At 57.7% G+C, this 140,309-nt stretch overlaps 1 protein-coding gene across 1 annotated transcript; it reads right to left on the bottom strand.

Annotated features, from left to right (window-relative positions):
* Positions 1-24,836: 24,836 nt before the first annotated feature.
* On the bottom strand, positions 24,837-89,095 carry Fam78b (family with sequence similarity 78 member B). Its single transcript, XM_046430261.1, has 2 exons — positions 88,763-89,095; positions 24,837-26,209 (listed from the first exon to the last, which is right to left on the bottom strand). The coding sequence occupies exons 1-2, from the start codon at positions 89,023-89,025 to the stop codon at positions 25,687-25,689; spliced, it is 786 nt and encodes a 261-aa protein (XP_046286217.1). The 5' UTR covers positions 89,026-89,095; the 3' UTR covers positions 24,837-25,686.
* Positions 89,096-140,309: the final 51,214 nt, after the last annotated feature.

The raw sequence follows: 140,309 nt of genomic DNA, 5'->3' as shown, positions 1-140,309 counted from the left end.
TATGGGCCCTTCAAGTCCAAATGAAATACCAACACAAAAGAGCTATTTGCAATGTAAATGATAAGTCACCAGGCTTTGTAAAGAGCAGCCCGAGGAAACCAGCCCCCAGCTGCTATGAGGAGGGGGCTTAGCAGTGTTGATGAATTACAGAGGCAGTGAAAGTCCCAGAACTCATCTGATTTGTTGAACTGCATCAACTTGTACCTGGGAAGGGCTCTTAGGCCACTGGCCTGTTTGTAAACCGACCAGTTTCTGCCTACAGATCAGTGATTTTGAGCCTTTTTTGGAATACATTCCCTTTGGAGAACCTGCTCAAAGCGGAGCACCCTTTGCATTCATGTCCAGGGACAATTCCTGGGTGCCCAGAGTTGCCTTGCAGACTTGGAGCGGCCCTGCATGTCCATGAATGGCTCCCACGATGTTGGAGACAGAGTGTGCAGGCAGGCAGAGGAGGGAGAGGTTGGGCACCATTGTGTACCGAATGTCAAAATGCATGCTACTGTCGTGTGCAACTCTTGAGAACAATTTAAAAAACAAGGATGAATGTGCGGGGAGCGACTGCAGGGGGACAGAGTGCCCCGGGGTGCGGTCAGTCGGGCACCTGCTGGTTTGGCTTCTGGTGCACGGAGGGGTGCACGGGCCGGGGGTGGGGTGCAGGCTTGCTCACGCGCTAGTCACACGGCTTCTGATTGTTAGGTTACACTGGGACCTTATTTGTTGGAGCAAAGAGACCAGGGACTCAACCTGGAGAGGGCCTCAGTCCAGATTGAGGTGGACGCAGTGTCTGCGGGGAGCACCACCAGCCAGATTCAGTGAGAAGGAGACCCCGCTGCAGCTCCTGCCTCTCCAGGCCTCTTCAGTTCTGATGCTCCCTGGGGAGGCCGCGGCAGGAGAGCCACATCTCTCTGTCCATCAGCTCCCAGGCCTCAAGAGCTGTCGTCTCTATTTGCACCCCTGTTAATCACACCCGTTTCTCCTCACCCCTCCTCAAAGGGCCGAGCTGAGGTCTCCTTTCACCTGCCTCCATCTCGCAGGTGTTCAGGGTGCATTTCCCCAGCTGTTTGGTGGTCAGATGTCGGCCACCCTGGGGGTCACTGTCTCCATCAACCCAGCCACAGCCTGGCTGGCCCCGTCCTCTTCCTGGCACTCATGGATGTGCCAGGAACGGTCAGAGGTTCACGGACATGTCACTGGTCACTCTGTGCCTGATGTCTTCAGTCCCTGGATTCCCTGGGAATTTTCCAGTCTCACTCAAAATGCATGGTGGCTTCTGTGACAGGCTGCTCCCGGCAGACCCTGACACCTCACTCTGGGTGGCGGACCTTAGGCCAGGGTGAGAGAAGGCTGCTGCCAGCCAGAGCTGCCAGGTCAAGGCCTGAGACGTGCCCTCCTGGACTCTCAGCCCCTGGCCCTCACCACTCACCGGGGTACCTTCCCAGGGCTTGATGGAGCCCAACTTTTACGCTACAAGTGCTGCGTGAAACTGGCTGTTTGAAATATATTAGCAGCTGCTGCCAGATCCAGCTGCAGGGAACCAGAGAAGGAGATCAACTTGGCACCTCCCCAGCCTCCCCACCTCCTGTTGTCCAGTTGATTCTGTCCAGTGGGTGCCCGAGAGTGCGCGTCCGCTCTTTGCCAGGACCCAGGCACTTGGAGTTCTCAGACACTTCAGGTGCCTGCCGAGCCTCTGCCAACTCGTGGACAGACTCTGGGAACCCTGATGTCATCCTTGGAGAAAGACCCTCGTTGCCCAGTGTGACCCCAGTGAGTGGGGGTGGTGGGGCCAGGAGGAGGGGCGTGGTTGCCAACATCCCAGTTTGGCTTTTTAGTTTCAGAACGTAAATGATGAAAGCCAGAGTGACATGCCAACCGTCGGGGAACAGCGAGTGCATCATGGACCACGGTTCTCTTGGGTTCATGATGGTAAAACCACAAATTTCCATGGAGAAGGTCACAAGTGTCCGAGTGCTTCGCACCCAGAGACCTACCACTGCCATGCCAGGAGCCCGTGTCCCCTCCCCAGCCATCTTGCCAGAGTGTCCCTACTCCAGGCCTGCGAGGTCCCCAAGCTGGCAGTGGTGTAGGACTCACACGCCAGGCTGTGACCGTGTGGCTTCAGGAGGCAGCTCCAAGAGCGTGATGGTGCTCACCCATTCATCCTCGGGCTCCTGCGCTCAGGGCCTTGCTAAGCTCTTGCTGTTTCCACAATGGCCTTTGCCCTCTCTGCCCTCGGGAGGAGGCAGGGGAAAGGGCAGCGACACCACCTCCTGCCCGTTGCTGCTCACCCTGAGCCTCCATCTCATCAGCGAAACGGAGGGAAGGGAACAGTCTCACAGGGGTGCTGGGGTGATCTAAGGCTTGGCCCGTGGGAAGTTTTACAAGGGGGAGTCAACTGGGCCTCCAGGAGGCCTGAGCTTGGGCAGTCCGGCCTCCCACCTGGACATCTCTGGGACCTGACTGCTCCCTGCTGGGATCTGGGGACCTGCAATGTCAGGGCCGAGGTTCAGAGTCCTGAGCTCACCACCTGGTTTTCTGCCTGCCACACCCGCCTCTGGGGACGAGTGTGCTCACCTGTGCGGCTCACGCCCTCTCCCTGCCAAGGGGTCCAAACCCCGGGGACAGGAGCACCCACAGGTGACGTGAAATCTGCAGAGAGCCTTCCTCTTACTGGTTTATGATTTGTAACTTTTATTCCGGAAGTTTCCAGACATGTACAAAAATAGAGAAAATACAGGTAGGTGGACTAGCCCTTATCTGAAATGTTTGGAACCAAAGCTTTGTGTTTTGGAGTTTGGGTTTTTTCAGGCTGGGACGTATCTGCGTATACATGACGCGATACCCTGGAGGGATGGGACCCAAGTTTAAGCACAGGATTTCTTATGTTTCATATACACCTTGTACACACAGCCTGGGAGGTGATTTCATATGTTAATAATTCAAGGCAGGAAACCGAGTTTGCTGGTGTGGGGTTCCCCATTCTGCATCAGGTGGCTGCTCAGCGAGCTCTGGATTTTGGAGCATTTTGTGTTATAAATTTTAGATTAGGGATGCTCACTTGCCCATCCCCAGTGCCCACAAAAGTTGCCGACCTGTGTGCACCTGGTTCTACTGAACACACTGCTCCTCCTGATCCTGGGTTACTTTAAAGGCGGTACTTCTTTCTTTAGGAAACATGATGGTATTATTGTGCTAGAGTTCTAAAATGTCCGCGGTAGTGTCAGGGGCACGTTTCTGTGGCTGTCGTGCAGGTCTTTATGGGGCGGATGTCTGCCATCAGGACCCGTGCAAGGCCAGGGGTTTTGGGGTCCTGGGCCTTCTGTACGCTCATTGGGGCCACCTGGACGGGGGGAGGCTGCCCAGGCCTCTGGGCTCTGGTGCCCTCGGGTGCAGGGCAGGAGTAGGAAGTGGACCTGAGGGAGGTGTGGGGACGCCCTCCCTCTCAGCCAGCTGGAGCCCGCGTGGCCTCACAGGCAGGCGGGGAAGGCAGGTGGTGCTCACCTGAGGGCTTTGTGCTCTGCAGAGTGTGATGGGAACAGAACTGCTTTGAGCTGGGGGCGGTGAGGACGGCCCGGTCACCTTGGCATTTGATACAGAATGAAAGCAAGGGCCAGAGGAGAGACTGGCCCTGGGTTCCAGAGCGAGGGCCAGGTTGAGAGTGCCCTGGCCTCCTGTCTCTGAGGCGCTCTGTGCTGACCGTGACCGCTCATAGGGGAGAACCTGGGCTCCTGGGTTCCTTCTAGGGGCTCCGGGCTGGCTCTGCTGGCTGACAGGGTGCCTGTGTCCCCCAGGGTCATTTATATCTCATGATTGGCTTGGGGGGGACTGTGAATCCTGGGCAGCATGATTTAAATTGGAGAGCTTGGTGGGGAGGGACTTGGAAGAACAGAACCTCAGATTTAAAGAGGAATCTCCAGGTGGCCCCAAGATCCTGGCCTGGTGCCTCTGCAGCACCTCCAACCCCCCCCCCCATTAAAGGTCATCCAGCTACTTTTGTATCTCTGCAATGACTGGGCACTTGCCACCTCTCAACAGTGTTCCGTGCTGTGGGCCACCTCTACAGCAGGACAAGAGCAGACTGATGGGTTGAAACCTGCTTCCCTGTGATTTCTGCCCACAGGCCTGGCTCTGCCTGGGGAGCTGGTTACAGGAGACTCTCTCTCCTCCTGACAGCCCTTCCATTACATGGAACCGCCTCTCAGTGTCCCCTGCTGAGAAGTGGTTCTGAGCTTGGAGCAAGGAGGGGAGGAGGGAGAGAGAGGGGAAGACACAGAGAGACTTCATAGGACAAGCCTCTCATGTTTTGTCACTTGCTCTGTGGATTCCAAAAAATGCACTCTGCTATCTCTTCCATTCTCTATTTCTTAAAAGTGCTTTCTTTTTTTTATTTCAGTTCTCTAAAATAAAACTCTCGACTACACCTGGCTTCTCTTCCACGAATCTTGCCTGCACCCCCTTGGATGCCAGGCACAGTCCGGAGCCTGCTTGGAGGGGACATGGTGCTTCCTTCTCCTGGGGGTCCCACAGGGAGCTCCCGAGCACCAAGCAGGGCCTCCTCTGTGGCTCCTTGGTAGAAAATCAATAGGCATCTTTGGCTGAACCCTTGACCTGGTATAATTATTTCCCAAAGTGCCAGCAGTCCCCAGGGTGCATGGCTGATTGCAGAGGCGCATGGGGGAGCTGCCCCTGTGGGGGGGTCTGCTGCTGGGCATGCAGGCCTCTGGCTGGTGGTGTGAGTGGCCCCTGCAGGCTCTGTGAGGGCCACTTCCTCCTAGGCTGGTTGTGCGTGAGCCATCCCCATCAAGGGTGGACTCCCCCAGTGTTCGCTATGACCACTGTGGCCAGCCTGATCAGGGTCATGTTGGGAAGTGACGTCTTTGTCTATTTATTCAGCTCATCCCCTTGTCAACACCTTCTGAGCCCCTACTATGTGCCAGCCTTTCTGCCAGAAGGCATGAGCCTAACACCGGCATGAGCAGGACAGCTGCGTCCCCAGAGCTGCTGACGGGGCAAAGTGACAGCCCACTGTGGGTCGAGTGTGCTGCCGCCCGCGGTTCCAGGGTGGGGGGAGCCTGCTTCTAGATGGAAAGCGGGGACCTTCTGGGAGATGGTGTGTAGGACACTTTAGCCTCAAGATGGGGTGTACCTAGTCTTTGGGAAGTGGTGGGCAGAACCAGCCTGCAGGACCCCCCCAGGCCAGTTGGGGGACCTGGCTTCTGGACCCCCTCCGCCACCCTCAGGCTCACTCCCTCGCTCCCCTTGAGCACTGGAGTTGGGCTCCGTGGACTGAGGCCCAAGGTCAAGTTCACAATGCCATAGGCTCTCAGCTCTGCATTGTTCCTACACAAGCTGAGGAGTCCCCACTTTCAACCCTCTCCACACCTCCCCAGGGCTGGACGGGTCACTTTAAAATTTCAGTGATGCAAAATTTTAAATGAGGATATTTAAAGGTCCTAAAGGAGCCCAAGGATCTGTGCCTGGGACCAGAGATGAGGAGAGTTGGACGTGGGTCTGTGGGTGGCACTGTCCCAGGAGAGGGCTGAGGCTCTGGTTCAGGCTGGCCAGGAGCTGCTGGCACAGTGAGTGGCAGAAAGGTGGCCCTGGAGGTGGGCATCCCGCCTGCCTCCCCACTGGTCAGGACAGGAAACGGTGGTGACTACCCTGGATAGACTCTACCTGGAACCGGGGAGTCGTCCCCAAAATAGCAGACTGACACCAGGGGCGGGGGTGGGACTCCCGCCCCCACCCTAAACACCCTTGCAATTTACCTTTAAAAATAGCGGCAGCTCGTGAACAACCTGTGAGTCATGAGGGGCCCCTTCCAACAGAGTCATGAATAAAACATCCCGCCCGCGGCCCTAATGGCTCCGCCTTGGATGTTTTATTGATGGATTCCCCTGAGTGCCAGCTGCTCACAGACTGAGTCAGGGCTCACCCCGGCACGCCGGGTCAGCGGGCCCGCCCTTGCTGGCCAACACTCTGCAGCCACTGTGCTCCACACAGGTGGGTGGCCTCGGGTCCCCTGGGGACAGAAGCGCAGTTGAAGCACATGGGAACCCTGCCTGGCCACTGAGCGGGTGGGCCCCAGGCACAGGTGGACCTGGAACTGCTGCACCCACTGTATGCTTCCTCAGAGGCGGGGAGTGGACGCCCACTAGGGGCTGTAGCAATGACTTCCGGGAGCCCGGGCAGAGCATTGCCCTGCAGATAAAAGCCCCTCTGAAGAGAGCTCCGTCTGCCCCAGCGCTCTGGGCGCAAAGCTAGGCCCATGCACAGGAGTGGCCACGGGGGAGGCCCCCGGTAAGAGAGGTGAGGGCTCCCTAGGTAGATGGGCTCTGGCAGCAGCCGGGGACCCTTTTAACAGACAGCCCAGAGGCTGCCTAGGGACATCGCTGTCTGCACAGGTGTGGAAAAGGGAGTGTGTAGGGGCAACTTGCGGCCTTTATTAAAAATAAACCCTATAGGAAGGACAGTTCCCATGGTGAGAAGAGGACACTGAGAGTAGACTCCAAGGCATCAGGTTATGTCTTGACAGAGGATGACCTTGACCTTGGTGGGCTGGGAAATCCACCGAGAGAGCAGGTGGCCACTGTGGTCCATCCTGGGACTCTGGGGGACTATTGAGGGATGTGGTGGCTTTGGGGTGGGACATGGGGACCCTCAGAATGTCTCTGACTTAGATCTCAGGTCATGTTTCAAGTTTGTTGAGAGAAGTCGTTGTAAGAAGAGAGGGAGAGAGGGAGAGAGGACGCATGGCACGAGGCCAGCGTTTTGGGAACCCCACAACAGGACGTGACAGGAGGGGCCACAGCCCTTCAGACCCCAGGACACACTGAGGCCACAAGGAGCAGAAGCTCGGCTGGAGAGCCCAGGGCAGCCGTGGGGAAGCGGAGACGCTGCTGGAGGGAAGGCCAAGGGGCCTGGAGGGCGCCGTGGGTGTCCCCACATCTGGCCGGCCCCCCAGAGTTCCCAGTCCTAATGTTGGCTCCCACGCCTGTGGCTCCCATGTAAGTCCCCCTGATTTGAAGCTGCTCATGAGAATCTGGGTCTCAACAGAACGGTGGGTGGTGTGGCCAGGAGCCCAGGCCTGGGCCTGGGTCAACCTGGCCACAGGGCCAGGTTCCACTCACTAGCTCTCATTGAGTGCATGTCCACTATGGGCCTCAGGCCGTGGAATACAGGGTGAGTCAGACCCAGGACTCCTCAGGAACGCCGTCTTACAGGGTGGGGATGGAGAAGCAGGACACGACAAGCCAGGGGTTCTCTGTCGTGGGTGCTCTGGGGAAAGCCCGTGGCTTCTGGGCAGGGAGGGTGGGGACTGCAGTTTTAGTGCGAGTGTTGGTGGAGGGCGCCCCGTCACGAAGGCTGTGAGGATTCTGGCGGTGGAGATGTGTGGACAGCGTTCCTCTGGTGAGCGAACTCCCGGGGTGGGGGGGGTCAGGCGCCCTGCTCCCCCACTTGGGATATTGTGCAGTTTCCCCAGGAACTTGTAACTCGTACTCATGCAAGGCCCAGCTGCTGTGGCAATGCGCTGCGTGAGGAGCTCTGTGCTGGGGTCTTGTCAGCCTCGACCGTGATCCCAGACACTCAGCAATGAAGGGCCTCCCTGCTGGACACCCCACTGGCTCACCGGCTCTGCTGCTCCGAACCTGCTCCCAACAGTAACTCTGAACAATGGACTTTCCTGAGAGCCACAGGAGCTCCCAACGATGCACACTGCAACTGTAGAGTGTGACTGAGGAATAAGCGGCACACTGTTGCTGACCTCGTAACCCGCTGGTGACACAGGGAACACTCTGCACTCCTGACGCCTGTGACCTATGGGGCCTGCTGCTGTAAACAAGCTGGCAGCTTGCCTCTCTGCCGTCCCGCGTCCTGCCACCTGGCCTCTGCACCGTGCTCTGCCTGCTGTTGCTGTTTTTACAGAAGGTAACATTCGACCAGAGACCTGGGGATGAGGAAGGGTGCCATGTTGGAATTTGGGGCCACGGTGTCAGAAGAAACAGCTGGGACAATGGGGGGAATGGTGTACGGTAGTCCCCCTTGTCTGCAGGGGACATGCTCCAATACTGCAGTTGGTATCGACCTCTACGTACACTATCCTTTCTCCTCTTCACCACCCACGGTCAAGGGTAAGTTACAAATCAGGCACAGTAAGAGATCAGCAATAGCTGATGACAAAGTAGAATGATTGTACCCACAGACGGTAATAAGAGCTAATCAGAATTTATGGAACGTGTTATGGTTTGGACAAGTGGTGTCCCCCAAAGCTCATGTGTGAGACACTGCCACAGTGTTCAGAGGAGAAACTGCAACCTAATCTGAATTAATCCACTCGAATGGCTTAACTGGGTGGTAACTGTAGGCAGGCAGGATGAGGCTGGCTGCAGGAAGTAGGTCACTGGGGGTGTGCTTTGGGGTTTATATCTGTCCCTGGTGAGCAGAGCTTCTCTGCTTCTGTTGCCGTGTCCCCAGCGGCCTTCCCCCGCCTGCCCTTCCACATCGTGTTATGACTTGTCCTGGGCCCAGAGCAGTGGAGTCAGCTGACCATGGACTGAACTCTGGAACCGTGAGCCACGATGAACGTTTCCTCCTGTAAGTTGTCCTTGTCTTTTGGTCACCGTGACACAAATCTGACTAAAACAAATGGTTTATTTCTGGAAACTTCCATTTAATGTTTTCAGAATTCAGTGAACTGCCAGTAACTGGAGCCTTAGAAAGCGAAAGCATGAGTAGAGGGACAGGGGTTGGCATTGTGGGCAGCTTGGGGACACTAAGGCAGGGACCTCTGTAAGAGGTCATGAGGACAGCGTGTGCCTTGGAGATGGAGTGAGAGGACCTATCAAGATGGCCTCACTGCTGGGTGACATTGACAACCGAGAGGTCAGCGCAGCTGGTGGCCCTGTTACGCCTGCTTCCAGCTGAGCGTCTGCGCTTGACCTTGGACCCCGAGTGAGCAGCACGGGCAGCCTGGCCCCAGAGGTGAGGTGAGGCGGGGGGAGACGTGCTTCCCACCAGGAGGTCATGGGCTGGGGGCTTTCAGGACACAGGGGCATTCCCCTCCTCCCAGGGCCAGCAGGAAGTGCAGATGAGGTCCCAGCTGTGAGGACTTTGAAAAGCTCCTCCTCCCACCCAGGCCCTCTCTGGTCCCCTGTGCCCATCTGGTCAACTAGAACGCCGGGCTAGGGTCTCCAGGCCAGGTCCACTGTTCCCATCAGGATGCAGAAAGAGGTGACGAGTGGGGGCAGCTGAAGCCAGCAGGAGCTCCTGAGGCCCCCTGCTCCTATCAGCCAGGGCAGCAAGACCAGCAGAGTGAGTCTGTCCCCTCGGGTGGGCCAGACCTTTGACGGCCGTTTATGGTGTAAACGCTCCCTCCGGTGGTGCAGCACGCAGACCGTGGAACTCACACCGTGCGCGGGGCCAGTGTGGGAGGGAGGGCTCTCGCCTCTGCAGCTGGCTGCCCTCCACGGCCTTGCCACTGGGGGTAGGAGCAAGGGGTCTTTGGGAGGCGGTGGTGCTGTTAATGGGGTTTCCTGGGGCCCTTGAAAGGAGACCGTGCATGTGTCATTAGGACGTGCGCACAGCTACGGCCGCGAGTACGGAGTCTTGTCTGTGGGTGCAGGGGCTCCCTCTGCTCTGCTCACCCCAACCCAGGGCGAGTCCCAGGCCCAAGGCTTGGTGTGAGCTGAGCTTCAGGGGAGGCGCTGGCCGGGCAGGTCTGGGTGGGCGGGAGGTCGTGCTCGCAGGTCCGCATCGTGACACCCTTGCAGGAGGGAGAGGGGCTCATGGAGGTCTTGTCCACACAGTCCAAGAGCCTCCAGGACCGGGTATCACCACGACCCCAGGGGGGGCCACCTGCCAGGGAGGTATGGCAGACGGGGAAGGCCAGAGGAGGGCCAGGTGGTTGGCCTTCACCTCCATCCCTCTCAGAATCAAACGGAGCCTCCTTTCCCTGGCAACGTTTTGCTGGTCCTCAGCTCCCCTCTGACGAGGAGGTGCCCAGCTCCACAGTCAGGTGGCCCCGATTTTAAGTCCTGCACTGGCGCTCTCCCTGTGTGCTCCCAGTAGGTCCCCACAGGTGTCCCTGGGGAACGTGGCCATCCTGTGGCCCGGCAGGGTTGACCACAGAGTGAACCGGGGAACAGGGGCAGCTGGCCCTCAGCACACTCACCAGGAGAGCGTCATTGCTTCTCAAGAAGATGGCACAGGAGTGGCACGAATGTCACCGTGCCCTCGGGGAGTGAGTTGAAACTGTCTGCAAAGCTGCTGCACAACTAGACATCATTCTCGCGTGGCGAAGGGTCTCTAGGCTCCTCCTTGACCGTCCAGCTTCCCAGGCCGCCTCTCCCTGAAGGTGGAGCGTTTCCTCCCTGTTTTCCGGCTGACAGAGCCGCCTCTGTTGCATTCCTGTGTTTTTAGTTGTCGCACCTTCAGGATTCTAATGCAACATCTCTAGCCCAAGAGCTAACTTTGCAGGAAACATGATTTGAAATGTTGAACCAAGGAACCAGCACTCCCCATCTGGGCTTCACAAAGCACTTGTTCCCTACGCCCCCGGAGCCAGACACGGCTTGCTGGCTGGACCTTGAGTGGCCGCTGCTGGGCTGGGTGGTGGCTGAGGGGCTGAGCTGGTGCTCAGCTCAGGAGGAGCGAGAGACATGGCCGGCCACGGTGGGCTTCTGTGGACGGCACCACAAACAGCACCATTGTTTCTCCTCCCTGGGGCCTGACCTACCCTGGTCATTGGGACCGTGGACAGCACATGTCACAGCTAAAATTTCACTTTGGCAAAAGATAAGCAGCCAAAGCCACTGGGTGCCCAATATGGCACCCGTGAGACTCCTGCAAAGGTCCAACCTGCAGGCCGAAGTACCAGTGACGGGAGCACGGCCACGGGGGCCGTGTGGCACACTTATCTGCCCGCCCACAGAACCCATGGCAAAGGAAGTAGCTCCTCCGTGAGCCTCGCCCAGGGCTGATGCTTCCTGCGCACCTGCAAGGCCAGCCCAGAGCACAGTGGGAGCAGTGGGATACCAGAGCCTGCAGTTTGAGTGGACAGCAGAGGCGGGGCATTGCCGGGGGCACAGCCGTGCAGGGGCACCAAGAGCACAGCGCGGTCATGGACATGGCCTTTCCGTGCGCACTTCTCCTGAGTTTTCCCTTCCATCCTAGAGCAAGGACGTGTAGCTCCATTTAAGACCCACCTTGGAAGGGTTGGATAAAGTACTTCCACAGGGAAACGGGCCACCCAGCCTCCCTTCTGCTGTAGATGGATGGGCAGAGCACTCAAGCGACCCCGGGTGAGCTGGCCATTTCTACTCCAGCCACTCTGGGTCCCTGTGGTTCTGGATCCATTTGGCCAGGTCAACCACAGGGCCTTTGCCCGGCTCTGGAGCTCCTCTTGCTGGCAGCCCTCCCAGGTATCTGCCCATCACATTCTCCTCTTTAGGTCTGCCTCAAGGCTCTCTAGGGAACCCCCTGACCCGGTTTAAGCCCCTCCTCAGTTTGCCTGCTTACTCTCCTCTGGAGCCCTTCTCACTAACGTAGTCTGCATCTTTCTCACTAATTTTCAGATTGATTTGCTTCCTGGTCCCAGGTGGAAGGCAGACTCCTGGAGACAGAGTGACCTCCATATTCCTGGCGCTCCTTGGTCTGCTACTGGGTCCACTCTGTCTGAAATTCTGCCTGAGAATGAGACTCAGCCGCTTCCTTCCTTGTGAGCCTGGACCCTGCAGAGGTCTTTTTCTTGGGGTGGTTTGTCGAATCTGCCCTGGAATCCTGGTGGGTGGAGTCCGAGAGGCAGGGGGACGACACCCTGAACACCAAGCTGGGTGCTACGTGTCTTGTTCCACGTCCCCTGCCCTGACCAGGGAGAGGAGGGCAGGCAGCGTGTGGCCGGCGTGAGGCCTGCCTTGCTTGATGGACGACTAGCCGTTCCCTTGGGGAAGCTCAGCAGGTGGGAAGCTACCCAGGCCCTCCCTGGAGGGCGTGTGCCCCTCTGCCCCAGCTCAGAAGTGTCCCCCTGACCAGCGTGGACCCAGGCTTCCTGTGTGCTCCCCAGGGACGGGGATGGCGCAGAGGAAGACCAGGCCTGGAGCAGGGACCGACAGCCCTGCGCCCCGCGACACACACAGGTGCACTCACATCGCACTCAGGGTGCATGAGGGTGCTCGCCAGGGCTTCCTCAGCACACGTCGCGTACTGACCCGGGCCTTCAGAGAGGATCTGGGGTGGGCCGCTTTGAGTCCATTTGAATCAGGTAATTAGTTTATGGACAGAAAATATCTACAGTCTTAATTTTTTCAACTTGTGTAAGAACTGCTTTAGGAGTTGTGTGTGGTGTGTTATAAAAATATCTCCTTTTAATTGTGTTTATTTACTAGGTGAATCCCACGGGCAGTGAGTAGGTGAGCCTGGCCACGGCCTGCAGCCTTGCCCCCTCGCCTCACGTCCACACTCTGCCTGTGACCATCTGTGATGGAATTTCACGTCCTGTCTTGACTTAGGTTTGCAGGTGGCCGTCTAAGGTTTTGTCCACCTCACAAGAGGCCAGGCTGGCTCTCAGTTTGGGATCTCTGGCTTCAGGTCTTGAGCTGTTTGCTGAGAAAACCCTACAGTGGATTCGAGGGCTGAGCTGGGCTCCTCGGTGGCACTCCGCAGCGTGTGGCCTTGGAAATCACTTGCCTTTCCTCAATTCAGGAAATGGAGCCTCCGCAGGAGTCCGGATGGCAGGAGACCATGCCCTGGTCCTACCTGGGATCTACAGACTGTCGGTCCGAAGGCTTCAGGGAGCAGGAAGCCCACTGGTGCAGACGGGGTCAGAACGGGATCAGGCAGAGGCAGCTCCCCGCAGCCATGGCCCTGTCTGCTCCTGTTTCCCTCCCAGGACGCTTCTCCGCACACCCGTGGTCTCCTCATCTCCCTCTTCTGTCTACCTCCTCCCGCTAGAGTGGAAGCTGCTCAGGGGTGGGTTTTGAGTTTCCCAGAGAACTGCTTTCGCTCCGCAGACCACGTGGGTCTCCTTCGTCGTGCACATGTAGAGCTGGGGAGAAGGAGGGCGTGTGGGTGGGGGGACCTTCTGTAAGAAGGGGGCGCAGCTCCTCTCCCCAGGGTCTGAGGTTACTCCAAGGGGCCAGAGTGTTAAAGGAAGGGCTTAGGTTTGACCCGGTGTGACAAGGTACCTGTCCCCTTTGGAGTCCTGCTGTGGGCCTGGGGTGTGTCCTGCCCAACACCGTGCGTGACAGGGGACAGCTCAGGTCCTGGGCACCTGGCTGCGGCAGACCGCTGATTTCTTGCAGGGGGCGGGCAGAGAAGGCAGAACAGGCGGAGAACCATTTCTTCTGCCTGGAGTTCTGACTCTGGTGGAGTGCAGGACACAGTTTTGGAGGGGTCAGGTATTTCGTTTGGAAAACAGAGAAAACACGGCCACGTCTGCAGCCCCAGTTGGCCGCACAGGCGACACCCTTCTGCATGGAGTGAACAAGAAGCATGAGCTGTGTTTGAAACTGTCTTTGAGCCTCCGAGTAAAATACAGGCTTTTGGTTTTTTAAAAATCAGACACGTCCTTGTTCTCTCTGTCGAGTCATTACAGAGCCAGACCCGGAGCTTTACAGTTTTCTAACCAGGGAGAAATCCTGGGTGGATTTCCGGGGTCCCTGGGCTGCCGCCCCATGCCCCAGGCTCACTCCTGTGCAGAGCAAGTTGTGTGTGCTCCCGCCCTGCAGCCGCGCCCAGTCCGCAGGGCTCCTTGCTTCAGGTGAAGCAGCAAGGGAGAAAGCACAGACGCCTCCCACACCTGAGGTCACAGTCCCTATGCAGGGACACGGGGCTCCCTTTCTAAAACTGGCCCACGGTGCTGCTTCCTGCAGGGCGGAGCGTGGGCTGCGCGCCCCGGGAGGGGGGCACCTCAGGTTGTTGCTGAGTGCGTTTCCCCTCAGTGCACGGCACGGGATTCAGGCCCTTTCCTAAATCTTCTTTGTGGACACTCCTGTTTGCTATTCTGCCACGTCTCCTTGCTCCCTCTGGACTGGTGTGTACGAGAGTGTGTGGGGAAGAGAATCTGAATCAGCGACTGCCCATCCTCTTAAAACTGCGGCTCGGCACTGCAGAGGGTCTCGTCTCCGTGGCAAAGGGTCAGGGCAGAGAGCAGCTGAGATCTGGGCAGCACCAAGCACACCCCAGCCAGGCCTGCTGTCAGGGTGGCGGGGGGGGGGGGTGGGTCTGGGGGAGGGTGGGAGGCAGAGGCCTGGCGGGCTGGGGACAGCACAGCGGGGGCTTCCCTCCTTCCCAGGTGCACAGGATTCTCAGAATCCCAGGCCAGGTCAGGACCTCCCTCCAACCCTGTCCTTCCCACGCCCGCCCGCCTGGTGAGGTCTGGCCTTTTAAAAATGCAACGTTCAGAAAGAGATGCAAGAGACCAGGCCCAGGAATGGACCTGCCCTCAGGAACTCTGACTCTTCAAACAAACGCTGGGGGCCATCAGGCAGGAAGTGCTGAGAGAAAACACCCTCATTCAGGAAAGCAGAGCGGGAGCTGGCCAAGGGTCCCAGGGAGGAGGGCTGGGGAGGGGCAGAAGGCCAGGCGCACCCTCTGCATCTCCAGGGCATTCTCGCCCATTTCACAGCACCCGGTCATGGCCTAGGGCGGTGTCCACTGTGCCGTCTGTGTCCCCTCCCCAGGTTCACACCTTGAAATCCTCATCCCAGGGTGATGTATGGGGGGCTTTGGGAGGCGTAAGTCCCCGGGGAGCAGCTCTCCTGGTGGGATTAGTGTCCTTGCAGAGGAGGCCCAGGGAGCCTCCCCCGGACCCCATGAGGAGGCAGAGGCTGTCCACGAAGTCGAAGCCATAATGGGTGCTCACCAGACCACCCTCCAGACCTGTGGCCTTGGACTTCCAGCCTCCGGAGCTGTGAGACACTTCTATTGAGGGTATGCGCCCCAGGTTGTGGCCTGGTCAGCAGCGTGGACTCGGACAGCGGTGGGTCAGGGAAGGGCCAGGACCCCTTTCCTTGCCTCGCTCTTGGGTCAGCCCCTTTCTCTTGTAGGATTGCCTTTGGACCAGACCTGCCGGCGACAGCCTCTCTGGGTCTCCAGAGCTTGCCTGGCTGGGAGGGACTCTCGAGTCTGCCCCGTGTGCTCCAGGGCTGGCCTGTGCCCAGGGCCTTCCCGAGGATTTGTGGGAAATCAGGCACTAAATCTTTAAGGACACATTAAAGAGAAAAGACACTTGGTTGTGTTGAATACATACTGTATTTAACTTTTTGTCTTTAATCCCAGAGAAGTGAAATGTGACATCTGTTTGAGTTTATGCAACATCCAGACCGACGACCCAGAATCCCTAGTGAAGTCGTTTTAAGGCACTCTGCAGAGCCGGCTTCGTCTCTTCCTCCTTGGGTTTCCTCCAAACTGTAGCGGGACACCTGGGGTCTCCTTCTTCCAAGGGATACGCACATGCTCACGCTCTTCACCTGCGGGTTCGTCCCGGCCACCCTGAACACAGCGCAACTCCAGCCGGGGCCGGGAGGGGAGGGAGCGTTGGAGGCTAGAGGCAGAGGGACTCACAGGTGCCTGGACCCAGGGGGCAGCACAGAGGGGAGGGCGGGAGGAAGCTGGGCGGGCGGGGACCCGATGGCTGATGGCCTGTGCGAGGACAGGCTGCTTCCCATGAGGTTCAGACTAACTTAGCCTGTTTCTGGGCTTTTCTCTTCCACTTTAGAGATGGGGCCGGTGCAGGGACATCTCAGAGGAAGGGAAGTGTGCTTGGTGAGTGTGCTTCTGCAGCGTGGAGGGCTGGTCTCAGGACGGGTGTGACTCAGGGCTCTGAAATGCCCTTCTGATAAGAAGTAATCTCCCTGGCTGGCCTGAAGTTCCCACCGCTACAGCCACTCCTTCAGATTAAGGCATGATTCGTAGCCCCTGTTAAAACAAATGCTACCTGTGAAGCGTGACTCTCGACTCTTTAGCACCCACTGACTGAATGTCACCTATCAGAGAGCAGGACCCTGAGAGACGGGACTTGGGGCAGGACATGCTATAGCGGGGAGAGAAGGCTTGGAGGTGCCAATGCAGGCAGGGGACGGCTGGGCAGCGGCGCGGTGTCCTTGCCGTGGGAGACTGAGCCTGGGGGCCGCCCCACACCACAGGCACCCTAGGCTCTGGGTGTGTGGGGTGGCCGAGGGTCTGTGCCTATTACAGCATTCTCTGTGTGTACCTAAAATGGAATGCACTGGTCCCTCTTGAAAACAGGACAGCAGATCCCTGTCGAGTCAAAGATGACAGAAGTCCCCAACTGTCTCGTGCAGATTCTCATTACCATAAAGTCAAAATCCGGAAGCTCTGCAGGTCCAGGTCTTATGTGCAGACAGGGTGTGCACACATGCACACACACACTCACACGCACACTTGCACACACTCAGCAGTCAAGGCCTCGCCAATGTGAAGGGCGATGTCTCTTCCCGGCCATCTAGGATTCGGATGCATGGTGGCCACTGCAAGGTCGTTGGGCAAAAGACTGGCTTGGGGGTGTCATGACCCTTCCTGGTGTCAGTTAGCCCCTCTGCCAACTCAGGTGGCTCTGTGGAAATGGCCTGGCTTTGCTTACGGAGACTGGCGTGGCCTTGCTGTTAGGATTGGGGCCTGGAGACAGGGATGTCAACACTGTGCCCTTTAAACCTTTGGAGTTTGGGAGACTGGGGGAGGTGCAGGAGGAGAGAGCGGCCAGGCCGGGAGGGGCTTCGGCTCCTAGAGAAGCTGAACTCGGGGAGCAGGCTCAGGCAGGGCCGGTGCCAGCCTCGGGGCATGACTCTGGGACTGCCCAGCTCTCCAGACATCTGCTCAGGCTGGCTGGGCTGGTGGGAATGTTCAGTGGGGAGCCAGGCTGGGGGGACAGAGGGGACTCCAGAGGAAGCCGGGAGGCAGGGACCTGAGTGGTGGGAGGGGCAAGGGGAGAAGACCCTGGAAGAACTTCTCGGCCCTGTTTTCACAGCAGAATCACCTGGTAAGTGAGGGACACCATGCCCGCCCACCATGCGGGGACAGCCTGCCGCGACTGGTTTGGGTGGAGAGCAGGCGCGGATGCATCTGGAGTTAACGTGCTACGTCAGAGCAGCGTGAGCACCATGCTCCTCGTGGCCGGGTGGGAGCTGGGCAGCTGGGGCCTGCGGAGTCAGGAAGGAGCTGAGGGGGAGGACAGGTCAGGAGGGCCCTGGGGCTTCTGTCCAGACGGTGGAGCCTCTGTGACATGGGGTCCGACAGCCTCGCTAGCTGGTGTTTTCTGGTGGGAAATCTGGCTGGAGTGGGGGTACGTGGGCAGAGGGAGAGAATGTCTCCTCTTTTCTGTGGCTTCTGAGAGGAATAATTCACTGTTATTTGGGACCTACAAGACAAATTCTGGGGCTGATGCTTCAAAGACAGAAGTGGAGCTCCGGTATCATACATACATATTGCATAAATAAATAGGTCAGCATGTATGCCAATAAATAAACCAATAAATAAAAGCACACACTCTAATTGCGTGGCCTCGGGTGGTTCTTCCTCACCCCACTGACCCTGGTGACACCAGGATACCCGTGGTCACAGAAGGCACCCATCCTGGCCATGGCAAGAGGAATGACTGTTGGCCCTGGCTCTCCAAGAGATCGTGGATGCTAGCTACCCGCGTGGAGGAGGGAGGAGGAGGGGAGACCAGGCGTGCGGGCGGGAGGCAGGGCGTGGGAGCCAGGGCTGGGCTACGTTAGGTGTTGGGGGTCCAGGCTGACCAGCTCGTGGTCCTCGGGGGGCTTCCCTGTAGTCTGGATGAACCCAGTGTTTCCACACAAAAAGATACAGCAGACGCGGTTCCCGTTTCCAAGTACTCCCCACAAGCCAACCAGCCGGCCCGCTGGCCCGTGCTGGGCAGGAGGTACGGTCGTCGGACAGAGGGTGTGGGAGGCAGGCAGGAGGGCGCCATCTGTGGGGTCAGCTGTCCGGGACATGAGCTCCTGGGACACCAGCCATGCTCGTCTCCTCCGCGGCTCTGCCACGCGGCTCTGCTTCTGGGCTTGCCCTGTCCCCCTAGGAGACCTGGATGTGGACACAGAAATGTGAAGGTAGAGTGGGCGTCAGAGACCAAGGACACACCAGGCCCTAAGCAGGTGTTATAATCCGGGCTGCACAAATAGGTCAAGGGGCGAGAACTCTGGAACTTCATGCGAAGTCCGAGTATTTATTTTCACATGCACTTCTACATAGAGTCTGCCGTGTTTATCTGGTTCTTTAAAAAAATATCAAAAACTAAAATGACATTCAAGGATTCCAAGTCACGTCTATGTGTAGCTCACTAGCAAGGTGTGTGCAGAAATGGGTAGGATTCCAGGTCCTCCATGGCGTGGCTCCTGGGTGTCCTAAGGCACAGGAGGTTGGCAGGCGTCTGACTGACCACAGCCAGAGTCTCACGGAGCTCCTGTTGGGGGCTCACCCACCAATGGCGCTCAGACTTGCTTCCTGAGTTCCTCTCAGTACTATTCAGCCTTAGGTTGTCCATCAGTTTCTCTTTAAAAAGAACCCATGCTGTCACTTTTTCTGGGGCTAGCTAGTTGTATATATTGCTTATGTAATAGATGGGTCCTAAAGAAGTAGGTGAAATGAATTTTTAAAGTAAAACAAAAAGATGTCTTTGAATGCACAAGAGAGCTGTTCCGGGGGAGACAAGCCCGGCCCTCCTCTCCCAGGATCTCTTCCCTCTGGGTATCTTTGAATTCGATGTGCTGGGTTTGCTTGTAAGGACACATTGCTACCATGCAGCAGGTTTTTACAGCTGCACATTAGGTAACGCTGTTGCCTTTCCAGATTGGCTGCATGGGTTCAGTCTTACAAAGAAATACCCCAAAGTCTTACTCAGGAGGTCAAAAATCCCTTTCCAGTTGTCTGAAGTTAGAAGTCAGTCTCATCATACATAACGGGGGACAGCCTAGAGGACAATCCAGAGGTGCTCCTCTGCCCCTTGTGCCCAGCGTTGCCGCCATGCTCTTCTGTGTCAATAAATGCCGCTTCCCCCTCCTGCCGTATGAGATGGTCAGGACTGGTCAGGGGCACAGGCTGTGCTGGGCTTTGCCAGCCTTGATCCCTCGCCTGGCACAGTGACAGATGTGGTGGAGTGGGGGTGGGGTGCACTGTGGGTAAACAGGGGCTGAGGCCTGAGGCCGGCCTCCGAGTCTGCCTGCAGCTCACAGGCCATCCTGGGGAGATGCCCCCAGCAGGTCACATCACCAGGATAGGGTGACTGCTATTACACCACTGAGTCGTATTAGTTTGATTCCATGTTCTACAGAGCAGTGATGCCATGGGTCAGCACGATTTTGTACAGAAACCATTTTAACTGCATGCTGAATCCTGTGCATTCACTTCTCTAAGGCAAGGTGCGGTTTCAGTCTTAGAAAGAAATAGGGGGCCCAGAGCGGTTCCTGTGTCGTCAGGAGCCTGAAATCTCTGAGGGAGTCAACGTGGCACTGGGAACACGCCTTCTTCCCATTTCACGGTTGGAAAGCGAAGGCCCCAAGGTGACTTATAGGGACCTGCGTAAAGCCAATTCATAATCAGGCCTCAGAGCCCCAGGGCCCCTGTCAAGAGGCCACCCTGAACCACACGGTGGCCTCCTTTGGTAAGGAGAGCTGCTTGGAGATGCCGCTTTCCTGCAGCTGAAAACAGGTACTGCCTGGCTGCAGGAGGGTGGGATTCACAGCTCTTATTCCTTCACAACACCCACTGTTCCCTGTGAACGTGCCCCAGGAAGGCGTCTGCCTCTGCTCCATCTCAGGAGCGGGGTTGGCTCTGTACAGGAAGACCCAGGAGTCCTCAAGGCCAGACCGAGGCGCGCAGCTCCCTGGTGCGCAGGGCAGGCACACGGGCAGGAGGGGGGCGGGGGGCGGGGGGCTCGGTCCCGTTCATCTGATATGCAGGCGCAGTCTTTCTTCTTTCCTAATTAATTAAAAGTAATAGCTTTCCATAGTTTCTGGTGTGTGAGGGAGTGAAGTGGGAAATAATTTAATTGGCTGTCTTGCTTTCAAAGCCCAGTTTAATGAACTAGTTCTCAGCCTGAAGTGCGTGCATTATCTCTCCTGTTATTTTTCCAATTAACATTTCATTGGCTCACGTCTGTGCAGAAGATTCTAATTGGTTTGAAGGGTGGGGGTGAAGGGACAGGAGCAGATGGAGAGAGAGCAGGGTGTACACTGACGTGGCTGCAGGGTCCTCAAGTCCCTTTCCTTGGAAGAGCTCAAAGTACTAGAGATAAGTCCTGCCCTGTCACTTTACCCTCATGGGCCAGAAAGGGGCCAGGCCAGGCCCTTCAAACGTGGACTGGCTGCTGGATGGGACAGAGAGAAGGCTGAGGGGCACCTCCCAAGGCTCTGGGCTTCCCTGGAGTGTGTGGCCCCAGCAGGGAGGGGCCCCTCAGCCTCCCGGGAGACACCAGTGTCAAGGCTCCTTGGAGAGTGATGTTCAGAGGCTCCCAGGATGCCCTCCTTGTCCTGTAGTGTCCAAGGGTAGGTGGAGCAGGGTGGGGACCAAGGAGCCAAGCCTGGTGCCTGGTGAAGCTGAGGAGGCTTGCCCTCGGTGGGGCACATGAGGCCCCGTTTGGACCTTGTGTCCCAGCAGCCTGACCTGCTCACCTGAGTCCCAGGCCAGGCAGGAAGCAACAGCACCTGTCCTCCCATCTCTTCTCCCTCCTGGCCGGCTGAGGCCAGCCCACATGGCCATCCCACCTTCAGTGCGTCCCTGGTGCTGGGTCATGCCCTGCCCTCTGCCCTTAGCTGTGATTCTGAAGTCCATTCTTCCTTCCCCTGGGCATCTTTGGCCCAGCGCTGGTTGGATAACAGGAGAGATAATACACGCATGTCAGCCACGGGCCATGCCACGGGCCAACACGGGCAGAGACACAGGAGAGACACTATGTGTGAACCTGGCACAGCTAGGAATGAGGCCCGAGTTGGGGCGGGGGTCGGGGGACCAGCCCAGGAGTCCTGTGTGCTGGAGAGGTAGGGCCGTGACCAGTGTGACCAGTGTACCTCCTGTGGTGGGACAGCTGGGCTGGTTGGGGGCAGAAGCACCTCCTCCTTCCCTGTGAACTCGCATGCCAAAATCTGCAATGTCACTTCAAACCATGGGGTCCCAATGCTGTAGGGACAGACGGTCCAGTGCAGACCCACGCAGGAGTTTGAACGCATATATCCCCTCTGGGTCTCTGGTCTGTCATCACCACAGGAAATGCGCTGGCGGAGAATCGAGCTGGGATTGAGACCTGCCCAGACCCCATGCTCAGCCCCCTTCCTCTCCAAAAGGCCTCTTGGAGATGGCTTCCTGCAGGCTCAGGCGTCCGGAGTAAGATGATAAGACGGCAGGGGAGAGTGCAGATCCTGAGCCAGGCCTTGATTGGCAGGAAGGGTGGGCTCCCTGAGATGCTTTTGGGCTTCCACGTAGGTGGGGCCTGAGCGTCTGCAGCTGCTCCCGGCCCCGAGGCTCCCCAAGGCATCTCAAGGTTGGTGATGGGATCTGCCCCGGAGGAGGCTCAGTTGACCAGGGCGCAGGGCCTCCCCGTTGACCCAGATGCACTCCCATAAAAGTGCCTGGGAGTGACCAAGTGACTTTGACTGTCCTCTGGCTGCAGAGATGGCCATTCTCGGGAAGGTTTCCACAGGCAGACGTCCCACCAGGGAGATGGGAACCAGATGTACTCAAGAGCTCAAAAGAAATTAATGGCAATGACTGGGGTAAAAATATCTCTGACTGAGCTTGCTCACCCAGCTCCCTTTGCATCCAAGGATCACTTGGGCTTAATTATAGAGTTCAGGCGTTCACTGGGTTTTTGATTAATTTTCTTTTCAGCTTGAAAAGTGTGTGAGTGTGGTGGGTCTTTGTGTGTGTGCGTGTTTACATCGTTCTCTGCAACTCCGCTGGGAGCCGACTCTGGCGATGCTAATTGTGCCCTCGGTTATAAAGGGACGACGTTCAGCATTCAGCCAAGGGGGCTGCAGGCCATTGTTCATCGCCTCCTCCCCTGGGCTGCTCCTGCCGAGCCGCGGGGTGGCTGGTGGTGGGGCCTCACTGCGGGACGCATGATTTCCTCCAAGTCTTTGTACTTGTGGTGTTTAAGGGACTCTGAGACCAGGGGAACAGATTTCCTACCCTGCTAATTACGAGTACTGTGCTAAGAGCTGCCAGCCCTCCCACACCCAGCCCCTGACAGGCATTTCCTGGGCCAGCCTCCCCGGGAGAAGAAGGTTCTCTGCGTGAGACAACGGGGTTGGATCTCCTGTTGTGCATAAGGCCACTGGGCAAAGAGGTAAGGGCTACATGGCTGCTCCTTTCTTCTCTCCTGTGGGATTCGGAGCTCAAAGGCCTAGTGTGGACCCTGGCCCTGACCTTTTCTGCTTATGTGTCTAGGGTATGCCAATTCACCTCTCTGGTCTCAGTGGCTCTCTGTAACAAGGTCACAATGATGATGCCATGGCGTCACACTTCCTGTGAGCCTGCCTGGGAAGGGGACGGGCCCGTGGCGGCCTGTGTACAAGAGTCTATAAGTCATGGTTCTTTATGGGATTGCTGCTTAGAGCATGCCTGTGACCTCGGAGCATCTTTCCTGGCACCAGGAGAGAGGGAGTCTGGAAAGGCCCATACTTGGAATGGCTGCCAACCTTCCCAGGTGCCATGGGTACCACAGTGACTTGGGGGTGTGAACGCAGGCTGCAAAGGGCCCGGGTCAGGGCCCACCTCAAAATGGCCGCCACAGGAACTTCTGTTTTCCGACTCCACAGTAACAAGTGTTCACTGCTGTTCTTTAAAGGGTGGGCCAGGGGTCTGGAGTTTCGGCCTGTGGGTAGATAGTTCCGGGGCGGTGACAAGGCTCTTCATGGAGCCAGGGAGAGCTGTGAGCCGACTAAGGCGACTGCTGTGTGACCAGGCTGCTCCTGGCCTCAGGCTGATGTGGGATGTGACCTTAATAGACGGCATTGCACAGAGACTCAAAGAGATCCTTCAAGATCACAGTCTAAGAGGTCTCCAAGGTGACCTCATCTAAGAACCTAGGGTCTGACGATCTCTTCTTTCACACACAGGAATTCAAGACTTGTGCCTCCAAGAAACCACGCAGTGCACGTAGAATCCAGACCCAGCCCCTGAGACCACCACCTGACCCTGAGGGCACCGAATGGGCCCTGGTAGCTGATGGCACCTGGCGCAGACCCAGGCACTCTCTGGGGAAGGAAGGCCCGTGGGAGGGAGGGGCGACCCCACAGAGGTTTCCAGGCTAATTTTCGCTTGTGAGAGTCTTTCATCTGGTAATATCCTGACTAGGCTGGAAGGCAACATCCACAGATCCTCATAAAACAAAGACGACTTCCAGATAATTGGCTCCAGGCGACAGAGTGTTCTCCAGGCTGACCTCAGAGATTCGACTGAAGAGTCTGGGAAGTGTCACCGACAGTGACCACGATGCATATCTGCAGAACGCCTTAAACTGTTATAAGCTCTTCCCCATATATTTTTCTTGTTTATTTTTCTATTACATAATTTCCCAGAAACTGCTGGGAGACTCCAAAAAGTGATTTTATTTTTTTTTAAATGAAGGCACTGTCTATGCTGCCCTTGCTGTATAAATACACACATGCCTTTGAAAAAAACCACATTATGTGTAACTCTAATTGCGTAAGTCATATCTTGCTTTAATGGGCTGGGGAAATTTGAAAACTGAAACCTTGCAGAGGATTTTGTAATATAAGCCCTTGCTCATTAACCTGTGGTCACACTGATGGATTTTTAAATATCAGGTTTTCTTAAAGTGGGGCGGTTCTGGTTGGACTATAGGATCAGAATCCGCTCCCCAGAATCCCACCAAGGTGGCATCTACTTCAGTCCAAGAGAGAGGTTGCTGTATCTGACACTGGTGTGGAAACAAGCAGCTTTATCTCAATCATGGGAAGGGACGGAGGAATCCAAGGGTAATGACTGAACCACTTCTACACCTGTGTCTCCAGGTCTCTGTGAGTCACCCATGTGTGTTACTGTGTAAAAACCTGCCATCAATAGCTAATCTGCAAAAGAGTAGCTGAAGATCAGGGTGTGAGGTTGATGCTCCATAGTGTGGAGGGGGCCTGCTAACACTCTCAAGTATTTTAAATAAACTGATAAACAAGTCCTCCTGTTTTCTCTGCCGCTCTGGTAGAAGGCAGATCTTTGGCGGCAGCCGTGGGACTGTGACTGCTCTGGACTTGAGTGCTCTCACCTCTGGAATCAGGCTTGCCGGGCCGACCCACTAAACACACAGTGACCCTGTGGCCTTTTATAGCCAGTTTGCGTGGGAGTTTGAAATGATCCCCCTCTCACAACCACAGTTTCCATTATTGAGAATAAAGGCAGAAGCTCTTTTGGTGTGTGTGGGGGGGTGGCTGAGGTTGGAAGAGCTAGAAACATTCTCATGTAAAGTGTGGACACTGTTTAAAAAGTTTCAGAGGGCCCTGATGGAAGGACACTGGGCCTCCTGTCCCTGTGGGCTGGGTCTCAGTGACACGGGCTCGCTTAGTTTAAACCGCTCAGATTTCCATTAAGGAGCTGACGCTACGCCCTGGGAAGCACTTTTCCACAAACGCTCCAAGTGGGCCTCTGTGAAGCTGAGCTAAGTGAATGTTTGTGGAAAACAGTGTTGTCACTGTGTGTGCGGAGGCCACGGTGCACGGAAGCAGGCGCTTCCGGCAAATCGGTCACATGCTGTACCCACGCCTGTGCATGTGCGTGTGTGTGCTTACGAGTGTGCATTCGTGTGTGCATTGTATGTGTTCAAATCATTCAGAGGCTAAAGAAAACCACACACCTGAAAACACCGTTCTTGCCTGTTGAAATGTTGAAACCCTCCATGGCTTCATGGCTTATCAATCTGTTTTGTAAAGTTAGGGCTGGTGATGGGAGAAGAATAAGCAGCTGTAAACAAAATCAGTTTGGGCTCCACTGAAAACACGCAGGGCCCAAACACAGGGCTGCGGCAGGCGGGACAGCACGTCCATTCTGCGGGGAGGAGGCCGGGCTCCGCCTCCTTGGAGAGGGGAAGCGGCATCTCCACCGCTTAGTGGGCCAGCACCCTGGACAGTTCCCGGGAGCTCCCTCTTCCGGTGCAGGAGCGCACCTGGATTCCTCGGCTGGCCAGCGTTCCCTTCATTCCAGTGCGTGTCCCAAGCCGAGGTCAACTGACAAAGCACATCCTCTCCCCCACCCTCTCCTCTGCCACCTCTCACACCTGCTTCCCCAGCCCCTCCATCGACAAGGGACCGTGCCTCACAAACACTGGTGCGGCTGTTTGCACTCCATTCAGCTGGTTGGGAAGCAGCCCTCGCCACCACAGGCACTGCTTAGTTCCACTGCCGTCCCCTGCATCTCGCAGGGCAGAAATGGGCAACAGTCAAATGAGAGAACCATCCTGGTCCGCGCCGAACCATGGCTGCGTGGAGACAGTCACGGCAAGTCTGTCAATCAGCCACTTACTCCTAAGAGGAAGGGCGTTTCCTAGGGACCCTGCCGCCGAGGGGCGCTGGCTCTGCGCGGCGGCTGTGGGGGGCTGGCCGGCCGGCTGAGAGGTCTGCTTTGGCTCAGAGACCAGTGTGGCTCCTGCCACCCTGGCAACCTCGCAGAGTGCCTCGCGGTGTGTGCTCCACAGTCAGGCCGTCTGCTCTACTTGGGAGGGATCACGACCAGGGGTGGCCCCCGCTTGGGCCTCCACATGAGGACCTGGGCGTCGTTGGCGTTGGGCTTCACTAGTGCGTTGGGGGGGATGGGTTCCATCCGGCTCAGGATCCGGGGCTGCTCCTGCTGAGTCCTGCCCACCAGCCGCGCCCGCTGCCCCAAGAGCTGAAGAGGGTCCACCTCTATGTCCACCCGCATCCTCCACTTGATGGTCTGCAGAATGATCTTCTCCTTGGTGGTGGCGTTCATGGCCACCAGCCAGGTGGTGAAGCTTTGGTCCCTCTTGATTCTCGTGAGCAGTGGCACATTGCTGTCACTCACTGGCACTGCCCACGTCACACTGGGGTAGAAGTTGTCATTCATGCTGACGGAGAACCTGGAGATCTTGTTGGTGGGGCCGACCAGGGTCACGGTTTCCGTGGTGTTCCCGTACCAGGGGTAGCTCACCCCATCCGAGTCGCTGATGGCCTTGACTCTCCCTTCCCTCAGGTCAGGCAGCTCCCAGCTGGACCTGGCAAGGCACAAGAGAGAGGCCGTGTGAATTTTTCAGCCGCTGAGAGGCGCCCACCACTTACAGACCCAGACAGCTCGGCACAGTGGCCGCCCAGAGGGGGATCAGGCCAGGAAGTTCTGCACTGTTTCAGGATCGAGTGGGAACGCAACAAAACAGAGATAAAAAGCAATGCCCACACAGGTTAAATGAGAGCACAGATGACCAACGGAAAGCTTAGAGCTCAAGAGACAGGCATCCACCACAAGGAGGCACCAGGCAGTGGGGATGATGGCGGTCAGCGGCTCCAGGGATTCCCCTGCAGGACAGGTTCCCCAGGGTCTGAGGGTGGGAAGGGCTGTTGGGGGGACAAGGTGGAGGCTGAATTTGATGTACTTGGAGGAAGGCTCGGGGAAGGAGGGCAAGGAGCCAAAGTTTCATGTCACAGCTGTTAGGAAGTCACACTAGGGGGCCTCTCTTCAACCAAGAGGGTTGTTCACACTATTGCCACCTGCAATCCAGCACTTAGCAAATGCAGCCCTGGGAAAGGACAACTCAAGGAGACAGCAGTCACCTGGAGGCCACCTGGCCTGTGAAGCCGCACAGCTGCTGGCACCCAGTCTGACGCCCTGCTCTCCTGGGCTTCGAGGTCAGCCTGGCAGGCTTGCTGTGCAGGGTCACATCCCACCATTCTAGGCACCCCCAACCTGTACAGAAGGACGGCAAGGACCACGTTTCCCCCCACCATGGGCCGCTGCTTGTAATCGTAATGAGAATGATAAATAGCCATGGCTGGCACCTACGGGGCACCTGCTCTATCCCAGCCACCCTGCTAAGTCCTTTGGCTCAGCTAATGTTCAAAATATTCCACGGCATACACGACTCTCCTCTCCACTTTCCCAGGGAGAGCTGAAGGCTGGATGTTACGGTGCGTACCCAGGGCCCCGGGGTTTTAGAGGTGGAGCTGGGCCCCGAGCTTCGCACCACCACATCATGCTGGCCCCACTGCCCCTACAGGGTGTTGGTGGAAGACCAGGTGGAGGGACTCGGGATGTCCTGTGAGCTAGTTGCCCCAGCTTTGAGGAGTGCACTGGACCTGAGGGGGCACTCTTTGTATTTCTATCCCCAGATCCAGGGATGACACTGGGTAATGACCTGGTAACTGCCAAGGACTTAGTCATCACAGAAGAAACAGGCGGCTCCATCCCTCAACTGGGGAGGGGCTGGTTAGACATGAGTTTCTCCTTCCTGGGAAGTGACAGAGGATCCTGCAGGGCCTTCTCCAAATGGTCTGGAGTGGCCGTCAAGGGGACACTGACAGGCCAGCAGCCCTCGCCCGCGCGCTCTGGCTCCTGCAGCTGGCCCACAGCACTTCCTTGCAGCCGAGCCACTGGAGGCAGGCAGGGCTGGACTGGGGAGGTGGCGAGCCCCAGGGCACAGGCCTTCCGCTGGTCTTCATGCCCTCGTGGTCAGCAGGAACTACCACAGGACCTGAAGCAGAACCAGCGGAAGCTCAGGTGTGGCCATGCCAGGGCCCCTTCCACAGAATTCCGTAGCCATTTCCTGCGGCACCGAGGAGCAACCATGGAGTGACTGTGATGCAGTCACACAGGTCAGAGGCTGGCTCTGATAATGGTTTTCAGAGAAGTCCCCGAAACGTCCCCAGGATGGTAGCATATTGGAGTCATTTGACCAAGGGACAGGACTGCTGGGCGCGAGGCACCTGAGATGGCATGTGGCCCACAGTGAGCTCGTCTCTCCTGCCCTGAACCACGGGCGCTTCCTGGTCTCTGCTGCACCATCTTCCCGGCCAGAAGAGTGGGGTCACCCTGGGCTCTTCCCATCCCTCTGCTGGACACCCATGGCCACCGAATCACTGTATCCCGGGAACCGTACCCATAAACAACGCCTGGATTTATCTCCTCCTCGCCATCCAACTGGGCTGCCTTTGTTCGATCCACGCCCTCAGCTCCTCTTACCTGCTCCGCTGTGCTATCCACAGCCCGTCTCCACATGGATCCCCGTCCTCTAGACTCACCTCTTCGGCTACACAGGTGTTCCCCCTAGGAATACGGTCAGGCCTTTTCTACGGTAAAACCCCTGCGAGATCCCCCTGCCTGGCCAGCCCTGGTGTCACTGCGCAGGACAGCTGAGGCCCTCCCATCCGGCCTCCCTGCCATTTCCCACCCTGCCCTGGCCTGCCCACACATTCTCCTGCTCAAGTGTCCCTGTGGCTAAATATGTGTCCTTGGAGGGTCATCACGGGGCTCTACCCCTCCAGAAAGCCTTCTTCTGCTTGTGCCCATGAGTATGTCCACACCTACAGGTGACAGCTTTTAACGACTGGTTTATGTGTCTGTCCTGCCACTGGATCATGATCTCCTTGAGACAGTGGCTTATTTTGAGTCCTTGGTGTCTAGCTCGTTGCTGGGACCTAGTAAAGCCTAATCAACCTTTACTGAAGGGATATCTTATTTGAACCAGCTTTGCACCCAGAGCTTCGTCACCTGTACATGACCCAGTGTTCATCCTAGTCCTGGACTCTTCCTGGAGTGTGTGTTTACAGGCTGCTCCCCGATGGAACAAGGGTGTGGTCTCCCTGTCCCTGAATTCCACACCCCGCCCTGGGTCTACCCCCCACGGCACTCAGGGCGCCAGGTCCTGCCCCTGTGGGAGGGGAGGACGGTGGTGTTGTCTCCTGAGACCAGGACACGGACCAGGCTCATGGTGCCTGCAACCACTTGCTCCTTTCTCTCTCTCTCTCTCTTTTGGTGTCCTCTGCCCTGCTGCTGTCTCAGGGCCGTCTTTGCTCCTCTCCTCCTGTGGCCTCACACTTCCCGGGTGACTTCCTCTGGGCTCGTGATTTCTACACTGGGACAAATTTCCAACTTTGGCCGGGATTGCTTCCTTGGGCTCCAGACCCCCATTCCCAACTGCCTGCTGACGAAAACCCTGGAGTCCCTCCCGGCCACTCTCGCGTCCTGCACACCACCCGCCGCAAGTCCCCTGGACTTCAGCACCTCCATCACCACTGCCCGGGCCCAGCAAGGCCGTCTGCGGGATGGTGGCCATGGCCTCCTAAGGATCACTTTGCCAGTCCTCCAGCTCTGCTGCCCGGTATTTCCACATGGCGGCCACGTGGTCTTAACGCCTTTAAAACCATGTCACTCCCCTGCTCAAAAAGTCACCACTCCACATAAACCACTTAGGAAAAGTCCCAGTCCTGGAGATGGCCGTGTGACACACCCGCTCTGTTTCCCGTCCCCCCCCCCCCCCCGGCCCCGTCTCCTCTCTGGCCCACTCTGGCCTCTGTGCTGTTCACTGGACACGCCAACTCCCCCCTCAGGGCCCCTGCACTGACTTTCAATTTGCTCGACACATCCTTCCCTCAGGTCCCTGAAAGTCCTGCCGCTTGGCCCCCTCAGTGCTGACGAGTTCCACGTTCCCAGGGCCACCTTCCCAGGCGACCTCAACCCCCGGCCCACCCCACAAGACACGGGAAGTTCCTGACTTTGCCAATGTCTGTCTCTCCCCACCCGCTGCCCAGACGCAGTCCCTCTGCAGCAGGGACGTCATAGGTCTCCAGGGCCACTGCAGCAGCCAGCAGGAGGAGCCCACATCTGCTGAGTAAGTCAGCACTGAACTGAAGCCGGAGATGTGAGGAGGCTGCGGTTCCTGCGCAGACAGGACCGCTCTGTGCGGGGGACCGGCCAGACGGATGCTGGCCGGGAGGTCCCTGCAGACTTGGGTCTAGAGCTCAGGAAGGAGTTGGGGCTAGACAGGGACACTGGCCAGCCACCCGCTGCAGAGTGGTGGGCACCGGCTGGATGCCGGGGGGCAAAGGAGCCCCAAGGAGGCTTGTTAGACGGCCAGAGACGCAGAGGAGTCTGAGAAGCAGTCAAGGGGGTGGGCTGTTTCCAAGTGAAGGGATTTCAGGGAGTCGCCTCGAGGAACAAGGTGGGGTGTGTTGATCATGGACACAGCAGTAAAGAGGAGCTGGCACAGGCCTTCTGTGAGGAGCCACGAGGGAAGAGACCCTCCCGGGAGGCAGTAGGGAGTAGGGCAGGAGGGGAGAGCGTGGAGGCTCAGGGCTGGTTGCGAGCGCGGGAAGTGGGCTTGGGAACCTGGTGCTGCCCCTTGCTAGTGTGACTCAGACACGCCACTTGCCCCTTGGCACCACATTCCCCACCCATAAAACAGCATGCTAGCTGGGCGCAGTGGTGCCCGCCATCATCCCAGCAACTCCACGGCCGAGGCAGGAGGATCTCGAGTTCAAGGGCGGGCTCTGAACTTATGAGACCCCGTCTCAAAATAAAAAATAAAAAGGGCTGGGGGTGGCTCAGGGGTGAAGCACTTGTGTGGCATTTGGAGCCCCTGGGTTCTGTGCCCAGCACCAGAAACACAACCAAACAGAGCTGCTGACCCCAGGCCACCCCCTCCCCAGCCTCAGGTTCCTTACATCAAAACCAGAAGAGAGCCAACCCCAAGCCAGCACTCAGAGCTGTCTGCAGGTGATGAGGCCTAAGAGCTGACGCCCTGGAGCCACCCAGAGAGGTGCTGTCAGGTGGCCGTCACTGCACCCCCTGCCCCCACCCCTTCTCCACACTGAGCTAAATGGCGCTTTTGTTTTAGACAACTGCCCACTGACCCAAAGCTCACAGATAAGGGACTTGCCAAGGGCCCGGGGATGGGCCATTCATTACTGCATCCCTCAGGCCTTCCTCGCCCCACGGTGAGGAGCAAGAAGCAAACCTCAGCCACACAGCTGGCGTGAAGCATTTCATTCCAGTGGCGGCCCCTGGCTTAAGGTCCGAGCTCCCCCAGACCCAGCCCGTCCCAGCACCCATGAAGGGCAGGGCCACCTCTCCAGGAGGAACCCACTTTGCTCCTCAGGAATCCTGCAGTCACAGGGAGCTGGGGCGGGGACAGGACGCGGGGAGGGTGCTTGGCAGATGTGAAGGCGGGCGGGACGAGAGGGGGCTGCTGGCTTCGGGTCTGCAGAGCGTCCAGGGCAGGCTTGAGATGTGGGGGGTCCAGCTTTCAGCCCCACGTGAGAGGGGCCCTGGCTGGCCTCACTTTTAAGGGCATGCCCTCCCACACTGGGCCAGGGGTCTGTGGCTGAGAGATGTGCCCCTCCTCCTAGGCCACCTCAGGGTACTGGGGTCTCAGTATTCCCAGCCCCAAAGTTTCTGAACCTCCTGACCCATGCAGGCCTTTCCCCAGGGGTGGCCAGGGGTGGCTGTTTGTTGGGGGTTCGTGTGGAGCGTGGGCATAAGTATTGGGTGTCCACAGGCACGGGGTGCCTGTCCACAGTAGGGCACAGGGCTAGGGCTGGGAAGGGGCCATGGGCCGAGGGCCAGCGGTCCCTACGTGGCCACGTCCTGGCACCCCACTTTGGGAGCCCGAGAGCCTGGCCTTCAGGGGATGGAGTGCTTGTCTCAGTTGGTGGATAAAACTCCATGTGGTGCCCTGCTGCTTGACCTGGGCCTCAGTGTGGACAGCACGCTCCAGGCCTTGGCTCCTTCCTCTGGAGCCTCCACTCTGACAGGGGCAGAGGCGGGGTGGGCGCTGCGGACTGGCCACTGGGCCCCTGGCACACCAGTCCCCAGCTGGGCCTAGTGCAGGCTCCCCGCTGGCTTGCCCCGGCATTACGACTGGGTTGGAGTTTCCTCATTCCTGACAGACCCAGAGGAGCCTGTGCCCAAGGCCCTGCGGCCTCCCCTAACCCTCCTCTGACCGTCCTTTCCTCTCAGCCCTCGGGAGGCAGTCCGGCCAGGCTCCCCTTGTCGCCACCCTCCTGCTCCACGCAGCCCGAACTCCAGCTCCCGATGAAGCCAGAATTAGACGGGCAGTCGGTGCAGATGGGCAGATGGAGTCAGTTCGGACCAAGGAGGCCAGTTTTGAGTGAGTCCGGGAAGTTGCAGACTGTCCCCTGGGGACTGAAATGCTGATTCCTTCAGAGCCCTCTCCACCCTTATCCAGAGCCTGCCCTGCTCCAACCTGTTGCCAAGGTGACCTGTCACGGGACTTGCCCTCCCTGCAGGGAGCTATAAGGTTGTTGATGGGTCCTGGGCTGCTCCATCCTGCCCTCCCCCTCAGCCCACCCGTCTCCCACCTTTGGGCCTCCCACCCAGCATCCCTGGGCATCCCTGGGCATCCCTGGGCATCCCTGGGCCTGGTCTCCTGGGCAGGAGGGAGAGAGACACGGGGGGAAGGCAGGAGAACAAAGGAAGCCTAGGACACATAAAAAAGGCGGGTCGCTCTCACTTGCTGGGACACCAGGACACCAGCTATGGCCCCCTCTCCCCCCTGGGAGAAGACTGTCCCCCCTTTTTAGATAAACCCTGCTCTATACGCTTGCCTCCCTGTGCTTCTCTAATGTTAGACCTCAACATGTGGGGAAGCAGGACTCGTCCCCGATGACCGGCGGTCTCACCGAGAGCCCTCTCCCTCCATTCTCACCCTGCCACATGGCGGTCAGTCGTCCAGCTGGGTCTGAGGACTGCACACGGTCCTCCCACTGCCCCAGCTCTGCTCGCCCAGCCTTTTGGCCATAAATGTGGTTTATTAAAAACACAAACTGGACCCTGCTGGGTGGCCCTAGAGGTCCTGTGAGGGCCGCCTCGCACCACGACTGCGGCCCATCGGTTCTCCAGCCTCATGGCCACCACATCCCTCCTGGCTCTCCAGGCACCAGCATCACGAGCTCTCTGCTGGAGTCCTCCCTCCTGGGGGCCTCTGGACTCGTCCCCTTCCTTTGGCACTTTAAACACCTGACACCTTTCTCCTTAACTTGCAGCTCTGAGTCCCCTGTGCTGTGTCTGTGCTCTGCAGGAGCTGGCCCCCATGCCCCTCCCTGCCCAGGCCAGGGACAGGCCTGACCACACCTGCAGCAACACTAGCAGAGCCCAGAGCAAGTGCTGGCTCAAGCTGCTGAGATGGACGGGCCAGTGACCCTGGCCGGCGCACAAGGCTCCCTGTGGGGCCAGATCAAGAGGGCAGCAGTGGGCACAGCCCTTCTGGAGTCCAGAGAGTCACAGTGACAGCCACCGGGGCTGGTGCAGACACACGGGGACGAGTGTCCCTGGGTCCCTGGCTAGGTGCTGGCACCAGGCCTAGCGGAGCAGGAGGGGCTGCAGGGCCAGGCGGTGGTGCTGGGGGCACGCGGGGGGAGACCCCCACCCCAGCCTGTGGAGCTGACCGACGGCAGGCAGAGGGAAGCGGCGTTTGTTGTGTTCTTCGTATTTCAGAATCCCGCTGTCGTACGTAGAAACTTGGCTGGGACAGACACACGAGATGAGGAGTGGCGATCTACGGTCATGGGTATTTTCTCTTTTTGTAAACGTTCTCACTAAAAATAATCAATTTGTACTTATAAGAGAGAGTGACGAGCTATCCCACAGAATGGCAGAGCATGGTCATGAGGCACCTGGGGAGAGGGTGGGCAGAGCAGGGCAGGCTGGGGGAGACCCGACTTGGGGAACGGCGTGCAAACTGGACGTGGCCACCTGCTGCCCACGAGGCTGTGGCAGATGTCCAGCCTCTCTGGGCTTTGTTTCTCATATGAACTCAAGCGATGATAGAACATGCCTTAAGGGTTGTTTTAAACAATAAGTAGGAAAACCTGTGAAGAGCACCCTACCCTGACCTGGCACACAAGGTGCTTTATTAATGACAACTGTCATTGTGACATTGCTCTCTGGGAACCGAGCTTGGTGAGCTGGGACCCGAGCTTCTTCAAATGGATGGTCCCTTCCTTCACGCAGGAGACAAGGTGGCTGGGGCCGTGGCGCAGAGGGCCACACTGCCCTTACAGTGAGAAATGGCCCACTTGGGACACCCCCCACAGGTCCCTTCACCAGGCTTTTCTGAACACCTGCTGTGTTCTCAACATTGGAGATGACACAGGACATAAGATGCATACGCGCAGCACAGCACAACCGAGGACCTAGGACTCACACGTTCTGCTCAGGAGCCCACGGAGGCTACCGTGTAAAACACCTGCTCTGGCAGCCGGCCACCTGGGCTCCTGCCCACTGGGAGGCCCCTGGACCACCTGCTTCCATGGGAGCCTGTGCACAGTGGGCCGCCTCCTCTCTACCCAAGAGGGCAGAACAGGCCAGTTCACAGCGAGGCCAGGGGAGCTCCCCGAGACTTGTGCCGCTGGTGTGGGACCTGGGGACCGCAAAGCCAAGGAGTTCATTCCCCAGGGACAAGCTGCTCCTCCCAGAAACAACCCCACAACTGGTGTCCCCAGGCCTCAGGGCAGCTTCCCTGGGCTGGTTTCCTTCACAGCCCCTGCCCGGCTCTGGCTCCTCCCGGCTGAGTCTCTGGGCCACTTGGGGGCTGCTGCAGAGCATGGGCAATGCAGGGAGCCCAACCCCTGCCACACCTTGCCTGGTACCGGCTCCAAAGTTGGGCCCCCAGAGTCTCAGACCCGAAGCTCTTGTGACCATGAGGGGCCTCGGCCCGTGAACACATGGCCCCTTCTCTTCAGTCTCCTACCGCGGCGGCCACAACTGGGAGGAGGGCACTCACTCATTTCCTTCCGTGTTAACCAAGTGGGATTCCTGGCTTGGAATCTTCTGGTGGGCCCCTGGGAGGACATCCCAGGGTCCTCTCTCCCCGCAGTGGTCTGCTGAGTCTGGCTGCACCCTCTGCACCTGCGGATGTGACCACTGTCTAGAGACAGGAGTAGTTTCTCAATCCTGTGGTGGTGCATGCATCTGATGGTGACGGTGAACCCTGACAGTGGCCCTCGGGGGCCTGTGTGGCCCTGAGTACAGGGACACTCTGCATCCCTTGACCTCTGGACTTAATGGGGGGTGTGCGTCAGGGCCACACACTCAGGATCCCTTCAGATCTGCCCACCAGCCTGCAGCTGTTACGATCTCTCCCCACCTGATTTGAAGCCATTAAGGGGAACAAATCTTCAAGGTCAAGGAGATATTGACAAGGACAGATCGTCAAAAGCTCTCAAGGTGCACAGGGAGCCACTAGACTTTGTCAGCTGAATGGGGTGAATCAGCCAGAGCAGGTGTCGGCCCAGCGTGGAGCAGGTGTCCGGGCGGCCGCAGCTCGCACCCTCCTCCTGCCCTGGGGTTTACTGAAGCATCAGTGACCCAGCAAGGTGTCCACTGCCATCATGTTCAAACCTAGCCCCTCTGACCACACTGTGTGGGGATCACTGACCCTTAGATACTGCCCAGTACGGGGAAGAGAGGAGGCATGGCTTCTGCCCCTGCCCACCCCATCAGCTGCCCTGCGGAAGGGCCCAGGGGGCGCAGGCTGCACGGGCATTCGTTTTAGAGGACTGGGGTTGAGGAGGGGACAGGTAGAAAGGCTGAGGGACCAGGGAGGAGGGTGACAGACCCTGGATCTGGGCCACTGAGCCCAGGGAACAGCTCAGAAGGGACCCAGGTCTGAGCACCTGGGGTCAATGCAACCTGGGCTGGGGGCTCCTTGACCTCAGAGGTCTGCGGAGGTCCAAAGCCTGGAGCCCAGGAAACAAAGCCAAAGTCAAAGAGACCTGCAAATCGGAGTGGAGCAGGCCGGGGCCGCAGGCGAAGCAGGTGCTCTCCAGGTGGAGGTGATCCAGCGGGCAGAGGGCGGGGATCTCAAGCCAGGGCCATCGGCAAGGACATTACTGCAGTGGCTCTGTGCCAGGCACCCTGCTGGGTGCCCCATGCCGCAGCCTCGCGGTCAGCAGATGTGGCTCCCGCTCTTTGCACAAGGGAGATCACTCAGCAACGTCACAGAGCAAGTGGTGACAGAGTGGGAGGAAGCCAACCCGGTTCTCCAGCTCTGCGCCCTCCCCTTGGTCAGGACCAGAGGCCGCTGCAGCCCTTACTGACCAGGGCCCGCAACCTGACCCCCTACTAAAGCACTGGTTCTCTTCACAGTGACATTAGAACTGAGATATGACCCCTGGGGAGGCATGTGGCAGAGGGACAGGCTTTGCCAGTGCCACCAGCCGGCTGCTGGGAGCAGCGAGTGGCCCTGAGGTGAGAAGGTGGATGCTTCCCAGTTGTACCACAGAGCAGGGACGGAGGCGGGAGGGCCGGGTTGGTGAGCGCCGACACGGGGAGGCAGACGCAGGAAGGCACAGGACGGGGTGGTCTAGTGGCCAGATGCTGAACTGAGTCTGTGGTCGCCAGTAACCACTGGTCCACTCTGTTCCTGGCTGCCACGCTGAGCGCACGAGAGCAGGCAGCGGGTGTGAGGAGCTCCTGGCGGCAGCTGAGCCGGGGGCAGGAGGCTTGGGGACGCTGGCAGCGCAGGGTGCCCTGGGGACAGGACCCTGGCAGCGTCTTACTAGCACACAGAGGTGCCTGTCTTCAGTGAGCAGAGGTGGCCACTCGGACACACTCGCAGACCGGGAGAGCCACAGGCTCCAGGGTGGAGCAGAGAGGTGGCAAGGTTTCCAGGATGCCTGAAGGTGGCCACCTACACCAGGTCCAGGGGGGATGCCATCGGCCACCGTGGACACAAGGGCTCACATACCTGCTGGTTGAATCACCAACCCCCGCTTCTCAGAGGAGGAAACGGAGTCACAGGGAACTCGGGAGACGCCTGGTTGCCAGCTGCAGGGAGCCGCGGGGAGGTCCTCCCGGGCAGCTGCCCTCGGTCCTGACGGACACACTTGGAGGGAACGGCTGTTGTTGAGCTCTGGCTGACCTGGCACCACACTTTGCTTTCTGCGGGTGGCTCAGGTGGTGGCCCCACGTCCTGGAGGGTGGGCATTGTCAGTCCACCTCACAGACGCAGCGACTTAAGATGGAGAGAGGTTAAGTGCCTGACTATATTTGCCCAGCTTGTAAGTGTCTGATTCCCACTCAACCGCCCTGTGCCTTCAGTTCCTAACAGTGACATTAGTCACCCCCATCTACTTTGCTTGGTTGAGGCTAACCTCTTTATAAGCAAAGCTGAGAGTCCTATGTGGAGGGACACAGACGCCCCGACCTGCTCCTGTGTGTGCGTATGCCACACCTGAATGGCCGCGGTGCGTGGAGGAGGAGAGTGCCCGTGGCGCCAGAGGATGTTCTGAGCAGTAGGCAGGCAGATGGCCCTGGTGTGCTGCTGCCTGGCTCTGGGCCCTGAGGTGGGGCCCAGAAGTCCTCTGCTGGGGGGGGGGAGTAGCCTGAAGGCACTCTGAGCCAGCTCTGCTCAGAGTCCCTTATCTCCTTCAAACACTCCAGGCGCTGGCTTTTGTCCCTGTGTCCTCTGCTCTGAGGCTCTGGTGTCAGAGTGAGGGCCAGCAGGAGAGCGGTGAGCCTCCGAGGCCTGCAGAACTGGCTTCAGATGTTGGGGTGCACAGGAGCCCTGCGAGTCTGCCTGAAGAGGGGACCTCTGCAGCTGTGCGAGCCCCGAGGGTTCAGGAGGGACGGCACCTGAGTGGCACTGTACTCCGCCTGGCCCAGCCCCTCCGTCTGCCCTAGGAGCACCTCTCTTCTGCAGGTCCTGCTGTGTGGGGTGGAAAGAGCCCTGGCCTTGGGGTCAGAAGACCCAGGTCTGCAGTCAGGTCTGCCACTCAGCCACTTGACTGTCACTGAGGCTGTGGGGGCTCAGGCTGCAAGCTGTGTGGTGCCGGACAGTGCCTTCCCTCAGAGCCGCCGTGTGGGCCACCCAAGAAGCAGGTACAACGAAAGGTTTCCTGCATGGAGACTGCCCCAGGCTTCACCAAGTGGCACCAGCTCCAGCCAAGCCTTCCCCACCCCTCGACCCCTGAAGGGCTTCCTGGTTTCTGGAGGGCTCTGGGCTGCAGCGGGTACCAGGAGGCAGGTGGACCCTGGCTAGCCTGGGGCTGGGTTGTGCCGGGCAGTGCACCCCAGGGCACAACCCTGAAGGACTTCCCACTGCGGCAGAGTGCAGCCACGCCCTGCTCCCCGCGGGCTGTGTGATCTGCCTGACTCCCGCCTTCCTCTGCACCTTGCCGCCCCCAGCTTCCCTGACCACTGGCCCGAAACACCAGAGTCTGCCTCGGGGCCGTGGCCCACGGTGTGTGGACAGTGCCCAGCCCACGAGCACATGGCTGACTGTGTCACCCGTGGGTCTAAGTGTACCACTCCTCGGGGACACCTTCCCTGACCCTGGACGTCCATCCCCTCACCCGCCGACTTTCCCACGGAGCCCTCTGTTTCCCCAGTCCACACGGCTCGCTGCCATTTGAGATCACACACCTGTGAGTCTGCTCAGGGTCTAGCGGCCCCCTTCACGCAGCCGGAACCCGTTAGCCCTGATCACTGCAGCCCAAGCCCCTGCCCAGGTGGTGCACGAAGGTCACAGGGCGGGAACGGACGGACGTCTGTGGGAAGGAGGGCAACAAGAGGCCAGAGGACGGAGGCCAGCGGGAAAGCCACGGTGCCAGTGCGGTGGGGTGGGCAAGGGACAGCAGGACTCGGTGGACCCCAGAGCGGCGCCTGAACTTGGGGCTTCAGAGGAGCAGCCATAGCTTCAGGGAAGGGCCGGCGTGGTCTTATGGAGTCCAGTGTGGCCGGCTGTCCAGAGAGCACTGAGGCTGGGCAAAGGGCCGTGAAGAAGAGGGCCCCAAGGAGGGCCCCAGGGTTGCCCATGTCCATGTGGGGGTGGCTGCCCTCCAGGTGTCAAGGGGCGTGCTATCCCTTGCTCTCAGCAGGGAGCTCTCTGGGGGAGAACGTTAAATAGCGCCTCTCCCTCTGTGGTCAGGGGCGTGGGCTCCGGCTGTCCTGAGCCTCCCTGAGCCTTTCTCCAAGTTGAACAGTGAGGCAGGAGGCTGATGACCGCCCCCTGCAGAGGAGCACAGGCCGGTCAGGAACACCAGGCCCCTCCGCCCACAGAGACTCAGCTCCTTCTGCCCACGCGCCCTGACCTCACGCCCTGACCTGACGGCGCTTACGTGACAGACCTTGTGAAAAGGGGGACAAGAATCCCTGCCACACACGCACCATTCTTCAGAGCTCCTGCACACAGGACCATGAGTGACCGCTCTCCATTGTCCAGGCCACCGTGACCGTCTGCCCATGTGTCGTGGCCCTGCCCAGCCCTGGACAGGCAGAGCAGTGGCTCACCACTGACACGGTGCCCCTGCTCATCAGGACTGGGCTGAACAGTGTGTGGGCAGCGGGGGGGCATGAGCCAAAGGAGAAGCCACTTCTTGGGGGACAGCATGGCAGAAGTCACCCAAGGTATCAGTTCCACCCGACTATGGTCACGTCTGACCACCAAAGGGAATGCAGCTCAGCTGAGATCAGCGGCAAAGAAAGCCACGTCAGAGCCAGGGCCCACGTCACACCACGTCAGACACAGGGCCCACGTCACACCACGTCAGACACAGGGCCCACGTGACGCCAGCTCAGACACAGGGCCCACGTCACACCACGTCAGACACAGGGCCCACGTGACACCAGCTCAGACACAGGGCCCGCGTGACACCAGCTCAGACACAGGGCCCACGTCACACCATGTCGGACACAGGGCCCACGTGACACCACGTCAGACACAGGGCCCACGTCACACCACGTCAGACACAGGGCCCACGTCACACCAGCTCAGACACAGGGCCCACGTCACACCACGTCAGACACAGGGCCCGCGTGACACCAGCTCAGACACAGGGCCCACGTCACACCACGTCGGACACAGGGCCCACGTCACACCACGTCGGACACAGGGCCCACGTCACACCACGTCAGACACAGGGCCCACGTGACACCACGTCGGACACAGGGCCCACGTGACACCAGCTCAGACACAGGGCCCACGTGACACCACGTCAGACACAGGGCCCACGTGACGCCAGCTCAGACACAGGGCCCGCGTGACACCAGCTCATACACAGGGCCCGTGTGACACCAGCTCAGACACAGGGCCCACGTCACACCACGTCAGACACAGGGCCCACGTCACACCAGCTCAGACACAGGGCCCACGTCACACCACGTCAGACACAGGGCCCGCGTGACACCAGCTCAGACACAGGGCCCACGTCACACCACGTCGGACACAGGGCCCATGTGACACCACGTCAGACACAGGGCCCACGTCACACCACGTCAGACACAGGGCCCACGTCACACCACGTCAGACACAGGGCCCACGTCACACCAGCTCAGACACAGGGCCCACATCACACCACGTCAGACACAGGGCCCACGTCACACCACGTCAGACACAGGGCCCGCGTGACACCAGCTCAGACACAGGGCCCACGTCACACCATGTCGGACACAGGGCCCACGTGACACCACGTCGGACACAGGGCCCACGTCACACCAGCTCAGACACAGGGCCCACGTCACACCACGTCAGACACAGGGCCCACGTCACACCACGTCAGACACAGGGCCCGCGTGACACCAGCTCAGACACAGGGCCCAAGTCACACCATGTCGGACACAGGGCCCACGTGACACCACGTCGGACACAGGGCCCACGTGACACCAGCTCAGACACAGGGCCCACGTGACACCACGTCAGACACTGGGCCCACGTCACACCACGTCAGACACAGGGCCCACGTGACACCACGTCAGACACAGGGCCCACGTGACACCACGTCAGACACAGGGCCCACGTGACGCCAGCTCAGACACAGGGCCCACGTGACGCCAGCTCAGACACAGGGCCCGCGTGACGCCAGCTCAGACACAGGGCCCGCGTGACGCCAGCTCAGACACAGGGCCCACGTCACACCATGTCGGACACAGGGCCCGCGTGACACCAGCTCAGACACAGGGCCCACGTGACGCCAGCTCAGAGATTTCTTGACCGAGTGCAGGCGCTGTCCTGGTGCAGGGGACGAGACTCATAAGGCGGACTCCCTGCCCCGAGGGAGGACCTCTACTTAGATCTAGACTTAGATGTTTGGAGACTGAGATGCCCTCTTGGGCAGCAGCACAGCCCCGGCCAGCTGGGAAGAGCAGGACGGTGGTGACAGTGACAGCCAACGTTTACTGGAGGCCTGCTCTGCACAGGTGTCCTCCATGTCACGCCACACACACTGAGGGACATCACAGTGACCCTGTGAGGTCAGCGCTGATGTTGTCCCTGCGTTAAGGGGAGGTTTGGGAGGTGAGGGAGCGGCCTAGGGTAGCACAGGGCTGGAGCCCCGGCCAGCTGGCTCCTGAGCGGACCCTGACATGCAGAACGAGCGGCAGCGGAGCCTGGGAGAGGGGCCTCCAGGTGGGTGTCGGTGGGAGGGAAGACGTGGTTTCCATGCCTCTTGAACATCAAGCTGGGCCCAGAGAGAGGGAAGAGCCGGCCCAGGGAGCTGGTGGCCCTGACAGCCCTGTGGCTGGCCGGCTGGGTGGTGCAAGGAGGTGGACCGCATCGTGAATCACCACCTCCCAGCGCCACGAGACGCTTCGCCAGCACTTATGATGGAATGAACGGAGGAACCCTCACCAGACACTGACCGGGTGCACTTCACAGAACGCCCCACGGAGGGGACAGCGTGGCCTCCACTCTGTAGGCCAGGAAGCCCGGGCTCAGGAAGGTAAGTGGCTTTCCCCAGGTCCAGCAGTTGGCGAGTGAGTGGGACAGGGCTTGAGCCCGCGTCCACACTGTTATTCCCCTACCACACCCCTGCTTCCCTCTGAGGCAAGGTAGCCGGGGACCTGGTCCACCCGGGCAAGTCATCAGTGCTCAAAGAAAAGAAAAAAGAAAAAAAAGGGCGAGCACCTTATGTATCAAAAGTCTATTTTTGCAAAGAATTTTCCAGAACTTGGCTGTCGGGGAGAAGATCTCCCTGATCTGCCTATAATAACACTTGGTAAACAGGAGCCAGAAATAATTATCTAATGAGCTACATTAATGCTAATTATCTGTGCCGATGGAGCCCATCACTGATATGCAGAGTAAGAAAGCTGGAAAGCCCCTGGGAGGGGGGGCCCTGGGAGGGTGGCCCCCCGGGCGGCCTGCCCCATGTGCAGCCTCGAGTCCCGCTGCCCCTGCCCACCAGGGGCTTTCCAAGGGGCCCTGGCTCTAGGCCTGAGTGCTCTGAACGCCCCCTCCTCCCACCGCTGCCCTGCCTCTTCTGCCCTGGAGAGCCTCACCTCGAATCCCACTCTGGCTCTGACTGTCTGCCGCCGTCTCCAATCCTCAGGCTTTCTGGAGCAGTCCCGTAGGATGCACACCCTGAGCTGTGAGCCGCCCTTGCCCACCCAGTGCTCCACTCCTGCCCCTTCGGACCCCAGGGCATGGCTCCTGGGGTGAGCTCTGTAATGCTCCCCAGATTTTAGTTCAGGTCCCACCACCCCAAACAGACTCTCTTAAGTTTGACGCTTGTGACAAAGGAAGGAAAATGTGACCCCATCCTTTCTGCGGCATGGTTTAGATGGAAACGTCATCGTCCCTAGACAGGCTCACTGGACAGGAGACAGCGGAACTCACCTCGAGGAGGTCAGGCTGCAATGCACTAAACCTGGCCCGTCTGACCCCACCCCACACTTTCAGATCTACTTGCAACTCCAGTGACAGTTCAGGATGTGTCGGGGGACAATTCAACACACGCAGATAGCACACCTCAAAGGAGTCTTGCAGAGAAGCCCCAGAACGGGAAAGATTTATAGGTTATGTAAATAAGTACCCTTTAATTATCCCAGCTTTGTTTCTTTAAGACATCAGGTCCATCTGTCTAAACCTCTCTCTATGCCCTCCTGTGAGTCGACGTATGTATCCACGTCCACTATGTATGTATGTACGTCTCTGCCATCTAGCTCTGCTTTCTCCAACAGCGGGGCACGTCCGTTTGTGAGAAGGGTCTCGGAACAGGTATTAGGCGGCAGGTGGTGGGATGCCGTGGCCGGTTATGACTTAATTCCAGGTAGAAATGGGGACCACAAACTGCAGGGAAGATGCAGATGAGCTTCAATCCTCTTAAATTCTCTTCAATTCCAAGCAGCTCTTCAGTCCCCCCCATTCCCACTGCTCCCACGAAGGTGCACGGAGCCAAAAGGTCTCTTCTGGGCCAAAGGCAGCGCAAGGGCTGAACACGCTGGCCCTGGAAGACCCAGAGTTCCTGGACCCCGACTCGAAGGCCTGCTTTTACATGCAGTCTTACCCTCGCTGCCCACTTGCAAAGGTTCCGAGAGTGAACCTGTGCCAAATTAATAGAGCACAAACTCGTGAGAGAAAGTGTGTCGGAGCAATTCTTGGTAGAGTGAGAGTCCTGATCAGCAGTAGCTTCTCAGGGCCGTGAATGGCAGACAAGAGGGTCACACGGGCATCGCTCTTTATTATGTTAAAGAATGCAGCAAATTAGCAGGCGCAGATGGGGCACTGGAGGTAAGGCAGGCATCGACATTTTAGGAAAGACCTGAATTGTTCCTCAATATGTCCTGCCTGGCTGGGATGACCCAGGACAGGGCTGCTGGGGGAGGGGACCCGCGGTCCAGAATCAATCACTGAGCACAGAGGAGCCAAGGGGCCCAGGGGACAGGGAGGGGAGCCGAGCAGTGAATGAGCACACTGTGTGTGCAGCATGCGGAGCTGAGTCCACACCTCACGGAGCCAGAGGCCCAGCAGTGGGAGGCAGCAGGCAGGGCTGATCTAGAGGTGGAGGGCTCTCACCCTGGAGCAGAAGCTGGCAGGGGCCAGCCCTAGGAAGTGCCATGTCCAGAGCCAAGGGGCAAGGGCGGCCAGCAAGGGCAGGACCAGGGGAGCGAGCCCCGACGGAGAGGGAGACCAGAGGTAGGGCCAGAAGCAGAAGGCCACCCCGCAAGGGACAGGCACACAGTGAGGCCGCGCCCTGTGCTCCCTGCAGGAATGGGTCTCCAGTGGGAAGTGTGCAGGCGATGCTGACCCCTGCACTCTGCCACGGTGCAGAGTGGCATGGTGGGCCTTGTCCAATCCCGTGCCTGGGGACCCGCCCTCGGCCTCCCTGCAGCGCACTGGCTTCAGTCTGCCCTCTCCCTGGAAGACGGACAGTGTGGGAGTACCCTCCAGTCATGCGACAGATGTGCCTTCGGTTTTCTGCAGGGAACATTCTGACATTGTAGGCTTGAGGCACCTAGGACTTGGGACAGGCACACATGCTGAGGGAGCCCTGAGTGGGGCAGAGGAGGTGGGCACCACGGAGGGCAGAGGCTGCCCTCCCTGCGTGGCAGCAGTCGCAGCACCAGTTACTCAGGCCGTGGAGCGCAGAGTGGGGAGCCATTCCGCACCCCTCAAGCCCGGAGACCTCCACCCACTTTATGTGACGCCCCACAGAGGGAGGCGCGGCTTCCAACTTGTTCAGCTCATGATGGTGCCACCCTGCCAAGGTCCCCGTGGGAGGTGCACTTTGGATGGGCCGTGAGCTCCTCCTGGGCCTTTGAAGGGCAGGGTGATGCCCTTGCGATGCTCGCAGTGGCCCCGCGGGGTGAAAGGCCACCTGGTGTTGGCTGCTGGGTGCGCTACCTGGTGTCAGCTAGGCAGATGCGCTACTGCGTCCTGGGCCCGGACGTTTCCAGCCTGAGGGTGCAACAGCCTAAGCTGAGGAAAGCCAGTGCAGTGCGGGGCTGAGGAGGGGGCTGAGGTGACTTGTCCAGGGGACTGAGTCGTGGGTGGCTGAGCTGGCAGGTCTCTGCGCACAGGACACTCCTGCTTCATTGTGAAGCGAGGGAGCTGAGTGGAGGCCCTCAGGACAGCCCACCCACGGGGGCCCAGGAGGCCCGTCCTGGCACATCTCCCCGGTGCTGCAGGACCTGCCCATGCTGTGTGGGGAACGCACTCAGGACAAGCACCCAGGTACCCTCCACGCAGCAGTCCCCCCTCCAGTGCGGCGGGCAGAGCGGTCAGCTGCAGGAAAACGTGGGTAGCCAGAGAACAAGTAGATGCCGAGACCGAGGGCAGAGTGCAGCCTGGACAAGGGGAGGTGGTGGCAGGTGGAGAGCTGGTGCACAGGGGCGAGGGCAGCTGTGGCACGGCAGGCGGAAGGTGCACAACCAGGCACCCGGCCCTGACAGGCCTGTGCGGCCAAAGTCCAGGAGGCCCGAGGCATCCCTCATAGCTGCCCCGTGCTGGGGCACAAGCTTGCTGGAGCCTCTGGGGAGGGGAGACTGGGGCTGCGAGGAGCCGGCAGCCAGCACATTGCCAGGTACTGCCCTGGCGAGTGCCACTCCCCTGCCTCTGCCCTGGCCCTGAGAGACCACAGGGACCCAGACCTCCCAGGGTCCTCTCCCCAGCCAAGACGGGAAAAGATGCCCTGGGGGGCGCAGCGAGGGAAGCACGCCCTCCCAGGGAGCCTCTGGGACTCAGGAGAGGAGCCAGGAACTACGTGGAGGGGACCAGTGGCGGACCCAGAGACCACCGGACCCTGCACGCGGGAAGCTGAAGGCAGAAATGTCAAAGGCAGCACCCACCAACGCTGAGCTGCCGGAGAGCCCAGGAGCCCCACGCAGAGACACTGCGGACGGAGGGCCAGGCTGAACACAGACGCTCTTCCCAGCAACACAACCGTAGGTCTTTGGCTTGAAGTGACATCCGTGCCGTCGTCCTGTCGGTCTCTGGGAGACTCAGGCCGCCAGTGTCCAGGGAGCCTTTGCTGCTCTCCTCCCAGCGGCTCTGCTGGTCGGAGGGATGCACCTTTGGATTGCAGCTCTCCCTTGGTCCTGGGGTCCCCACTGCTGCCCGGGAGCCACTGTTGGGGACTGGCTGGTGGGGCAGTGCTCAGCCTGCTCACGGCCGGCCAGCCCACCGCCCCGTGTGTCCATCTGTCTTTTCTGAGAAGACAGCTGTCAGTGCACGAGCTCTCTGAGCTGCCTAGCACTTCCTGGGTCTGACTCCTGGTCCTGCGGCCTGGAGTGACTAGGGTGCGTCCCTCAGCTCTTCACGCCTGTTTCTCACCTCAGAGCAGGTAGGGATTTCTGCGCCAGCCCTGGACTAGCCAGAAGTCCTACTCGGTGTCCTCCCTGCTCTCCCATGCCCTCCGCCTCCTCTCCTTGCCCGGCCTTCCTCCCTGCACGCCTGCATCTCATCATCCTGACCTCTGACACGGAAGCCAGCTGGTTGCCGGGGGAACCAGCCTGGAGTCCTGGCATCCAGAGAAGATGAAGAGCTGTCTTCAGAAGGAAGAGAGCCGGGATTGGTCTCTGGCCTGCGGGTACCACGAGGCCCCAGCTTGGGCTGCTCGTCCTGCACAGCTGCGCGTCTCTGAAGTCGGGCAGCAAGACGAGCCGCGCTCGTCCTCCTCTTGCTGGACGGTGCCCTTCATCTTCCCCTGTGGCCGAGGCAGTGGACCTGGGAAGCACTCACTGCCTTTTCTCTCAAGCGATGCTGCCAAAGTGCAGCCCAGCCGTGGACTCCAGCACCGCTTCCTGCCTGCCCACCACGGAAGCAGGGACCGTGCCACATTGTGCACTGCTGGTGGCCAGAGGGGCCAGAGGAGGCTGGGGCTAGGAAACTCTGAATGGAGCCACGCAGAGAAGCCTGCACCCCGGGTTCTGTCAGGACTCTGACCCTCCCTTGGCAGAGAAGCTGTGCACGCCCGAGGGGCAGAAGGAGTAACGGCATACAGTGGCCCCTGAGTGGTGGTCTCAGGCCTGGCGTCCATGAGTCACAAAGGTGAGCACATCCCGCACACACAGCCTGGCTCGGGCAGCCTGTGCCCTACAAATGGGCTCGGGGTCAGAGACGCCTCAAGGGCTGCTGCTGAGCAAATGTAAGGACACAGGAGTCACGGTGAGGGACCACGTGGACCACCACCTCGAGGCCACACCCGAGGCTCTGCGTGAGGACAGGCTGATGGGCCTCTGTGGAAGGGGCCTCTTCACACCCCAGACCCTGCCTTCCCTCTCCCCTGGGCCCGGCAGCCATGAGGCCCTGTCCAAGGCCCAGCACCTGCTACTTTCTGCACCAGGGAGAGCCCCAATCAGTGAGTTAGTAACAGGAGCTTCCTCCACACTGAGGGTGGGGACAGGGCGGCAGGGTTACCTGGGGACCTGGTTCTCGGCACTCAGCCAGCGGCCTCTGTCTGAGCTTGGCCTCAGGTTGAGAAGCCTGATGTGCAGGATCTCATCAGGCATGGAGAGAAAGTCAGAAGTCTCAGCTGTGTCTGGAGCGGCCTGCTGGAGGCCGAACAGCTGGTACAGCAGTGACTCTGGTCTTCACGCAGGGCCCCTGCTGTGCCCGTGGTCTATTCTGGAGGCGTAATAAGCCTCTTGCTCTATCTACAAGTAACTGGGCATCACTTCTTTTTGGCTGCCTGACATGTTAGAAATGTCAAACTCCCAAGGTCAAAGAATGTGTCCTCATAACAGAGAGCCATGGAGTAGTGATGGGACCGGAGGCCTTCTGCACAGGGCTTGGAGGGCATCACTGAACGTGGGCCACCAAAGCTCACAGCACGATGGCTGGCACACAGAACACACCTGTCCACCTCCAGGTAATACAGCACAGCGAGCCCTGGGGCAGGGCTGTGCTGTCACCTGCGACTCTGGAGGCTTTATGACCGGCTGGCTCAACCCCTATCCAGGTCATGCGATTTTGCCTGAGAGAATATACTTTAAGTTCAGCAAGCTGAGTGATGCAGGCTCTCAGAGGCTTTATTAGCACCAGGAGACATTCTGATTCTGCAGCTCAGTCTGCAGAGGCGGCCGGGCTCTGCTGCCTAACTCTCGTACCTCCACGGCGCTCGGTTCTCGTTCAGCTTAGTCATCCCCACTGTTAAAACAGATGTGCTCACAACCCTGGTCCCTGGATAGACAGACACCAAGCAGACGGAGGCTGAGGGAACACAAATCCGGAGCCGGGGCAGGGCCTGCTCTGTACGCCGATCCCGCGTCCCAGCGTTCTAGGCAGGTGCTCAGGTCAACGGCCTGCACCGCGCAGGGGAGAAGGCCCGGAGCTAGGAGGCCCTTCCTAGGCCCTGCCTCTCCTCTGCAGACCCTGCTGGGGGCTCGCAGGGGGTAGCCTGGCCAAGAGCTCTCAGTGCACAGGCCTCCTGGGTGTGAGCTCCTGGTTCTGCTCCATCCTCCCCCCAGCCACCCCATCCCCACCGCCCGCAGGTGGCTCCACCAGGCGGGCATTGTCCCTGCTCCTCAACCCGAGAGTGGAGGGGGACATAGCACCAAGGCCCTGCACCACCCATCCCCCAGCGTGGCACGCCCCACCTGAGCCGAGCACTCACAGCCGCAGCACCTTACAGGTGTGTAAGCATCGTGTTTTACAGATACGGAGACGGAGGCCCAGAGAGGTCAGCAATTTATCAGTCGCATCACTGACTGAGTCCAGAGCTGGACCACAGACCCAAGCCATTAGACCCTGATGACTGGATTCCCAGGAAATCCACTTAAAGTGCAGCATTAAATTGGCTAGAAGGATGAGAAATTTTTACAATTTTATTTCCTACTTTAAAAAATAAAAATTCAGAAACACAGTGAATCAGGTTGAGTACAGCTGGTACAGCAGTGACACTGGCCTTCACGCAGGGCCCCTGCTGTGCCCGTGGTCTATTCTGGAGGCGTAATAAGCCTCTTGCTCTACCTACAAGTAACAGTGTACACCCTGTCTGAGGGTCACTCAGCCTGAAGATGGTCTCAGCCCCCAGCCCTGCACAGCCTACCCTGATTGAGCCAGCTGCGGGATCTGGGGGACAGACAAGCAGGTGGCACCTCACCATGGTGTCTGGGCCAGACCTGCTGTCCTGGGCCGGGTCCCTGCCAGGGCCCTGTCTCACGGCCTCCAAGGACCTGCTGGGAGTCAGTGCACTGTAGTGACAGGCGCGGTCTGCAGGGGTCCTGCAGCTCTGTTGGGACCTCTGCCCAGCCCTGGGCTCCTCACGTGTGGAAGGGGCTCTCGGCTACTCCACAGAGCCACGAGGATGAGGGACCGCAGAAGCTCACGTGGACACCTCACCCACGCAGCCGTGAAGTACACTAGGGAATCTATTTTCTTCAGCGTCTCTGCCCTCCAGAGATACCCGAGTTTTCACATGTACTAAATACACGATGCCCATGTCCCTGGGATGGCACGTGGCAACAGAAATCCAGGAGTCCTGCTGCCCACAGCTGGCGGAAGGACTGCACAGTGCGGAGGCTCCTCCAAGGCACTGGCCCGTCTCCTGCCGGGGGCCTTCCGACACCCTCGCCCAGCCCTGGATGGCAAGTGCGCCGTCTCTCCTGGCACAGAGCGCTGTGCACAGGCACCAGCTGGGAGAGGTGGCACAGCAGCAAAACCACAGGCCGTGGGTGGGGGCCGCAGGCTGGAGTAGGCCACAGAGGGTCCCACACAGGCCAGAGGGAGGCTGGCCTCCGAACCTCAGCCCTGACATGCCCACCACACCAGGGGCACGACCCGCAGGCACCTGTTAGGCACACGTATTGCCCACCAGATTCCGGCACGCCCACTTCCCACTGCTCAGCCAAGGCCCTCTGGGGTGGTGGGGTACAATGACAAGCACACTCTGTCACACAGGGAGCTCGTACGTGGGCGTTACCTGAGGGGATGCTTGGACAACTCAGGCAGAGCTCCTTAGAGGTCAGGAGATGGGCGCCCTGGGGTCCACTTGTTAAGTGGCCAAGGTGGGCTGGAGGCCACTGGGGGTCTTTTTGATTTATTCATAAGATGGTTGGGATTTTTCAGAATTGATTTGGGTAGATCTGTCCACTTTTAGAAAGTTCCGTGGGAATTCTGAACACTGCCCCTCGCACGAGGACAGGCGCAGGGCATAGTCAAGTCCTCTGCACTGATTTTCAAAGGGAAAAGAAGAAATGCACTTCAAGCAAGAACGCTGGGCGACCGGGAAGGTTTCCAGGCAGGAGAGTTCCAGCAGACTGGAAGGCACGCGGCTGACAGCACTGTGACAGCGGGGGTGGGGGGAGAGGGGCAGAGGTGGCCTTGGCACCCTCTGTGCTGAGCTGGGGTGACGCTCAGGAGAGAGCTTGCTTAGCACGTCCACGGCCCTGGGTTCCATCACCAGCACTGAAAAAAATTTCCACCTTCCTGTGCTGGTCACCTTGGAGGACACAACCAAGAAACTGTGGACTGACCGGGAGGCCTAACAAAGTGGCCCTCCAAAGAAGATGACCAGGGGCACCTAACAAGCTGGCCCTGTTAAAGAGATGACCAGGGGGGCCTAACAAGGTGGCCCTGTTAAAGAGATGACCAGGGGGGCCTAACAAGGTGGCCGTCTAAAAGAGATGACCAGGGGGGCCTAACAAGGTGGCCGTCTAAAAGAGATGACCAGGGGCCTAACAAGGTGGCCGTCTAAAAGAGATGACCAGGGGGGCCTAACAAGGTGGCCGTCTGAAAGAGATGACCAGGGGGGCCTAACAAAGTGGCCCTCCAAAGAAGATGACCAGGGGCACCTAACAAGGTGGCCGTCTAAAAGAGATGACCAGGGGGCCTAACAAGGTGGCCCTGTGAAAGAGATGACCAGGGGGGCCTAACAAAGTGGCCCTCCAAAGAAGATGACCAGGGGCACCTAACAAGGTGGCCGTCTAAAAGAGATGACCAGGGGGCCTAACAAGGTGGCCCTGTGAAAGAGATGACCAGGGGGGCCTAACAAGGTGGCCGTCTAAAAGAGATGACCAGGGGGCCTAACAAGGTGGCCCTGTAAAAGAGATGACCAGGGGCCTAACAAGGTGGCCGTCTAAAAGAGATGACCAGGGGGGCCTAACAAAGTGGCCCTCCAAAGAAGATGACCAGGGGCACCTAACAAGCTGGCCGTCTAAAAGAGATGACCAGGGGCCTAACAAAGTGGCCGTCTAAAAGAGATGATAGTACGTACAGCTTAGTTTATTTTTTTTCTAAAATCTCAGAAACCCTGGTCACCACGGCCAACACCTTTCTTTCCCATTACAGGGGACAGAACGCAGGGCCTTCTGTGGGCTGGGCTAGCACTCGGCCACCCAGCCCACCCCAGCGTCTCTGCCGAGCTGGATGACATGTGACTCAGGTTCCCCAGGAGCTCCAGCCTCCCGGGGACAGTCCAGTCCTGTAGGACAAGCTCCCTCAGGATCATCGCGGTGGACACAGAGGCAGTGACTGTGAAATTGTGGGGGCAGGTGAGGGACGAGAGGCGGGTCACAGGATGGCTTCTCAAGGGGGCAGAGGCACAGGCTGCTCACTTGCTTTGCTTATAGAGTGCCGGGGACTGTTCAAGCTTGGGTCACATGGACGGGCTCCTGCCCCAGGAGCCGGGCTCCTGGTGGGGAGCAGACAAACCCACAGCAGTACGGGAGGGGGGTGCTTTCTAAGACAGAGAAGGGGCACGTTGTCACTTCCAGCCAAGTCAGGTGAGCTGAGGGAGAGCACCACGCGGGTGTCTGGGGTCAGTGCCCTGCAGGTGTCCAAGACAGCAAGGTCCAAGGACCCGAGGTGGGACGTGTCGTGCTTCTGAGTCTGCGTGGAGAAGATGGGCAGAGGTGAGGGAAGGAGGCGTGGGCACAGCAGTGGCGCGGACGCCACTACCCGGGAGCCTCGTCGAAAGGCCTTGAGCCTCTTCTATGTGTCAGGCTCGTCCTAGTGTCTGGGGCATGCAGAACCGTCATGGCCTCTGCCATCCAGGGCCCCGGGGCAGGGTGGGGGCACCTGGGGCCGAGGGCCGGGGGGCTTCTGTTGTGCAGCCCCCTGGAGGCCTGCTGTGCTCTGCACCAGCTCCTTGGACCTTCCTGAGTTTCAACTCCCTTCTGCAGGCCCGAGGCATGAAGGCTCTGAAGACACGAAGCCCCTGGGAGAGGCGCTGCTTTCTCCCTCACCTGTGACCTCACCCAGGTGGGACACGAGCTCCGGGCCCCTCTGTCCACCCACCAGAGCAGGTCACTCAGTCTATAAAGGTCCGAGCCCAGGTTGGCCTGGGGCCTGGTTGCCTCATGCAGTGGCCATGCATGGGGCTCAGGGGGGCCGCGGGAGGCACGCCCTTGTGCCAGAGGGGCTTCTGGGCTCCGGTCTTCTCCAACCGAACTGGAGATGGGACCCTGGCGCTGCTCCCAGGCGTCCTGCTCTGCTGTCCGCTGCATTCCCGAGGGGGATGCCACTCCTCCCGACCCACGTGGCCCCCTTCAGAGATGCATTTATCCGCAGCAGCAGGAAGTCCTCACCATGGAGTCTGCCCTCTGTGTAAAGAAGCAAGTGTCCAGCAGCAGAGTGGCCAGGTCACAGTTGAGACCCACGGCCCCAACAATGGAGGCAGAATGACACAGGCCCACATCCCCCACAGTCCCTCAGGAGAGGAGTGACGGGGCCCTCCAGGTAGACCCCAGGCTGGCCGGGCCCTGCAGGTAGAAGGTGAGTGGTCTGGGGAAGATGGGCTCTGAACACCTGAGGGTCACTGTGTACCCTCGGGTCAGGGCCGGGCTGGCAGGGCTTCAGGGTGTCTGAGAAGAGCGAAGGCTGGGTCCAGTGGGGACTGACCGAGTTCCAGGAGCGGCTGGCTGGACGCCTGGCCGAGTGCACAGCTCTGCTCTCCCAGCGGCTGGGCGAGGGCGCGCCAAGGGCAGAGGAGCCAGGCTAGACCAGGAGGGAGGCAGGCGGCGGTGCCCTGAGGCCTCACGGCTCCCGGGAGAAAGCAGCCACGGGACCAGGGGGTCCGGGGGCAGCTCTGTCCTGGAGCTCAGAGACAAGGCAGGGTGTGGGCAGTGGGCCCTCTCCTGGGAGGACATGTGCGGAGAGCCGGGAGCCAGGAGCTGCTGAGGGGCTTCCTGTAGGGAGGGCAGTGGGACTCAGGTCCCCCAGGCCTTCGGCGCTCTCGGGGTCCCAGGTGCTGAGGATTTTTAAAAAGTGGAACCGAAGTAGCTTCTGCGGTGTAGCTGGAGCAAATCACATGGCGAATGCGAGAGCCTGCTCACGCTCTCCCAGGAGCTGTGCCCTGAGGACGAGGCGCATACCTCGCTGCAGAGAACCGCGCTGGCTGTCCCCCGTGGGGTCGGAGCTGCGGCCGGCTCTCAACACAGCCTCACTGGAAGGCCCGGCCTGCTGTCCACCTGTCGTCCCGGCTGTTTTCATGCTACATGCCAGTCGAGTGCCAGGGATCTTGTGGCCCCAGGCCTCGAACATCCCCTGACCTTTAGAGGAGACGTTTTCCACGTCTCATCAAATCCAATCCTCACTTTATAGGAGGGTACCGAGCCCGGGGTTAAGTGACCGGCTTAACAGAGCTGGTGGCTGAGGGATACCCAGGCCTGAGTGTCTCTGCTTCTGGGCTCACAGGTCCCGTCCCCGCTGCCCCGAGGGTCAGCACCCCTTTACATGGTGCCACTTGGTCATCTCACAGGCAGGGTCCCCAGGCAGAGAGGAACTGCCTGACCTGGGCACTCACCAGCTACCCTCACACGCTGGCTGCAGCCTGGCCTGGAGGCCTGCAGGCACAGTGTCCGAGAGCACCTGGCTCCCAAGCCCAGCCGGCGTTCGCATTCACCTCCGCTACCGGCCAAAGGACACCATCACAGCTGTCTGTGGGAGCCCTCCACGGCTGCCCGGGGCCTGGTGGCACCTGCCACAGACAGCAAACCCCCAACACCTGAAACGACAAGATCCAGGGGACTCACTGAGAAGGGAGAAGCGCAGACCTGTCCCTCCACGGGACACCGAAGGAGCCAACAGCACCCGGAGGTCGTGTGAGAACCCATCAGACCACCGACCCCTGCACCTGCCCAGGAGCACACAGGTGGGCGCAGCGCACGGCCCCCTTCCCCCCACGGCCGCCTCGAGGGCTGCTTCCCCCGGCCACCAATGAGCGTCCCTTCTGAATCCCTCTTGTCCCACGCTTCTCTCTTGAACAGATGGGAACGAACACTCAGCCAGGGACTAAACCAGGTCAGCATCCCAACGTGAGTGGCCATGAGAACCAACGACGGTGTCCTCAGCGGCACTCGGGCTCCCCGAGGCAGACGCTGGACATGTGTGAGGTCCCGTGTCCCCAGGGTGCCCACCAGCTCACACACAGCGTGCATTTCAAGGGTGATGTTTTCCAGCCAAGGATGCGAGAGAGAGCGGGAGAGGTGGCTCTCTGGGGGTTGGCCTGCTGCCCCCCTGCCGGGAACTCAGCCAACTAAGGCCGTGTCTTGACAGTTATCAGACCTCTGTCTGTGCCCGGTGCTGGGCTAGGAGCCTTCCACACGCCCTTTCTCCAACCTGGCACAGCCACAGGCCAGCAAGATAGCTCTCCCTTTATACATGTAGCACCCACAGGTCAGAGAGGTCTAGTAACCGCTCCTAAGGCACACAGCAAGTCACTGGTGGAGCGGGGTTCCAGCATGCTGTGCCATCTCGGAGGTCCCATGCCTTGGGTCCCCCAGGGCTGCTGGCTGACTGTGCCTCGTCACTCATCTGGGCACCCGGCAGCTGCAGGGCCAGGCGTGGAGACCCCGTGCCTTCTGTAGGCGGCACATCAGCTGGAGGAGGGGTATTGAAGCAGGAGATCATCTGCAGAGGGGAGGCCGGAGAGTGGACAGGTGCACCCCCGCGGGCCAGGACGACAGAGAGCAGCTGCTGCCCCCAGGGGCCCGGCCACATCTGCAGACACCCTGCCTCCACACCTGCAGGCCCCCTCCCTCCATGTGACAGAGCGCAGAAGAAGGAAGCGAGGACACAAGGTGACGGTGCGGTCCCTCCTGGGTGGCAGGGCTCCCAGTGCTCCGGGAGGCCACTCACCCCAGGGGGCCGCTCAGGGGAACTTTCTTTTGTGGCCGTGCTGGGCATCCAACTCAGGCTTCCCACGTGCCGGCAGGCCCAGTCCCCCACAAGATCATCGCCCCAGGCCCACCCTGGGGTTCCCAGGTCTGGGCAGGAACAAGAAAGCCCTGGGCCAGCACCGGGGCTCACGCCGGTCATCCCAGCAGCACAGGAGGATGGAGAGTCAGAGCCAGCCTCAGCAACTTAGTGAGGTCCTGAGCAACTCAGAAAGACTCTGTCTCCAGATAAAATATGAAGAATAATGATAAAAGGGCTGGGGATGTGGCTCAGTGGTTAAGCACCCCTGGACTTAGTCTCTGGTTAAAAAAAAAGGCTGCCATGACAAGAGATTTGAAAGTTGAGTCACCCTGCGATTGTTAAACGAGACGTGACGTCCTCCTGCCTTGACAACACTTCTCATCTGGAAGGCCACCGTCAAATTCAGAATCCTGCGACTACGGAGCTCCGTGCTGGGCTCAGGTCAGAGCGGCCATAACACAGGGTGCAGACGCCGTAAGTCCATGGGGAGAAGGCTCAGAAAAGAGCAGGTGGACAAGAGGGGCCACATGCTTATGGTGGGACAGAGGTGTCCACTGTCCACACCTCACCTCCGTCACTCTGGGGCCTCTGAGGTTCACAAGGTGGTGGAGTCCACTCAGGAGGCCGCCCAGAGAGAGGGCCATGTGGGTGCCAGACGCTCAAAGCAGCTTGGGCAGGGGAGTCCAGGGTCCTGGCTACCACGGAGGAGTGGCCTGGCAGGAGGGACACGCGCATGTCTTCCTGGCCCTTCAGAGCCCACGCTGTGGAGAGGGCCACAGGAGAGGCCGGCGCAGGGCCTCTAAAGCACAGGGTCGGAGAATGGCCATGACGTTTGTGGATACCACGGGGCCAGGACCCACCAATGCCCACTCAGCGCCACGTGCTAATGCTCAGTGGTCCTGAGCGGCCTCTGCATGTCGCTCACTGAGTTCCACAACACCCTACCAGGAGGTCCTGCTACTGCCTCACCCTACAGGCTGGGACCCGGGGGTGAGCTGCGGCCCCAGGTCCTAGAGGGCCGGCGTCTGGCTGCAGGCCTTGCTCCTGCTGACCACACCACACTCCCACCAGGGCCCACTCCAGAGGCCTAGGGCTTACATGGCAGCTGCAGATGACCCCAGCCAGGCTCTGCTGAGTGCCTACTGTATACTCATGGCCGGCCTTCCCGAACGTTTCAACGACCTTCCTGTCAGGACTCCTTTTGCTGGACTGTGGACTGATTCTCAGGTGTGTGGGGTGGATTTGCTGAAGCATCGTTTTGGAAAGTGGGAAGTCGGTCAGGAGTGGCCCCAGCCAGGACAAGGAGGCATCCCCCTGGGGGTGGGGGGTGGGAGTCGCCTGCAGACGGTGGCCAATGCCACAGCTGACCACTGGGGAAGACCCTGCCCAGGGCACAGACCTGCCTGATGCCACAGAGGAGCAGCATGCCCGGCAGCCAGTGGTGGAAGCTGCCCTTGAGTCGGGAAGGGGACTGGCCGAAGAGAAGAGATCAGGGTGCCCGCCTCAGACCTGCAGGCGCACCCACCGCCCCGCCAGGGGGCAGGCCCAGCAAGGCACAGGGGTGGCACACACCCGGTGGCCCTGGGAAGCCACTCACCCCAGAGGTCCACAGGCTCCAAGCGGCCCACTCACAAATGGTAAGACCAGAGCGGAGGTGTGGGAGGCAGGGCCCTGGCACCCCCCCATGGCCCTGGCCTCCACGCGGTGTCAGGGGTGTCCCCTTGCCTCTGAATTGTGCTGTCTGTGAGATGGGGTGGAAGCAGCCACCCGACAGGATTCTGTGACAGTCAGATGTGACCAGGTGTGCAGGGCCTCTGCGTACCAATGTCTTACAGACGTCCCTTCCCCTTCCCAGGCCACGGCCAGCCTGGGCTCCTCCCTCGGGGGCTCCGCCAGGCTGTCCTCAGGACCCCTGGAGTGAGCAGGCTGTCAGGGAAAGCAGGTCGGGCTGAGGACTGAGGTACACAAGCAGCAGAGGGGCTACACGGGACCAGGACCACTCTAAGGAAGGCGGGGACTGAACACGTCTAAAAGGAAGCCTCGGTGGCAGGGAGCAGAGGGCTGACCCCAACCTGGCAGGAGACAGTGCGGCTTGGCAGCAGGCTTTGGCTGCCGGGGGACAGACGTTTCTGGCTGCTGGCTGCCGGCTTCGGGGCTCGACCTTCGCGTCAAGCCAGGATGGCCCCCACAGACCCCAGGGGCCGGCTGGGGCCTGGTGCTGCCAGCTGCAGCAGCCACGGCTCCACGGCTTGGCCACCATTCCCCAGCATCTCTCCTCTTCCACGTCAGTCACCCCTGGTCAGGCCTCACCCCTTCTCTCCTGGACAATGGGGGGGCCTCCTGATTCGCACCCCCAACCCCAACCTCTCTCTCTAATCCACCCTCCACGGAGCTGTCAGGGTGACATCGCTGAAACGCACAACCGGCCCGATTTAACACCCTTCCACAGGCCGACGCCCAGAGGAGGAGACCTAGCTCCCGAGTCTGTGGGTCAGGCTTTACCACTGGCACACATCGACGCCAACCTGAAGAAACTCGGATTTTAAGGAAAGGGTCTGTGGGCAGGACACCGGGCTTGTCTCAGTCGGGGGAGAACCACGGGGCCGTCCTGGGAGGGAAGATCACGGGGCAGCTCCCAGCACTTCTGGAGTGGGCCAGGTGCTGTGGTCTGTAATGAGGCGTCCCCCAAAAGATCCCGTGTGAGTTGATGCAGGAACGAACAGAGATGACGTTAGATTACGAGGCTGTCACCAGACGGGGGTTGGTCCACTGGGATGGATCATCTGTGTGTTAACACGAGGGTGCGGCTGGAGCAGGTGGGTCCCGGGGCCGAGCCTCCTGGGTTTATGCTTTGTTCCTGAGGAGTGGTGCTCGCTGCTTCCTGGCTGTCATGTCCTGAGCTGCTCTGCCATGATGCTCTGCCCCACCTCCAGCCCCGAGCCATGGGGTCGGCCAGCCACGCACTGAACCTCTGAAACTGTGAGCCAAAATAAACTTTTCCTCCTGTGAGCTGTTTTTGCCTGGTATTTTGGTCACAGTGATGCCAAAGTTGACTAAAACACTGGGGGGCTTCTCTGTGGGGTGAGGAAGAGGCCCCCTGTGGCACAGAACTGCCCGTGTGCCCCCTGTCACAGGGGCAGCTGGACCTGCCCCAGCTGCAGCAGAAGTCCAGGGGGCATTGGGACTGGCCAGCTTGGGCCAGATGCCCTTCCCTCCGCACTGTGGTCCACGGGAGCAGGAGGGTTGAACCTAGTACAGACTGGGGAGGGGAGGGGCCTGGGAAAGGAGTCAAGGGTGGTGCTGAGCGGACGGAGCCAAAGCCCGGCGTGTCCCTGAAGCTGCACTGCCCAGGCTGGACGAAGCCTCTCTCTGGGCCCTGAGCAGGCCTGTGCCTGTACCGTGGTTAGCCCAGAAGAGCACTAAGCCACAGTGGAGACTGGCAGAAGAACAAACACGCAGCACTCACGTACACCAACCTGTGTGGGCACCCGGCACGCGAATTCACGCGCTCCTTACACGGCAGAGACCGCCACCAGCCCCTGTTGGGACGCGAGCACACAGGCTGGGCGGCTCCTGCGACCTGCCTGAGCCCAGAGCACCAACAGGAGCAGAGCCACCTCCAAACCCCAGCAACACAGCGGGGTCTGCTCTCCAGAACCAACCTGGTGCAGCCTCGGTCCACCCCGCTGGGCTGAGACAGCCAGCCTCACCCCCCCCCCCCCCCGGGGCCCAAGGGAGTCCCCCGCCCAGGCTGGCTGGCAGAAGCGAGCACAGTTCTCCACGGGCAGCAGGAGGAGGCGGGAGAAAAGACCCCGGGGGCCCTGGGTTTTAGAGGCTGTGCGAGGAATGTGGGCAGAGACGTCCAGCCCCAGACTGGCCGTCCTGGCAGACCTGGTGCAGGGGACCCGGCCAGCACCCGGCACCCACCAGGTCGCCACAGTGACATCTCCAACCCAGCCATGCGTCAAATTCCACCTCGTCTCCACCTCAAGACTTGCCTGCAGCGGGAGAAGGGGCCCCACCCTGTTCTCTCCAGGTGTGACTCGCTGGGGCCATGCTGGGGAGCACAGGGTGGGTGACTTTCACACGAGCCGAGGTGTCCCCCAAGTCAGCCTCACTTCCGACAGGCAGGCTGGCCTCCGGCTCACGGCCTTTCCCTCGGTGAGCTTTCAGATGATGACTCAGTTTCTCTGGTTACACAGTAAGGCTGACGCCACACCTGCCCCTGTGGAAGTTTCCAGCAAGACCTCTGCTGGTCCATGCTGGTCAAAGTGCCTCGCCACGGGATGTGACTGAGGCGTCCCTGGGAAGGTGCACCCTGTGCTAGGACACAACGCCGTCCTGCACGGCGGGGTCAGGCAAGTCTTGCTGTCCGGGCGTGTGAGAAGTGGCAGGAAGCCCAGCCGCGCCAGCCCAGTGCCCGGGTGGTGCTGGGGCTCCCGCCCGCCCATCACACAGACCCAGGGCACCCCACGCGTTGCCGCGACACCAGGGAAAGAGACGTAGTACGTGGGGCACACACAGCTCTGATCTCAGGTAAACCCCAACTCCCGCTCTTCCCCTTATGAAAAGATGCAGCTCACAGGGACTGTGGCCCAGGGTCGTGGAAACAGGCCCTGAAAAGGACAAATGGGACGTGAAGCCCCTCTCTGGGGGAAATAAGGCCGTGAGCGACACGTGTGTGCCTTCCCCACAGGAAGCCAGCGGGGCCTTCCGGGCAGGGACGAGGACCTGCCCTTCCCAGTGGTCAGGGTCCTGACGGCGGGCTCCTCTTCCTGTGCCTGGCTCTGCTGACGGAAAGCCTGCCTCCCGCACCGCCAGGCCCCCATCCTGAGCCCACCTGGCTCTGTCCCCCCACGTCACCACCCCGGCCCACGCCCCTTGGACAGCTTGACCATGCGCTCCACGGCTCAGAAGCCGTCCAGGGCTCTCCTGCTGAGCCAAGGACAGTGTGCAAAGCTGCGTCCAGCGCCTTCGCCAACCACAGGTCTCCCTCCTGTGGGCTCCCCACCCGCTCCCCTCAGGCCAGGTGGCCGCCTCGCTGCTGAAGTCCTGCTCAGTCTCAGGCCTGTCCCAGACATCACCTCCTCCACGAAGCCCTCCTGTCTGCGCCCTGAGCCGCTCTTTGTGGCCTTACCTCTGAGCTCAGCCATCCCTCCCGGGGAGTCCCTGTCCAGGACGGACACTGCTGCTCACCTCTGAGACCTCCTTGGCAGAGAGAGGCAGCTGATTTGAGCTCTCCAGGTGAAGCCGGGCTCACCAAGTGACCTGCTGGCCCACAGGGGCGTGGGGTGAAGACGCTGGTCTTACTGCCCCTATGCCGCTCTAGACCCAGACACAACCTGCGTGCTGGAGAAGCAGGGGAAGCCACTGCCCACAGTCATCGTGGCACCCAAGGAGCCCGCGAGTCAGTGCAGCCCACTGGCACAATTCTACCCCCAGGGGACGCCTGGCCATGTCTGGAGACGCTTTTGGTAGCCACAGCTGGGAGGCACTGCCTGCATCTGGGTGTCGACCAGGGATGTGGCTGCCTGTTGGACACAGCACAGGACAGCTCATGACCAAGGACTCACCCAGGCCCAAAGCCAAGGTGCTGCCGTCGAAACCCTAACCACGAACAGTAAGTTCGCCTCTGGAGGGAGCCGAGGAACCGGCACACAAACACGTTAGCGTCTTTCCCAGAGGACAGACAGCCAGCCAGCACAGGGGTCGGCCTGAGCCCCAGTTCCCCGATTCCCCGCCCAGCGCTCTTCTCCTGGATCACGGGTCCATCTGTGGCAGGAGCCCAGAAGCCAGGCCTGACAATGAGTGCTGTCCTACTAAGCCTGCTAGTCCTCAGGGGACACGGCTGGGGCCCAGGCAGGATCTGTGGCCTGCCAGCTCCTCCCCGAGCGCCCTGAGTGCAGCCCCTCCTAATAAACAACAGGAAGAGGCCAGGAGCCCAGGGGAAGCTAAGCCCCACCCCAGTAGTCCAGACAAGACGGCTCCGGGGCTGGAGCAGCCACATGGCCCACGGTGGGGAGGGGTCAGAGAGGAAGACACCGCCCCACAGAGACAACTAAGCCCCCAGCAGAAGCGACTTTGCTGACCCAAACGCAGCAAGTCGGTCTTCCTTGGTCCAAGAGCTGGGGCAGAGGGCAGTGCAGAGGGAAGGGCGCACCCTCACAGCACCACAGCGCCCACCGGGCTCAGGAGAAACGCACCGGGCTCAGGAGAGCACAGAGGTGGCTGGGGCGCTGAGGAGGAGGGCTGGACACCCAGAGGCCGCGTGGTGTGGCCCGCATCCTGGAACCTCCCACCTGCAGCCTGCAGGCAGCAGTGAGCGGGGGCAGGGCTGAGCGGACTGGCAGGAGCGGGGCAGCTGGGGGTCAGGAGCACACCCTCAAGTGTACAAGACCATCTTCAGGGCTTCGGGGGTGAGGTGGAGCTCAAGACAGGCTCGGGTTCCCTAGGAGGAGCATGAGAGCCGTCTAGAGTGGCACCGAGTCCCACGTCACGGGGCTCAGGTAAGCTGGATGACCTCTTACTGGAGACCGCCAGGATCCTGTGAGGTTCTAGGGGAGGGAAAGCACCGTTGGCCAGGGGCTAACTGCAGGCTGTGCTGAGGCCCTCCTGCAAGGGCAGATGTGGCCTGGAGAGTCCCCCACGCAGGAGAGCTCGGCGGCTGCAGGGCCGGGGCCTGAGCTGCAGTGACAGTGGCGCCCGTGCCCTCCCCACTGCGTGGAGAAGGTTCTGCTTCTAATGAGGACAGGCACGGGGCTCACCCTAGCGCTGCCTCCACCTTAAACACCGTCAGCAGATGTCTGCACGGTACGCAGACCACGCTCGTGGTAGCCGTCACTGCCCAACAGGATTTGTCACAGTGTGAGTGACATGTTGGGTGACACCCTATCACTACACCATGGCCACGAGGACCCAGCTGCTCACATAAACAAGCCAAGGGTCCCCGGCTCCGCTGATCTGTCACTCGGTTCCAGCACGCCCCTTCTCCCAGCACTCAGCGGGAAGGTGGTGGCACTCTGTGCTGGACTGACATTGCCTGAGCCCTGCCGCCAACAGTGTGACCCTGTGCGAGCCGTTCAGTTCTATGCTGCAGTTTTCCCCTCTGTAAAACGGGGGTAAGACACCGCTTGCCTCTGTAGCACGTGTGAGGGCGTGAGACAGCCGCGTGCCTAGCAAGGGGTGGGTGAGGGTCAGTCCTCAAGCCAGGGGCACTCCATACCTCCTGTCCTGACTCTGCCACCTGGTGCGCCAGGGGAGGTGGCCTCTGCCCTGCAACAGGTGAGTCCCCCCCACTGCTGTCCTCTTGCCAACTCACTCGGCCAAGAAGACAAGCTGCTCCTCTCACAAAGTTCCAGACCCACTTGCCTCCAGCTGTTTCCTGTGAAGGAACCACTATGAAAACGTGCTCATCCACTGTGTGAACAATGGCCTGCCCCAGATCACTGCTAGACCAGCCTGTCCAGGTACGGCACAGCTGCTCGCCACGAGTGGACGGCCGCTTCCCAACAGAGACCACACTGAGAGCCCACGGGCAGCCTGTCGGGCAGGGCGACCACCTCTGGGGCCAGCCTTAGGTCATAGTGGAGGGTGTGTTGGGGGCCCAGAGCGTCCAGCGAGGAGGGAAGTACAGGCTGTTCATTATCTGGCCTGTCCAGGGGATCGCTGGCCTGGGAGAGGCCCAGTGATGCTCTGAGATCTAGATCTCCCTAGGGGCTGCACCCCAGTGCTCTGTCGGCTTCCGGGTGACGCACGAGGGCTGAGCTTTGCACGCTGCGTGCCCTGATCCAGGGTTAACCTTAGGGCTAACCTTAGGGTTAGTGTCACACTTGCCAACCATGTCCCTTAGAGGAACTTCTTAAAACAAAGGAACCTGCAATTTGTGTACTCCACCAGCAGGCCACAGGCTAACAAACCAAACTGCAGTGGGGACAGTCCTCACATTCTACAAACGTTGACCATTTCAAAGACTCACTGAAATACGCGGCATTTAAACACAGCGACCCGCAAAACCGAGAAACCCAGGGGTAAGATGTGACCTGATTGCCGGAGGCTAGAGGTGAATCCCAGCCCTGTCCAATGCCTGCTTAATCAGAACAGGTCCTGGCCCAGCTGTGGGAGGCAGGTGCGCCCTCCCAGCTGCTTCCTCTGGCCATGCTGGCCCTGGTGGTGCTCGGCCACCCCGGAGCCGGGCAGGGCGCTTCGCTCCAGCTGGCCTCATCCTCCCCAGCTCCCACCTCCAGCAGATGACCCAGCCGCGTCTGAGCCTGACCTCCCTGACACCCACAGCTCTGCTGTCCCCAGGTTAGCAGAAAGGAGTTGGGGGCTTCCCGGGCTGCCAGGAGTCCCCTCCCCTCCCCTACAGGGTCATTCTCTCCTGCCTCCAGGGGGATGGTCTATCCCTCTGGGAAACACGACAAGCCAGCCCCGGTATTGTTCCACCCTAGGGGCCCTGGATGGGTGATGGAGTCATAGACGTCTGTCACCCGCAGGACCTTGAAGGGCACTCAGTCCGAGCCCTCTCTGCAGTAAGAACAGCCAGGCAGGAGAGGTGGTGTGTGCCTGGACGGGGCGCAGCACTGGCCGAGCAGCTGGTGAGTGGTGGCTGGGCGGGAGCCCGACAGCTTTTCCAAACCATTTCACAGTCCTGAAGGAGCACCTACTTGAGAAATCAGAACACCAAAAACTGAAAATACAAACCACGCCAACAAAACAGGGTGCAGAGACTGACTGGCTGAGGACGAGCAGAACTGAACCATCTCTGCAGGTGAGGAAGCAGTCCCCTCACACTTGTGCTGGGGGTGTCACGAGGGAACCCACCGGAGGTCCTCCTTTAGAAACTTAGGACACATCCCTTGTGCCCCTTTAGTCACCAGTCCTACCTGCCACCGTGATCTGCTCTGAATTCGTCCCTGGGGTCTATTTATAACTCTGGCCCTAGGAGTAATGATCTCACCCGTTTACTACCCACGGTGTAGAGTGATACCTCCTTTTATTTGGCCTAAAACTGTCGAGCTCCGGGGCTCTGCTCAGCAGGGCAGGATGAGAGCCATTGACATCTTTCACCTGAAGAAGTATTTTTAAAGAAGCTAATTAAGTCTACCATGAAAACAGGTGTAACACTAGGCAAACACATTAATTAGGCCAATTTTGAGGTTCAGACCAGTTTCCTGAAAAAGCCTCGTCCATTTGCGAGGCCCCACTCTCCTCACGGGCTTCCGGCTACTTCAGTAGGAGTTCTCTGAGGACAGCTGGCTGGTCATGGGTCATAGCCGACCCAGAAGAAAGATGAGAGAGGTGGGACTGAGGGGCAGGAGCACGTGGAATACAGCTGAACCGTCAGCGGCGACACCGTGAAAATACATTCTCTTGTTTCCCCAGTCAACGCCGACGGCAATTCCTCTTTGGATGAGGGAGACGTTGCGGGCCAGCAGACTCTAGTGCCTGTAGTGGACAGATGGGACAGCAGGTGCCACAGCCTGAAGGAGATGCCCCTGCGACCCCGGCCCCTTGGTCAGGATTCCTCAGGAAAGCTGTGTGGCCCTGTGCACCTCCTTAGCAGGGAACCCACCTGCCGCCTGACGAGGCACCCAGCAGCAGAGGTGTTGGGGAAGGCGTCCTCCCTACAGACGCAACAGGACACACCGGCACTCTCAAGCCCCTGAGCCCCTAGGGAGGAAAGGGCTCCCGGAGAGCCCAGCCAGAGAGAGTTCCAAATGGGACAGTTTCTACCAGGGCCCCAGCCAACTCAGGCCCAGGACAGCCACCCAACACCGGGCTGTGAAGGGGACTGCATTATCACGGAGACATGGCCTGTTTTCCAAAGTTGAATCTCGAGGTATTGAGAAGAGACCTAGTTTCCCCAGGGCCTAGGAAACCCGCAGAGGTCCTGCCTCCTCAGGACAGCAGAAGGAATGCAGAGCCCTGGCCAGCCTCTCCTCAGAGGCCTTGCTGAAGGGACCTGCCCCCCAGCAGTCCAGGTGTGCTGAGCACACGACTCCGCCAACCTGGCCGGTGACCTGCTGTCTCCAGGACCAGTTGGGGGTTAGCGCGGGACACAGAGGACAGAGTGGAAGGGGCTGCGAGAATCTGAGGCATGGAGCCTGTCGGGGGCTCGGGAAGAGCTCATCAGTTACGCCTGCCTTCGCAGCGGGCCCTCCTGAGGGGTGCAGGTGACACACCAACCCTGTGGCTGGCACAGGATGACACCAATCCCACAGAGCCGGGGAAGCAGGCGGGAGGCTGGCCTCGAGCTGTGTAGGGCCCCAGAGCGCTTCAGTGACACAGTAACAGGACAGCCCACTTCAGACGCCTGGCCCCGACCTCTCAGCCACTGCCACCGTCCCTGGTGGCTCTCACTCCCAGTGTCGTGAACAGGGACTGCTCCCTCTTCACAGCAGCATGACGTCCTGGATAAGAAATGGCACAGCATGAAGGAGCCACTGAGCAGACGAACAGGTACCAGGACCCTCCGCCAAGGGGAAGATGGGCTCACGGAAGGCAGTTAGGTGGCCTCTGCTGCGAGGTGTGACAGCGCGCTCCATGGCCTGCTCTTCCCGGGGAGGACAGAGGACCTAGCTGCCTGCAGGGGCTCATGGTCCTGAGACCTGGTGGAGGGTGGCCCACGCGAGGTCTCTGAGCGGGCACTGGCCTTATCTGCAAACGATTGCGACCACCTCCTCCACTTGAACACCGGACACCAGCTGGGAACGGAGGAGACAGGCCCAGGAGGCTCCTGGGCAGGCCGGGGCAGCTGCGCACCAGCAAGACCGACTCACTGGCCGGGTTTGCTGCTGGCTGTCCCTGGAGCCCTGCACACATCTGGCAGAGCAGGCTGCAGCTGGCCTGAGCCAGACCAGGGACCTCCAGAGGTGCGCCTGCTGCAGACAGGGCAGCCAGGCCTGCTGCAGGGGCACGGGCCACCCGCGTGGCCTTCCAGGGGAGAGTTGACGAGCTCGTGAGGGTCCTGGGCCCGTTGCTCTCCTGGAAGTCCACGGGTTCCGCTCTGGGGTAGAGGCCAAGGCTGCATGTTCCTGGGTGTGAAGCCAGGAGGCAGGCCACTCCCACCTTTCCAGGGTCCCATGGAGGTGGCATGGGCGATGGCCTCATGGGATGTGGGGAGGGTGGAGGCGTGTGCTGCAGATCTCTCCAGAGACTGCCTAAAGTCAGCAGGAAGCAGCTCAGAGCCGGGTGCTCCTGGTGCCTCAGGCAGGGTCAGACGAGCCCTTCCGACTCTGGCCTGCACGGCCGGGGCAGCAGCATCACTCTCCGCCTCGCCAGCCTTCCAGGGCACAGGCAGCATCCACTCCTTCCCACAGCCCCCCGCCCATGCCAGCCTGTGGCCCCCAGTGCTGCCACCGTCCTGAGAAGGGAGGCGACTCGCTGGGTAGCACAGTGGGCCACCAGCGCCCTTGGTGGCCGCCTGGGAGGACCAGGACCAGACAGGGAGTGAGAACACGTAAATCGCACTCGGAACTGTCAGGGCTGCAGAGCGCGGCCCTGCATCAGGAGGCCAGGCAGCGGCCTCGCGGGGCTTCGGGACTGCGGGGCACAACAGGAACCCAGTAAACCCGAAGCTTGGCTCCTTGACGGAGCTGGAGGTGGGGCCAGGGGCCAGGAGCCACTCTGCAGGAGGCCTCTCTCTTTGCTGGCTGCTGACACCAGGTGTGTGGCCATGGCGTGCCTCTGTTTCCCTGTCGCAAGTGGTGGGACAAGTGGCGGATTACCAGGAGACCGTGAGGTTGCTGAGGTTCTCCATGAAGCTGCTCAATGATAAACCACAGCCAAGAAGCCCTCTGGGGGCATGACTTGTGTCCACCCTGACCACGTGTCTATGTCAGGGACAGGAGCCCCCGAGGCCCCCTGAGAGTCTGCCCACTCTTAGAGCAACCCTGCAGGCCGCTATTGTCACAATGTCCCCATTTCTCAGGTGGACAAACTGGACTTCAGAGAAGGCCAGCAACTGGCTCTGAGTTCATGCCACAGACCGCCTGAGCCTGCAGCCTGCTCTCCAGCCACTAAAGCCTGTCACCAAGAGCACTGAGTTAGAGGAGCATGAAGTGTGACAAAATGGGTGCCCTTCCTGTGAGCAGACAGGACACTCCAGAGGCCCCGCCGAGCTGAACCTGAGTATGAAGGCAGTGGTGGGTGAGCACGTAGACCTGGGCTCTGCCCTGGTGGCCTCCAGTGGGGACACAGGCAAGCCAGTCACATGGCGGCAGTGAGATGATGGCAGTGGACAGGTGCCCCGCTGCACAAACCGGGAGACTGGGGCGTGAGCGTTTCTGGGTTCTACTCCAGTTGTCAAGCAAGGTCTCCCTGCCACACACCCCAGCAGCATCCTCAGGGTGAGAGTGGAGCCTGGGAGCGGGGTGTTCACCTGCCACCAGCTGCCCTCGTGCCCCTGCCACCCAGTGCCCACTACACCCACCACAGCCCTGGCTCCACCCACTGGCCACAGTCCTGTGCCCGCTGCCGCTGCACACCCCACCTGCTGGGTGGCCCACGGCTCTGCCTGTGTCGCCTTCATGGAAGCTCGGAAACCCGCACGGCAAGCCCCCGCCTGTTTTTGTAACTAGAGGAAAGAGCAGGTGGGGAGCGTCTCCGTGTTCAAATACCTCGGCATGGAGCAGCCCTGGTAATGGCTGTGGTGTGCGACAGACTGACTGTGTCCCCTCATCCTGTGTCTGATGAATCCAACTGGTTTTAAGTATTTTCAATTCACGGGTTTTCTGATGCCACCCTTCTTCCTGACCTCCAGTCCTCCTTGTCTGCTCCTCCCTCCAGTTCTACCCATCTCCCCCCCGTCCACTGACCACTTCTCCTCTTCTCCTTTCTTTTGCTCCTTGTTCCAATGTAACTCGGCATTAAGTCCCTCCACTGGTGTTCACTCTGCAGCCTGCTCTACGTGGCTCACTGACTTCTGCCCTGGTGAGCAGGACTGTGGAGAGCCTCGGCCGTGTTTGCAAATGTGTTGATTTGTGTTTGCCTTCAGATCGCCACGATGCTGGTGGTCACTTTCTTCTCTTAAAGCAGCTCTGAGCTTAGCACCCTGAATATGCTGATGGCACGTGGTGACACTGAGACACAGTTCCAGCCAGGACTCACCATAAGCAGAGGTCCCCCCAATAAAAGAGTCAGAGAAATCCATCTCAACAAACAGGCAAAACCTACGACCCCCTAAAACAGAATCCACAGATATGGATGTGGATGGAACCACAGAGAAGGAGTTTAAGCAGTTGATGGCTAGAATTATATGTGAACTAAGAGACATCTAAGAAATGAACAAAGAGAGCAAGTACATGAGTGAGAGCGCTGCAATAGACAGACCCTGAAGAAGGAACCAGATGAAATCCTGCAAACGGAGAGTCAACGTTTAAGTGAAGAATTCAATTGGAAGTATCATCAATAGACTGGATCACACAGAAGTCAGATTTTCAGGCCTCAAAGACAGGGCACTCACTCATAAAGAAAAGGAGACTCTGATCACCATATTCACGAAATTTGGGACAACACTAGGGGAAAGAACGCAAGAATCATTGGAATAGAAGAGATACAAGCTAAGGGCACAGATGATCTTTTAAATGAAATAATACTTAAAAGTTCCCAAACCCTGAGAATGAGGTGAACACAGAAGGCATTCAGAACTCCAAATAGACAAGACCAAGAAGAACCTCTCTGTGACACACTGTAATTAAAATGACCAACATGGAGAACAAAAAGCCTTAACAGGAAAATGTCAGTCCACATTTAGAGGTGACCAGTGAGAACGACTTCTGATTCCTGAGAAGAAACTCTAAAAGCCAGGCCCTGAAAGAAAACCACCTCTAACCAAGATTGTCACACCCAGCAGAGATGTCCTTCAGAATCAGAGAGAAAGAATATCCCACCCTGTGGGTCTTTCAGTTTTTAAAGTTCTTTTGTCTAAAACCCACTTTCCTGTGGCCACTAGAGTTGAGTGTCCCCTGTGCGCTGGGAGCTGGGCCCATGAAGGTGCTCAACGAAGGTGCTGGACTGACCAGCAGCATCTTCACCACACTCTGAAAGGTAGCCGAGCTTATCCCCGTTTAGCGGGAGAGGAAGGCACGTTCCAGCTGGCAGGGTGGCAGAAGAACATCACGTGGGGTAGGACAGAGGGTGACAGGGAAGCAGCAGCCACCTCGGGCTGTCCCGTGGTGCCAGATGTGCACTCTGTGACAGCCGCGTCACCATCTTCTGCTGCACACTGACAGGGCAGAACTGGACCCGCCCGGCACGAGCCACACACCCCGGGCCTGGAGGACTGGGTGGCTGGTGTGGGGAAGGGCCAGGCAGGCTGGCAGGCGCTGTGGGCTGCCCAGCTGTGGGGGTCTCTGGGAGTCTGCAGAGCAGGCCAGCTTGAGCGAGGCCCTGAGCAGGTTCCTCTACGGTCAGACTGACTGGGAGGGAGACTGCACAGTGGAGAGCAGCCCTGCTGACCTGGGGAATGTCTGCAGGGAAGGGGCCCGCTGCCTCATCCCTCCCCACACCCAGGTGGTCACTAGCGGACCTCTGACAATGGGACATAATCGCTAGGAGTTGGGACTGACTGCACTTCAGAGTGTCTGGTGTCCTGAACAGCTCAGGACTCTGCCCCTAGGAATCTGCTTCCAACCTGGACTTTCCCAGATGCCTGGGTCTCTGGGTCACCTCCCCACCCAGGCCTGCAAAGACTGCGTCACCGAAGCCGGCATGTGGCAGCCACAGAAGCCTGGAGCCCGTGGAGAGGCTCAAGGGCGCAGCAGGCCAGCGTTTCCTGAGTGCCAGGCATGAGTTACGTCTGGCACCTGGTCCTCCCGTCAGAGCTGGGGAAAGGCGGAAACATTTTTACGTGACCTTAACCAGAAAATAAGGAAAATGGGTTTGCTTGTGAGTTGAGACATCGCTGTCATTACTTTAGGTGTGTGTATAGGTTTTTCTTTTTTTTTTTTAATGTCCTTAACCAAATTAAAAGTTTCCCTAAAGTGCAGCCTGGTCTTTAGGCTTCTGACTGCACAGCCGTAGACAGAGAAGGCTCTTGAGGTCCATCATTTACGGGGTGATGGGAGACAACGGTTGTGAGGGGGTTGTCGTGAAGTCTGCTGAGCGCCACAGCCCTGGGAGCGTGGACGGCTGGATAAAGGGTTTCTGAGAGGAGGGGCTCCTGCACTGTGCCAGGCAGTGGGACAGGTGCCAGGCCCCCACGTGAAGGACAGGTGGCTTCTCAGTGCAGGAGCTCAGCCCAGGACAGCAGGGACGTCACAGCAAGAGGCAGGCTGGAGCCAGAGCATGTGAGCCAGGTCCCGGCTCTTCAAAGCTGTGGGTCAGATCACCTCCAGGTCTTTCTCTTCTCTGTAAGGGGCCACAGTACCAGTCACACCCAGCGCAGGCTGCCGTGAGATCAACCAGGTGATGCGTGGACTACCCGGGAACGCAGGTCAGCTTCCAACGGGGTTGAGGCTGCGGCCTTGGAGGCAGGGCACCAGGGAGGCTCCCTGGGGACACACAGGTGTCTTCCAGCAGAAGGGAGGTGACGTTGGCTGGGGCACGGGTGAGCAAGGGCCAGGGGCGTCGTGGCTAGGGACTTCCTGTCACAGGGTGTGGCTCTGGTGTGCCCCCCCGGGGGGACAAGGCGGCAACACAGGTTAGAGATGGCCCTGATTTCCTGCCAGGCTGGGTCAGAGGCTGGGTGTTACTTGTAAGGAGTGTGAATGTTCTCTTTAAGGGAAGGGGGACTTCAGGAGGCTTTTAGTGGGGTGCGTACGCGTGTGTCCGTCAGAATCAGATTTACGTTCTGAGACGCCTGCTGTGCTGTGGTGCAGAGGCCAAGGTGGTGAAGGGCAGGAGTGGGCTCGGGAGGCAGGGAGGCCAAGGAGGAGGCTGCAGCAGGAAGGCCAGTAAGAAGAGATGGCAAGGCTTCACCAAGGAGGTGGACACAGCAAAGAGGACAGGTGTGGGGAGGTCAGGAGGTCAAGAGAGAACGCTCGTCCAGGAGAACGCCCCCACCAGCCCTGAACCCCACGCAGGCCCTGTGCTGGGCTCCGTGGGCACAGCCTCTCCACGGTCCTCACCCACACCCTGTGGACACAGGATGGGGGGGCAACGGGCACCCCCAGGTGCTGACGACGGGCAGGCACAACCCGAGAACCCACTTCACTAGGAACACAATGGGAAGAGCCGTGAGCCGGCCACGCGGCTGGGAAAGGCACCCGAGGTCCTGGCCCAAGTCAAGGGTCCAGGGACCAGGGCTCTAAGGGGGAAGGGCCTGGCGCATGTCCACTCTTATGATGTAGGACCCAGACCGCCAACCGCCTGACCACGTGTGTGTGTGTGAGTGTGTGGAGTGTGTGTGTAGGTGTGTGTGTGTGGAGTGTGTGCACGTGGAGTGCGTGTGTGTGGAGGGAGTGTATGTGTGTGAGGAGGTGTGTGGAATGTGTGTGGGTATAGTGTGTGTGTGGAGTGTGTGCATGTGGAGTGTGTGCGTGTGTGTGGGTGTGTGCGTGTGTGTGTAGGTGTGTGTGTGGAGTGTGTGCATGTGGAGTGTGTGCGTGTGTGTGGAGGGAGTGTGTGGGTGTGTGCGTGTGAGTGTGTGTGTGTAGTGTGTGCATGTGGAGGGAGTGTGTGTGAGTGTGTGGGTGTGTGCGTGTGAGTGTGTGTGTGTGTAGTGTGTGCATGTGGAGGGAGTGTGTATGTGTAGTGTGTGTGTGTGGAGGGAGTGTGTGTGAGGTGTATGTGTAGTGTGTTAGTGTGTGAGTGTGTGTGTAGTGTGTGTGTGTGGAGGGAGTGTGTGGGTGTGTGTGTGAGGTATATGTGTAATGTGAGTGTGTATGTGGAGGGAGTGTGTGGGTGTGTGCATGTGAGTGTGTGTGTGTGGAGTGTGTGCATGTGGAGGGAGTGTGTATGTGTACTGTGTGTGTGTGGAGGGAGTGTGTGTGAGTGTGTGAGGTGTGTGTGTAGTGTGTGAGTGTGTGTGTGTGTGTGTGTCCTCACGTGCACCTCATTTCTGCTCTGGCTCTCCGGGGACGAGGGCTGGCAGCAGGGTCTGGTTGGGTCCCACACTCCTCGGGGGTGCTCTTGATGTGTGGTCCCAGGGATGGGATCAACAGATGGCAGTGAACTTGTCGGAAAGAGACAGATTTCAACCCAGGATTGCAAGAACCCCCAACGGCTTCTGCGCAAGGGGGGTGCAGGAACTGGAGACGCCTTTTAAAGGATCCTCACGTCTCTTGACGGATGAGCTCAGTTCTAAGCTGACTCCCTCCAAAGGCGGCTGGAGGGGGCGGAGGAGGCTGGTGGTCCTCACCTGGCAGAGGAGTCACAGAGCAATGGGTGGCGGAGAGGGGGCCGAGCGCCCCATTCATCTTCAACTGCCGGTCCTGAGGGACAGGGAGTGGGTGGCTGTTTATCTCTCAAGTCGCAGCTATTTTCTTCAGTAATGAGGTGTGAACTAACTTTCTTGAGGGCAAAATCTCAGCTGCAGGGTTGGGCAGGGGCCAGGGGCGTCAGGTCCCGGGGGAGGGCCTGAGGGCCACTGGCACCTGAGCCTCGACCTGAGGCTTCCCTGAAAACCTGTCCCTGAGGGGAGGAGGGTTGGGCTGCAGGCCTCACCACCACCTTCCGGGTTTCATTTGAAGACGCTGCGGTTCCCGGAATCTAAGCCACGCCAGGGACGACGGGGTGGGCCGTGGGGATGGGAGAAGCACCTCCACCTGGGCCGAGGGCACTGCAGTCGCCACGAGGCCCCTCTGACGCACGCCGTCCCTGCCCCACGTTCCCCCTCCTCCATCAAAGTGCTCCCATCAAGTTCCCCTCCAATCGGAGGTGCCCAGACACCGGCCACGGTGAGACTTTACAGAAGGTGCTTTCGCCTGCCTCCTGTCCTGCGGGAACCAGCCTGCCCAAGTCCCTCGGCCATCCTGGTCCAGGGCCTCCTGCAGGCTGGTGCCCTGCGGCCAGTGCTTCCCGGGACTCTCCACAGGAAGGTAGGTGTCTCAATAGGCAGGGGAGCAGAGAGGGGCCCACAGGGCACGGATGTTCACCTGCCTCTGGGCTGCCTGGGGGAGGGGAAGGGATGAGTCACCTGTGGCTCCTTTACGACTCTGAGACCACAGAAGCCAGCGGTCTCGGGTCTGTGCCTTATCAAAGGCAAGCGCAAGCCAGACGGTTCTTGGCACCGAACGGCCCCTCCAGGCAGGCTGGCCAAATGAAAGAGACTAAACACTCTTTCTTGGTTGGCTGCAGTCCTCGTGCTCAGATCCAGAGCCCGGAGGCTCGTGGCACACAGAGCGGACAAGCAGTGGACAGCAGTGGACATGCCCCAGGTCATGTCGTGACAGACCTTGTTTCTCCATGGACAGGGAGGGGAGAGATGACGACGTCCTCCCTTCCTCCCACAGTGGCTTTTGAGGAGCAGAGCGCTGTGAAGGAATGTGCCCCCCACGACCCTCCTGCTGCAGGAAGACAGGCCACCCGGCGGGGTCTCCAGCGAGGCTCGCCAGGCCCAGGCGCCCTGAGTGCCCCCCAGGGCTACGCTGGGCCACTAGCTCCGTGGTCGGACGACAGTTACGCCCCCCGAGTTTTGCAAAGGCCAACTTCTACTCCTCATCCAGAGTCTTATGGGACTCGGGACTGCGAAGAGCTGTGCGTGTGTAGGACCCTGGGAGTCACCTTCTTCTACCTCTGAATGAATCCTGCTGATTTTTATTGTCTTCGGTGCCCAGAGCAGGGCTGATGTAAAGGCCAAGCCAAGCTATGTTTGTTAACATAGTGAATAAAGAGCTGCTGGCGAGCTCAGGACGATGGTGCCGCCCTCCGGGAAGGAGGGGGGCTGTTCCGCTGACTGGTGCCAGGAGATCCTGCAGCCTGCACTGGGCTGCAGGCACCAGGGTCAGAGCTCTACTACGCCAAGGGCAAAGAGGAAAGTAACTGGCGGACCCGGAGCTGCCCATTATGGGGGCCAGATGATTCAGAAAAGGGGGGTTGGGAGGACATGATGGGTCAGGGTGCCACTAAGCTGATGTTCACATTCAGAACCCCAAAGGCCAGTAGAGCGGACAGCTCGTGGACAGTGAGTCTTAGGAGACCTCAGTCAGCCTGGTGGCCAAGATAGCAAGGCCGTGGAGTGTGGGTTCACTTCACCTGGCAGCGCCGGGTTCTCCTCCTCCCCTGGAGTCAGTGCCCGGGCTCAGTTTGCCGGTTGGTGATAATGACCTGTGACCTGTCTCGGTTGGCCTGCTCCTTGGGTCCCCGTGGCATCCAGCTCACAGTCAAAGGCCACGGGGTCCCTCAAATTCTGAGCTCATGACCTGATCCCAGGGCTTCGAGTTCTGGGTCCAGTTCTGTCCTGGCTGGAGTTCAGGAGAACCAGGAGAGAATTCAGTCAGAAAGACCCTCACCTAGGAGAGGTGGTCAGGACACAGGGATGGACACAGGGAAGGGAAACAGGTGGCTGTGTGTGGTGAGTATGGCCAGAGGTCCTAGGGGCCGCGGAGGGCAACTGCTGCCCCGTCCTGCCGTGGGCTGCTTCAGAGGTAAAAAGCAGGGGCGGGGCGGGGAGCAGCAGCTCCTGGGAGGGGGTCAGGGTGCAGGAAGCGCGTGGAATCCGCCCAGGGCTGCAGTGGCGTGGGCCAGGCCTCTGGGCACAGAGTGCAGAGGATGACCAAGCGGGAACCCCACGGACGCCTCGGGGAGCAGCGGGCAGGGCTCCGCCAGGAGAAGGCTGCATGAAAGGCTTGGGGTCCATCAGGTTCCCCTGCTCAGAGTGAAGCCCACTGAGGACTAAGCTGCAGCCGGCAGGTCCCGACAGGGCTCCCGCAAACCACATTTTCTTCACAGTATGAAAAATTTCCTAGCATGGTTCCTGGCACACACCAGATATCCAGAACATCTCCCACTAGGTTGTTGCTCATCGATTTTAGAGAAGCCCAACAACATGGTGCCCGCAGTGCAGTTTTAGGCACTTTGTAAATGTTGACTCTTGTAACCTCTAACAACTGCTTGAAGTGGGAAAATGGTCCCCTTCCTGCAGGCGGAGTGGCAGAGGTAGGGAGGTGGCTCTGCTGCAGTCACGCAGCCTCCAGGCAGCAGGCGCAGGACTGGACACGGCACTGAGGTTCCTGAGTCCATGCATTGACAATGTCGTCTCCCATCAGGGTGGCCCTGAATCCATGGCTGTGGTGGCGCTGGGACCTCATGCTCTTCTTCTCCACTGCAGCACCACCTCTGTGGAGCTGACCCTCACCTTCATCAACCCACGGCTCTGCAGCTCCAGGTCCACCCTCGGGACTCCTCAGAGGAATGCAAAGCGCTGTGGGGCCGGAGACCGGGCATGAAGCACCTGCCTGGTGATGGTGGTCAGAGGCACAGAGGTGGCCTCTTTGACCTGACGTTGACCCTGGCATTAAGTTCTGGTTCTAGCACCGCAAGTCTGGGCAAGTCATGTGATCTTTCAAGAGCCTGTTTCTTTTGCATGAGATGGATGCAACCCGGGTGTGAATGACCTCTAAGCAAGTCACAGTTTGTGTAAACACCTAGCCCCTCAGGCCCATGTCCTAGGTCACCTAGTAGGTGATGAAGTAGGTGATGGACATATGCGTCAGGAAGGACTCAGGAGGGTCAGGTGGGTGGGTGGGATGCAGCTCAGATTTCTAATGAAACTAAATGGATGTGAGGACAAGACCCCTTCTGTCACTCTGAACCCAGGTGACACTGGGACTCAGGTCCCTCCTCCACTGAGACTGTCATGAGGCTGGGAAATGCGACTCCTGTACACTGTCATTCTGTCACAGAGGAGGTTTCTCAGAAAAAATGCAGCATAAACTTGAATTTGCTGAATTAAATGTTATTCAAAAGCAAGACATTTAAAAATAAACTCCATCCTTTGAGTACCTCGGCTTTTCGGATGACGCTCGGAGATTCCCTCCACCCTGGCTACGCTGTTGGACGGGGCTCCAAGGTCTTTCCAGCCTCTGAAGCCCCCTCACTTTCTCTTTTCCGTCTGGCGGCCACTTCCCAGTGCGTGAACTGCCGAGTCCGCCAGCTTTCCAGCCTGGCCTTCCTACCTGATCCATGCGGGGAGGGGGGTCAGAGGCCACACACCTGGAAGCACCCTGCAGTTCTGACTCCAGCCAGGCCTCCCAGCAGGTTCTAGGTCTATCTGACCCAGCCACCTTGTGAGCTCCGTGCCCCGCACAGGGAACCCCACGTCAGTGCCAGGTGAGAGCGGCATGTGTGCCACTGGGGGTCCTGGTGGCACCTTCCCAGGGGCATATGCTCTACCTGTGTCCCCACCCTCTGCTGGTCTGTCTCGGAGCCATCTGGAGGAGAAGGGAATGGATAGGCTACTGACCACCAGAAGCCAGAACCCGAGGCCAGTGCACCAGGAGCCTGGGGCCAAGGCCAAGGACGTGACTCCTGCTGCTGCAGGGAGACACTGAGGACACTGTGCTGCGGGGACCCAAGGGGTCTGCTCCCTCCTCTCTGGAAAACCTCTGGCTCACCAGGCAGGTTAGCAATGTGCCCAGGAGGCTGACAGAGGCCAGTCATTCAGCAGCGTCCCTTGAAACCCTAGGGGGGCAGGTGTGCCCAGGGCAGAGTGTGCTGCTTGCACGCCCGTGGGCTTGGCCTAATCCAGACCCTCCCGGTGCCCTGGCTCCCAAGAGCACAGTGCTAAGAAACATCAGCTTTTTACCCAAGAGCACTGCCTAGACGGACTGTCTCTGAAAGGCTCACCCAAACCAGAAGCAGAGGCCCCCGAAAGCTTCCTTCTGTCTAAACCGAAGAACAGAAGAATCTAATAAGCAAATCACAGCAAACTAAATACCTTGGACAAACCCTCACTGCACATTTCTTCTTGAATGCATGGTTGAGTCTGGCGGTCAAAAATGAAGAGGAAACTGCAAACTCAAGAGGTAAGTGGGCTCAGCCTCAAGACCTATCAGGCAAAGATGGAAAAGAGCCACAAGCGTCACGAACGCCCGGCCCAGACGGGCAGCTCCAGGGTCTCCTGGAGCCCCAGGAGAGAGCGGGGTGGAGAAGGTGTGCGGGACACCGTCGGGAGCTCCCCACCCCACAGACACAGATTCTGGAGAAGCACACAGAAGCAGACCGGAAGCATGCGCCCAGTGGCATGGCTCAGACTGAGGTCCATCTTCACCAGTGAGCTGGAGGCCAGGAAGAGCAGCCCCGCACCAACCCAGTCAGCCGGCCTCCGAGAAAGGGCCACCAAGGAGGCTGGAGAGGGTGCTGCACAGGGGACCCAGCGCTGTGGGAGCAGCCGCCAGCTCTGCTGGGACTTGCCGTCTCACACCAGCCCACAGGGCAGGACTAGAGGTAAGGGCAGGCCAGCCTTGACGGGCCGGGGCTAGGCCTGCTGTGCTTTGGCCCTGTGCAGCCTGCTCACCTCTTAGGGTCTGCTCTCCTGGACCTTAGAGGCCTAGGCCGCTGAGGGCAGAAACCTCGTTCTTCAAGTTCTCTCCGACCTGCTCTGTGCTGCAGACTTACCGGGCATGAGCCAGCCCCCAAGGTTTGTCAAAGGCACCCCTCTCCTGCCCCCTCCTGGACTCCAAGTCACCAGCTCAGGGGAAGTCTTCCTCTCTCTTCTGGACAGAGTCCCCTGCTCACCAGGCGTCAGGAACCAGAGTTCAGTTGCCATTTTAAGTCACAAGTAATTTTCTTCAATGATCACCCAGGAGGGGGTTTTCTTTAGAACAGAGTGGCTCCTGGACTCCCAGGAGGGTGGGCGATTCTGCCCGAGGGGAAGGGCCCTGCCACTCCTCCAGGTCCCTTGGCCCTCAGACTCAGAGGGCGTGGTGCACCCAGACAGGGGGCCGGGAGAGCTGGGGTCAGGTGCCTGGCTAAGGCCAGCGGCTTGAAGGGTGATGGGCCCCAGGAAGGCAGAGGGTCAGAAACCGGACAAGGGGACTCTGGGATGGACACACATAGGAGACTGGGACCGAGGCAGGCAGGAGCCTGCGAAACACACCAGCCACTCAGGCAGCAGGCCCATCAGACTGGGGTCAGGAGGCCCGGAAGTCACAGGATTTGAATGGGCCGCGCCAGGAAGTTGGCACAGGAAGGGGGCCCAAGCTGGCCAGGAGACCAAGGAGGCCCTTCTCACAAGGAGGCCTCGAGGGCAGGGGCCAGGGGTTAGGTCCAGTGCAAGTTTCAAGGGAAGGGAAGGCGAGGCTGGGCTGAGTCTCGGACGGGTGGACACCGGACAGGGCCCTGGACTTCCAGGTCCTCCTCGGGAGAGGCGGCCCGGAGTGTACATTCGCAGCTCTGCAGTGGCCAGCCAGGAGAGGTGACAGGCCACTGGAGGAGCACGCTCGTCCCCGGCAGCCCCTCCTCTACACCTGCCCCAGGCCAACTAGGGCAGGGAACCCGTGCACTGCCCGGCAGCTCTCCACGGTCTCCTTCAGGGTGAGCAGGGGCAGCTGGCCCAGGTCCGAGGCGAGACACTTGGTCAACAGCAAGGGACGGGCGGGAAGGAGGAGGGCGGGACAGCCAGCAGGAAGGCTGGGAGAGGGGACTGCACACCCAACTGGAGGCAGGGCGGAGGCAGGGCGGAGGCAGGGCGGAGGCAGGGCGGAGCCAGGGCGGAGGCAGGGCGGAGCCAGGGCGGAGGCAGGGCGGAGGCAGGGCGGAGCCAGGGCGGAGGCAGGGCGGAGCCAGGGCGGAGGCAGGGCGGAGCCAGGGCGGAGGCAGGGCGGAGCCAGGGTCCCAGGCGGGGACACCCTCTCAGACTTGTCCCATCTGTTCTGCTCCCGGGGGCTCCCAGCTGAGCCCTGCTGGCAGGGGAGGGCCCCTGGCCCCTCACAATCTGTCATCTTCGACACCACTTGGTCCTTTCCCCTGGGGCTGCCTGTCTGTGGGCAGGGAGCCAGGGGCCCAGGCCTGCCTTTGCACCTCTACCCGAGCGGGGGACGTGGCTCTGGGCTGCCGGGCATCCAGGTGGAACCTCGTTTCTCCTTTTGCCCTCCTCCAGTGGCTGCCAAGCCCCCCACCTCCTGCCGTCTGTGTTGGGGTCTCAGAGAGACCCTCCCCCTTCTAGCTTGCTAATAGCTGCGTATGGACGCTGGGAAAAGCCTGGTCTCTGTTCCTGGCAACTGCATGGACGTCCCTTGAGCTGATCCGAGTCCCTCTGTGTGCTGCCAAGGGACGGGCTCGTCCTGCACACAGGACGCCTTACCCCAGCTCTCCGGCCCCCTGTCTGGGTGCACCACTCCCTCTGAGGTCTGAGGTCTAAGGGACCCGCAGGAGTGGCAGGGCCCTTCCCCTAGGGGCAGAATCGCCCACCCTCCTGGGAGTCCGGGAGCCACTCTGTTCCACCCTTGGGTCGGTGGCCATCTCTGCCTGGAGGCTACCCTCGGCAAGTGAGGGAGGGTGGCGGTGGCCCTGTGGTACGGTACTTGCCTGGCCTGTGTGAGGTCCTGGGTTCCATCCCAGGGCCATAAAAACAAGGGCGGGAAGGAGGGAGGGGGAGAAGTAAGTTCCATCAAGTCGGTGGGGACAGGGTGAAAAGGCAGAGGGGGTGGGCACTGACCACAGCTTTGCAGACAGGGTGAGGGTGTGGGGCCAAAGGTGACCAGCACCAGCATGGCATCGGGTGGGAGGGGTCTGTGCCCTGACTGCCCCACTTCCATTCTTATGCTGTCCCTCTGGGCCTAGGCCTGTCCCCATCTGTGAAGTGGGCAGCTGGACCAGATGGTTTCCGGCACCGCCACCTAACACCCCAGGAGACGCAGAGGCCTCTGCTGACCCAGCACTGCGATTCCTAGGGTGTTCTACTCTGAGCCGTGACGGGAGCTGGCCTCAGTCACAGCCTGTGGCAGCTGGAAGGGCAGAGCACTGACTCGGGTGCTGAGATGTCCCCGGGTCTGATCCCACGACCCGAGTCTATTAGTGTCAGCTCCCGACGGGCCTGGTGAGCGGGGTGGTGAGGAGGCAAGCCACCTCCAACGGACTCAGCCTTGGCTTCCCAGTCTCCTCAGCAGAGGAAGCAAGCTCCGGCAGCTCCAGGGCACCCGAGCCAGCCAGCACTGCACCTCGCTGCCCGACCTCCGAGCGCCCGGCACACGCCAGCCACTGAATGCCTTTGATCTGGTTTCTAAATGGGGCTCTGCCACTAACTGGCTGGTGATGCTGGGCCGGTGACCAGCCCCCTTCAGTCCTCGGACACAGGAATAGTGCCTACGTCGTAGATGGTACACAGGGAGCACCTGACAAGAGGTACGTGCTCACGCATGGTCCTTCCCGATGCTGCAGAGACTGCTGACTGGCCCCTCGGCCAGGCCTCTGACAGCCCGAGTGCCTTGCCGGACCCAGGCCCACCAGGCCTTGGAGCCTGCTGGGAAAGGCCAGGCCCCAGGAGCAAGGGCCAGCAGACCTGACAGACAGGACTGACACAGTACGCCTGCTGACGGACCACGATGGCACGTGGCCATCTTGGTTTTAATCTGACAGCCTGAAAATTTCTCTTTGCATCTGTGAAACACATTTAGATGCACCTGTCCTCTCTCTGGTCTTCAGAGGCCACGGTGCACAGCTCTGAGGATGCTTCCTTCTGCCCCAACTGCCCCCTGGGGCTGTGTTCATGCACTTGGCAGGGCACTGGGGCAGGAGCCGGAGGCTGGGCAACCAGCAGGATGACCCTGAGCACGTGGCCTGTGGGCCTCAGCCTGCTTAGCTAAGAAGGGGAACAACTGTTACCCTAAGCATGTCTCATGTATTGAGGTTAGTTACATGAGGTCCTCTTACAGGGAGAGGAAATTGAGAAAGGGACTTGGAAAGAATAACCTATATTAAAAATAGTTTTGGATACAAATGATTTCAGATGTTGGTCTCATCCATCTCCCGAGCTGGAAGCTCCGCAGCTTTCCTGAGCGTGGCAGTACGGTGCCCGGGCCCCAGTATGGCCCTGTCGGAGGCACAGCCCTGGGCACAGCGTAGCGCCTTACCAGAGCCTGACCAAGACTGTCCCTAAGGGAGGACTCCGATGGGGCAGGCCCTCCCCTGAGGGTGTGCCTCAGCTGTAGGCACCGTGCCCGAGGGTTAGGAGCAGCCCAGTCCTGGGTGCAGCCCTTGGCAGAGCAGAGAGGGCGGCTTTGGGTGGGATATGGTCTCTCTTACCCTCCTCAGTATGAGTGGGCCACAGCCCTGGCTCCAGAGGCACGAGCAAGCCTCTCTCCTCCTCTAGCTCCAGGTGGGGACGCAGGGGTCGGGGCTGGCATATCAGGGACCCTCCCCAGTGTTTGAATGCCTCTCCGCCCAGGGAAGCCAGGCCAGAGCCACAACCTCCCAGAGTTACCCTCCAACAACCGACAAACTCTGTGATAAGAAACACCCTGAACACACACGCACCTCACTCGACTCCCAACCCTGTATGGGACGCAGGACGGATCTTATTGTCCTGCAAAGAGGACACAGACTTGAAAGGGCTGGCGCTGAGCCCAGGGCTTCTGCCTCCAGCCCCTGTGCTGGGGAGCTGAGTGCGGTCTTCCCTGGCACTGCGGGGCTGTCCCCACTGGAGCTGAAGCCCAACTAACCGGAGCAGAGTCCACCCAGCCAAGGTGGTGGCTGAGGGTCCTTGATGAAAGGAGCAGCATGAGGGTTCTGGGGCACTACACAGGGCCAAGGAGCTGGAGAGAGAGCCTGGTTCCTCCCACCACCAGCAGGGAGCGCTCTTCCTCCTGTTCCTCCTCCTCATCTGCTCAGAGTCTGAGATGCACAGAACTCCGAATCCAGTCCCAGAGCGCTCTGGACTCTACCAGAGCCCATGACTGCCCTTCAGGGCTAGTGTGTGGCCACAGGAAGGTCCCAGAGGTGTAGACATGGGACTGAAACCCAGAGCCAGACCAGGCAGCCTGGAGCACCTGAGCAGAGACCCCAGGCAAGTTCCCTGCTGTTTCTGCTCCAGCCCTCCCACAAAGACGCAGCTCTGACTGCTGACCTGCCACTCTCGGGAGGAAGAGGTGCACATCCATGATCTCAGCTCCACTGCAAAGGAGCAAGGAGATAGACAAATCAGAGAAAAACAGTGAGGCCAAGTGCGTTATTTTTATTTTGCAGAGCAAGGTCAGGGAGCCTCCTTCTGCCCAAGCCCATTAGAAACAGAGTATCCAGGGGACGGGGCTTGCCTCCTGCCTGGCCTGCTTGCTCAGGTCAGGCACTGACCTTCCCTGGACCTCACGAGTACGTCCCTCACGTGTGGAGGGAGCCCAGCACAGGAGGCCCGCAGGCCTTTCGGCCCGGCCACCTGTTCTCCTCCCCTCTGCTTTCTCCCAGAGTCCCAGGCATTCCCTGGTGAGGACGACTCTCCAAGAGGGGCACGGGCACACGCCTCTACTGGTGTCCGTGACAACCCCAGGGCCACCCTGAAACACTCCCTTGGTTTGGACTAGTGAGAACGAGAGGCAGTTTGCCCCTAGCTGCCTCCGAGGGACGATGCCCACTGCGGGCACCCTGCTGCTGGTGTGCAGGCTCCCGACCCCACCCCGGGCCCTCGGCACGGCCTGTGCTCTGTCTCCGTGGTGTCCACAGGAGCTCTGTGCTTGCTCGTTCACTGTTCCTTCTCTTCCTGCGGAGTCCACATTACCGGCTTCTAAACTGCAGCCCCTGGTTGGCTGGTGCCAGTGCCACAGCAGTCATGGCCCTGCTGACAACCTGACTGTCCTCGGAGGACCTCAGAGCAGGGAAGGAGGCTGCTGAGGAGGGAGCTGTGACCACCACGTGGGCCTCTGGGCAGCCAAGGCCCTCCCTCAGGAGCACTGAGCTACGGAGCTGGGGCCTGTCTACAGCAGCTGTTCAAACTGAAAATCCCAAATTGGAAATGCTCCAAAATCTGGTGCTGTCTGAGCTCCAACCTGTCACAAGTGGACACTGCCCGATCTTACGTGAGGGGTCCAGGCAAAATGCAGGCTCACTAAAAAGACTCTACAACCACGCCAGCCACGAATGTGAGACATCGTGAGTTTCACCAGCAGACGTGGGTCCCTTCCCCAAGATACCTCGCTATATTCCAAAACCCAAAAAAGTCCCAAGACTGAAACACTTCTGCTCCCAAGGATTTTGGATAATGGACATGCAACGCGACACGAGGCTTTCTAGTGCTGATAGGAATGAAGGGACCTGTCGCTGTCACAGGCCAACCTGGCCCCAGTGCAGACAGGCAGGACACAGGGTCAGAAGCCATGGTGTATAATCCCAGCTCAGCTGCAGAACAGGTATTGGCCTCAGGCAGGCTGTCTGACCTCTCTGAGCCTCTGTAAGAGGGATGATAATGGTACCTGTCTCCCAGGACGGCTGGGTCAGACGAGATCAAAATACACAAAGGGGAGAACGGGACCTTGCGCCCTACACGGAGCCTGCATTTCCCTGATCAACTGCCAGCCTTCGTCCTTCACCGGGATGCTGATGCCCTGCAGATCTGGCTCCAAGACAGCATCTGCCCCACTGTCCTGCAGGCACCAATGCCCTCTATCCCTCGAGGCTCATCTCCTGTTCTGATGCCCCCTGCTCACCCCAGCCTGGGCAGCTGCAGACTGGCCCCTCAGCCCCACGAGCTGAGGTGCTTCTTCCTTCTCCCTTTCCCTGACCATCTGTCTCCTCGCGCCCCTGCAGCCCCTCCACCTCTGGAGTGGGCTTTACCTCCAGCAAGCTTAATGCTGCGCTGATAAGACCAGTTAATCCTCTGCTTTCCTCTTTCGCAGAGATGGAGATTAGAGGCAAAGGGTTAGGCCATCCCCCCTTCAAGGGCACTCAGGACGTGCACTGGGGAGCGGGATCCTGCCTTCCCCCTGATGCTCTAGACAGGGCCCCAGGGTCCCTGGTGAGCAGCAGCACTGGTCCTTCCAGACGGAGAGCCTCCTGGTGGAAGGTAACAGGAAGGGGGCATAGGCGTTGGTCAAGTGGCCAGAGCTCACCAGGCTCCCTGGGTCGAGGGGCTGATCTCGTCCTCAGGAGCGGAGTGCCCAAAGGAGGCATCTCTACCACAGCAAGGCCCCTCATTCTGCCCATGCAAGAAGAAGGTGGGTGCTGGCCCAGCTGGGAGGTGACCAGGGAAAGCCTTGAAGCTGGGCCCTTAAGCCGGTGCACAAGTCCCAGGGCCCATGGAATCAGGAGGCAGGAGGCACGGGGCTAACAAGGTTTCTACATCACGTTTCCTTGACCAGACACCACATGCTGTGTGTTAGCAGGCAGGTGACAGGAGGGTGAGGCTTCTGTGTTTGCTGAACAGCTCTCCTGGAGTACAGCACACTGCAGGGAGACAGCGAGTGGCAGGCGCACGGCCCGCGCTGCGGCGCAGGCCAACCAGGGTGATGCAGAGGACCCAGACACAACAGCATGCTGCACGGAGCTGACCGTGTTGGTCCTGAGCAACTGTGGGGGTCAACAGTTCAAGACTGCAGCTCACAGGAAGAGCCAAGGTCCAAGAGACAGGACTTGTGGGAGAGGACACCTACACCTCGGTCATAATAATGGCTCATTTATTTACTTGTATCACATGTTTATTGAATATCTGCTTCGGTGACCCCAGTCCAAAGAAAAAAGTGGATACAATATTTGATTTCATTGGTGCTTTATATTGTAGTGGCAAGTCAGAAGTTGAATACACCATTATGTTCTCACTAACTGTAACAAGTAAAGGAACAGTGTGTTATGAAAGGCAAGAACAGAGGACCCTGCTGAAACTGCAACCAGGAACCGCCTTCGGAGGGGTGGCTGGGGCAAGAACCGGCTAGAACAGGGTAGCAGGAAGAGTACTTCAGGCAGAGAGCGGCCCGTGGGAAAGTTCTGAGCAGACAAAGTGGGTGGCTTTGAAAAGCTGGAGAAGGCTGACATAGATGGGGAACCTCGGTGGGGAAGAGACTTCTGAATTCTACCTTCATTGTGACAGAAAGTCACTAGAAAGTTTAGACAGGCTTTAACGTAAGATCACCTGCTCTGTGGGAAACAGACCGGAGGGGGGCAAGAATGGGGGGGCAAGTTCAGTTAGGAAGCTCCTGCAGGCGTAGGTGGGGAGGGAGATGCGGCCTGTGATGGTGATGGGGCAGGTGGTGGACTGATCCTAGCTGTGTCCCCCAGATAGGATCAGTAGGGTTGGCTGATGGACTGGATATGTGGGGAAACACTTGGGGTGACGCAGATTTGAGCCTGAGAAACTCAGGGAGTAGGGGTGACATTTACTGGGAGAGGAGGGATGCCAGACGTGTGACTTCGTGTGGGAGCTACAGTGGAGAGTTCAGGTGGGGACACCTGGAGCCAGAGATGTCTCTCCTACAGCCACAGACACGCGTACCTGGACAGGGTGTGTATCACGAGCACGTCCTACCACTGGGGTGGGTGGGACCGCCCAGGCAGAGTCCAGGTGTGATAAACCGTGGTAAGACCCAGAGAACCGTGGGAAAATGGAGTGGAGGCTAAAGATGGGTGATTGGAGACAGAGGAAGCTGCTGACCACCTGGGATGGTGGTGAAAAGGCAAGCACCTCCCAAAGTGGCTCTGGCTTTGGGACCGTGGAATCACAAACAGCAGAACAGTTTCAGGCTGGAGAGGACCGGCCTGGAAGGCAGGGGACAGGCAGCAGTAGAGGAGTCAGACCCTCACCCACTGGCTCTGAAGGAGGAGCAAGAGACACAGACAAGAGCTGGCTCCCGAAGGCGGAGTGAGCAGTGACGTCCTCAAGTCTTGCCCAGGCCAAAGGTCTTCAAACTGCAGCCTGTGGAGAGTCCCTTCCTGCCCTAGAAGACCACGTGGAAGGTCCTCGGCTCCTGTCGGCACTCCCTGAACCTCTGCTTCATCCCCTGACAGAGAGCCCCACTCCTTGTTCACACCTCACTCAGGAGAGCCCTGGGTACGGTCGGTCGTGGAAGTGCTCATGACAGTGTTCGGCAGTGTTCTTCCACACAGGGGACTGGCAGCTAGCAGACCACAGCAACCTTCATGCAGCATGAGCTTCTGTTAATATGAGTCTCTGTTGGAAAGCTCCTGGTACCCGAGGGGCTCGGAGAAGGCAGACAGCCTCCCAACACCCTCTGTCTGGTCAACATCTGCCCGCAACCTTCTCTTCCAGGCCCTCCCTGCAGACCCTACCTACCTGGCACACTCCACCTGCCTGCCTCCCCCCCAGCTTCCTCCTACCCCAGTGGGGAGCACCAGCCTCTCGTCATGGGGCGGGGGAGTGAGGTTATGGTGCCTGTGTCTCAGAAGCACCTGGTAAGTGTGTGTCCACTGATGGCACCTGTCCTGCCTGAGGGTGCCAACTTGTGTCGGTCTGCTTAAGGACACACTGATGGACTCCAGCAGGCCCAGGTAGGAGGAGAGCAGGTGCCTGGGGCATCTACCAGCCCGCCTTCTGTACAGTCATTCAAGAAAGTGCCAAGTCACTTGAGTTCAGGTTCCAATTAAGCCACGGCCACCGACTATTCCAAAGGCTCTTTAAAAAGCCTCCCTCTTCTTGGAAATTTAGACCATAAGAGCTCCTGTCTTCCATCAACCTTGTAAACAGAGGTCTTGCCATTTTAAGCTGTGGGTATCCTCTGGCAAAATCCTTTTTAAAATATTAAAAAGGCAGGTTTCTCACCCAAACCTTTCACCACGTCATGCTTCAGGGTCAGAACACTACAAGGAGTGAAAATGTGGCCTGCAGTGTCCCCCCCCACCCAAGGCACTGGCTACAGTGAACATAATAACTAACACACCACCACAACTCTCTTGCAATATGAGTTTCTATTAAAAAGTTTCCATTGGCAAAGTTTTCAGGGTATAAACGTTTTGTGGAAATTGGTTCAATAAAGTCTGGGCTCCTCAGTGGCCTTAAACACCCTCAATAACTGCAGCCATGAAGAGACAGGAGGGCTCCGGGCACAGATCTAAAACACAGTTTAGTATTCTTGGGGCCTATTTTTGTTCCCCTGCACAAACAACATGAAAATCAGGAATCTTAAAATATCAAAAGTTGCAGTTAAAAATCCAAAAATCTCTTCCCAAACCCCAAATGCAAGAATTCAGTGATGAAAGGTCAGAGAACATTCTGTCTCTGATTTACACCCGTGAAAACTGGTTCCAATGTGAACTCACCCTCCTCAAGATTCATTGCCCATTTTCTGGAGAGTTATTTATTTATATATTTACTTTAACTTATAAGAGATGTGAGGCCGCAGAGAGCCCCACTGTGCAGTCTTGGGAACAGTGTGGCTGCTTCTGCTCAGTCTCTCCTGGCCTCCCGCTCCAGGCTGGGGTGGGGGGGTATGGTTACTATCCCCTGGCAAGATCACCTCCCTGCCATCAGGGTGAGGCCCCGGGATGAGACAGGCCTTTGCCCTGTTCATGGCTTTCTCTGACTTGGCTGGAAAGAATGAATTCCATAAAAAACAAAAGCAGTTTTAAGACACATGTGTTAAGATGTAATTATTCTTTTGAGGGTGTGTCTTTTTAAATGGCATGATTCACCCAAAATAACATGTCCCCCATTTCTCACATCTAACTGTCTTCCAGAAAGACAGGAACACAGTGTGCAGAGGCATACTGGAAACTGGGATTCACATTTCTTCACCAGGAATGAGCTTTCTCCAGCACTGAGCTTTTATGCTTAAAGAGAAAAGTGCAAACTCTGGGAGGAATAAAGGAAACAAAACAATCTGTCAAAATTCCTTTTAGCGCCTCTGACTAGTGTTAACTTACATGCTCTCAGAGTGCAATGAAAAGCCTGCGAACTGCTGCTAAAAAGATGCCTTGACCTTTTAAAACGAGAACTCCCCCACCCCATATCCATATTAAATAGGTAAACCCTGGAGCCCTAGAGTTTTAGGTTAAGAAATGAAATGAGGTTGAATTTCCAGAAAAAGGGATCCCCTACAGGCCACAGGCTAATTAGGGTGCTCTAGACCTACATTGTACAGCAGGTAGAATACAGGCCCCGGACCCTTTAGCCACTGTAGTCACCAACTGCTCAGGGTACACACCTGCAAGGAGGCAGGCGGGAGTTATGAAAATTCAGTAATTAAAAACGTCCTGGCCGAGACAGCCTGAAGCCTGCAGTTCCAGGGCCGGCTGTCGGCCCCTGGCGGCCAAGGAACCAACGGCGGAGATCCTGGGTCTCCATCGCAGCCGCCAAACCCCGCGCGCACCCACCCGCGTGGTTGAAAGAAGTTGGAGAGCTTGCAGCTTGACAACCGGACTCAGCGGTGGGCATCGGGGAATTCCTTCCAGCACAGCAATCAGGAAAGTTTTGAAAAGTAAAGACCCCAGACAGAAGAGACTCATCCTTTCTTTATCATAAAAAACACCCAGCGCTGCGCCAGCCGGCTGCTTGCACAAGGCCGCCAGCCCTGTTGGGGACCCGCCCGGCACCTCCCAGCTCCCCACGCCCCGGAACTCATCGTAGGGCCAGAGAGGCGGCTGGCTTAGCTGGGCTTGCGCTTACAGAGGGTAATGCCTCGGGGATCCCCGGCCTAGGGCACAGGGCTCGAATTCAAGAGCTACCAACTCCCGCTCCGACGCCCTGGACCTTCTCCTCCAAGCCGGCTCGGGTTTCTCCAAAGGACGCGCGGCACAGCCCTCGCGCCCCCCGCGCTCCATTCCATTCCTCTCTAGGTTTCTCCCCCAAACTCTTCCCGGGGAGCCCCGCAAACACCGACGACGCCCCGAAACTTCCAGGGCACTCTCCAGCTACCCCACACCTCTGCGCCTCGAACCCTCCTTGTCGCTTTCTTTCCGCCCCGCACGGTTCTCCCTGCGTTTCTGAGGAGTCAGAAGCAAGCCACGAAAAAAATGCCTTCGCGAGAAGCCTCCTTACCCCCGCCCAGTCACCGAGACAAAAGCGCAGGGAGGAGGGAGGTGGGTGGGGAGGCGGGATGAAGGTTCAGAAAGAGGATGGGGACAGCGGTAAGAAGGAACTGGGGAGGGGGTCGCGGTGGAGGGCAGAGATGGGGGCCAGCACCCCGCTCCGGCGCCGCGCGGCGGGTCGCTTACATGCCCAGGTCGCTGTAGGTGTTGAAGAACTCCATCTGGTTGCACGCCTGGATCCAGCCCACCACCCAGGTCTCGTGGCGGGGGATGGGGGGCATGACCACGCGGGCCGAGGCTTTGAAGTAGGGGGTCTTGTAGCGCAGGACGATGGGCGAGGTCTCCTCGATACGCGTGGGGCACTGGTCGATGGTGGCGCACACATCGTACACCACGATGTTCTCGCGCCGGATCCGCGCCTTGCAGGTGATGCTTTGGATACAGCCCATCCTGCCGCCCGGCGCCGGCGCGGCTCGGCGTGGGGCAGTGTGGGGGCCCGCGCGGGCAGCCGGGGGCGCCCGTCACGCCGGCATGGCGACGCGCCGCTCGATCCAGGTCCGCTCAGCTCGCGCCTCCGGGCGAGGTGCGGCCGCCGGGCATCCTCGGGGAAGCCCCCTCCTCTAGCCGGCTGCCCGGACGCCCGCCCACGCCCGCCCCCTCGCTCCAGCGGGGCGCGCGGAGCGTGCGCTCCTAGGAGGCGGCGGGCGCCCTCGCCGGCTCCGGCGCCCAGGCGGAGGGCAGGGAGGGGAGCGGCGCTGCGCGGAGTGGCGCCCACCCGGGGCCGGAGCCCCCCGCTCCTCGCCGGAGAGGAGGTGGCGGCGGCGGCATGGAGCCGGGGGAGGGCGGCGGCGGCAGCGCCCGGTCTGTCTGCCTCCGCGGCGGCAGCAGCAGCAGCCGCCGCCGCCGCCGCCGCTGCTGCATGAACCTCTGCACCGCGCTGCCCCCCGCGTGCAGCGCACCCAGCGGCGGCGAGCGGGCGGCCCGAGCGGCAGGCGGAGGCAGCGGCGGCGGCGGAGATCGCGCTCCCGCCGGCCCCGCCCCGCGGCCGGGCCTCGCCGACTCTCCTCGCCGGGCGCCGCGGCCTGGGGGCGCCAGGGGCCGCGGCCGCGTGGAGGGCCCGCGGCTGGGGCCGCCCGGGACGAGCTGCGCGGAAGACACTGGCTTTGCGCCATGCGTTTTGTCCCTCGCCGGCTGCCGTCCGGGTGGGGGGCGGGGGTGTTTAAAGGGCCGCGAGCCCAGCGGCCGCGCGCGGGGCGGGGCGCGGCGCAGGTGGCGGGCGCTGTCCGGGGTCGGCGGGCGCCGGCGCCGGCGGGCAGCGGGGTCGCGAGCCGGGGGAAGTGCGGCCCGGGCCGGGGGCGCTCCTCGGCCGGCCCGCGCCGCTCGGGAGCTCCTCCTCCCGCCCGAGCGCGCGCGCGGGGAACCGGGGCTCCGCACCGCGGCCCGGAGCGCCGGGTCCGGGTGGGCGCGAGCCCGGCTCCGCCTCCGCGGTGGCCCGCCGCGTCCGAACCGCGGCCTCTCCAAACGGTCCCCAGCAGGACCGCGCGCTCGCCCGGCCCGGGAGCCCCGGGAGCCCGTGCCCTGCGCGGAGCCGGGTGGGAACGCTCGCGGCCTCCTGGGGGTGGCCGCCTCGGCCTCTGCCGAGGACAGGGGAAACTCCGAGCGTTTGGGAACCAGGCAGGATCCAATAGTAACCTATTAATTCTACGAATGTCCCCGCCCCCCACACACAGACGCCCGTGCTGGGCATTGGACCTGGGGTCTGGTGCATGCCATGGCCGACCACTGACCAATGTCCCCAACCCTGACATTCTGGGTACCATTGGTAGCAGCCCATATACCCCACAGAAAGCCTGGCCTCTTAGGGTTCCGTTTTAGTCTTGCTTCTCCAGTGCTGCAGAGTGACTGGCACAGGTGACCACCCAACAGTTGTCTGTGAACATGAATGAAGGGTCTGGCTGCTGCTGACCTGTGGGAACTGCCACCACAGACCATGGATGTTGTGTGTCGTTGGGCTACTGCTATGTGCCTGTTACTGCTAACGTGCCATCAGGAAGAAAATTTAGCAGACACTTTTACTGGGCATCTTCTTACACTGAGGTTTCAAAGCCAATAGATTTCTTTTTATGTATTTCTTCCATGAGTATTGAACATTGCTGGACCTAATGCCCAAGTGTGAAATACACTAACAGGCTGCAGGAGGCTGCTAGACTTAGTCTTTAGGACAGATGTGACCAGTAATTTAAAAATTGGTTGTGATCTAAAACCACTCTTCATCCTTATTTTAACTTTTCTGTTACCTTGGTTCACTTTATAGTTAACAGAAAAGCAGTTTCCCTCTTCGATGGCTTGACTCTCAGTTTATTGTAGACCTCCATGTAAGTCCTTTTATCATCCACACTGGCTTGCTGCCTGGCAGGAGCCACGCACTGTGCTGGGTACCAGGAATTCAAAGCTGGACAAGAGCACACGGAAAGCTGGAGAAGACAGACTTGTTAACAACTTGTTACAGTCAACTGTGACACATGCTTAATAGGGACATCTGTCCAGTGCCACGGAAGACCAGAGAGTCTGAGATTTACGTATGTCTCTCCTGAAGCAGTGACAGCTGAAATGGCTCTGAAGAACTGATGGAGGCTTGCCAAGAAAACAAGGATGGAAGGGTAGGGTTGGATGAGAGGTTGGGAATGCAACACACATAGGTGTGAAAGGTGGCGTGTTCAGTGGAGTCAACAGCTCACAGTCCAGGTGCGTCTCCATGTGGTGTGTGGACCAACACAGCAGAACCATCGTCCAAGAACCAGCTGTTGATAGGACCAGAGATGGACCTTCTGCAAAAGCTGTTGAAAGCAAGAGTTGGCTTTTGAGAAGAATTAGTCTGTATCATTGTGGAGGATAGGAAAGCAGGGTCTCAGGCATGATTTGGCTCTGTGCTGGGTAGCACTGTGGGGCTGCAGGGGTCTGGATGCCTTGGAGAGTCATTTAGGAGGTAGATTTGATTTACTTGCTGATTAGATGCTGGAGGAAGGTATGAATCAACTCTGTTTCCAAGACTTGGTAATTAAGTATATGTGGGCAGAAGGAGACAAACAGACGCAAGTTGGGTTTGTGGACGAATCGTGTTAAGTTTGAGGTGCTTGGGGGTCACTTTGGTAAGGGGTCAGACTTTGAGTTTTAGTGGTTGTTAGGTCCTAGGAAATAGACCAAAAGAAAAGCATTCAGTTAAGAAATTAGGTCATATTTCCAATTAAGTTACTTGTCCATTGCATAATTGTGGATAAATATCTCCTTTGTCTTCTCTCGGCTTCTGCTAAGTCTCTTAAATGAAAAGAGAACAATAGCTTTCCCCAGATTATAGGGAAATCATGTAAGGGAGAATATACCTTATTTTTTGAACTTTAGACCTTATTATATCCAGTAGAGTGTCAATAAAATGAATTCATTATCCACAGACTTGCCCCCTTGACTTTCTTGAAGGGTTGGTTCATTCATGACCTTAGTGAGTCTTCAAAATCATAAGTGTCACCACGACATAGGATTTCCAATATATAATGCAGTAATATGTAACTGGAAAATATAAGGAGTTCTCTCAGATTCTTCTTGGCTCTATAAATACGGGGCCAAGGTAATTTCTAAAGATATTCAAATTTTCCCATTGAAATAAACTCCTTATTTCATTGTCTTATATCCTACCTCATTAATTCCGTCTTTCCCTGGCTGTAAGCCCACGACGACAACCTGACGAGAATTGCCGTGTAGAGCTGAACTGTGCTGGACACAATGCCAGTTTGGGGTAGGGTCCACACACGAGCTGTGTTGCTGGCAAGTGCTCTCTGGCCTCAAAGCAGCCCATCCAAATTTGTGTCTCAGCAAATGGCCTCATGGCAGGAACCTTTCAAGCCACTCACTGGAGACTGTCATCATTCTTGAACGTTCAGTTCTCAGATGCCACCGTAGCGCTGCATGTAGCCTAGAGAAAGTCCTCAGAAATGTGGGAGCTGCGTGAGCTTCCCACGCGGCTCTTCCCTCCCCGCTTTCTCCCCTTCCTTCCTTCCTACAGTCCTGGGGTTCACATCCAGGGCCTCCGGGTGCTAGGCAGGTGCTCCCCTCTGAGCTGCGACCCAGCCCTCTGGATTTTTCTGCCTCTGTGGGCACCTTTCTCACGCTGCTGCAGTTGCTCACACCTGTCTGCCCCGCTGGGCGGTTCCCTCTGTAGGGGTTCTGCTATTGTGTCCAGGTGCCCATCTAGAGCCTGGCCCCAAGAGCTGCTCAACAGGTATTCTGCTGACTAAGGTGTTCTCAGAAACCTGCTAAAGGTCCTTCCCCACACATCCTGTGGGCCTCCAGGCGGTCCCGATAGCTGCGGGCATTTGCTTCCTCCTGGTTCTTTCTGCATGGTGCCTCTTTGCCCTCCCACTCTTTTCTCTGCGTGCCTCCCTGAGGTCAGGTGGCGCCCTCTGTCTCTGAGCACTATGCCCTTTCTCAAGGATCATCCGTTCTAGGACGGGATGTTGACGGCAGTGGATCCTCATGAACAACTTCCTGGCGTTCCTTCTAGAGTGCGGCACAAATGCCCTTTGTCCATCACTGTGCATGCTCTTGGGCCGGGTAGAGCCCCTCAGTGCCAAGCAAGGCTCTTGAGCACTCTCCAGGGTGCTGGCCTGCTGCCACCTCCACAATGCACTCCCTCAGCTGCAGATGACCCTGCCCTCTGTCCTTTAGGAAGCAGAGTCATCTCTGACTTTATTTTTCCTATTGATTGACTCATTACTCAATTTTTCAAGAGTGCTTTTTAGAAACTCGGGTCATAGGGGCCCATTTTCTGGTTGACCTTGGCAAGGATTTTCAAAAATCACAGAACAGACCACCAAAAGTTGAGGAAAGGCCCCTGATGCTGTTTCAAATAAAGATGGGTTTTGATCTAATTTAGACGGCCTCATGGCAGGTAAGAGGCTAAATGAGATGTTCCAAGACTGCAAAGTGAAAGACGAATCCTGTTTGAGAGTTGTGCAGACCACCACCCTGGGGCAGAGCAGCCAGTTTCTCTCCAGGACAGTCTGAGAGCTCAGCATGGAGAGAGCAAGGCAAGAGTCTCCAGCTGCTCTGCCAGAGCCATTTAGCCCCAGATGTGGGAGCTGCTTCAAGCAGCGCACATTTACAGTCTTGGATTATATTAGGCTGTGGAAACTACAGAAAAGAGTGCCAGTTCCTCAGCTGTCCCGTTGAAGTTCCCCTTCCTGTCTGGCACATTCAAAGTCCTATTCTCAGTCCTGGGTGGTGGCAGTTGATGCCCTTTCTTCCGTTATCCCTGGAGTCCGACATCTGGCTCTTCTCCTGGCTCCCAGGCTGCTTGCTTTCCCTGTTTCCCAGGGTGGCATCTCCTAGGTGTCCCCTGTCCAGCCTGAAACCCCTCGGGCAACTTACCTGTGGTATTGGTTCTGACTGATTTTTCGGAGCTGTTCTGCGAGTCCCACCAGCCCCGCAGCCCAGGCAGCTCGAGCGTGGCCTCCCCATGTGCTCGCTGGACATTTCCATCCGGCTGTACTGCCGTCCCGCCATCTCAGGGGCTGACGACCTCCTCCACCAGCCTACGTCTCCTCCCACACCCTTGTTTCTGACTGAAGCCCCCCCGGGGTCATCCCAGTCTTAAAAGTCTGAGCCACACTGGCTCCTGCGCCTGCTTCGTGGCCACTCTCATCTGACACGTCACGTCAGGGATCTTGATGACGCTGCTTCTGGCTGGAGAAACCCTCGTGTTTCCCCTTTGCCCTCAATCTTGCCGCCCATCCCTCAGGTTGGCATTCAGTGTCTATCGTTCTTCCCCTCTGCTTCCCAGCCATGGAGGCCGCTGCCAGAGCAGAGGGCCCCTTTCCCTGAGAGGCCCCTTCTCGGTTTTGGTGAAGCCCTGTCCTCTGATTGTGCGCTCCATGACAGTCACAAGTACCAGTGGTGTGCGGCTCATTCACTCCTTACCCAGCCTGTGAGGTAATGTCCTTACCCTCTTTTACAGATGTGGGTACAGTGGCAAAGAGAGCAAGAGATGCCCCAGGGTCCCAACTGGTGAATGGCCAGGCCAACTCCAGACTCTGACCACACACTAGTGACCCTCTGGGTCCCATGAGAACCCCTGCTAGGACACACGGTAGACATGAGTAGCTGGTGGATGGACGAATGGAACAATATGGTTTTGTGGCAGGCTTATGATAAGCCCCAGGAGAAGGAGGAGCCGGGAAAATCCAAGAACCTAGAGTAACAGCCCCATGGAGGAGGATACCATAAGGAAATCACACGAGACGAGCCGAGTCTGGGGGAGCTTCGGCGACCTGGGTCTTAGGCAGCAGGTGTTCCAGTGACCATGGCCTGTGGGGACCGGCTGGGGGATGTTTTGTCTGATTGTCAGTCTAGAAGTCACGGCTTACTGTTCTCCGGTTTCTCCCTCCCTCCTTCCTTCCTGGGCCCTCTGAGCCTTTTCTCGGTGCCGCCTCGTGAGTGCCCAGAGTGTCCAAAGCACGTAGGCAGCAGGTGCTGCCCCGCTCTCCACAGCTCGTGCCCTTTCAGGACACAGTTGTTTTGTGTGTCTCTCCTGTGCATATGTGACCATTGTCTCACATTTGTGTGTCACATTTATTGCAGTCTATGCACAGACCTGGCACTTTTTATATACTCCAGTGACGATGAGTGAGAGGTGGCCTGGTGAGACGTGAGGACCGGGTGCAAATGATGGCCACACAGCTCCCTGGGGTCTCGTGATGATGCCAACTCTACCGGGGTCCCTCTGCGATGCAGCCTGAGAGCTGGCACTTCCCTGTGCTCTAAGGACCAGCGGCCTTGGCGTTGGAGTTGGAGGCCTGAGAGTGGACACTTCCCTGTGCTCTGAGGACCAGCGGCCTTGGTGTTGGAGTTGGGGAAGCGCAATGGGAGTATGTTTTCCAGGGAGCAGCAGGAAGCGTAGTGAGGCCAAGCGTGGCACCTGGTGCAGGGAGGAGAGAGGCCCACAGGGAGCCTGGGTCCCCAGCCTCCAAACCCAGGGTCTACACCAGGTAGGGGCAGTGAAAAGGGAAAGCATTGGAACGGACATATCTGGGTCTCAGCTGGATTACACAAGTACCAGGTCTACACCCCTGCTGTCCCTAGGCCTCATTTTCTTCCTGAGGCTGCTGTTGCATTGACTAAGTGATAACCCAGTGCCACACCTGCCCGTGGTCCCTCAGCGAATGCTAATCAACAGTGGCCATAACATGGTGGCCACGTGAAGTCTAGGCAGATGGAGACAGCACAGTTCCTCCTGTAGGAATTTCCAGAGTGGTCGGATCAGCAAGTGGACGGGCCTGGCTGTGGCTCCTCCATTTTCTGTTTCCCTTCATGTCTCGAGGGGATAAACCTGAGGTCATTGCACAGCTTGACCACCTTCTTGCTGCACCCTGGGGTTTTCCTGCCTGACCCCGGGGATCTTGGACAAGGTGTTGATCACCATGCCTCTCATGGTCAGACGGTGGGATTGGCTGTAGGATGTGTCCAGCTCCCTGCACGAGCAGCAGCGTGGTGCTCAGGAGTCTGGAGGGCTTCTCGTCTGCGGGGCTGCTGCTGTCCAGCCATGATGCCCACGGGGGCACAGCCAACCCTCTCCTCGTGAGTAGAGCTCCGATCTCCAAACGATCTCCACTGGAGCATAGGAAGAACATAATGGAATTTTCATTCTTCCATCATTTTGGAGGTTTCCTGTTAAAAATGTGTACTTTATGTATGTTTTGTTAGCGGCTGTGTTAGAACCGATAAACACATAAGCAAGCCTAACTGGTCGCCACCGATCTGGACAGTGGCGGGCCCTTCCGGATGGTTCTCTCTCTCAGTCCCTCTTTTACTTATGTAAAAGATCTTGTTGTTTGCTGGCCCTTCTGAAGGCATTTGCTCTCCCCGTTAGCCCTTCCTTCATGTGCCGGGCAGCTGCTTCGGTCAGGCCTTGTAGGAAGGGCTGGGGAAGGAGGACACAAAGGGCGCTGCCCTTGGCCTGACCTCGGCTCCCCATGACGCAGTGAACTGTGATCTGGTCCCTCCCTGGCCTGCCGCCTGAACTCCTTCCTGAGGCTCATGTTTAGCCAACTGAGGTCCTTTGCACCCCAAAAAGCGTGCACCCCGGCTGCTTGTTGTGTTCCCATCCTGTGGGAGTGGCAGCTCCCTGAGGGTGGAGGTCTTTCCTGGGATCTGGCCCTCAGGTACATCAAGTTTCAGCTCACCAGGGGCTGCCAAGGAGGCCGACTCTGAGCCTCAGTGGAGCCGGGGTGCGCCAACTGTGGGATGAACCTGACCTTGGGCGTGTGCCCAAGACCCAGGGCTCACTTTAGCCTCTGGTGCTGAGCCCAGAGTCTCGGCTCCTTCCCTAGGACCCACTCCAAGCTCCATGTCCCACCTCTTCAGTGGCTCTCTCCGATTCTCCCGAGCCTTCTAGCTGGTCCCCTACATTTCCCTCTCACCCCTGCCTACAAACTATTTTTTAAAACTATGGTTTGATAATGGTCCTTAAAAATTTCCACTTTTTCTGGAAAACAGTAGTAACACCCCCCACACACACACACACACCCTGTTCTTGGGACCCCTTTACCAGCCTTGCCACAACCGTGACTGTGACAGGCCCCTGGTGATCTGGCTCCTGGCTCCCTCGCCGGCACCATGCTGCTCCATCTCCCTCCCTGGTTTCGAGCCACAGAACAAGCCCAGCTCACCCACCCCAGGCCCCTGTGCCAGGCCCTGCTTCTGATGGGGTCGCCCCTCCTGCCTCTCCCTGCCCGGACCTTTCCCAGAGCAGCTCAGCCTTCAAAGTCCAGCCCGAGTGCGGCCCGACTGCTCTCCGTCCCCCGCCCCAGCTGGGGGCTGCTGCGTTCTCTTCCTGCGCCTCTTCTTCGGGCACCTGTCAGATGAGGAGGCGATGTCCTCTGCCACTGTTGGATCTGGATCTGTCTTCCTGTCTGGGTCACAGGCTCCATGAGGACAGGGTCTCTGTTGGTCATTTTCATTGCCTTTAAGGCCTTGCCTGGCACAGAGTGGTTGTTCAAAAAATATTTATTGCATAAACGAATGAGCTTGAGTCCTTGCTCTGGTGACGCTCACGGCATCCCAGTCCTTCTAGAGAGACTGCCCTATCTCACCTTGACCCCTCCACCCCATGGCTGGGCGGGAGGTTCCTGAACTCTGCTCACTCACCTTGGTGAGCCCCGCCTGCCTTCTCTGGCCCCTGCTGGACACATCTGTCCCCCCCGGCGGGGGCTTGGTGCTGAGGCCAGTCTTCCTCTTCCTGGGATATGTGGGCACCCTGGGACACGTGAGATACCAGACACATCTCTGCCAGCTCCTGCTTTGAGATCTCATGTGCGTTCCAGGTCCCTCTCCAGTACTGCCCCGCCCCCCCCCCCAGGTCCTTGGGGACAGGTGTCTGCAAACCCACAGGTGAAATGGGGCTCCGAGAGGGGCTTCAGGGGGTGGCGTCTGGGAAGTGCTGCTGAGTGCTGTGTGTTCTTAGGAAGCCCAACGCGGCCTTGGTCCAGGCTGGGTGAACACACCACGGAAGGGCTCTTGAGCATGTTTATTATTGCCGTAAACGATTGGTTATGAGTCGACAGCCCGTCTGAACCACGAATAAGAGAGGAAATGAGCAGTACAGAAGGTTGGGAAAGAGAAAGCCAAGGATCCCTTTAGGTGGATAGAAACTCATTCTATCTGTATCGCTCAGTAAGTGTCACACACCACAGGCAAGATGACACTGGTGGTCACACTTCCTAGACCATTGCCGATGACTCCCACGGCCCTGTGCCCACACGAGTGGAGCACCAAGCAGCCCCACATCCGATTCCTTCCCCAGGTCCCTGGGGCTGGGTGGAGAGCACCAGGCTGTCTCCCTAGAATGTTCGAAGCACATTGATCGCATCTTAAAGTAGGCCACAGCCTGACCCCTGTTCATACTGGCAGGTCTGTGCCACTCTTGTGGGTAGGAACTTGTGTCTCTGAGCTTTGTGCCTCTGCTTGGCTCCTCTGGGCTCAGGCAGGTTACTTGAATTCTCTGAGCCTCAGTTTCCCTGTTCATATTGTGATTTACGTCTCGAAGCTGTCCTCAGACCTCCTCCTGCTTTCCCTCTTGGGAGCTCCGTGTGGCTAGAAGGGTCCGAGACGAGCGTTAGTGACAGCAGCTGCGAGCTGCAGGAAGCTGCTGCGTGGTTCTCGTGGACATGAGCGTGGCTTTGGAGAAGGGAGAGACGGAGTGAAGAGCGGAGGGTGGACGCAGCTGTCCACCGCTGTGACAAGCGCCTGAGGGCACCGGCTCACAGAGGTGAAAGGTCAGCCCTGTGGCAGAGCAGCTCACTGTGGCAGGACCCCGGGATCCGGTAGAGCCCTCCCCTCATCATGGCAGGGGTGAGGCAGGAGTATCAGGGTCCCAGTCCCCTCTGGGGAGTGCCTGCAGTGACCAAGGCCACCCCCTGGGCCCCGCCTCTTGAAGACCCTGCCACTTCCCGGTTATGCCCAGCGGTGGTCCTTGGGGGACCCTCAATGCAAGTCCCACAATGCGAATCCAGCTCTTTACAGGCTGGATCTGCTGAAGCTGAGTAATGGTACATGGTACAAGGACGATCTGACGTTCAGATGGGGGGTCTGTGCCAGTCTTTCATGTCAGAGGACTGCTCCTCTTGTCTGCAGACGGCACACAGCCGTGTTGACACAGGAGGGCCGTGTGTGTGTGAGAGAGAGAGAGTGTGTGTGTGTGTGTGTGTGAGTGTGCGTGTGTGTGTGAGAGTGTGTGTGTGTGAGAGAGTGTGTGTGTCTGTGTGTGTGAGAGTGTGTGAGAGAGTGTGTGTGTGAGTATGTGTGTGTGAGAGAGTGTGTGTGTCTGTGTGTGAGTGTGTGTGAGAGTGTGTGTGTGTGTGAGAGTGTGTCTGTGTGAGTGTTTGAGTGTGTGTTTGAGTGTGTGTGTGAGTTTGTGTGTGAGTCTGTGAGAGTGTGTGTGTGAGTTTCTGTGTGTGTTTGTGTGTGAGTGTGTGTGTGAGAGAGTGTGTTTGTGTGTGAGTGTGTGAGTGTGTGTGAGTGTGTGTGTGATAGAGTGTGTGTGAGAGAGTGTGTGAGTGTGTGTGTGTCTGTGTGTGTGAGTGTGTGTGTGAGTGTGTGTGAGAGAGTGTCTGTGAGAGAGTGTGTGTGAGTGTGTGTGTGTGAGAGAGTGTGTGAGAGACAGTGTGTGTGAGTGTGTGTGTGAGAGAGTGTGTGTGTGTGTGAGTGTTGTGTGTGTGAGTGTGTGTGTGAGCGTGTGTGTGTCTGTGTGTGAGAGTGTGTCTGTGTGTGTGAGTGTGTGTGAGAGTGTGTGTGTCTGTGTGTGTGAGTGTGTGTGTGTGAGAGTATGTGTGTGTGTGTGTGAGTGTGTGTGTGAAGAGTGGCCCTCTTCCACGTCGGGGCCATTCTAGGGCAGAGGCACAGGAATGACGATGACAGAGTGGAGCTGATACAGACAGGCAGGAAGGTCCCCTCTGCTAGTGAGGACAGCCTCCAGAGCCAGAGTGAGTGGACGTAAGTCCTCAAGAGGGACGGACATCTTGAGGGGGAAAGGGGTTTCTGAGGGCATGGCATGGGCATTTGAACAGTCCAGCTCTGAGTACACCTGGGTCACACGTGAGCTGGGGAAGGAGCCCAGCAGCAGACCAGACACCCTTGTGGGCCATCGTGGTCAGAGCAGATCACTGTGTTGGCTACTTGGGGAAGCGCCCAGCCCTGACTGCCCCTGTGTCGCTCTGAGATGGAGAATGTGGGAGAAGCTTGAGCCACTGCCAGATACTGTCTTTACCATTCAAGGGGCTCAATGTCCCCTCTGCTTGTCCCCAGACTTTGTGACTCTGTGTCCACCTTGGAAAAGCGATTGTTCTCGGAGATCAAGGGCCATCTGCTGGGCAGCGTCTTCCTGAACATGCTGTGGTGGTAGCTAAAATAAATGCAGATCTGAGCAATTTGGCAGAGGCCTAAGGAGATTGTGCAATTCCCTGCTCAAAAAGGAAGAAATTAAAATATGACATCAAACAAATGGAAAAATGAATGATCAATGGGAAGCAACTCACTCCTTTTCCAGATGACAGAGCCGGGACCCAATCAGGGACTTAGGCAGCTCTCACAGTGAAGGGTCGCGGCCCCAGCAAAGGAGGCCTCGCCACTGCCCCTTCTGGGATGCGGTGACAACCCAGCAGGTGTGAAGGAGACCCGAGCAGAAACAGAAACACAGGCTCAAGACAGCCGCTGGGATGAGATGCAGCCGATGGGGCCCGAGACCCCAGTCACGCCAACACAGAGGGCACCATCCTGGTGGGCAGGGGCTTGTCTTAGAGGCCGGGTGTCGGCTAGGACGTGAGTGGGAAATGTTCACGGGACTGCTGACTGCGTTCCTATTAGGTTCTCATTCAGACACACCCCCTTTTCCATATTTGTTCTCTTTTAGGGAAAGACATCAGGGGCAGGGCAGGGGGCAAGAAGGGTGGCTGTGGGGCTTCCAGCACTGTCTGCAGGGATCCTCAGGGGGCGCGCAGAGAGCCCTGCTGAGGTGTCTTCTGCAGGCAGCGGGCAGTGTGGCATTGCTCAGAGGCACAGTCAGGGTGGGCATTGGACAGTGAGTGGGCTGGGCGAGGACCAGCCCTGGCACTGTCTCACACCAGGATCTTGGGCAGACAATCCATCCTCCTGAGCTCCAGTTTCCTCATCAGAGAAACAGGGGGCCACATCCTCTTGGTGCCTCAGGTACGCTGGCACGTGTGTAAGTGCTCTGACCTGCTGAGGCTCTGACACGGAGTTGCATGGAGAGGTTTTGAGTGGCGGACATGGTGTGCTGTGTCTGCACACCTCCATCCCTCTGACGACCACTTCTGCCTTTGGGTTTTATCCCAAGGAAGTGCCGACTCTTCTCCACTGAAGTGTCTACTGAGCAATGGTTTACGAAGGCTCCACCCCATGCCAGGCCCTGCGGGGCACTGGGGACTCCAAGAAGCCCGGGACACCGTTCCTGCCCTGTGGGACCCGCAGTCCAGGAAGAGAGCAGTCGTTCAAGAGAAGAGGGAGTCCCCGGGGGAGGCTTACTGGAGTGCCGTGGGGCAGAGGAGCAGGGAGCCCGCACAGGAGGGGGAGCGTCCCAGAGCACAGGCCGCTGTCGCTGTCCACGCTGGGACGTGAGCCAGGAAGATCCCCCGGGAGATCTGAAGGAAGAGACGGTGTGAGCAGGGGCCTGGCGTGAGCACAGGAGGTGCTTCACACAGGAAGCAGAAAGACGCAGGTGCCAGGGGCCCGAGCTGGGGGAGGAGTGGGAAGATGAGGGTGACCAAACGGGAGGCTGGAGGCGGATCCGCTAAAGGAGCCGGGTGTGGGAAGAGCAGTGGGGTCTGAACTCGTGATAGCCGTCCTGGGACAAGTCCCATTTGGCACGATGAGTCTCCTCTTTACAGGCTGGGTTTGCTGAAGCTGAGTAACGACGTCCGTTTTAACGTGCTGTAGGCTCCTTGGTTGCCATGCTGTTGTCTGGTCTCAGTACCAAGATGCTGCTGGGATCCCAGAATGAATTGGAAGGTTCCTTTCCTGGATTGGTTTCCTACTGCTGCTGTAACAAATTAACACAAAGTCAGTGACTTAAAACAACAAAAAAGTATTGCCCTCGAGTTGTTGAGGTCAAAAGTCTCAAGGGAACTTTACTGGCTAAAATCCAGGGGTCGGCAGGGCCGGCCCCTGGTGGGGGCCCCAGGAGGGACTGCCCTTACTTCTTCTGGTTCCTAGAGGTTTCCTCAATTCCTTGCCTCATGGCCACCTTCTCCTTAAGAGAAGGCCCGTGGGTATCTCCCAGCGCCTCGTTCTTCCCACTGCTGCCCCCTCTCGCACCGAGAGGACCCGGGGCTGCAGTGGGCTCACCTGGGTGGGGCAGGGCACACAGTCTGCTCAAGGTCTTCAACTCAATCACGTTTACACACTCCCTTCTCCCACGTGAGGTGACACACACAGAGGACGGGACACGGGCATTGGTGGGGACCATTATTCTGCCTGCTAGGCTTCATTTTGGTGGGGGGAGGGTACCAGGGATTGAACTCAGGGCACTCGACCACCGAGCCACGTCCCCAGCCCTATTTTGTACTTTATTTAGAGTCGGGGTCTCACTGAGTTGCTTAGGGCCTCACCGATGCGGAGGCTGGCTTTGAACTCACGATCCTCCTGTCTCAGCTTCCCGGGCTGCTGGGATTTCGGGCGTGTGCCACCCACCTGCCCTGCTACCCTCTTCTTCAACTCTTGGGGAGAGTTTGTGAAGGACGGGTGTCGTTTCTCCCATAAATGTTGGGTAGAATCTGCGGTGACATCATCTGGGCCTGGAGTTCTCTTTCTGGAACCATGTTTGTGTCGGGGCTCCCCCGATGTCCCTGTGGACACAGGCTCGAGTTCTCCCTGACCATGCCATCACACTTTGGGATGGGAGACTCCTCGACCGTGAGATCTTTAAGCAATTCACCTGTTCTACATCTATCTCCACTTCCACTTTAGCAGATGGGGTAAGAGTGACCCCAGCCTTAAAGAACCCCACAGACATTCAGACAGTGGAAGAAGAGGCAAGGGAGGGCCGGTCCCCACAAGAGGAAACCACAAAGGGGAGAAGAAAACGCAGGCCCAAATCTCCATCGTGTCGGCTTAGGAACCAAATTCCTCAACAAGACTCCTAAAGCACAAGAAGTAAAATCAAGGATCAATAAATGGTCGATAGCAAAGTAAAAAGCTTTTTCACAGCAAAGGAAACGATCAAGAATGTAAAGAAATAACCTACAGAATGGAAGAAAATCTTTGCCACCTGCACCTCAGATACAGCATTAATCTCCAGGGTATACAAAAAATTAAAAAAACCTCAACACCATAAAAGCAAATAACTGAATCACTAAGTGGGCAAAGGAACTGAACAGATATGTCACAAAAAAAGAAATATGAATGGTCCACAAATATATGAGAAAATGCTTCACATCACTAGTGATTAGAGAGATGCAGATTAAAACTACGCCGAGATTCCAGCTCGTCCCTTGTCTACTCTCTTCAGACAGAAGCTGTTAGTGGAGTTGAGAACTTCCTGTTTGTCTAACTCAAGTGCTGGCTGCTGTGCTTTTTCCTCTGAGCAGTTTCCACACACTTTGGCATGTTGGGTTCCATTGTATTTCACTCCACAGTCCTCTGGGTGGGTTTGTTGGTAGGTGAGTCATTTAATGTATAAATGTCAGGGAGTTGCAGGTGGGTGGTGTTTTCTTCTGGCCCCTTTGAGATGTTACCCATTTCTTCTGACTTGCTTGGTTTCCAGGGAGAAGTCTGTTGTTCTCGTATCTGTCCTATAGAGGACAGATGTGACATACCTTTTTATAAATGTGGCTTTAAAAACATTTTTCCTGGATCTTCAGTTTTAAACAGTGTGATTCCCATGTGCCTTGATATGTCTGTGTCTTGTTTCTTCTTCTGAACTTCTTGAGTCTGGTTTATAGTTTTCTTCAAATTCGGGGACATTTTTCATTATTTCTTGCCATATTTCTCCTGTTTCCTCTTCCTGTTTTCTCCCCCTCTCTTCCAGGGCCACCGGTGACTCGTTGCTAGTTGGCTTGAAGCTCATTCATGATCTGTTCACTCTTTCAATATTTCCTCTCGATTTTAACCTTTGAGTATTTTTATTGCTGCTCAGGGACCTTTCTATATAGGTCTGATCTCTTAATAGTTTCTATAGTTTTTCATCTTAGATGTGTTTTTCATCTATAAAAGTTCCCATTTGGATTTTAAGACACCTCTCCTGTCTCTCTTGATCATGTTCACGATTCGTTATCATCCTGAGCCTATGGATATGTTTATAACGTTGTTTTAATGTCCTTGTTAATCATGTTATGGTCTGTGCCGTTTCTGGTTGTTTACTTGACTGGTTTTCCTCCTCGTGTATCACATTTTCCTGCCTCCGTTTTTCTCTGGATGCCAAACACTGTACATCTTATGTCTTGGGTGTTGGATTGTTTTTTTTTTTTTTACTCCTTTAAATGCTTCTGTGCTTGTTTTGGGACCCAGTAAGGATCCAATCACACGATCCTTTTGAGACTTGCTTCTCGGCGTTGTCTGGGGAGGCCAGGCCACCTTTCACGGGGCCAGTTTGGCGGTGTTCTCTTGACCGCTCTTCCTGACCCCTGCGTGTCAGGATGTCTGCACTCTGATGGTCGGAACGTGAACTGTGCCGGGTCTTGTGTGAGCGTCAGCAATTGTTTCCCGTGTTCTTCTCCACGGTCCTTCTCCTACTCAGGTAGTGTCCTCACGAACAGGGACGCACCCTGCAGGTGGCCCTCTGTGCCCTGGCGTCCCACCTCCGTGGGGTCATCGACCCTGAGAGTGTCTGGGGAGCAGTTGTGTCTGTAACACCCACACAGGCCTTGCTGCTGTCTGCATCGTCCCTAGACAACACAGAGGACAACTGTTCACACACTTTTACACCGACTCCCGTATCACAGTCACCTGCAGGCGACGCAGGGCATGGGAGAGGAGGGGGCAAGTGATGTGCGAATCCTGTGCCTTTCGTAGAGGGACTTCGGCGTCCGCCTCAGTGGGTGTCCTGGAGCCCACTCCTGTGGACACCCGTGGACGGCTGTACTCAGCCAACACGCAGGAGGAGCCCTCTCAGACCCTGAGCTCGGTCACCCCCTGGCCTGTCGTCCCCGTGAGTGGAGCACTGGGACACAGCTTCTAAGGAGCACGGGTCACTTTGGCTCATGGCTTGAGAGGCTTCAGTCCCTGGCCAGTTGGCCATCGAGTTGGGCCTGTGGGGAGGCGGAGCACCACGGCAGGAGCAGCTGTGCGCAGAGCTGCCCACCTCGTGGGGTTGGGAAGCAGAGAAGAAGTGAGCAGCCCGGGTTCCAGTGTCCCCTCAAGGACACTCCTCCAGGGCCTAACCTCCTTCGCTAGCCCATCGCTTAAAGGTCCCACTGCTCAGGACAGAGCCGGGGCTGGACCAAGGCCGGGACGCGCACGCCTTTGGGAGTGTTCAGATCTGAACCACAGCATCGCTCTCTCTGTTCATCGGATCTAGCTGCCTCGGCCCCCAGTGCCCAGTCCACCTCCCCAGCTCAGGGAAACCCCTTTGCCTGGGACCCTCTCCCCCTCTTTTATGTCCAGAAGCTTTCCAGGTGTGAATCGGGACCCACTGTAGGGCTCCCTTTGTGGTTTCCTCTTGTGGGGACCGGCCCTCCCTTGCCTCTTCTTCCCCTGTCTGAATGTCTGTGAACTTCCTTTGCTTGGGGTTCTTTAAGGCTGGGGTCACTCTTACCCCATCTGCTAAAGTGGAAGTGGAGATAGATGTAGAACAGGTGAATTGCTTAAAGATCTCACGGTCGAGGAGTCTCCCATCCCAAAGTGTGATGGCATGGTCAGGGAGAACTCGAGCCTGTGTCCACAGGGACATCGGGGAGCCCCGACACGCCTAACACCCAGTGGTCAGCCCCACCTGCCGCAGACCAGCCGCCCCCGCCTCTGGACTCTGTCAGCATGTGCCGGAGGAGCCGGGAGGCCGGGCCCCCCTCACCATGGTCTCCCGAACATGGTGGATCTGCCTGGTTTCCTTGAAACTATTTCTGACCCGGTTTCCAGGGAAACAGCCCAGGGCCATGGGCCTCTGCCCACCTGGACCTCAAACTCAAGACTGAGAATGGAGCCACCCAGCAGGGCCTCGCCTCTGCCCCTTGGGACCAGGACGAGGGACTTTCTCTCAGTACAGCCGTTCAGATTTCCGAGCACAGTGGACTGTGGACATGAGGAAGAGCGGGCAGCTCCCGTTGCGGTCGAGGCCGGCCGCCTGGACGTGCATCTGACAAACTCCCTCTGGAGAAAGAGCTGGAGTGGACTCCTCGGGCCTCTCCCAGCCCAGGCCTCCTTTCAGAGTCTGCCAGCGGGCTGCCGGCTTTTCCTTTCATCTCCTTGGCTCAGCCATTCCCCTGGTTTCTTTTTATGGTGACAGAGTCCGCGGGAGCCCATTCCAAGGATCAGAGCCAGGTGTGCTGCTGCACCTGCCTAGGGTGGCCCTCGCCTCCCTGAGTGACCAGAGGGCCTCTCTGCAGGGCAACCCGTGACTGCCTCTGCACGGATGGTAGGTGGTCACAGAGACGACAGGCGCCACAGCATCTCTGCACTCACGCGGGCCTGTGGGCGGGGCAGCCTGAGCACAGGTGTGTCCAGTACTTCTGCTGAATGCCCGCAGGTCGGGAGGCGCAGCAGCCCAGGAAGTGCTCATGGAGCAAGCCACGCTCCCTGGTGGTCATGGAGCTGGCCAGGGCCGTCTGTTGAGGTGAGAACAGCCCTCACCCACCTCAGGGAGCTCACCCACCAGCCCTCACCCACCAGCCCTCACCCACCTCAGGAAGCTCACCCACCAGCCCTCACCCGCCAGCCCTCACCCAGCAGCCCTCACCCACCACAGGGAGATTCCCGTCTGAGTGGAGGAACCGCAGGACAAAGTTGGAAGCTGCCCGGTGGACACTCACTGTGTCGCACAGCCCAGGAGGCACAGGTCACTGGGTTCCAGGTCTGTCCTAGTGGGGCCTCGTCCTGAACCTGCCCCGTGTGGGCGTTTCTGCACTTGGGTCTCACTGTCCAAGAGGAAGCCAGCCACTGGCGTTCCCCCTCCTTCCAGCGTGGCCACATCTGCAGAACCGGGTTCTGCCATCCGATATGCTCGAGGGAAGACTGACGCGGTGTCCACCGTCTCCTGGTGAAGGCAGCGTGCAGCAAAGGGGGAGACACGAGTGTGGTCCTCCCCGGTCATGCCACTGCCAGGCCTGGCCTTTCAGCCCTGCTCGTGATTTTAGGAGCCATCCAGTGTATTTTAATAGCTCTTCTTTTCTGCTGGGTGCTCTGCCGTGGGCAGCAGGACCTGGCAGCCTTGGAGGGTCAGGGCCGGGGCTTCCTGCCTGTGTGAGTGGCACTGATCTCCTGTGATCTGTGGCTGAGTTGGGAGGTTGGAAGGAGAACCTGTTGGAGGGAGTGGGTGGAGGTCTCCCGGAAGTTGTCCTGAGTTTCTGCTGCTCCTGGGAGTGGACAGCATTAGTCACCCTCCGCCTGCACCACCGTTTTAGAAAGGACTCCTGTGAACCCCAGCTGGAGGTGTGCAGCCTTCCCAGACCCTGCCTCAGTCCCTCGCAGTACCGGGCTCTAGAGTTCCACCTCATTACTATTGCCCAGTCTTTGCCCTTCTCTCCGTTCCGCAGCGGAGGCCCCAGGTTTGCACGTCCCCCGTGGTGTGTGTGACCCGGCTCAGCCCTTGCCTCCAGTCCTTTCACACTTCAGGTGTCCTCCAGGCCATCCAGGGTGAAGCCCTTCAGTAGCCAATGATGCCCTCTGCTCTGGGGCCTCACCTTGCCCCGGCGACTGTTCTAAAGTGACGTCCTCCTGCTCCCCATCGTGCCCGCGCCCAGCAGTCTGCAGACTCGGGACCTCGTTGCTGATCCTTCCCGCTGCTCTGTCTTCGTGAGACTGACATCAGGCCTTGGGCAAACCCTGACACGTCCCGAGTTTCCCTGAGAATGCCACCAACTCTGGGAGCGGTTCCTGGCATTTCTAGCAGAACCAGGTGGTTCTTTGTGCTCCCAAGCTGCCTTTCTCCACCTGGGACAGCACTGGCCACCTGGTGTGTTGGTTTGCAGTTGATCGTCCCACTAGATGGCCAGCATGGGAGGGTAGAGCTGAGGCCTCTTCACCTCCACCTCCAGGCTGAGGACAGCGACTGACATGTAGTCGGGCTCCATCAACGCTTATGCAATAAATTAATCATCAATGAAAGCAATTGCTGGAGGGAACCTTGAAGCTCATGCAAGACTCCAGCAACTTTCTTCCCCCAATAGAGGCTGTTGTTAAAGTGATGTGATTCTAGTCACTCCAGCCACAGCTGTCCCCCTCTAGTGGCCCATGTGCACCCACAGAGGAATCTCTTTCTGTGCAGGCAGCCTAAAGCAGACCCAGCAAAGCACCTGCTATTTTACAAACACCTAGGTACCCAGAGTAGTAATTAACACAGAGCTCACTAATAGGAGTAATTAGTAGTCAAAGGTTGGCATTTGGCAAAATGCTGTCCCCCCCCCCACACTTTTTTTTTCCCCGAAGCAATGATTTTAAGTTGAGGATGCTCACAATGGACTGGGTGGGGGGAGATCATTCCAGACACCATGTGCATCCCACAGGCAGTGTCCCTGTGGGCGTCCTGTATTGTCACCATGAACCAGGATGCAGTGGGACTGGGGAGCATTACTGGGCCCCACAGCCAGGGCAGGGCGTAGGATCCAGGGCAGACCCACATTCAGGAAAATCTCTCCTAGGAAGAGAAGTTTACACTTGCAAAACAAATGAATTTGGAGGGAGGCAGGTGATCATTCGCACCCTGAAAGACCCTTGGCTATACCAAGGGTCTCCCACAGAGCTCTTTTAAATAGGAGCACCCGGGAGCACTCAGTGTTTATAAGGAATCAATTAAGAACCAATTCTTTGAGCAGATAATCTATTGCACCGTGGGTGCAGCTACCTTTAAAATGGCAGCTCCGGCCTTTGTCTGCAAACTTCCACAACAGCTCTGTGCAGAGGAAAGTGCAGAGCAGCCTGGGGCCCTGGGTTGGGGTCTGCTCAGGGCCATGCTGGCTGAGCCGGGCAGAGCCTGTGTCTGCATTCTCACCTGGGTCTGGGGCCAGCAGTCTTGGGGTAGGAAGTGACAAAAGCTGAGTGTGAAGCGGTGGGTGGCGTGGGTGCTTGTTCTGCACTAGTCTGCTGAGGCCACATGACAAAGACCACAGATAGGTGTCTTGGGCAACGGACACTCCCTGCCTCACAGTCCTGGAGCTTGGTGTTGGAGGACGAGGACTGGCAGCTGCTCTGCGCCCCTCTCTGGCTTCTGCTGGTTTGCTGGAGATCCTCGCCGTCCTTGGCTCGGCTGTGTGGCCCTGGAGTCTGACTTCATCGTCTGGTGGCGATCTCTTTGTGTGCATGACCAGTGCCACCCCCTCTCAGCTCATTACATCTGCAATGACCCTCTCTCCGAGTCAGGTCAGGTTCTGGGGTACTTGGGGTCAGAACTTCAATGTGAATTTGGAGGCAGATAATTAAACCATAACAACTCGTCATTGCTCTGGCCTTAAGTCACTGAATGACAGACAAGCTGTGTTTTTTTCTAGTTAGATATTTTCCTTTCTTGTCTAAGATGTTGCCAAGCGAAAGGTATTTTTATAGAAACAACAGCAAGCCGCAAAGAGAAGCTCTTGGATGTAGAAATCAAGGCAAAGGGAGACCTGGAGGAGTGCAGACGGGCTGACCTGTGCCGCTGCCCTAGGGTAGCTTTCTTTTATCCTTCTCCTTTTAGGAAAGGGGACACACTCACCGCGGACGGTCACCTCCTCCTTGCCACGTGGAGGAGGCCGAGGGAGGCCTGGAACACATCTTCCCCATGATTCACGGGGAGGATGCCTCACATCCTGCGGAAGCTGCTTCTGTCAGATGGAGTCGGCTTTCTCCTCTGGGCTCTGCCAAACCAGACGTGGCAACACGGAATCGGTCACTTCTCTCCAAGCCAGCTTCCCAGCACACTCCGAGAGCCAGCTGGGGCTGCTGTCCTGTGATCTGTTACCCTTGGATTGCTGGGGGTCCGCAGGTCAGAGGAAAGGACTTAGAGACATCCTGGTTTGTGCTCTGGTTCCGCAGCTGACCCTGGCCTGCTGGCCTAGACCGGTCGTAGGAATGACCCCATTGGGTCTGCCTTGGAGACCACACAGGTGGCAACGCCTTCCACACTTCCTTTTGGTAACCATGTGACTTGGCTTAAAAAGTGCTTTGCTTTAGAGACTGTCCTCTTGCTGCCCCTCTGCCACCACCATCACCTGGTCAAGCTCAGCTATCTTGCTAGCCTGCTCGTAGCCAACACTGCCAGGGCCCAGATGTTTGAGTGAGCCCAGATGGTAACGGCAGAGTCTGGCCCAGGCGGGCAGAATGGCCCTTCTGAGACCAGACAAGGCTTCGGCCTCTCCAGTTTGTGAGCTGCAATAATGTTTGCTGTTGTTGAAAGCACTTGGTTGAGGATGGCTAAAGCTTGCCAATGCAGATATTTCCCGAGGGTTTTTTTCTAGAGTCTAGTGCTACTGGTGGGATGGTGTGTGTCGGGAATTTGGGGAGGATTTCCTGTACAATCAGCTCACATTTGGGCGATCTTGGCTGTCGCAGGCTCTGCCCTTTGGGATTACTGGCTTTGGAGCTAAATGATGCCAGTTCAGACTGCAGCACCGTGTAACAACGCACCAAGTCTCAGCCTTCACACAATAAAGATGCCTCTCTCTCCCACGTGGTGGGCCATTCGTGTATTCTTGGTGTCTCGTACGTCTGTGATCAGCTGTACTGCTGGCTGGGGCTGGCTCACCCGAGGTGGCTCAGTTGGGACCGCGTGTCTGTTCCCGTGCTGTCTCATACTCCAGAGGACCAGCCCTCATTCCACGTGTCCATGAAGATTTCAGTGGATTTGTGTGTCCACTTGACCTGATCACAGGGTGCCTAGATGTCTTCTGGGGTCTCCCAGGGAGGGTGTTTTCTGAAGAGATCAGCATTTGCATGGCGGCCTAGGGAGGAGATCCCCTCCCCAGTGGGGTGGGTCTCATCCAGGCTGAGGGCTAGAGCAGGTGCAGAGGCAAGGGAGAGGCGCTTGCTGCGGGAGCGGAGTGGACTGCACTGCTCCGCCCTGGACACCTGCTCAGGTGTCCGCCTGCCGCGCCAGCTCTCCTGGGGCCCCAGCTGCAGACGGCAGATCAGGGGGCTTCTCAGCCTCCACAGCTGGGTGAGCCATTACATTATGGCAGCTCTGTGTGCCTGTGTAACACTCACGGGTCTATTTCCGTGTATGTCTATGTGCCCTGTCTCTTCTACTTCTGTGGAGAACCCTGACTAACGCAGGGCCCAGGCCCCTTCTATCCAGTGTCCCCTGAAGTCCTCCACTGCATTCTCTGCACCCAAACAGACAACGAAGGAGACAGAGCAGGGGAACTGGCGGAACTTGCCTCAGGGGCAGGGCTGGGGTGACTGGCGCTAAGTGGCTGCACTGGGAGCCAGGGGCTGGGGCGCGATCAGCGTGTTCCAAGGCAACAGAAAGACAGGTGCTGGTGAGGGCCAGCAGCCCAGCCGCGCAGCCACTCAGGGCCAGGTGCTCGGGCAGCTTTCTCTGAGCTCAGGCCCCCCCCTGTAAAAGGGAAGACATTAGAGTGCTGCCCTGCTCCTGTGGGAATCAACAGGCCCCTTAGGTGAGGTGGTCAGCTCGGGGTTTGCACAGGAGTGGTTGAAACGACAGCTCTTCCTCTTTGGATGGTTGTAGGACAAGGAGACTGGGATGGTGCTCACTCTTGGATCTTAAAGGCAGTGAGAACAGCCCTCTGGTGGTGTGCAATCTGCGCAGAAGGGGACTTGCTCCAACCTGTCCCTTCATCTGGTGTGTGGCCCTTCACACTGGGGAAACCAAGGCCGCTGAGCGCCACTTCACTGTGCTGCTGTCAGACCAGAGTCCAGGCAGCGACACGGTGTGGGCACAACTGGGTGCATTTCTGCAGGGAATCTTTAAACCACAGTGAAACCCACTGACAGTTGGTGTATTTTTAACTATCATCCTGGGCAACACTGGCACTGAAATACTCCTGCCTAAAAGAAACCCCTTTGTCCTCTAAGTGATGAACAATTGTTTCTGTTGAGATGTCACGATCTCTGGGGAGGCTACAGTTGGCTCCTAACAGGGGTGGGGGCTCGGCTCTGTGTTGGGTTTGAAGAGTCCATGACAGAGACATCTGGAGTCCAGATTCTTTGGAGCGTGGGTTTCAAATGATCACTCCGGTCGCTCTGCCTGCTGTTGAAACTCGGGAACACGGGGGCGCTGGGGTTCAGCTCACTCACTGTCATTTCCCAGGCCCTGGGTTTCACTCCCAGCACCACAGAAACAAGCCATCACAAACTTTCCGAACACAGTGAAAGCAAGTGGTCACGTGGGACAGCAGAACCAAAGCACTCGGCAGTGAGGAACTCGGCTCTGAACCGTCACTGTCCCAAGCGTCACTTACCTTTCACCTGTGGCCCACATGTAGGAATGTGTGGTCCCACCTGATCCCAGGCTCCATCCCAGCCTTCCTCTCCCCACGGCCTGCTCAGCCTTCATTACCACAGATCCCCGTAGACAGCCCTGTTCTCAGGGGCATCCCGATGTGCAAGTCCACGTCTGGGTGGACCTCCCTGCCCAGCTCCTCCTCCCAAGCTCCCACACTCTTGCATTTTTATGCTCATGCAGTCACTTTCTTCCAGGTCTCAGCAATCTTTGACTTTCTGTCGTTAATCAGGCTCTATAATTCTCTCCTTTTCTACCAGCCCAGGTTTGGACTAGGGTCTACTTAGATCGCACCACTGCCAGCCATCTGCGCTCTGCTGCCAAAATGAGCCTCCCAAACACCACTCTGTCCATGTCACCTCTTCCCTGAGACCCTGCAGAGGCTTCTGATACTGCTGCCTCAAGACCACCTCCCCTAAGGGCTGGTGCGCCTGGCACGGAGATTCCAGCTTTCAACCGGAGACTTTTCTTAACTCCAAGTGTAAGCCTGGTTCTCTGGGGCGGAATGCACAAGTGCTTTCATAGGGGAGAGGACACACGGCCAATGTAAAGGCGTGACAAGTGTTTCTTGGATGGAGCACAGTGTGTGGATGGGATGTGAAAACACGTCTTGCTTACGGTGCTTTGCTGGTGCTCAGAGGCTGCTTCTGCATTGGTGAACTCCTAAAATGTAGTACCTGAAAACAACGACTGCCTTTCATGCTCCTCTAGGTCCTGGGCTGGCCTCTCTGGGGTCCTCTGGGTGACAGCTGGGCCTTTCCTCTTCCCGTGGGCTCAGGACTCCCTCTCCATGTGGCTGCTCTGTGGCGTCTCTCTATGTTGTGTTTCCAGAAAGGCCGCCGGGCTTCTTACATGGAGCTCAGCAGCTTCCAGTCCTCTGCTCGGTCCTCCGCTCGGTCCTCTGCTGGTACAGGATCAGCTCTGCCTGGCCTCTTAGTTAAATCAAGTCCTGTAGCTGCGCTCAGGGAAGGGGACCCATGCAGAAGTGTGCAGTTGGGTGGGTTCGCAGGGAGCCATCTCTGGAGCCTGGCTGCTGCCCTCTGGCCTTGATAGTCATGTCCTTCCCACATGAAAATAAGCTCGGTCCTGAAGTCCCCCTGCACTTATCAGCTGGGATTCCAGGATGTTTGTCCACTAAACCAGGCCCCGTTGGTGTGGACGGGGTGGACGCAATCCCTCACAGGCACCGCCTCAGGTGTGAAGGTAAAGGACAGGTGACCTGCCCCTCCCTGTCCTGCACTTGTGGTGAAAGAAGGCGGGAGAGCTCCCACCACCCCCCAGTGCAGAAGGAGGCACCGTCCTGGCTGGTTCTGAACCCAGCCTGACACGGCGGCTTTCTCTGCCCCAAGGCCTGGGGAGATCTCTGGCTGAGGCTCACCTTTGTTTCTTAGGAGAGGGTCTCTTGGGAGCTTGGGCACACGCTCTGGGATCTGGGCCTGTCTGGGCCCTGCTTTCTCTGTACTAAGAATGGCCTGTTTGTAGGTGCCTGGCTCTAAGTCTGCTTCCTGCTCTCTGGGAAATTGGGGCCCTCGGGGAGAGCCCACTGTGGTGTCAAGTCTACGTCCCTCCGGGGTTGACGACCTTCTCTGGCTACCTCGCTCATTGAGCCTGGCTGGTCTAAACAGTGGGATGAGGCAGGAGAGACGCCGCGCCAGCCCTGGGCAGAGCCTTAGGAGCCCTGGGAGCTCCTGACTTTGTACTGCCGGGAACCTCAGCCACTTTCCTACTGGAAAGCCCCCTGGGCTCAATGGACGTGGAGCGGGAGACAGGCCACCGGGCTGCAGCACACCAGAGGACTCCACACCAGGTTCCTGCCTGACGGCAAGCACATGAGGCGGCCAACCAAGACCCCCAGCAGAACTTCCCGGAGCCTATCCCACCGGTGGATCTGTGAGAGGAAAGTGGCTGTTGCTCAAAGTCATTAAATCGGGAAGCAGCAGATGACAACCAAGACCTGCGGCCATTCATTGGGGGTCGTTTATCTGTGCATCTGTGCCTGATGCTGTCAGGTCAAGTGGAGGCAAGTCTGAATCTACAGCAGGGATTCTGAACTCCGTCTTCTTTATAGATGCTGGGAAAGTCTTTGCTAATGGAAGTATTTTAATTTTACACTTTAAATGCATGCACAAGAGTTTTGCCTGAGATATACTTACAGTGGATCCTTTTATGAAGAATGATTATTGTGGTATTCCTCATACTTTTCATTTTCTTCAAGTTAAGGTTTTCTAGTAGTGAAGCACTCCTGAGCTTTTATGAATATAATTCACCAAATATTTTCTGGGCACTTCCTATGTGCTTTTTAGTGTATTTTCAATCTCTGTAGGTGAGACTGGGCTCCGTCCGATGCTGTTTTCCACTGGCCATCAGTGAGCCTGTTGGGGGTCACTGTCCTGAGTTCCTTGGGGACCCTGCTTCTGTCCGTTAGCATATATCCTTGTTACGGTCGAGCACCCCCCGGCTGTTTTCTTGCTGCTTCAGTAGGAATTGCATTCAGTTGCTCAGTTTCTAATGATCTAATTAGCAACACTTGCCAGCTCCCTCGCTGCTCCCGTCTCCAGGCCGCTCCCCGTCACCACCCTCTGTTCCTCTCCGAGCTTCACTCAACCTTCTGTAACAGGTTCGCGTCCCACGGTTGGCCCGCCGTGGACTGCTGCCCAGGCATTCGAGACTCTGGCCTTAACTACTGGGGGAATCTCTTCTTGACCTTTCTTTGCCAAGCTCTGCAGGTTCTGAGTTTCCAGTCACTTTTCTCGTGTCTTTGTTTTTCACAGAAAGAGAAATCAGAAGGCAGAAAGGAGTCCCGCGGATGGTGTGATGTGACAGAGGAGCCTGCTGTGGACGAGAGCCAGGTGACGTGCTCAGAGTCACAGCTGGCTGGTGGAGAGCCAGGAGCCCACACCAACGACCTAGAAGCCTTGCCTTCCCCAGATGAGATCGTGAGTGCAAACTGACCCGCTGATGATCCACGAACCAGCTCTTACTTATGATCATTACTGGCCGTGGTCAGGTCTCTGTTTTGCTGTCCACATTGGGCTAAAACTGGAGAAAATATGAGGAAAAACAGAAAAGTGTGCTGGGCCCAGAAGCTGTGAGGTGCCCAGTAGCAAGTCAGAGTCTCAGTGTTTGTGATTTCAAACACATTATTATCCAATAAATATTCATTGAGCACCTACTATATGCATACATGTATGCACGCATGGACATAGATGCACACTTCCTCCAGAAATGTGTCCTGTTCTCATACATATCTTTACCATATAATCCACCACAAGTTTTGTGCCTGTTGCAATATACCATAGATCCTTGCTTTGGGGGGGAAAATGGATACTGTGATTCTTTATAGATACTTTGCATATTCCCAGTCTCAGCACCATCTTGTCATCAGCCTTCATGGGAGGAGTTCTCAGTGCAGACACAGATCGGGGCCATGCAGTTACTGGGAGTAAATGAAACAGGCTGAGCACTGCCCAGGTGGAGGGACAGGGACTGGGGCAGCCTCAAGACGGAGAGTCCCAGTTGAAGGGGGCAGTTGCTGCTCTATGTCAGGTGACTGCTGTCATGTGGGAATTCTAAGCACAATATTTCCAGAACTTCTGAATTTTCAAGAGATGCTAGACACCTCTATTTTATGTGAAATCTCCTGATTTAAACAAACAAAAACCACTGGTGACTGATTTAAAACCACAGCACGGGCCCAGCTAAACATGCTCCCCAGATCTGACCCCAGTAACAGTTTGCTCTGCCACCTGGTGTGTCCCTGCCCCTGTCCTGAGATGGCAGGTCCCCAACGCCCAGCCGGGGGCCTCCCTGGACCTTCCCCGGGCTCCTGCAGCAGAGGGCCTCAGGGCAGTGGTGCTGGCTGCTGGCTTCTGTGGGGCGGTCAGTGGCCCAGCTTGGTCAGTCCTCTACCTGATGTCCAGACGTCACCGTGCCTCTCGAGAATGAATGAGGTGAGCAGCTGTGTTGAGGTTCACGTAAGAGGTTGCCCTGGCCTAGTTCATATTAGCTCAAAAGTGTATTGAGTATTCTGAACTTTAGATGTACCCCCGGCAGTCCACCTGGTGAGTGGGGGGTGTATCCCACGTGGAGCCTGAATCAAGCACTTTTGTGCAATCCCGACGTGGCTGGTATTAGCCCGAGCTGTCCGGCTCAGGTCTCCAGTAGCCTCCTGATATTCCAGTCTAATTTCCGGTTCTTATTGCTTGTCTTATTTCATTTACTTAATTGTCAAATATGTATAGAGTACATTCTGGGTGTCGGACACGGTTTAAACACTGACGGCACCGCGGTGAAGCACAGGGCCATGGTCTCTGCTTCACGGCACTTGCTTTCTGCGGAGGAGGGACAGACGACAGCAGGTGAAGAAGGGAGTGACCCGCAGGCGGCGGGGTGGGGGGGGGGTCCTGGTTGTGATGAAGGAGCAAGTGAGGGAATGGGAGGATGACGAGGGAAGGCTTTCCCAAGGCGTCACGGGGGGAGACTGGACGGTGAGAGGTGGACAGTGAGGCAGCTCTGAAGGCCGGGGGTCCAGGGGCAGCAGCCCTGGCGAGGGACGGAGCAGCCCACCAGTGCTCTCTCCAGCGTTCGGCCCTGCAGGGCCCGGCCGGCCGGTCACTGCAGGCACCTCTAGGTCTGGGCCTGGTGGTCGCTCTCCAGGGTCCTGACTTGGAAAGCTCAGCCACGCTGGGGTTCCAGGTGGGCTCAGGGTTCTCAGGCGGGTAACTCTCCCCTGACGACTTCAGCTTTGTGTCCACGTGAGGGGCAAAAATGCCCACACAGGCAGCTTTCTTTTCTCTGACACCCAGAGACACTTTGCAGTAAGTAATCCAGAAAGATGAAGCAGCAGCCAGGGTAGAACTGGGGAGCCTGGCGCCTCCGTGACGTGGGCGTGAGGGGGTGTGGCTAGGGCGACAGGTGCCGGCTGGAGGTCCCAGGTGTCAGACTTGAGAAATGGCACGTTCCCCCTGGGCATCATTTGGATGCAGAGCAGGGAACATGGGGGAGGGCAGTGGAAGGGGGAGGAGGCCCCGGATCTGAAGCTGGGGTTCCATCAGAAAGGAGAGAGCCTCTTTTTGCTATTTCAGAAAGTTGCTAATTAGACGTATTACAATAAGAAGATTGTTCTACCATCCTCGGGTAGTATCATTCTTCCGTATTAGGATAAAAGGATTTTATAGGTTGTCTTAGGAACATACCTACTGATAACAGAATCGCTCCTTGAAATCGGGATGCTACAAGACCTGTCAAAGTCAAATGTCAAAAAGGTAAAAGTCGAGGCAATTCCCTGAGGAATTAGACCAGAGTTGTTTGGGTCATTTAAATTTCTCCTCTGTCCAGTGTTAACATGAAACAACAGCTCGCTTTAAAAGAAATAAGAAAATCACTTATTCTGAGCGAAACATGAAGACCAGGTCCTGGAAACGTGGAGTCCAGTTACTGGAGAGCCATGCTGCACCGTGGAAAAGTCGTATGAACTTTCATGGCGACAGAATCAAAGAAAGTCATAGGTCAACACACGGCCCACGTCTGTCGGCGGGAGCATCGGGAAGGCAGGCTCCGTGCGGGGAGGGACCTCTGCTCTAGGTTTCAGATGCAGCACACTCCGTCCAGGCTAGAGGGCTGCTAAGCTTAGTGACACATTTCAAGAAGTCCACAGAACAGTCACCAGAAGGAAGCCTGAAGTAGGACAGAGGAGGCTGGCACCTGAGGAGTGTCCAGGAAGCAGGTTTATTGACTGCAGAGTTCAGAAGTGGCTCTCGCCTAAGAATCCTTCCTCTGAACAAAGATTTGGAAGTTCTTGGAACTTTATGCCCAGTGGGGGCAGGGCTTGGAGGGTCACATGGCAAGTACTCTCTGTTCCATCTTCTAGACCAGGAACAGGTTTCACAAGTTTTTTTTTAACCAATAAACACAGAGATAATATCTTTTTGTACAACAAGTTTGCAGACTCTGTCACACTTTTTGTGTGCAAATTGGCATTTACAAGAAAGAAGACACTGCCACCCACAGTAACCTCTACGGAGGTCCTACTGATCTGACAAGCGGAGAAGCTTAATTATGGCAAGGGTCTTTAGGTGGGGGTCCCTGGCCTGCTTCAAGCCCAGACACAACGGTCAAGGTGAATGGCTATTGAGGACCCAAGAGGACCCAGACCATTTTGAATGCCAGCCTACAGGGTTCCACCTCTGCCCTGCAGTGATGGTCGGTCAGTGACCAGTGTCTGCAGGTTCCTTGAGCTTCTTCAGAGACTCGCTTCACCAGACAGGTGGATTCTATAGGAGTGAATCGTGAGGACTGGGGCACAGGTGGAAGACATGGCCACCGCCTCATCTTAGATGATGTTCATCAATCATTAAGTAAAATCTGTGGGCACTTGCTATGTGCGGACATTGTGCTGGGTGCCAGGGACACCGGAAAACAAGACACAGCTCTTGCCTCCAAATTATCAGCAAATCACACCTGGGCTGCCATTTTTACGTCAAACTAGTGGCTCCCCTCCCTCCCTCCCTCCCTCCCTCCCTCCTCCCTCCCTCCCTCCCTCCCTCCCTCCCTCCTCCCTCCCTCCTTCCCTCCTTCCTTCCTTCCTGCCTTTCTTTCTTTCTCTCTTTCTCTCTTTCTCTCTTTCTTTCTATCAGGGATTGAACCCAGAGATGCTTAACCACATCCACAGCCCTTTTTCATATTTTATGTAAAGACAGGGTCTCACTAAATTGTTTAGGACTTTGCTAAGTTGCCGAGGCTGGCCTTGCACCTCACGATCCTCCTGCCTCAGCCTCTTGAGCCGCTGGGGTTACAGGTGTGTGCCACCGTGCCCATCTCCTCTTCTCAACTGATAATGCTGTGTGTTAATGGGTTGGGAACGTGTGGCCTTTACTCACGTTGGTTCTTTTATCCCTGAGGCTAATGGCAAGTTACTATCTTGCCAGAGAGCCCTACGGTTTGTTGAAGAACAAAATCACATCTCTAAAGATCTTGGTTGGCTTTCCTTTGCACTCTAGCCCCAGGGCACATTGTATCCCATGGCAGAGACCAAGTGAGGAGCCAAGCTGATGTTGGTTTTGAGGACAGAAAAGGGCTTAAATCAGGCAGAAAGAAAAGACAAAGCTGTTTGGTTGTTACACAGTTACTTTTCATGTAAGGTGGGGACAGGAAGATAGAACAATAAGGAAATGTCTGATTAGCTCCTCGAGTTACCGTTATGTGTAAGGATGGAGGCAGAGCAGCCACATGATCACACTGGGTGACAATGGCTCCTTGGGGCCAGGCTGCTCCCTCTCCGGTACCGACTCCTGGTGGGTCCGGGTGAGCGCTAGGTTTCCACGTGGCGAGCTGCAGTCAGCGTCAGTGACTGCATTTAGAGTTGTGGTCAGGTCTACTGCAGCCTAGTGCATGTGATTAGTCCAAAACAATGGCCTCCATAATTTTTATTTAACAGATTTCAAGAGACTCACTGTATGTCCCTTTGAAGAGGGAGAAGTTTAGTGGTAGCCAAGACCTGCTTTATTTATTGTTTAAAGAGATTCTTTCAGAAGTCATCTCCTTGGCTATTCCTTATGAATTCTTTCCCCTGGGGCCCCCGAGAAAGCAGCTTGGTTCTGGCATTTGATGGGATGGACACCCTGGACCTTGGGTGCTATTGCTAAAGACAGTCGAGGATGGAGTCTCTCCCCTTATGAGTCCTGATAGCTCTGCAGAAATGGGCCACCGAGCTGGTGTGGTCTCCCATGAGTTCCCTCCTCCCTATGGGTGTGGCTGGGGGGATGTGACCATGTTTTGATTTCGCTATCTCATATGTTATTTTTTAATGAGGTTGTTTTGAAAGTGAAATAATCCAAAATAGGACAATGAATTTGGGGGTGCCTGGAAAAGCTAGTCAGGACATTGCAAGGTACTGGTGACGCCGTCTCTATTGCATCGCCGGGAGAGGCTCTCATCTAGGGGCACTTGATGACCGTGTGATCTTGGGTAAGTTAATTAATCTCTCTGAGCCTCGACTTTTTAACCTATGAAGGAAAGATAACAGCTCTGCCTACTTCACATGGTCACCGTGAGGGTCAAATAGCTCCTTGTCAGTCAAGTGCGGCTCCAGAGTCCTGCATATGGAAAACATTTGCTTAATCAAGTCTTGGCTTTCCTTGTTCCTCCTGCCAGAGAGGGCGTCGCAGCTCTCTCCAACTGTTTGTGCACAAACCATCACCTGTATCATCCTTGAAAACCAAGAACATTTGCAGAGGGGAGAGGCATCATGAACCCAAGCAAATGAGGAGTCTAAGGGCCTAGTTTTCTGTTCCGGGTGACCGTGGCAGACTGTTCATGGTGAGCAACACCACTGGGCAGACCAAGGAGCTGAGGGAGATCCTTCCCCAGAGCTAAGTGCTCGGGTCTCTCCCACCCTCACACCATCACCGGGACCACCTGGTGTCCAGGCTGATTGGACAGGATTTCCTCTTTTCAGCCACAGTCCAGCTTCTCAAGAGCTGTGCACCCGATTTCTACACCTTTCACCCATGTTCACTTCTTAGTGATGCCTTAGTAAGGCATGCTCCCTGCCTCTGTCCCCCTCACACCCACTGGGGTTAAAAATCACCTTGTTGTCACCAGAGGTCACCTTTCAACTTCATGTCCTTAACTTGTGGCCACAGAGAAAACAAGGCAGATGACCTTCCTGGATGATAAACAGCACTTTCAAGTTTGAGTCCAGACCCATCGACCCTGGATGCTGAAATCAGAATTGCCATTGGAAGCGATTTTGCTCTGCTGAAAACACCCCATCACCAGAAAGAGAATGTGAATTATTCAAGTAATCAGGGAAGCCAGGTCTGCTCAAATATCTCACTGTGACATCAGGCACCTCGAGTGATGTCTGATGACAGGACAGCGATGACAGTGCACGCACTCTGCTGCTTTGTCCTCCTGTGAATGTTGGTGGCCCAGCAGGCGCGTCTGACCCTCGGGTCCTGAAGCACCCAGACCTCGCCTCGTCTTATGTCCCTGTCCTCCCAAGGCTCGTCCTGCGTTCCACACCGTCCTACCTCCCCCGATAAGGGCCTCTACCAAGGTCCAGGTAGAAGGCAGTCGCCGCGTCTCCACTCCCACTTCAGGCACGCCACGGCTGGGTGCAAGCCCGTTTCAGTGGGGGAAGCTTCCGGCTCCTGCAATGCCCTCTGGGCACAGACCGCCTCTTAGCAGACATTTGGAGAGGCTGCTGCCCTGAGTGGGTCAGAGCTTGCAGAGAAGGTTGATCATTCTCACAGGCTGTCAAGATGATTAAGTAGGGCCACTGTGCCCGAGGTCCCCAACGGCAGGACGGAGGAGCAAGCGCCACTCTGGGAATCAGGGAACTGGTCTAGTCGGCTTCCTGGTCTCCCGCTTGCTCTTGTCACAGTGAAACAAGGTCTGGACTAAGACGGTCCCTCCCCGTCCCTCCCTCCTTCCTCTCCCTCTCCCTCCCTCCTCTCCTTCCTTCCTCTCCCTCCCCCTCCCTCCCTCCTTCCTCTCCCTCCCCCTCCCTCCTCTCCTTCCTTCCTCTCCCTCCCCCTCCCTCCCTCCTTCCTTCCTCTCCCTCCCCCTCCCTCCTCTCCTTCCTTCCTCCCCCTCCCTCTCCCTCCCTCCTTCCTTCCCCTCCCTCCCCCTCCCTCCTTTCCTTCCTTCCTCTCCCTCCCCCTCCCTCCTCTCCTTCCTTCCTCTCCCTCCCCCTCCCTCCTTTCCTTCCTTCCTCTCCCTCCCCCTCCCTCCTTCCTTCCTCTCCCTCCCCTCCCTCCCTCCTTCCTTCCTCTCCTCTCCCCCTCCCTCCCTCCTTCCTTCCTTCCTCTCCCTCCCCCTCCCTCCTCTCCTTCCTTCCTCTCCCTCCCTCTCCCTCCCTCCTTCCTTCCTCTCCCTCCCCCTCCCTCCTTCCTTCCTTCCTCTCCCTCTCCCTCCCTCCTCTCCTTCCTTCCTCTCCCTCCCCCTCCCTCCCTCCTTTCCTTCCTTCCTCTCCCTCCCCCTCCCTCCTCTCCCTCCTTCCCCTCCCTCCCCCTCCCTCCTCTCCTTCCTTCCCCTCCCTCCCCCTCCCTCCTCTCCTTCCTTCCTCTCCCTCCCCCTCCCTCCTCTCCTTCCTTCCCCTCCCTCCCCCCCCCTCCCTCCCTCCCTTCCTTCCTCTCCCTCCCCCTCCCTCCTCTCCTTCCTTCCCCTCCCTCCCCCTCCCTCCTCTCCTTCCTTCCCCTCCCTCCCCCTCCCTCCTTTCCTTCCTTCCCCTCCCTCCCCCTCCCTCCTTTCCTTCCTTCCTCTCCCTCCCCCTCCCTCCTCTCCTTCCTTCCTCTCCCTCCCCCTCCCTCCTCTCCTTCCTTCCCCTCCCTCCCCCTCCCTCCTCTCCTTCCTTCCTCTCCCTCCCCCTCCCTCCTCTCCTTCCTTCCTTCCTCTCCCTCCCCCTCCCTCCTCTCCTTCCTTCCTCTCCCTCCCCCTCCCTCCTCTCCTTCCTTCCTCTCCCTCCCCTCCCTCCTTCTTCCTTCCTCTCCCTCCCCTCCCCTCCCTCCTCTCCTTCCTTCCTCTCCCCCCCCCTCCCTCCTTTCCTTCCTTCCCCTCCCCCCCCCTCCCTCCTCTCCTTCCTCTCCCTCCCCCTCCCTCCTTTCCTTCCTTCCCCTCCCTCCCCCTCCCTCCTTTCCTTCCTTCCTCTCCCTCCCCCTCCCTCCTTTCCTTCCTTCCTCTCCCTCCCCCTCCCTCCTTTCCTTCCTTCCTCTCCCTCCCCCTCCCTCCCTCCTTCCTTCCTCTCCCTCCCCCTCCCTCCTCTCCTTCCTCTCCCTCCCCTCCCCCCCCCTCCTTCCTTCCTTCCTCTCCCTCCCCCTCCCTCCTCTCCTTCCTTCCTCTCCCTCCCCCTCCCTCCTTTCCTTCCTTCCCCTCCCTCCCCCTCCCTCCTCTCCTTCCTCTCCCTCCCCCTCCCTCTTTCCTTCCTTCCCCTCCCTCCCCCTCCCTCCTTTCCTTCCTTCCTCTCCCTCCCCCTCCCTCCTCTCCTTCCTCTCCCTCCCCCTCCCTCCTCTCCTTCCTTCCTCTCCCTCCCCCCCCCCCCCCTCCTTTCCTTCCTTCCTCTCCCTCCCCCTCCCTCCTCTCCTTCCTTCCCCTCCCTCCCCCTCCCTCCTCTCCTTCCTTCCTTCCCCTCCCTCCCCCTCCCTCTTTCCTTCCTTCCTCTCCCTCCCCCTCCCTCCTTTCCTTCCTTCCTCTCCCTCCCCCTCCCTCCTTTCCTTCCTTCCTCTCCCTCCCCCTCCCTCCTCTCCTTCCTTCCTCTCCCTCCCCCTCCCTCCTTTCCTTCCTTCCTCTCCCTCCCCCTCCCTCCTCTCCTTCCTTCCTTCCTCTCCCTCCCCCTCCCTCCTCTCCTTCCTTCCTCTCCCTCCCCCTCCCTCCTCTCCTTCCTTCCTCTCCCTCCCCTCCCTCCCTCCCTCCTCTCCTTCCTTCCCCTCCCTCCCCCTCCCTCCTCTCCTTCCTTCCTCTCCCTCCCCCTCCCTCCTTTCCTTCCTTCCTCTCCCTCCCCCTCCCTCCCCCTCCCTCTTTCCTTCCTTCCCCTCCCTCCCCCTCCCTCTTTCCTTCCTTCCTCTCCCTCCCCCTCCCTCCTTCCTTCCTCTCCCTCCCCCTCCCTCCTTTCCTTCCTTCCTCTCCCTCCTCCTCCCCCTCCCTCCTTTCCTTCCTTCCTCTCCCTCCCCCTCCCTCCCTCCTTCCTTCCTCTCCCTCCCCCCCCCTCCTCTCCTTCCTTCCCTCCCTCCCCCTCCCTCCCTCCTTCCTTCCTCTCCCTCCCCCTCCCTCCTTTCCTTCCTTCCTCTCCCTCCCCTCCTCCCTCCTTCCTTCCCTCTCCCCCCCCCTCCCTCCTCTCCTTCCTTCCTCTCCCTCCCCCTCCCTCCCTCCTTCCTTCCTCTCCCTCCTCCTCCCCCTCCCTCCCTCCTTCCTTCCTCTCCCTCCCCCTCCCTCCTCTCCTTCCTTCCCCTCCCTCCCCCTCCCTCCTCTCCTTCCTTCCCCTCCCTCCCCCTCCCTCTTTCCTTCCTTCCCTCCCTCCCCCTCCCTCTTTCCTTCCTTCCTCTCCCTCCCCCTCCCTCCTCTCCTTCCTTCCCCTCCCTCCCCCTCCCTCCTCTCCTTCCTTCCCCTCCCTCCCCCTCCCTCTTTCCTTCCTTCCCCTCCCTCCCCCTCCCTCTTTCCTTCCTTCCTCTCCCTCCCCCTCCCTCCTCTCCTTCCTTCCTCTCCCTCCCCCTCCCTCCTCTCCTTCCTTCCCCTCCCTCCCCCTCCCTCTTTCCTTCCTTCCTCTCCCTCCCCCTCCCTCCTCTCCTTCCTTCCCCCCCCTCCCCCTCCCTCCTCTCCTTCCTTCCCCTCCCTCCCCCTCCCTCCTCTCCTTCCTTCCCCTCCCTCCCCCTCCCTCTTTCCTTCCTTCCTCTCCCTCCTCCTCCCTCCTCTCCTTCCTTCCTCTCCCTCCCCCTCCCCCTCCCTCCCTCCTCTTCCCCCTCCCTCCCCCTCCCTCCTCTCCTTCCTTCCTCTCCCTCCTCCTCCCTCCTTTCCTTCCTTCCTCTCCCTCCTCCTCCCCCTCCCTCCCTCCCCCCTCCCCCTCCCTCCTCTCCTTCCTTCCTCTCCCTCCCCCTCCCTCCTCTCCTTCCTTCCTCTCCCTCCTCCTCCCCCTCCCTCCCTCCCCCTCCCCCTCCCTCCCTCCTTCCTTCTCTCTCCCTTTGCCTCATTCCCACCCCCCCTGCTTCTCTCTTGCTCTCTCTTTCTCCCTCTGTGTGGCACTGGGGGTGGCTGGCACCTGTAACCAAGTGCTGTCCCCCTGAGCTACCCCTCACCCTGCACTGGATGATTTCCAAGGTCATGTCTAGTTCGGTGACTCTAGTCATCTTCTCCTCTCTCTCCTCACCGCAGCTCTCCTGGTTTCTCTGACTTACCTTTGCCTGATTTCTGCTACTTTCCAGAGGGGTCACTTCTTATCTCCCTGCCTCTTCACTGACTTCCTGGCCCATTCAACCCGAGATGACCTCAAGAGATCTGTACCTTGCAGGCAAGCCACCTGCTCCCCTGGAGAGAGCCCATCTCTCTGCATCTCCCAGTGCAGCAATTCCAGGGTCCGGACTCTTCACTCTTATGAAGCAGGGCTCTTCCGTCTGACCCCTGGCCCTTTCCTGAGGTGGTTCACTGAGGTTTGTGTGCGGTGCCAGTCGAGGGGCGGGTTGGAAACTTGATGATTTCAGCAGCCCACCGGGCCTGGTGTGGAGGAGATGGTCTTCCTGTGTCTGTCCCAGACTCAGGGTTGATGGAATGTTCTCTCCCTCCCCTGCTGTAATCCTGTGTTCCGGGTTGGCAGAGGGCTGGGCCTGTCTCCAGCACTGGTGATCCACCGTCAAACGTGTCAACAAGAATCCTGCCCGGTTTCTTGGAGCTCAGTTATCACGAGTATCATGACTTTAAAAAAAAAAAAGGAAAAAAATCCCAGGACCAGGAGTACTGTGAGATTCCAGAACATGGAGCATATAGAGCCTACCAAAAGCTTTCCCCGTAAGGTGGACAGTGAAAGTACAGGACACAGTCAAGGTCGACACTCAGAAAGACAAGAGACAGTGGTCTGAGAATCTCCCAAACGTTGCACTGTTTATCTGAAATGCACACTTGACCAGTGTCCTGTGCTCTCACTGGCTAGACATGGCTGCACTGCTTCCCAGAATAACACTGGGTCACCTGAACATCTTGTCACAACAGGGGACGGTAGAAGGCAATTGGAGTGGTGCGATTTCTCAACCCACAGAAGCTAAAACATTTTTTTAAGAGAGAGAGAGAGAATTTTTAAAAAAAAATTTATTTTTTAGTTTTCGGTGGACACAACATCTTTGTTTGTATGTGATGCTGAGGATCGCACGCATGCCAGGCGAGTGCGCTACCGCTTGAGCCACATCCCCAGCCCCAGCTAAAACATTTTAACACTTTCAGGGACTCAGGAAAAAGCATTTCCATTATACATTCCTTAGTTATCCAGGAAGTTCTAGTAAAAGCAGGGAGAGAAACACAGAAGAAGACACAGGGTCCCTGAAGTGTGAGTCAGGCTCCAGAGCGCAACAAAGGGGCACCTGAGGTGACAGTGCTCAGAGGAGCCAAGCAGCAGCCAAGGGCTGTCATCCAAGGAACAGGATTCAACTCAAATTGGCCTAAAGGCAGGGAGCCGGGCACGGTGGCACACCGGTAATCCCAGGGACTCATGAGGCTGAGGAGGAGGTCCACAAGTTCAAGGCCAGCCTAGGCCACTTAGTGTGATCCTGTCCCCAAAGAAAAAATAAACAGGGCTGGGGATATGGCTCAGGGGCAGAGCACCCCTGGGTTCAACAACCAGGATGCGAAAACCAAGCAGAGCAAAAGGTAGGGAGGGCTCCCGGGTCATTCAAGGATCTGAAGATCTGCAAAGGTCCAGGCTCTTGGCTGGCCACCATGGCTGGGCACCTGTAATCCCAGCTACTTAAGTCCAGCCTCAGCCACACTGCAAGACCCTGTCTCAAAAGACAAAGAGAAGGGCAGCGTCACAAAACCCACAGGCAATCCCAGGCTTCCGTCCTCCGCGCATCCCATCGGCTTCCCTCTCAGGCTGCTTCTCCCCAGGTCGGAGGAGATGCAAGTGCAAGTCTGGATGCGATCTCCTATGGGGAGGCGGCTGGCTTCTCCCGCCCCCCTATGTCTGGGCTGGTCCATGGAGGAAGAGTCTCCAGCTGGGAAACAGAGCCGCGGAGCTGTGGCAGCCCTGATTGGCCCCGTGGTGTCTGCTCAGTGTGTGGACGTCCCTGGGCACTGGGGGTCCGTGCTAGAGAGAGAAAGCGAGGCACAGGCAGTGCTGGGGCTGGAGACTCAGGGAAGTGTCCGGGAAGTCCCCCCAGAGTGTGACTCCCCCCAGCCTTGGGCCGGGAGTGGGTTTGGGAGTGTCCAGCTGTAGAGCAAACGGTCCAGCAGAAGACGGGTCCTCGGGAGAGAGGCCTGGGGAGAGGGGCCTCCTGGAAACCCGACGGACGGAGGCAGCAGAGACCACAGAACAGTTCCTGCCTGGGTCGTGCCCATGGCCACTGTGATGTGACCTAGCACACGCAGATGCCCCCCTGAGTTTTCAGATTCAGAATGAACAACGATGGGGAAGCCGGGAAGCTGCCTTGCGATGGTAGAACCAGCTGCACAGGCACCAGCTCCTGGCGGATGCCGGAGGCTGGAGTGCAGAGGATGGGGGTCGTGAGCCTCGGGCAAGGCTAGGAGCTGCAGGGCTCTGCACCCCTGGGATGGGAAGAGGTGGCCACACCTACTGCTTCCAGCCCAGGGGCAGGCGACCGCGGAGGGGCTGGAGCAGGGTCCAGGACGCGGGGTTGAGGAGGCAGGGGAGCTCGTGAGCAGCCCTCCTGTGTGCCTGCACAGTCCTAGAGCCGGCACACAGCCCTGGGGGTGGCTGGCTTAGGGTAAGGTGGGGTGAGGGAGAGGCACACTCTGATCTTCGAGATCAGTCTCTGGTAGCACATGACCTTTGAACTCTGTGTATTCATGACTTTGACTTAAAAAATGTCTTCAGTCAGATCTTTTTTTTTTTTTTTTTTCTGAATTCTTAAAATTGACACAGGCTCATTATGGAAAATTTTGAAAAGATGAGAGTGACTTCCAGTCTGTGAAGGCACTCTGGGCTGGGGTGGGAGCTCGGGGCAGGGCGCTGGCCCAGCACACAAGGCCCCGGGTTCCTTCCTCAGCAGAGCAAAAATAAAGTCCAAACACCAGGAACGAGTCAAGGCAACTAGAACATTGGCACATTCTCCTCTGGTCTTTTAAAACTGATCATATTTGTACACGTTTGTGATTATGTGGAATGAGGACACATTTTGATGAATTCCTGTTCATGTATCTACACTAATTAGCTTAGGTTCTGAAAATAGCTCACAACGTCTTAAGTCTCCCTCAAGATTGAAAACAAGACCAAACAATCATGACGGTGAGGTCTCCAGGGCCGAGGCCTCTGGCGCCCAGCAGGGGCAGCCGTCAGCCGCCCGGGCCGCGGAGTCCTGCTGACCTTCTCGGGCAGTGGGAGCTGTTAATTACCAGGCAGAATTAAATCACGGCCCGGTTCCTGTCTGAAGATGGAAGCGCGGGGGGCCTCGTTACGTAACCAGACACGGCCTGCAGCCGCCTTCCGGACCAGCCTTGCCTCCATCCCTCGGCCACCCTGCACAGGCCCCAGCCAACTGCCCCTTTCGAGGAGCCCCCTTTCCAGGTGGGGCGGGAAGAGCTCCCCAGCCCTCCAGGCCGCAGCCCGGTGCCCTGAGGTGCTCAGCTCCCCGCTTGGCACTTTGTCACTTCCATCCTGGGCTACCCTGAACTCGGTGGCTCCATGACTAGTGCACCCACAGGGGGCGGGGCTGGCACCAAGGAGCCTGGGCGTGGTCCCAGACCTGCCTCTAACTGACCAAGGCACTTCTGCCTTTGGACCCTCGGTGTGTCCCCTGTAGGATGTTGATGACGCTGCCTGCCTCGGTGGTCCTGAAGAGCCATTGGCAGGGTCGGGCCTTGGGCAAGTGCCCAGAATCACCTGCGCTTCTGCTGTTGCCTGCGGCTGCCACATGGCTGGTTTGCACGTCCAGCCCGCGAGGTTGGGGACTGTGCCTTCCATCTTACATCATCCGTCTCACTCTAGAGCTTCCCATCCTGTCCTGGAAAGTGTGTGGACTGTGTGAATGACCGGGCGGGGGATGTCGAATGAACCCAGCAGTCTTTGTTTCCACAGCTACCACCTTGGGGATTGCAGCTCCACCAGGGGACCTCAGAGTCATGCAAAGAGCTGCGGCATAATTCAGTGAGCCAATATTTTCCTAATTAAAACAAAGGTCCACTTCCTGAACACATTTACTAAACTCCGAGAAAGAGCTAGAAATATGGGCAAGATGGGAGGTCTCCTAGCAAAGCAAGACCTCGCCTCTCCTGAAATCAGAGATGTTGGACGTCCAGCCTGCAGAGGCTCAGGACAGAGGTGCCATGCGGGGATTCTAAGCCACCTCACAGATGCGAGTCGTGGTTAAAATGCTTTTTATTGTCCTGTGAAATGTGTGTGTTTGTGTCTTCTTGCTATTGCCTCTCCACAGGATTATTGTTCCTAGACAGGGGGACTTTCCTTTAAGCTCAGGTATATTTAATTCCTTTGCAGTTAGGGAGGACTGACTTATGACCCCAGGGACGAAAGTGCCAAGGTGGCTCTGTCCTGATGCGGGGGCTCCATCTGTTGGCACAGCACCCTGGAGCCAGAGCTTGGTGCACTCCACGCTCAGGGAGAGGGTGCTTTACTCCCCTCGCGGAAACAGGCTGGGCTGGCAATTACTCAAGGCCGCCTCCCTGCCAGACACCTGGGTGGTTACTTGGGAGAACAATGTTTGTCCTGCTGACTCGGAAGGCTGCTGGAAGACACTCGTGAGCCGTTTTATAAAGTACAAAATGATCTACAATACAAGGGTTTTATTATTAAAAACACATCTCATCTTCCAACAGAACATCTCGATAAAGGAGTGCCGGTGTGGCAGCGCGAGCTGACGGGGGAGAGACACTAAAACCCAGTTACCAGATATCCCTCTGGTACCCACGACAGCGCTGCGGGATTGACGGATGATAGCAGCCTGCGTCTGCATCTCTCAGTTACTGGCTTTGACCCCCTTTGCCGACCAGGATTGGTTTATTGCTGCCAGTGAGTGACTATCAAACCACTGAGGCCTAACTGATGCGGGATGAGCGTCGGCTCTGCTAATTGTATGGCTCAGTTTTATGCAGGAAGCTGGATCCTGGATCCTTCTCCCTTAATTTCCTCCTGTTTAACTGTCGGTCATAAAACAGTTTCAAATATTATCTGCTGAGTCTGAGAACAAGTTTTGCAACTTGGAAAGTTCCTGAATCGGCGTGGGCATCCCTGAGGTAAAGCCGCGGGGTTGGGGGCTCTCTGGCTGGAGGACACGGGTCTGCCTGGCTCCCGCCCAGCCCTGCCGCTCCGCCTCGCAGCTGCTCCCTGGCACTGGATCTCAGCGGTCATCAACAAGCGCCAGCCCCAGGAGTGGCTCGGGCGCATCCCTCTCTGACGGCCTGTCCTGGGCTGTCCTCCTGACTTCAGCAGCGGGGGTTGTGCCGTTGGCCGTGGTGTCCCAGCACCCCCTTTTCCTTTTGGTCAGAAGCACCCGATTTCCCGGGGGCTGCAGCCCCCCACTCCTCTGCTGCTGCTCTCTGGGGTCAAGCAGGGCTGACCCTTTCCCTTGCCCCAGGAGTGGGTTTGGACAGTTGGAGCCCAGGGGCGGCTTCTGGGATGGGGTTGTGACCCAGGCCTGGCCAGTGGGAGGCCACCCAGGGACCTTGAGGACACCATCAGGGGAGAGAAGCCCTCTGTGCCCTCTCGGGGTTTAGAGTGGTCAAACTCTGAGCCTGGGGCTTCCTGCTTGTGTCCCTGAGCCCAGCTGAGGATGGGGACAGCAGCAGGGGAGGGAGCCCAGGACGGAGCCGGGCACTGGGCGCCTCGCTGGTGTGGGCGGGTCCGTGGAGCCTGAGCCATGCCCAGGCCGGTGCTCTCCTGGTATAGGAGACAGTTTGAACAGGATTTTCTCCAATGGTGATGCCACCATTTCTGCCTAAGTATGTTGTGTATGTACAGAACCTTAAGAAAAATTAGAATGTTCCAGAAAGAAGTCAGTGTGCTGAATACAAAGTTCAGAGTTTTAGAACTGCACACATATATGGATGCATAATTTCTCACCCTAGAAAAAATTTGCTGGAGTCAACTGGAGCTTTCCTGCCGTGCTGTTAGAGAGGTCTCATGCGTGTGCTTCTGGGACGTTTCACTGATAGGAGATGTGCCGTGTCCTCGCTGGGGGGTGGACATTGTGGTCTAACCGATTTCAGTGGATCCAGAGTCCCGGACCCACAGAGAGGGAGGCCAGCTCTCTGCAGTGAGCACCTTTGCTGATGTGTGCTTCCACAAGGCCACAGACGGCTGCTCCGTGCAGGTGGCGCCATGCTTGGTCTCAGGAGCATTCAGCCCTGGGCTCGCCTTGGCGTGATGGCCCTCGGCTCTCGGAGCTTTCAACCTTGAGAAGGAAGATTTCTCTCAACAAGGAAATGGAGGCAGCTCAGCAACAAGGTGAAAGGGCTGGAAATGCCCCCCATTGGGCCTCTTGTTCTGGCTTCCTGGGGGCTGCTCATTGCTGGGTTCAGGGACCCTTCACCCAGTGAGCTCTCCACGCCTTCGGGTGGGAGGATCCTCCTTCTCCCACTCTCTGCTCCTCGTATCAGAAGCCAGAGCCACATCCCCAAGTCGTGGACGCAGAGACCAAGGCAGCCAAGGCCAGAGGGCCGTGCGCATCGTCGCGGGTGCTGAGACGGGTCCTGGCCCACTGATCCTCCTTGAGAAGCTTCGTCCCCTCCCCCACTGATGTGCCCCGTGCCCCTCTCCCACCCCCGCTGCCCCTGTGCTGCATGAGCCGAGTGGCTGTCACTCCACGGTCTTGTAATCTCCTCTTCTCCACTTCCACCAACCCACCCTACGGTGTGAGCGTGTCACCCGCCTGTCCCCTACAGTGTGAGCGTGTCACCTTCCTTTTCCCTACCCGCCTGTCCAGACAGACATCTGCGCTGACCATCCTCTGCCTGCAAGGCCACATCCTGCTCCTCAGCCAGGCATGTGCCCTGGCCCATGGCTCCCTGGGTCGCAGCTCCCCTGACTCTCTCCTCTGCTAGATCCTCTGTCCCAGGGCAGCCTGCCACCCCAGCACCCGGCCTGAGCCCTGCTTTCACTCCTCTGCCCTGTCTGGAGACTCCGCTGCCCATAGCCACCTCCTGTCCGGGTTTCCCTCCTTCAATTCCTGCCCCTCCCTGCAGGCCGCAGGACAAAGCCTCCTCTTCCAGGAAGCTCTCTGAGATGGCCCCTGATGGAGGCCACTTATATCCTGGATGTACTTGATTCAGTTCTGCAATTTTTAAAAAAATATAGTCTGATATTGTTCACATACATGTCTGTTTCCACTGCTGGTGTGTGAGTTCACCACAGCGACACCAAGAGTGGCTCTTTGTGACTTCCGTGGCATCTGCTGCCATAATTAAGAACCAAGCGGGTGTTTGACTCATGGAGAGCCTCTCTCAGCTTAGACACAGGCCTGGACACCATGTCCCCTCCCCTGAGCGTCGGCAGGGGCGGCTGCTCTGGGTCTGGGTGGTGGTGCCTTGCCGGGCTCCCCCGTAGCTGCTGACACCCCCGGGCGGTCAGCCACGCTCCACCAGGCCCGCCCGAGGCAGCACTAACCTGTGCCCTGTGGCACCTGTCGGTCTGTCCCTGTTCACTCCTTCGTCTCCCACTGTATGCTGTGCCGTACAGTCGGCTGCTTCAGCACTGAAGATGTCTGTTAGCACGCTGTGGGTGATTTCCTCGGCCCATTGATGGTCGCCACACTGGCCCTCAGGGGCCCCCCACGCCTTGGTGTCTCCACACAGGCTCCTCTGCCAGCAGCAGCTAGCCCCAGCTTCTGAGCGATGGCCTCAGTCCTTCTCCCAGCTCGGAGCCGGGCTTTCTGTGTAAGTGGCCGTCTTTCCTCCCCAGTGGTTCCCAGCCTCCCGAGGGCAGACGGTCTGCTTTCTGCAGGGTCCTGTTCTCCGTGCCCAGCAGTGTCTGGGGCACAATAGTGTCTGCTGAGTCTGAGCTGTGTCTTTAGGTGAAGGCCGAGAGCCAGCATCATCAGCTGGATCAGCGGGGCACGTGCATTTCGTTGCTCAAAGGGCAGAAGTCAGGACCACCCAGAGCGGAGCTGGGGAGGCGCCGAAGAGCCAGGACTCTGGGGTAGACAGTCAGGGGGCCTGGCGTGGGGTTCCATACAGTGTGTGCTGAGCCTAAGGGACACTCAGTGCTGTTGAAGATTGGGACCGATGCGAGAGCTGCGTCTCGGGGACGACAGGGGAGCCAGCCACCGGGTGCCGAGGTGAGTCCAGCTCCTGAGCACCTTTTCTGTCATGAACAGGAAGCAGGTCAGCAGGCACCCTCTGGTTTCTGTGGGTTTCTCCCTGGTCCCCAAGGCCCCTCCCGTTCCCACGGTCTCTGGGGTTCCAGGTAAACATCTTCCTCTCCCGGGGCTATGCGCCCTTGAGGGCGTGAGGTGAAGGTGCGCTGTTGGGGGCTGCTCAGTCCCACTTGGGCCGGAGCTGCGCTTTCCTGCCCCAAGCCCCGCCGCACGGCTGATCATGCTTGGGCTCTCTTTGTTGTCTCCATTGATATTAGTGTTGAGCCAATTAAGATGGGAGGCATTTCAAGCGGATCACCTCTGTATTGATCAGCTTTGCACTAAAGCCTGAGTTCTTAATTACAAGGAGAAGTCTGTTGTTCCTGTCCGTGGACGTCAGCCTCCTGGGGCGCCCTGACCTGCCAGGGGAGGAAATGCAGGCTCCAGCTCTGGGGGGAGCCCCGTGTCTCAGCGGTCAAGGCTGAGGGCTGCAGCACAGCTGAGACCCGCCTTCCTGGTGGGCTCTGCATTTGAGCTGTCAGGGGCACCTGCCCAGGGGTGCAGCTCTGCTTGTTCCGCTTAGTTGTTGAACTGCCCCAGGAATGATTAACACACGGAGAAGGGTCTGGGTACACGACTACCTTAACCACTTGACCACTGGCTCTAAAGAGCTGAAACCCTCAATGAATCAAAAAGCGACAGGACGAGGAGGTATCTGCCAGTGGGGCCTCAGGAGGAGCCACTGCTGTGTGGAGGGGCCACTCTGACCACGGTGCCCTTTACACTCCCTCTCCTTTCCCCACCTCCCTGAATGCTCTGTCTTCCAGGCCGAGTATACTTTGAACTTCTCCTTCCTAGATAAGTGAGTTTGCACGTCCCTCCTGGGACGAATCTCACTGAATTACGTGCTGTCCACAGTTCTCATCTGCAAGGTCCACTTGGTTCCTGCTCGGCCCTGCTGACGCCGGCCTGCGTCTCATGGCCTGGTTGCCATGGCTTCTGGGTGGCCAAGAGCAGGCCGGGAGCACTTCTTCCATTAGGGGAAGAACATGGAGGGAAGAGGAGAGTGACCCTCTCTTTACTTACCAAGTGGGTCCAGGCTCTGCATTCACCCACTTTGCAGCCAAGAACCAGCCAAACCAAAGGCAAAGGCACAGTTCTGTGTCCTGTGTGCGAGTGTCCCCGAACTGTACACCACTCTGTGAGGTAGGTGTCAGTGTGAGCCCCCTCTGGATGAGAAACTAAAGCTACAGTGGTTAGTGTGCTCAGGGGGCACAGCTAGTGAGTGGCAGGGACGGGGTCCTCTGGAGCAGGCATATCAACTGTCCCCTCTCAAGTTCAATGGACGGTTGAGCTGGGCTGCCCGACAGCTAGCTGGCTTTGGTGTGTGAGGAACACCATCCAGCACAACTCCAGAACCCAGCCGTGCCTGGGGCGACCTTCCACCCCTCTGCATGCTCAGGTGATGACGTCCACATTAACCCCTGCTCACGTGCAGAGGAGGCAAGTTTCTGTCCTTGTTCATTTTGTAAAGTCAGGGTCACATTATAAACATAGCTATGTAATTTACCTTGCTCTCATAATAACCCATGGGAATCCCTTCAAGGCAATAGCTGGGGCATGAACTCCCTCCTTCCAATGGCTGTCTTATGTCACCGAATGAACTTATCAATCCTAACATCCCCCTAGAGATGGACGGTCATGTGGTTTCTACAACCTTATGTTACAATTCTAACAATTATTATGTTGCTCTGAACAATGATGCAACAAATGAATGAATATCTTCATGTACCTGGAAATTGGGTTTCTGAGGAACTCAGTTCAGTGTTTTTTTAGGATATTCACAATTGCTCACCGAAGTCCCGAGAACATTTGTACCACCCCGCAAATACCCCAGGCCTAACAAGAGTCACTTCCCATCTCCCCCGTTGTCCGGCTCTGGGCAACCACCGGCTGATTCCTGTCTGTTCAGACCGTGGTACTGGGTCATGGGACGCGGTCTCCTGGGGCTGGCCTCTCCACTCTGCGTCTCCAGGGCTCCTCTGCATCGCAGCATTATCAGTGCTTTACTGCATTTTAGAACAAAGTGATCGTGTGGCTATTCCATATTTTGTTCATCCATTTGTCCACTGATGGACATCTGGCTATCTCCCCTTTGGGCCATTCTCAAGTCACACTGTGAACGTGGTCTGCCTGTTTGTTGAAGTTTCTGATTTCAACTCTTTGGTTTTGCTGGGCCATAAGGTGACGTTGCATTTAATTGTTTTAGAAATACCACACTGTTCTATCTGTTTTTTTGGCACTGGGGATGAAACCCAGGGCCACGCTACCTCTGAGCCACATCCCAGCACTCAGCTGCCCAGGCTGGCCTGGAACTTGGCATCCCCCTGCCTCAGCTCACAAGTCACTGGGATCACAGGTGTGTCCGTCACACCCAGCTCGCACTGGCCTTTCCCCAAGGCAGTGGAGCCCCGTCCGCCCCCAGGGGACAGTGACTTCCCGCGTAGTCCCAGCATGTGCGCATAGCGGTCGTTTGATCATGCTGACCCGGCCATGAGATCCTGTCTCACTGTAGTTTTGATTTGCATTTCCCGAATGCCTTTTCTTGGATTCGTTGGCCATTTTTATACCTTCTTTGGTGAAATATCTATTCAAATTATTTCCTATTTTTAAATTCAGCCACTTGTCTTTTTATTATTGAGTTGTAGGAATTCTTTATAAGTTTTAGTTTCATGAGCTGCATCAAAAATGGTTTGTAAATATTTTCTTCCATTCTATGGGTCGTCTTCTCGGTTTTTGATAGTATCCTTCGAAGCACTAGTTTTAACTTTAATGAATTTTTATGTAAATCGTTTATTTTATTCTTTGGTTACTTGTGTTTTTGGTGTCATGGTTAAGAAAGATTTTTTTAACTCAAGGTCAAGAAAGATTTTCTTAACTCAAAGTCAAGACTGTCATCTTCTAAGAGTTTTATAGCATCTTCTCTTGTTTAGTTCACCTGGGCGGCTGTAAAAAATACTCCCAGACTTTTGTAAGTAATAAAAATTTACTGCTCACAGTTTGGAGGCAGCAAAGTCTAAGATCAGGTGCCAGCACATTATATGGCTATAGCATTTTTATTGATTCATTATTGTCCTTACTTTTTTGTCTCTTAAATTTGTCTCAATATAAAAAAATGATAAACTCTCTTATTTTATTTATATATATCATATATTTTTTCTTACATTTCTCTTTAAATTTTTAACTAATACATGAAAATTAGACATATTGAAGGCTCCCTGTGTGATGTTTCAATACACATATGCATTATGTAATGTCCAATCAGGGTAAACATATGAAACATTCTTCATTTCTTTATGGTGGAAGCCGTCAAAATCCTTTCTTTTAGATTAAAAAAAAATGCAGCAAGTTATTCTTGTCCACAGTGACCCTACTGTGCAACAGGACACCTGGACTTCTGGTCCCGCCCTGTCTAACTGCAACATGTGCCCGTCAGCCTGGCCCCCCAACTCCCCCCACCCTCCCAGCCCCTGGTGACCACCCTTCTGTCCTCAACTCCTGTGAGATCAGCATTTTAATGCTGCACCTCATAGACCTGGTCCTTTGTGCCTGGCTGGTCCATCATGTCCACAGTGAGTTCCAGTTCCATCAGTGATGTTGCAAATGGCATGATCCCATCTTGGATGGCTGAAGGGTACTCTGTGGTGTGTATGGACTGCCGCAGTCTGGCTGGGCACAAAATCACGAGCCACCACACACCTTGTAGATTCAAACAGCAACTCTTTATTTTCGAACTGTCACCGGCACTTTACACACACGTTCTGGGCAAATCCATGTTCTGGGCAAAATCCACCCACTCCACCGGGCTCTGAATCCCAAATACTCTCTGAATCCTGGGAGAACTCAACGGGAACTCAAGGAGCGGGGCGCGCCTGAGGCAGCAGGATACGCCCTATTCCCAGCAGGGTACACCTTAAACCTGGAACCACCCCAAACCCAAGGAGCAGGATACTCCCTAATCCCAGCAGGATACACCCTAAACCTGGATTCGCCCTGGTCCTTGAGCAAGGTCACCTTACATGCAATGTCACTGCAAATGACCTGGGTCATGCCATGTGTCATGCCTACTTGGCAATGGCTCTCAGCAATGGACCACACTTTCCTGATGTGGACCCTGGGGTTTTTCCATTTCCAGGCTGTGTGAATAGTGCAGCAATACCCGGGCGTGTGGCTGCCCCCTCAACAGCCTGACCTCAGGTCCTTGGATGCCTGCACTACTGAATGACGTGAGTTTGCTTCTCCTCTTTGGAGGGCCCACCATGCTACAATGGCCGCTCAAGTTGCCTCCCCTCCAGCACTGTGCCAGGGTTCCCTGCATCCACATCCCGGTCAGCATCTGCTCTTAGTCCTGCTGATAATGGGCCATCTGACTGGAGGGTGGTGACGTCTCACAAGTTTGATGTGTGCTTTCCTAGTGGTGAGCGAGGCTGGGTGTGTCCATGCATCTGCTGGACACCTGCAAGTCTCCCTTGAAGATGCACCTGGCTCGGATCACATGGCCCTCCCCAGGGCCTCTCTGTGCTTCTCCTGCCCGCTCCCCTTGCCCACAGTAGTCTTCTGTTTTCAGGGTTGTTTTTTTTCCCACTTTCTGTTTCTACATATGAGAGAAAACAGGATACCGACATTTCTGTATCTGGTGAATTTTGCTTAACATTACTTCTGATTTTGTCCATTTTCTAGCACAACAAGGTGAGTCTATTTAACATGGCCAACTGCACACTTGAAAATAGCTAAAAGTGTCAATTTCATGTTATTTTTCTTTTACCACAATAAAAAATAAAAATTAAAATAAATTTAAAATGTTTTTGAAAAGTCTTCCTTTTTTGCTATTGAATTGTTCGAGCTCCTTATTATATGCTCTCGTTATTAACTCCTTTTCATATGTATAGTATTTATTTTTGCTGAAGGAAACTATGATATTCCTGCTCTACCTATTTTTTCCTAGGGTTTTGTTGTTTTTAGGAGCACACACTGAATTACTCTGAATATCCTTTTAACACATATGCATGTAGTAGGTAATTTTTATTTTTCCTTGTTGAAATTTGTTGTGTTGACAGATTTTACCATTAAACCCTCTTGTTTTCAAGGAATAAGCCCTGCTTGGTTTTTGAACAGAAGAATTTTCACTTTTTAGTGTATTGATTCTATTTATTATTTTTTATTTAAACCATAGACCTATGTTAATAAGTGATATTGGTTTATAGAGTTCTTCTCTGTAATGGTATTTTAACAGCAAGTTTTGCTATTAAAGTCATATCACCTTTTTAAGCTCAACATTGAGGATGATCTAATGTTTAAAAGAACTTTGACGGCAGATCCTTCTAACCCTGGCTTGGACGCTCAGGCCGCACTTGCCTACTACCGTGGGCAAGGCCCTGGTTTGATGCCCAGCACTGGGGAAACAAAGGTAGGTCGTTATTTTTTCTAATCCTTTCCATGGTAAATTGTCTATTCAGCATTTCCGTTTTTTCCTGGGAGGAATTATGTGTTTATCCAGGGTGTTATTTAATAACTGTAGTTTTCTATGGAGGATGTAATATTCTTTTGTGATCTATGTGCTTGTGTTTACATTTTATGCATTGTGTAATTCCTAATTTTCTCTGTTTCTATCTCTTATTCCCCTTAATCTGACTTACAAAGAGTCTATCAATTTTATTTTTCATTTCAAAGAAACATTATCCTTGGTTTATTTGAACTTATCCTACGTTTCTAATGTTTTCCTTACGACTTTGTAACTTCAATATTTGTTATTCCTGCCTTTATCCTGGGCCTCAAGTCTGACCACCTGCTTTGAAGTCTGTTCTTTCTCCTTCCTTCCTTCCTCTCCGCGCAGGTCTGGGGCTCTGCTGCCTCCCCCCACCGCCGCCACAATCTCATGGAGGGAAGGTCTCCCCTACCACCAGGCTGCACCCACTGGCCTTTCCAGCCCCAGGGGCTCCTCCCCTGCAGTGGGGTTGTTGTGCTGGACTTGAGATGGGGTCTCCTTCTGTTGCCCAGCTGGCCTTGAACTCTGAGCTGAGGCCACCTCCTGCCTCCCTCCCAGGTGGCTGGGACCTCAGGTGTCACACACCAGGCAAGACACTGGCGCTCCTCTTGAGTAGCTCAGATCACTGTGCATGTGTACAGTTTCTACTGATGGACGTTCCTGTCTGGCAGCCGGATGACAGACATCTTGGCCTCCTGAGGCTTCATCCTGCTACTTAAGTCCCTAACATCACCCACCGTGGAGGAAGAAGTGTGCGGAGACTGGCACACCGCCAGGCCCCTGGGAGAAGCCTCCCTGCTCCCTGGACCCCCATGCTGTCCTGGCCTCTGGGGCAGGAAGGGCACAACCTCCAATCCCATCTTTCTTTGCCTCTTGGGGCAGGACACTCACGGTGATGCCCTGCCGTATGGCCCCACCCTGGAGCTGCCCAGCTCGGGGTTCCCTGAGCACCGCTGAGCCCACTGTGGAGAGTTTGCAGATTCCACGTATCCGGATCTTCACTTGCTGTCCACGGCCCCCGAAGCCAGTGGGGTTGGGGGTGAATGCAAGGGGAGAGCTGGATTCAATCACCGTCTCCCCCAGATTTTC

Source organism: Marmota monax, unplaced genomic scaffold (assembly GCF_021218885.2).
Source record: "Marmota monax isolate L192 unplaced genomic scaffold, Marmota_monax_Labrador192_F-V1.1 WCK01_AAM20220418_F8-fsc00055, whole genome shotgun sequence".
Classification (NCBI taxonomy): domain Eukaryota; kingdom Metazoa; phylum Chordata; class Mammalia; order Rodentia; family Sciuridae; genus Marmota; species Marmota monax.
The sequence above is the reverse complement of the archived record's forward strand: the minus strand, read 5'-3'. Positions and strand labels throughout refer to the sequence as shown.

What these genes read in the sequence shown, in the direction of transcription:
- Fam78b (XM_046430261.1), bottom strand. Translation starts at nt 89,025, where the DNA reads ATGGGCTGTATCCAAAGCATCACCTGCAAGGCGCGGATCCGGCGCGAG. An exon ending in ACCTACAGCGACCTGGGCAT is followed by an intron (nt 26,210 to 88,762) that starts GTAAGCGACCCG and finishes GTGCCTTGCCAG; the next exon opens with GTCCAGCTGGGAGCTGCCTG.